A 114047-nucleotide genomic window follows, 5' to 3' on the forward strand; every position below is an offset into this window, starting at 1 on the left:
CCGTTCTTCATGGTGATTTCAAACGCAAACTGCTTGCCGCCTTTCTTCGAAACCTCGCGCACAGACTGCACCTGCTCAAAAACTGTCAGCATTAATAGGCATCTGGGCAGGTCTGAAGAGCAAAGACACAGGCAAAACAACAGCAGGCTGGAGATTGTCATTTTTACACGGCCAATAAAGTTGGTGTGACTCCACGGCCCTTATAAATACTTAAAGATCCAGATCATATCTGAACAAGTCAGCTGAATATACACATTGCAACATTATATATTCCCTTGCTTTAAGAATTTTGAAATACCAATCACAGTAAATATTGTTGAGCATTACTGGCAGAAACCAGGCCCTCAAGGCCATCAAAAAGAGCAGCTCTGCCATACCTTTACCACAAGTGTTTGGTAAAAGCAGGTGATGATATTTCAGCCATCATTAAAAATGATTGAACAGAAGATCAAAACGTTTAAAATAAATTACTCTTCTTTGCTGCTTTGGATTTGAATTGAGAAATCAAAGCATTAGTGAAATGTCGTGAGAAAGTCATGGCAATAATTAAACTGGTCCCTCTAATAGTCTTCTTAATTGATAAATTAAATCTGATACAAATAAGTTTGTGCATTTCACTCACCATGTATATGTAATACTGCCCCCTCAGATGCAACTGCAAAGGTAAAGGTCATGAATTAACTCAATGGGCAGAACACACCTGCACATTCAACTACATGCACATTCAGTTCAACTCAGAGATAAGTGTTGACCCTAGCATGTGCAATAAAGCATTTACACAGAATTCCCTCTTCTGAACGAATGCAAAGTGGTAAACCTTGGAACGTTTGGATGCAGACTACGTTCAGGCAACCATCCTCAATACTCTACTCTCTGACAGCAGTAAGCCTATACTGCAGCATTTCTACCCAAACGGCTTACATCCACATTAAACTCTCTCTCTCTCTCTCTCTCTCTCTCTCTCACACACACACACGCACGCACACACACACACACACACATACACAAACATCTGCTACGCAAAATCCACTTGCTGTTTTCCATCTGTTAAGTTATTATGACACCCAGTACTTACTGCACTTCCATGTTTTTTAGTGTAGAAGAACAGGGTTGTGTTTTGTAGCCTGAACCAATATGTTACCCACTTCAGCTTCTGAAAGAAAAAAACAGATCCATTCTAATTCTTCATTGCTTTTGAAAAACAAGTCAGCTCAAAGCTTTTGGGGGCACACAGGGAGAAGGTTACACAAAGGAGAGAGGGTGCCAGGGCTACGCGCAGCTGCAGAAATGGACAAATTACAAATTCAACACAAGAGGCTCTTGTCTCAGCATGAGAACGGCAATTTCAAGGCTCCGTCCTCCTGCAATATTTCACCAGGAGAACAAGGTGATAATGGAGGAGATGCAATGGCTCTCGACTCAATTACACACCGCGGTGGCTGTTCTTTTCTTAAGTTCAGAGATGTGATTTTCCCACATCACTGAAAAGATGACTTAATGACTGTTAATTAAAAGTTGCACCCACAATCACGTAATTGTACCGGGTTCATTTAAGTACCCAGTAAGTACTGTAAAACCTGAGACCCCCGATTTCTACCCCTGATGTCTTACTGTTGGTGGGTAGAGGAAGAGCATCAAAAAATCGGTTACTTTCAATAAACACCTTACATAGCTTGCCTTTTACTTCAACCTTTGCTATGTTGCAAAAACAAACACCATGGGGTGACCTTTGTACGCAACGCAAATCTTGATCACAGACTACTTTTATACTAAGTTAAAGCTAGTGCAATTAGCATCCTTTAATAAACTGTCGTCAATACAAGATTGTCCCTGACATTTACTGACCCACTGTTAAGACAGTTACCTGCAGTGTATGCCCACAGCTGAATTTATCTAGTCTATTAGTTACTTAGAAGCTCAGGTTGTAATATATGCTGTACAAACTAAAGTGTTCCTGGCCTATTCCATTTTTTTTTTTTTGCATTGACGATCTTCAAACCAAATATTCAGAGTGGTATGAAACCTCACCACTTTATCTTTTCTTTTCTTCAGAAAGCTCTCGAACGTCAGTTCTTGTTGTTCTGTCGACATGGTCAGAGGCTTTTCCTACGGTGGCGGTGAGCATTGCCGTTCCTTCGTGTTCCCATCTCTTCTTCCCCTTTTCAGGGGCAGTGCATGATACCTACCGCTACAGCTCCACAACTCACCTTCTAACTTCTGCATTTCCTGCCACACAGAACTTTGGTCTCTATGTGCAGTCATTACTCAATTGCCTTATAAAAATAAACCGGTGAGCTTATAAGTGGGTTTAGCTTACAGATGCAGAAAAATGACAAAAGGTGGAATCACTCCCAACATCTGCTATTGCTCATCTCGAAAGGGCTTCAGTTCCAGGGCACAATCTTTATTCTACGCAGTAGAATAAAGCACTATATACTGTACTGTACACAAATTTTATAAATGATATCATGACAACAAATATTTAAACTGGCACAGTGTAGTTAGGGCAGGTGTCTGTAAATAATTCTGAGCATAGAGTCTACCAATTTCAGACTACGTAAATAACCACATATTCAGAATACAAGGCTCTGGTGAATATCCTTGGTTAGGATTGTCGGACAACGATAAAACTAAAAGCGGCAATCCTTTAAGAAACACCGGTGCAGTGTCAATGAGAAAACATGTTTTCACTTTTCCCCCCCAGAAAATCAAGAACTTTTCATTCTTCTGTATTAAGTAGCAAGGTGCAATATTGGCATTTAAAAAACACCTCATTCAAAGGATTAACTACTATCAAGTAAGACCCGCAGACATTGTTACAGCACACAGTTATTTATTGAAATTGCTGCAAAACTAAGAGATGGCAAAAATAGTCCAGGTGTCTTGAGCTGGAGTTAAATAAGAGGCCTTTTGTGATATTGAGAGCCATGTTGTTCATGTCAAACATGGTAGTAATAATAATAATAATAATAAATGAATAGGAAAAAAAAAAATCTACCTCTAAAATGTGGGAAAATACATTTAAAAAAAAAAAATACGATGCACTCAGATACAGCCCTATGAATGTAATAACTGTGCGATTTGATGACAGCACACACATAGAGTAGCCTGGCAGCAAGGCTGAGGAGCAAGAAGGGAATTTGGGAGGAGAACAGGTGCTGCTCTTGCCTTTTACTCTGATGTGGCTGGGGGGGGGGTCCCTCAAGGTTGTATTGGTCACAGAGGAAGGCAAAATGAACCATGCCTATGCTGAACAGTGTGCTGCCAGGCTACAGACCACATAAAGCAGTCTTTTTAACTGGTTATTATCAATAATAGAAGTAATAATAGTAATAATAACAGATACAAAACAAAAAAAACCCTTGAGCTGTGTCTGTTTCATGCACTTCTGGGTAACTGAATAATTAAAAAGAAAAAATGGGCAATAAATTAACATACAGTATTTCATACGTGCGCAAACAAGACGAATGTAAAACATGGCTTTTCTGTGTTAATAATACCTTTATACTTTATGTATGACCTGTAATCTTTGTTATAATCTTTTGTTCTCTGCAATGGGCATTTGTAAGTACGCTCCCCATATATACACTATTTACATGGTATCAGTCCCTTTAGTCTTTAAAGCCAGTCAACGTGTGCCTTCTGTCCTTTGCTGCTTTCTATAGCTCTACTCCAACCAGCTAATCCTGAGCTGTAAAAATACGCACAATTTAAAACTAGCTGCAACCCACACAAAATCTGACTTGGAAAAGTACTGGCTGCACCCATCAGTGATGCAAAGGTCTGAGTCCCTTCAGCAGAAGACAGCTGATATATGAGCAGACTGATGCAAGAACCAGGAAAACCACAGCTGCACACTCCGGTTTCATTTTGTTCTGTTTCAGATGTATGATTACATATAAAATCTAATCCATGATTGATTTTTCCTTTTCTTTTTTTTGTTTCCTCCCCAGAGGGAGATTGATGTCCCAATCAGAGTAATAATTTGGGGTTTTTTTTTTTTTTTTTGGAAAGGGGGGGGGGGGGGGGGGGGGTACAGGAGAGGGTCGTGTGGTCCTTCCAGCTGATCATCGCTGTCTGAGGAGGGCCCTGTACATGGCAAACCCCAGCACGGCGAACACAGTGGCCCCAACGCTCGCCCTGAGCCAAAACGTGGAGCTCTTCAGGTCAGCCTGGGTCACATGTCTGTCAGAGAGAGAGAGAGAGAAAGAAAGTACCTGGGTCACAACTAGCAGAGAGACATTCAGATGGAAAAATCTCTAAACTGATCAAACTGACAGTCTTGTTTAATCCTCACCCCCCAGCCACCCACAAAACCAGCATTTTTCTGCAACATAAAATGACGGTCAAAATATAACAAGGCATGAGGCTAATATCCATAATGCTACACCCCCCCCCCCCCCCCCCCCCCCAAAAAAAAAAAACTCTCCCACCTTGCCGCCCCCCACCCCCACCCCCATAAGCTCCCTCACAAAATAACAAACAAATAAAATCCTGACAAAAGAAAACCAAAGGGGGAGGGGTGCCGGGGAGACAGAGCGGCAAGCTTACACTGATGAATCCACACAAAGTACACAGGGTCACGTTCAAGCGGCGCGTGGAATGGAGCGGATCGAAATGGAAAATCCAACGTACAGAATGGAACTGGGGCGTGTTGTGAGAGAAGCCGCTGATCTGAATACAGAGCTGCCTACAAATGAAGCACGAAGCGGTGGCCCACAGACCTGCTCTGCACATTCCCCAGAACAGCAGGTTCAGTCCAGGGCTACCATCATCACCAGGGTGACAGGAATACACAAGACCTGCTACATATATAGATTTACTCTGGATACAGGGAACCGCCCCTGCATGTTAATTTGTGCAAGGTGTACCACAAAGCACCTTTATTCTACTGCCAGCCACCAAAATGCTCCTTCTTCTGCCTACAGGTACTATACCTCTGTGTCAGACCAGGACATTTTAATAGTTGAGAGATGATAAAAAAGTAATCTTCAACTGACAAGTCAAAACCAAGCCCCCGAATCCCTAGCATATACCAGATTCAGACCTGTATAGGTCAAAGGAAGAAACAGGAGAATTTGAATCAATGGAGCACTCACAAACACAAACCAGTCATCTATATAGAGGTGAAATTAAGGAATAACGAAGACAGTTCAGAAATGAAATAGAAGCAATGAACTAAAAAAAACACACAAAGAGATTCTGAGAAAAAAAATGAAGTGAGAAATGATGTGAGAGTTATTTTCACATGTCCCTTCTGTGCCTCGTCCTGTTACAGCCTGCATTTCCCCGCCCTCCCAAACAGTCTGTCTGGTCTTTCCCTGGGTGCATATACAGAAAACTCCACGCAGACTGACTCATCTACATGGCTAGCTGCATGAACCTGGTAGAAGGGGTTAGCTTCCTTGTCAGCCAACAATGAGGAGCCCAACTCATTCAAAATTGGGACTTAACCTTGTACACACAAGCACAGTTCAACAATACTGCAGTCCTGGTTTCAGACACACAACACATATCACTGTCGCTGCACTGCCCCCTGGTGGTGGCTGAGACAACACTCACTGCCTCAGAAAAGGGACTGCAAACCTATGGATTCTCCCCCTTAAGATTGCAAGTCTGTATCAGGCCATTTGTATGCACTTTTTGACAGGTGGATTTCTGCTGGCATCCCCAATGACATAATATAATAATATTAGAAGAGCTGAACCTTACACTTAATGGGTGTTTAGAAAATGATAATGTTAAATCTCCAGGCAGATTCATTTTAATATACAATACCAAACACACAGACTAAAGCTTTCATCTTTTGAGTGTTCACATTTATTTCCTACAAAAGTAAACACTTTGAAGACATCTTTATTTGAGAATGACGACCATTCCTAGGAAAAGCACATACTGATCTTTAAAAACAAACCTGTATTGCAAGACAAACATGGCAGGCTGTCAATCTTGACTCCGGTAATTACACCGGAGAGCACAATCTCAGATCTTCTGGGAAGCAAGGCATGGATTTAGCAGCTCACTGCCAGTCAGTGTGGTGTGTCTGCTGGCCTTGTAACCTTCTCTGTTAGTTTAGGGGCATGCTACCACGATTCTCCTTCTGCAATGTTAAAGGAAGTCAACTACTAGAGTTATAGTGTCAAGCAATATAAACGCTTAACCGGGTTAAAACACGGAATGCCATGCTCCTCGTTCCCCGAGTTCACGGCTCACAGACTCCTACTCTACAGAGCTGTCAGCTTCACTCTGCATCTCAGTCCTAAACACAGCATTGGGCCCTCAGTTCTTTCCCATGAGGCTTAGGGGAGAGCGCGCAGTAACTGCAAACATACCACTCATAAAGCGTGTCACAGGGCTGTTTAGATGATGACAAATGTGGAACATCTTCTGGTCTTGTCACCATAAAAATTCTGAAGAAAATGAAATGTCAAACGAAGTGGATGTCAAACGGACTTCGAAAGTGAAAGGCCTCCCTGAATCCTGAACAGAATGAAAACTACAGGCACGTTTCCAAGAGCTCACTCTTGCCACGGTATTAGTTAGATTAAGCTACCTGTGATATTCTTCCTATTCTCATTTATCAGAGCCACACCACGGTAACCATTATGAAACATGCAGAGAGGGCAGCTGGGGAGTATTGTAATTACCAAGTAGGGCTGCACGATACAGCCATCGCGATATATATCAAATAGCTATTCTATAGCTCGTGCATCAGGTATGACTAAAGGGAAAAAAATACGGCAAGAAACCTAACGCCACATGCTGGGGACAGCTGTTATTGCGCTAAAAATAGCTATTCGATATATCGCGACGGCTATATCATGCACCCTGTGCATTACCTCCCACTGACAATAGGATGGGATCCCCCATTTGTTAGACTCTTTTTAAAGAGATGCTGCACCCAAGGGTAAGTACATAAATCATCCACTTTCCAGGTTCCGTGGACAGTGAGCTGAGGCACACAGTGACACCTGAGTGTCCCCATCTCAGAGCCCGTCAGCGAAGCGTGGCGGCCCGCGGCTACCTGTTCCCGAGGGGAACGGAGACAAGGTCCCCGAACAACACAGAGGCACAGGGTTACTGTCGGAGCGGCAATGCAAACCACACAGATGCAATGTTAGTGAGATGCGTTAGACACTGGCAGCCAGCAGGAGGCAAGCAGATGCAGCATGGGAAAAAAAGCCCCCCCAAACGCATGAAAATCAACATCAAACAGTGACGCTACAAGATATGAATTGTAAAGCAGCTGATTTCATGACATTTCACATTGTGAGATGACCATGTAAAGACACTCCTTCAAAACCTTGTTCAAACCAACAAGGAGACCAGGATTGTACAAATATACCTGTTTGAATTTATAATATAGGAGTTAATCCAAATCAGACATCCTCTATCCAAGTATATAAGGTTTCTCACTTTAAGTACAACATTTGGAGTCAGACAAGGGCTGGCATATAATACGTTCTGCTGATTTAATCATCCATTTCAACTGAGTGACCTTTAAGGCCTTCCCACTCTCTCTCTGTCAGATTTAGCTCCTGTTGTGAGGACATAAAGTTTCTTTCAGAGAACAGGGACGTCTAGAGTTCGTCTCTGATGGGTCTGAACTTATTGTGAGAGTAACACTACAGGCCAACACACAATGTGACTTTGGAAACACCATAGAAACTTCTCATGCATAATTCTGAACTCAAATCAAAGGTTGGTTATTTCTGTTAGAACGATACATGCCTCAATGAGACATCCTTCCCTAGTTGTAGTTACTAACAACACTGCTGGATTGAAGTTTTAAGTTTACCAAACCACTCTTCCCTATGTCTCCAGGGCGCTGTGTCAAATATCAACTTTCCAGCACTTTTCAAGCTGACAACAGTCACCAACAGCTTGAGCTAGAGAGGTTTTCCATGAGGTTTCCAGTGTCCTGAAAACAGCAGGTTCAGAAACGTAACCATCTAGGAGCGATGGGGAAAAGCCACAACACTATGTTTCTCCCACACTGGGCTAGTGGTCTTGCCAGTGCAGATTTCCAAACTGCATATCCACCACTTCTGGGAAAACTGATTCTTTTCAAGGACAAAATATGTATACTTGAAAAAAAAACACTGTGCAGTCTAATGTGGTGGTCACCTGCACCAGGTACGCGCTGTACTGCATGCCTGAGTGTCTACATACAGCTTGAGGCCGTGTTAAATGCAGAACGGATACAGGTTAACCTTCCTGAGCAACAAAAGTGCCGTAGGTTTGACCCAAAGCTGTGTGAGAGCAAGGCTCCTCCAGGCTTTGGGGAGAGCTTAGGAGGAGGGCACTTACAGGTTGAATCACACAAAGGGACCGCAGGCCCTCCCATTCGATCAGTGTTACAGCACAGGCCTCCGCCAGGGCGAGGGCTCTAATCCACCCACTGAGGGAGGATGTGACACTAAGGGATTTCTCAAGATTGCACGATTTCACAATTAACACAGGGAGAGGGGAGGCGGCTGTTCTATGAGCACTGCGCCCCAATCCTGAGTGAAAATCAGTCACAGGAGTAAGTGAAAATCTTGCAAAAACTGTGACTTCGTGAAGTGCTCTGTTCAAAGCAGTATAAGCAGTGATGTACTGTAACATGACAGCTCTTTCAAAGTACCAAGTAAAGAAAATAGACAAGAAACAGCCACTTCAAAGTGTTTAAATTCATTGGTTCTTTTCACCGTTCAGACAGGATTTACGGGGAACAAGTTAAAACTCAAAGAACCCCATTGATTTTTTAAGAAAACAGTTCAGACGAATAGCCATAAATTTGAGACCAAGCCTCAGGGGCAAATCCAATGCAAATCCTGTTTCTTCCTGTTGAAGAGCTAAAACTTAAATTGGGCTTCCAAAAGAATCTGCTCCAGACAAAGCGAGGACTTTGGAATTTCTCCAAAGCTGACAGTGGATATGCAGTGGAAAACTGACCAGTGATATTGCAACCAGCAAACGAAGGCAAAGAATAAGCAGAACTGAAAGAGGTCTAAAAAACACCAAACGTCAAAAATAAAAGCTTTCTGCATGGGGCCCCACGGGGAGCTTAGGTGCGAAAGAGATCGAGGACCTGCTGAGAACGGCAGTGTAGAGTTTGGCCTTTACAGACTGCAGCAACTCTGAGTTGAGGAGGTTCTGACAGATGCAAAAGGTACACCTGTTACAGGTGCACATGCAGCGTAACCGGGCGTGGCTGCGGAGACACACAGAGGAAGAGCAGGTCAGAGCCACACATACAGTACCAGGATGCTTGCAGCACAGCGGCACCCCCTAGAGGCACCTGCCCCCTCATTTCTCAGCACCTGACAAGGGCAGGGGGACTCGGGAGTAGGGGGTGAGGAGGGGATGGGGGGGAGGTGGAAGAAAAGTCAAGCGCTGTTAATGAAAGTACAGTTGCAGGCGATCCCATTTAAATTACCCACAGGGAAGAATGTGGAGAACAAGACCTGTGTTTCTTCATGACTGGACTGTTGAATAAGGGGTGTAGTGAGGGGAACAGCAGTGCTGAGTTACACACCAAACACAGCTCTAGGCAATTCCATTTCTCACACTGTTTCCATTAAAATAATATTGACCAACATAAAGTGAACAAAATGAGACATCCCCTGGGTGAAATCTCTCCACATTTTCACATCACTTCCATAGTGTAGGCTGTAAAGCTGTACTCTGGTAAATACTATATCCAAAAGAGTTTTTCCACCAAAAGTCTCACTTTTCTGTATCAACCTGAATAAATGGTCATAAAATCTACAGTTGGCCATAAGCAACAAAAATGGACATCAGTGTCACTTTTTAGTTCAGGACTGAAAAGGTGGTTTTCAGAAGTCATTTTGGGTTCAAAGCAAAAATTTACCACATCACAACAGTAAATTTACTTTGTGCAAAATTATGTATCTTCCTGGGCAAGGAGTATGACCATTTCCCAGAAAAGGAAGTTAAAGAGACCTCTAATGTATTAGAGGGAACTACATTGGAATGAAGATCTCACACACTGCACCTCTTCCTGTAGCACACTGCAGATACATAGCAGCTAGCCTTTGGAAGGTAGAGGAATTTCTGATTATGATTTCCACATTATCACATTGTAATGTGAGTGCTCTGGCAACCTTGATAAATTGTTGCTCCACCACTGTTTATAATCCTTTTCATAAAAGACTGATGGTAACACAGTCTGTTTGAACTACAAAACAGTGGCTTGTTAGTCCTTGATGTTTTCTATTAACTAGCTAGGTGCCAATGGGAATATTTTGCATCTTCTTCCTCTAGGCCAGTGTAACCATAATATCACATACACATTCTGAAGTGATGTCATGTTTACCTTACATGGACAAAAATACATACATACTTTGAAGTGGCCTGAGATTTCTCTATGTTTTGTTGTTAATATAAGTAGCTGTTTTAATAAATGTTCCTTGTCTCCTATTTGACGTTCAATAAATCATAAAACTTTAAATATGATATACTATGGTATGATATGATATAATAACGGTCTAACAATCATGCTCTTAAAAGACAAGCCCACCTCCACCTCCCCAGTTATACCATACACTACTGTTGCTTGAAACAGTAACAGGAAATTGTCATTAGCTGCCTAGGTCTAATGCCACCTGCTACTATGTGACCATGTGTCTTTGGTAACTGCAGCCAGCTGTCATCCTGGGCAGAACTAACTTTGCATTTGCATTCAAAATGTTTCTTGTCTGTTTCTAGGTGAGCTGAACAGCTTGCAGCACAGAACCTAATATCCATTTAGCTACTGCTTAAATTGCACTATATCCCCCTAACCCCTCCTTCCCCCTTTAATCTCCCGATTACTAAGATGCATGAAGCAGCAAATACACAAATAAATCCCCTTCAGTGCCTTCAGCACTGTAAATGAATGGGACAGGCAGTGCACCAATAAAACCGCCCCTGATGCAAACGACCCCTAAAAAACATCCACCCCTTCTTTTCACCTGCACTGAAGAATCTAGGAGAGGTGAACTGATTTTATGATTTAGAGCATGCAACTTAATTTTCTGCATAGATCGACAACCTCACAGACCTGTTTATAAACTGCCACTTTAAGAAATGGGGACGGATGTGTCTGAAGAAACATGCCATAGCCAGGAGGCTCTCATGTTGGACATGCAAGGCCGCTGCAGAACAGCCCTACTATTTGTGTATTTGTTAAGCAGCAGCGGTGAAGTGTCTTGTAGAAGAGCCGTACAGCAGTGTCTGCAGTTGGAGAATAGGGTCCACAACCATCCAGCTGGGAGCCCAGAGCCTTTAACACTACTCCGCTTGACCACCTTCAGAGCGCCACACTGAGGACTCTAATCCAGATTGGGGTCTCCCACATAAGACTGGGGCAGAAGCAAACTGCAGGCTGAATGCAGGAGAAGCCTTTGCACTTGCATCAAAGTGCGGAAAAAGTGCCACTGATGGTCCAGACAAGAGGAGAGTGTGATAATAAAAAAAGAAAAACCATCCACACATACTGTATGGGACAGACAGGGGATGCTGGACGACCAATAGGAACATGCGGGAGATTCAGGGGTCGTGGGACGGAACTGCCGGTGAGGTTAAAGGTCAAGAACTCTACAGGGCATAGAACTGTACTTACGGGTACATGGCCACGGTGGTCAGTTTGATGTAGATGTCTTTGCTGGGCGCGTCAGCAGTGTTGCAGGTGAAACTCTGCGGCGGGGGAATCTTGTGCTTCTTGCAGAAGTCGACCGGGGACATGCTGTACAGCTGCTTGACCTCTGGCAAGTCGCTCTTGGTGGCGATTATCATACACGGCGTTTTGCTGTCCATGAAGTACTGCTGCAGATGAGACATCGGGTCACCGGTGAGCACCATCACACAGGCATTCTGCCCGGACAGGTCTCTCCCAAGCAAAGGCATCGAGCAAAGCTATATGATGACCTCTCCTGTAAATACGCATTTGTGGCTTTCTCACAAGAATGGTTAGGTATGAACAGTATTGTACTATCATGTTGAAAGCTTATTTTCTGGGCTGCTGGAAATTCACTATTCTCCATTACAGCTGTACATTTGCCGCCCTCTTTGGAAATCACTGATTGCACATTGGCTCCTTTCTGCAACCTGCAGCCGTACAGGAGTGCTGAAGCAACACAAATGCAATCCTCCTATACACTCACATGCAGCCAATGGCTATTTACAGAGGTCTGCTGCATTGGGATCATACCAAATCCAAAATAGGTTTAGTGATTACATTAGTCATTACATGAATGGTTACCTCCAGCAATGACAGCTGGTGTAAATCAATATCATCATACCATGTCTTGGACATTGTTTGAAGCAACACCCACTCCAGCTCCAGACTAGGGGCATTTATTAATACCCCACTTTTCTCATCCAGGCTTTGGAATTGCCAGCATTTGAGCAAGAATACAGCATTAGCATTAACGTCCTGCAGACAGAGCTAAAGCAGGTGCAGGGTGCAGTCCTTCAATTCCTTTGCCCAGAATAAATGGCTATTTTTCCGCACTACAAACCATGACATTGTTATATCCATGACATTTTTCTTACACATCCCACATTTGCCAGTTTCTGAAATGAGAAACACTGAGTAAGAACCGAAAACATGTAATTCCCGCTAAAACTCATTAATTAGCGTTATGAAATGCTCTAATGGCTTGATTGCCTTAGTTAGCGACAAGCGGCCCTGTTCCATCCATCAGGATAGGGGGGAAGCTGAAGAGGTACCTTGAAGATCTTGGCACAGTACTCAAAGGAGCTAGGGTTGCTGCTGTCATAGACCAGGCAGACTACATCGCAGCAGAGGTCAGACTCGGAGAGCAGCTCTGTGTCCGGGAAGACTTCATGAAGCTGAGGGAGACAAAACATTTGTTTGAGCAGCTTGGTGACCACAGCAGTCAGGGGGCAAGCTGTAACACTCTACTGAGGGGGGAAAAAAAAAAAACTACGAAGAATTCTCCAAAAGGAAATAGAACATCCACATTTCCTTAACAGTGAAATCCATTTAATCGTGGTGACGTAAATTCCAGACACAAACTAGAGTCATCTGACACTGTGAAAGAGCCCATTGTTAAATGCATGCAACGAACACTGAACATTCCAGTGACTCACTCCATCTGTGTGTCATCCATTTTAAAGGAATGTGGAAATGCTGCCTCACCAATAAGTACTTCTCCTGTCCATAGACATATGTGGTGCTGATGGCATAATAGGATTTGTGGTCTTCTCTTATAGTCTTCTGTCGCTATAAAGGAAAAAAACACCGTTATTAGAGGTGATTTTTTATTCCCATCTGCCAAATACTAAAAGAGGTTAACACAAAACATATGTATACATGTTTGTAATATATGTATGGCCAATTGTATAAAGAACATCCCTATCATAAAGTCAAGCAGACGTACATAAATATATCTAATCTTTCATCATAAGAAAGCCTACCTAAAAGGATACAGATGGTGATGTGGGTGTACTCACTGTGAGGTTTCGGCCCAGAAAGGCCTGGAGGAAGCTGCTCTTCCCACTGCCCCTGGCGCCAAAGACATTACAACGGAACACGTTGCGCTGTGTCTGTTTCTTCTGCAAGTCGATCTTCTTATCACGTGTCACTATACAAGAAGGGTGGAGAGTTCATTTTTACCAAATGTATCACTGAGACTTCCTGCAGTCAGCCTTGTTCCTGGAGGATTGCTCTATCTCAAGAGCTTTATTCAAGCTGTGAGCATCTGACTCAAACCAACCGCCGTCATATTTCCTCCTATTTCATTGGTTCTCAGAGTGTGGTTCAACTTGAACTTCAGCTTGCCTTCTCAACCCTGGGAACATTATGTGTTTAAAGAAAGCAGGGAGATCCTGCTGAATTGCTTCCTTCCAGAACCAGAGAGGAGCCTTTATCCACACAGTTAATCTGAAAATCTCTACCAGCTTCACACATGTGTCTAATCAAACACACACATAAACCTAGTGAGACAAACTGAGACACACAAAGGAAGAAATAAACAGACAAAGTCAACATCCAGAGATACTTATGAGGACATTATGGCTGGCAGCCACTGCATGACTCCATCTGTCCCTCGCAGTGGCATTGACGCAATAACTGCAGTGTCATCCCACCTGTGATGGCTGCCGCTTGGGACTCTTGCTCACAGATGATGGAGTATCCTAGGTAACCAAGGTACTCCAGGCAGCGCTGTACATCCAGGTACGTTGTTAATCTGAGGGCGGTGAAAGACAACATGCTCAGTCAGCTCATGCACTTAAATAACAATGAGCAGGAACATCCATGCACTGTGTAAGTGTCCTCTCAGAGGAGTCTGCTCTTAGGCAGTGACTGGTTCCCTGTCAGAATGCATAATGTATTCATGAACAAAATTACATTACATTATATCACATCATTGGCATTTAGCAGGCACTCTTACCCAGAGCAACTTACATAGGTTGCCATTTCTTTTTTACATGTTACCCATTTATTAAGCTGGTTATCTACTGAGGGAATTCTGGGTTAAGTACCTTGCCTAAGGGTACAACAGCTGTGCCCCAGTGCAGAATCAAACCGGCAACCTTTTGGTTATGAGTCCTGCTCCTTACCACTATGCTACACTGCTGTCCAAATGATCATTTGAAGGTATTTCCCCCCTAATCTATGGTCTTATAAGGCTGTAGTGAATAGAACCACAGGGGAAGGGATTTAGGTTCTTATGGCATAGCCAGCAGATGTGTCTTCTTGTATAGACAATGTGTACGGTAGGACTTACGTCCATTGTGACAGGTAGCCCTGGTAGGTGATCCAGCCCTGGTCGTTCGTGCACACCGTGTTGTTGACATCAGGACCCCAGGGCATGTAGGGAAAGACTTTGAACAGGTCCTTCAGTTCGTCTGGAGACAGGGCACAGTCCCTGTCCTGAAAGAGCATGGTGACTCTCAGTGACACGCGTACACAATCCGTCACACCGGGGCTGTTTTCACACCAGAGTCACCTAATGAGGGAACTACCACTTTACATCAGAGCTGTGAATTAGATCACATCCAAAAGGGCATGAAAGTCTTACACACCTGGTGAGGTCAGCCTTGGCTGCACGTGAAAAGACATGAAATGTTTCTGTCTTGTATTTTTATGATGTATTCAAACACGCTACCAACACAAGACCTAATGCGTTAACAGGCTAATAATAACAAAAAACCCCTCAACATTCTACCCACTAGCAGGGAACTGCTTAGACCTCTTCTGCAGTTCCCTTCTAAAATCAATTGAAGATTGCTGCTGTACAGCTAATGGAACATTTTACAATATTGACATTCTGTGCTGTGTTGCCTAACACTATGAAACTATGCACCCTTGTTTATACCTCCTGTCATGAGAGCGTGCCTCTTTAGGTCAGGTCACAACACGCTCATCGTCAATCTATTTTCTGCACAGACAAGCTGGAGACCGGTAGTGAAAAGAGGCTGCGTTTACATGCTTACACACAGTACCCTTTATAGATGTATTAATGGGGCTTTAACAGTGATAAGGATACTAAGCAGAGAGTTAAAAGCGGGATTTAAGTGTGCCCCTGGTGGTCATGTTATTGCAATTACCTGTCTGCCCCCTATACTGACAGCAGAAGTTATATCAGTGATGCAGACAAACAGAAACTACAGGCAGGCCAGAAATGCCTAATGAAAGAACAGCCGAATGAATGAAATACATTCTGCTTCGCGACACTGTTAGAGCACTGACAGTCACCTTGTCGTGTTTATCAAAGACACTCTGGAGGAAGAGGTAAGCGTTGTGGTTGAGCTCGGTGGTGCAATCCGAGGGTATTTTTAACCTGGGAGAAGACAAACAGTGGATAAATGGAGAACAGGAAGGATTAAACTGGACTAAAATCACCAGATTAAACAAGTCTTCCTCAAAGGAAGAAAGTGACTGCTGGTGAATGTCACCTCCCATTTCTTAAGTCAGTTTGTTCATGTTACGGCTGCATGTGTTACTGCTTGTTCCTATAAGACACACTCAGGTGAGTGTGTTCCACACGTATACCTGACTCTGGATTCACTCTGGCAGCATCACGGGCGAACTGCCCCTCTCTCCATGCCAACATGTCAGCTGTTCCTACTGTGCTACAGAGCAGCGCTTGCAAATGAGTTTTTTTGTGCTTGGATACTATTTACAGTTGTCCATCTGGAAAATGTCTTAAACTAATGAAAAATGGACACAGGAGGCAGCAAATATCATAAAATAGTCATATCATAAATATAGTCATACAACATACATATAGTCAACTTACATATAGTCAGTAAACAAACATGCATGTACAAATTATTCATTGAAAGAATGTAGAGTTCACAGGACAAACAAAATGGTAACTCTTGTATTTTGATCAGCCTTACATGAAAAAAATGTTGGCATGACTTATGAAAACACTCTCTTTAATTGCAGTCCAGAAACAGCTACATTTATCATTGAGCAATCAAATACATTTCCCCTTTTCAAAGATTAAAAACCCCAGATTAAAAGGTGTGCACTACAGCAGACTGTGTGTGAGGAAGAGCGAGCGTGTGAGACTCACGGGGGGAACAGGTAGTCCTGTGTGAGCTCCAGGTCGTCATCGTAGCCGAACCTCCTCAGCACCGTCCAGGTGGTCTCATGCCTGCCCCTCTGGATGAAGAGTGTGTGCAGGAACAGGAAGCCTGAGGAGGCAGGAGCATCATAGGGGTGTGATGTACACACAGCTAGCAGGAGGGTTTCAGCGGTGTCCGCCATATTGGCTCATCCACACCTAGCCAGCAGCAGGGTTTCAGCGGTGTCAGCCATATTGGCTCAGCCACACCTAGCCAGTAGCAGGGTTTCAGCAGTATCCGCCATATTGGCTCAGCCACACCCAGCCAGCAGGAGGGTTTCAGCGGTGTCAGCCATATTGGCTCAGCCACACCCAGCCAGCAGGAGGGTTTCAGCGGTGTCCGCCATATTGGCTCAGCCATACTGAAACTCTCCCTCCACAGATTGGCCGTGCTAAGCATCACAGGCTTGCGCAGGAAAGAGTGGACAAAAGGACATTTTGCACAGGCTTTGGGAAACTAAAACAGTAAACAGTAATTTGATGAGTAAAAGGATCCAGAGGAGGACAGTCTCTCACCTTTAAGTGTGAGGCCATTGTCACGGACTCCATCGGTCATGTTCTTCCTCACCACGTTCTTGACATCCTCCAAGGCCTGAGGAGCCAGCGGGGTATTGAAACACGTCCTCTGCAAAACACGTGACCTCTGACATCACCGAGCCAGCACGGGACCACGCCCCCTCGCTGAGACGAGGGGGCCACACAACGCTGTTCTCATCCCAGCACAGATCCAACCAAATAACCACGCTGCAGCAGCATCTTGAAATATTCACTGGGCCACACAAAGAATACGTGTCTAGGGTCCAGTACCTGTGCATCAGCAATACAAGTAAGGATTTGTGGCCCATTAGGACTGCTACACATTTAACAGTACAGTCTACCACCTGACCTATCCTTACCACTTAGTGAAACACTACAGGTATGGCAAAGGGACATTTAAAGTGTGTTGAGATGCACCCATAGAAGATGGGCTGTAACACAGGGGATGACACAAGGCAGACTACAGAATAAGGGCTTTGCACTCAGTCCAGTAGTGGTGTGCAGTGAACGTAGGAACAGATTTACTGTTATGATTAACATGGTCCTACCTGGAAGAAGTTGAGCTCATTATCATTGAGGATTCCATCGTTGTCCAAATCCGACACTTTAAAGATGCGGGTTAGGGATTTAATGCAGGGAGGCTTCATCTGTAATTAAATGATACACTCAGGTTTGGGATCCAACAGTCTAATGCACAACTGAAAATTGCAAGTTGCATTTTTTTTTTTTTTTTTTTTTTGCTCAAATGTAACCAAAGCCTGGACATTACTACCAAGCTGTCATCTATGAGGAACACATCCAGCATAACCACTGCAGGTCTGGTACCAGTGACATATCCTCAGCATCTGCTGGGTGGCTGGGGGTTGTGTAGCATAGTGGTTAATGAGCAGGATTGAAATTTTGATGCTTTGATTGCCCAATGGGGCAATGCTGCTGTCCTCTTGGGCAAGGTACTTAACCCACAATTGCCTCAGTAAATATCCAGCTGTATAAAAGGATAACATGTAAAAAACTTTAACCAACGTAAGTTGCTCTGGATAAGAGGATCTGCCAAAGACCAATAATGTAATGTAATGTAATGGCTAATCTTACCTCCTTCTGTTCTGGACAATAGAGAGGCCCTGTGGGGTGCAGAACAGCCTTCTGGGCATAGTAAAACAGCTCGGAGATGTTTTTCAGGTTTTTTGCTGAACACTTAAAGACAAAAGCAGCAGTGAATTAATCAGAAAATGTATAATAATAACATCAGTGATTACTGTACATGAACGTAGCAATACAGCCAGCCTTCAAATACCCAGGGGGGGTAAACAGTTTGTTTTTGGTAAGTGGGGACCACTTACAGTCCCCATTTAGTGAACACAATGATAACATGGGGTAAAGTGCATCAAGTCTGTCTAAAAACATCACTACAGTTTCCTAATGTGATCTGGCTCAAGTCTAAAGTCTGTGTAGAAGGCTTAACAGACAGGATCAGTCTGATGGATTAGACTCAGAAATCTCAAACAGATCTGTCTGCAAGCCCAAGACAGCCAGTCTTCGATGCTGGATATACTGGGACACAAGGTAGAAAGGAATGTAGAGTTCTGGTTTGCAGTTTCACAGTTAGAGTTCAGTCAGAAGACTACGGCTTGCAAAAACCAGCTTGATAAAACAAGGCGATTCAATTTTTGGCAGTGACTCTGAGAAGGATATTAAGGGCCAGTAACAAGACAAGGGTTGCATCAACACTAATTTTAAATTCTCATTACTGAAGGCCAGAGTGCTGATCTGGCTCAACTCAGATGATTGGGACTTGAGCTCCACCTCTATCAAAATAAATAAATAAATAAATAAATAAACAACCCTTATAACAACCCACAAGGACATACCTCTTTTATAAATATGAGATGGCGGTAATCCCTTCATGCAACCTCCACTATAAAAGTCCTGGCATGAAGCATCACTCCTTTTAGACTGAAATGAATACTGCAGATGCTACGGCTGACTGAGCAGATGCATGACACTGATCTCCACCATGACAAGAAGAGGAGACCACCACTGCACGCACGTAGTCAAGTGATGCTGGCAAGAGGCGAGTGGCAGGACAACACCACTCGCAGGCGAAGAGTGAATGGGTACTGCGAAAAACCCTGGAAGCAGTGTTACCGCAGCAACACGTAACCCATGAAGCGTGTGGGTCTCCATCCCTCACCTCCACGCAGGTCTCGATCTCAGTATACTGGTTCATGATGGGCAGGATGGTTTCCATGCTGCTGTGTTCCACCAGGTCTGACTTGTTCCCCACCAGGATCAAGGGTACCCTGTATTGCCAACACAGAGAGGAACTGAGAACACCCCTGACCCCTACGGCGTCTGCCTCATGCCCTGGGCGTCTGCCAGCTGCCTCCCTCACCATCAACTGACTGAAGCCTGGAGATTTTTAAGATGCCTGGGTAAGATTCCAGTCAGGCTCCATGTCACCAAATGCACCGATATTTAAGATTTGTTGACTCTGTGCAAATGAATTATGTAGTTGCATGCTTGCATATGTGACAAGCAGGTAATCCAAATACATTGTCTATTCCAGAAGCACATTCTCAAGCTAAGACAATTAATCACACTGCTCCCCTCTCCTCCACCGTGTGCTGTCACACAGATTTGATTTCCACTTTGAAACTTGGCAAGCTCTTCAGACAGTGAAATAAGAGGTTCAGGAAAAAAGCTCTCCGGTTACATTCATCTTGCTTAAAAGATTCTGCTCCTGCCCAGGTCTCTAGACCACATAAGCCGTTCTCACACCGGGCAACCCATAAATGCTCCATGATTTCAGTCACGTAACTCACAGCTAACCTTCACGCAGACCATCTAGCCTCCTGCAACCCTAACTCCCCCAGACTGCTCATGTTACAGCCCACATATCAAACCATTAGCCGCAGATAGCTGCCCCACACAGGAAACTCACATACGGAACCACTGCACAAAAACAGTTCAACGCACCTGCTATCCTTGTCTGTTCTGTCATTTATAAGTGGAATCCAGTGGCTTGTCACCTGCAATAAAACAATTGTAGTGTGACAAAAGGCTGAAGAGATGAGACTATAAACAGAATATAAACAGCAGACACTATTTTTAACTTCATACACCTGAAGGTCTGCACTGTGGAGAAATAATATCTTGATCTATAGAGAGTTGGATGCAGGGAAGCATTGAACTCACCTTCTCAATGGACTTTTTGTTGTTGACTGAATACACTATACATATAACATTGGCCTGTAAAGAGGAGGAAGAGCTTTTATTATCTCTAGAAAGCTAACCATACCTTATTTCAAATTTGGAAAAAAATGTCACAGTAAAAATATTACTTTTGATATTTCTTGATACAATTGCTCATCTGTCTGCTCTGCCTCTGTGGAAATAAAAAAAACACACAGATGTGATTTACAGTGCTAGTCCATTTAAACTTCAACACTTTGAAAACAGCAGGAGAAACTGTGATGCACTTTGTTACCTGAATAGTCTACTATGTGTGTTGGGACTCTCTCTGGTGTGACATCTGCAGGAATGGTGATCTCCTCGGCACGCAGAGGAACCTGTTCAATACAAAACAAAGCAAGTAAAGGGCCACTGCCAGGACCCACGACAATTACAGATGTGTAACACATGGATTTGTGAGGAGGGGGGCGTCAGACAAACTACTGTTCTACTATGGGTTTGCAATCAATTACAGCCTATGAGGATAAAATAGGAAGGTGCTGAAGGAGTTACATACCTCATCTGGGAATTCTTCGCTGACTAATGACATGATCAAGGACGTCTTCCCCACTTTGGCTGTTAAAAGCAACAACAGCATGGCTCAATCCAACAGCAATATACTTTGCATTAATGACAGTCTAAGGCTGGCAATGGCTGAGGCCCAAGATCACATGAGGGAGGCAGAACTGGCACTGCTCTAAAACATTATACAGATGTATACTCCATTGCCAAGCTATACCAAAGAATTAGAAATGGCGCCTACTGCCTTTCCGCTTACCACTCAGCAAGACAGATTAGGACACAGAACATTTGAAAACGTGCACCACTTACAGGCATCCATCACTTACATCAGGTGCCTCCACATTTACCTGAAGCAGCTATGATTTTAAGGATGAGAATGCTGAGGATGGTTTGAAGATGGTGTTAATGATCATAGTGATGAACTGCATTTATGCAGCAAACTTCAGAGATCTCAAAGCAGTGTCAAGAGCACTTTACAGTGATATAGTCCAATTAATCAGGGGAAGGATTAAACTGCCACACTGAATGGCTCACATGGGGAATGTTTCCGGAATCACTGACTCTTTGTAATAAGCGTCATGGGAGCCTTGACGGCCAGAGAGTCAGCAGATCAGTTCAGAATCTTACACATAGAATGGCATTTCCTACAGCGCCAATATCCCCAAGACTGCACTGGGTCCTTGGTATTCAGATAGGTCCACAGGGAACACTGTGCACTACAAGTCAACCAACACCATTTCCAGAAGCAGCCTAGTTTTCTCTGTTGTTACATCAAGGCCCTAACCAAGGCCAGGCCAATCTGGCTTCAGCTATCAGGCTACAGAAGACCACAATGGTATGATTTAGAGCAGGACCAGGAGTCCAGGGTCCACAACAGTCAGTCCCAAAGCACCACCTCACAAAGACTGCAGGCCAATGACTGTCAGCAGCCAAAGGCCATGCAAAATTTTACACTAATGAGACAGACAAGCCCCCAGGCCCCACAAATTAAAGCTAATCCTGCAGTCTGTAGCTAGAGGTTAAACTGAGGGTAAAGGTGAGTGTGGCATCACAGGTGCTGAGTGACCCTGGATGCCCAGCCAAACTTAAACACGGAGCAGCAGAAACTATCTGGGCCAGTGAGGATTCGCACCACAGCACAAGCAATAAAAATAGCACCTGACTTTTGAAACTAAAATGACAGTTAAGAAAGGAGAGCCAGAGTTCTTTGCATGAATGACACAGAGCCCAGCCTGCCCGTGAAGGTAGCCTACAAAGCAGTTAACATAATACAATGAGGCTTAATCTGAGGGAGAAAAACAGCTACAACCAACAAGCATAATATGAATCGGCTGAAAACCTGGATATTTTAGTTGGATCGCGAACTGAGTTATGGGAGAAACTTCATGCTAACAATTATCTGAGAGCTTATTATCTGTCAGCATCGCAAAACATGGAGGCAGTCACAGAACATGACCGGTTCTGGTAACACTGACAGGGCCACGAGAAACAATTCCAACTCCCCATTGGAAATCACTGTTTCTACTGAAATAACAAATGGTTGCCACCGATACCAGGACTGTAATGTCTTTCATTCAGTGAGTTTGTTCTTGACACTTCAACAATATGTGCGAGTTGTTATACACTATGTTCAGATTTCAGTCCATGCAATCTAGAGTACAGCAACATTCCACAAGGCCCACGCCTCCCTTAACACGGACCTCAGGCCTCATATAATTAATGAAGCAATTGTCTTCAACTCAGGGTCATGTAGCTAAATATGCGTCGAACCCTAGTGCCATTTTAAAACGGGCTTGAGTAATACATTAATAACGTTATAATGCAGCTAATGTTTTACTGGAAGGAACATTCCAGTAGGGTGCTAGCTAGCCTGCTCATCATGCCATCGGAGGCGGCAAGGTAGCTTAGCTAACTAGTCAACTAGCAATCAAGAGCCGGCTAGCCAATTTACCTAACGAGTCATATAAAACGTCAGACACATGCAACTGGCAAGTTAGCTAACTTAGCAAGGAAGCAAGCTGGCAAGATGGAGAACAACAGCTAAATACTAATCACGGTGATAACTGGAAGCAGACTGTTACGTATGATCTGATGTTGCTAACGTGAGCCGGCTAGCTACATTTGACAACCAGTTGTGTTGAAGCCGGTAAAGTAAGATGGAAGGCAATCCTGAAGAGAAAAGGTAACCTGCTTGGTACAGCAGCAAGGAGTGAAATGTCATCTTTCTTGACATCGAATAATTAGAATACGCGCCGTGCCGGACACACTTGAAAACTGACATCATTCATTCATTCAGTCACTGAACTTCAGCCACTTGCTAATTGTACGCAACACTAACGCTGGCTACTTCGTTACTATTACACAACCAACATTGTCTGAAGTACACTGCAGCGACACATGCACAAAAATAAACTTACGTTCTCCCACAAGTAATATCCTTACGTCCTTCCTCATTGTTTCCCACTCTTCTTATTTACAGATTAAAATATATGAATTCCTTAATCGAAAACCATCTAGGCACTCCTGTCGCACAACAGTTTGGCTGGCTAGCTAGCTAGCTAATCCGGCCTTGCGCAGTTCACTTCTATAGCCACTCGAAGTGTCGGCACTGTCTGTAGGACAAACCGGACGGAACGATTCCGATTCTTTGGGTGACCTAGCCTCGTCCGTTCGTTAAGCGTAAACTTAGCAGGGACTTCTGCTACTAAACAGTATCAACGACATTTTCCGTAAGCTCATGTTTTACAACTCCTTCTCCCAATCTTAGCTAGCTGTTATGACATTCTGCAGCAGTCTCATGAATGTTCCGCGCACACGCCTCCTACTGCTCACTTTCAACAGCCCGACGGCGACCGCAAAGGGACACGTGTTCGGGCAGGCACGTTAAAAGAGCGATTTATTTAATAGGAACTTGGTATAGTATTTATAAATCGAAATACTGTCCCATCATTCTGTATTGATATCGTCAACGCTTTACAAAAATGTCACATTGTGCGTTGTTTTCCGAACACTTCCGAAATACCACATAGCTGGCAGGTTGCATGACACCAAGAAAAGAAGCCTTAGCACCACCATCAGCAACGCCACACACAATTTCAAGTTCAAAACACTGAAAAAACACTGCTTTTGGGGGTTTCCAAGCCGGTGTCGTCTTTGCCGTTTGTTGTTGGTTTCCTTTCTTTGTGGGTTGCACACAGACAGTCGTCACTGTTTTTAGCAGAAACATGGTGTAAATATGGGAAAATATGGCCTCAACAATAAGGGCGTTTGAGCTGGCACCCTAAAGCCATTCCTGATATTGATGCCAAGGGATTTGTAGACATGTTCAAACTATTCATGGACCAAAGATTCTCAGCTCCTCAAAGAAAGACACTGTGACAGGAATGGCAACAAGACGATTTTTACACATATCTGCACACTCCATTCTACTTTGTGTCCACTCGTGCACATGGTATATATTAGATAATGCCCTGTTCTGTCAATTGCATAACCTTTGCAAGAGATTTATTAGTTCACATTGTTTTGATGCAGGAATCTGAAATGGCAATTGGCTGGGACACACAAGTCATGATGGCTACACCACATACAGAGATATTTAAGGAAAAGTAGTTTTAAACCAAATTATGTTACTTATGCAACTTCCAAAATTTTCAAAACATCTTCACAATAGGGATTTATTTGAAATGTAAAGTAAGATCCACATTCTCATACAGCCTGGTGGCCATATTAGATGTGGTGAATGTATGCAGACGTGAGTGAAAGCCATTTCTCATAATGTCGGACTGGAATTACCATCAGTTACAAGTTGGTTATCTGTCACTCACATAGTTCAACCACATTAATATCAGAATATCCCCTTTATATGTGAATCAGAACTGGCTCAGTCACATGATGCAGGGGTACACTGTGTACAGAGAACAGACATGTGTTTCAGTGTCAGTTGCATAATCTTCAAATCTTGCAGATAACAGCATAATGTCATACACAAACATCAACTTATGTAAATACAAATACTTCAAAAACACGTCTAGTGTAAATGCCAGCTTGCAAGCCTATAATGGTGTAGGCAAGCTCTAGTTTATTGTATATATATGTATATATATATATATATATATATGTGTGTGTGTGTGTGTGTATATATATATAGATATATATATATACACACATATATATATAAAAACTCCTGTTATATTGAGGTCCACTATCACCACTAATCATTGATGGAATGGAATATAAAACAAACACCATAGAAATGAGTAACTTCAAAATCATGACAGGAATACAGTATGACAAATATAACAAAAGAATAACAAAAAGACTGGATAATATTATTATTATGAATCAAAAATCAATTATATTTTAATATTTAAAAAAACAAATGATATTGTATGAATAATACAAATATTACCATTTTATTACAAAATATATTTATGTGTTTACGTATCATATATGTAATATACACATGCACACAGACAAACACATACACAAGGCCACACATTTTACATGTCTGTGGGAGACTTAGTCCTTTATCACATCTACCTACTGTGACGGAGCGCAGAGAGTCCGTCACTGGGAACGGCGGATTTTCCACCTCCGCATGAACAATGACAGGAATTAAACCGAAAATAATGCTTTACCGTCTGTTTGTATTATGTTAATGTGTAGGATGTCTGGTCAAGCTCTGGGGTTTAGCTAGAATCTGTGATAACACTCAAAAGTTGTAATGTATGTAACGGAATCAATGAATGACGCAAAACACGGTACATTGTAATTTAGAATCGTAATTTATTTAAAGCGGCTGTGTAAGAGTTCTTTAAGTGCGCACATTTAACGTGAGAACACTTGCTAGTTGGCTGTTATTTATGCTGTTTCTAAATGTATGTACCTACTTACTGGTGGTTCCTGTACTCCTGTTGTCTTCTGGGTGTGAGCGAGGAAACTGGGGTGCAGGACGGGGAAGCTTTTTCTGTGCTCTTTTCGCGCTACGATAAGGAAGCGCTCATTGGTGCAGGGGTGCTCCGTGCGATTTTATTTTAATCGTTAAAGAAGTATCTAAGGGCATTGATAAAATAAACATCTGATTGTCTGTAAGGAAGGTGTTTTGCCTAGGTGCTTTGATCAATGAAATATTGCGTGTAGTGGTAAATTGATTTATGTCTGTGCAATGGTTGAGACCGGGGTTTCATATGGTTGCTGTGTAGCTCAGATGGGGAGATGCCTCTGAAGTGAGAGGTCATGCCATTGGACCTTTGTAATAGGGCCTAGTTAGTATATGGGCATTGTCTCAGTGTTCTTTTCCCTTTTTGCCAAAGTGCTTTGTTTGTTTGTGTCTGCATGCTTATAACCTTGCCGGTAGCCTAAAGTAAAATAAAAAGTTTTCGAACTGGAAACTTTTGTCTGCAGTTGTCCCTCATTCAGTCTTGACCACATCTCCGCTCGGACACACTCCTTTACACTACACCTAGGGTACAGTGATAGACAAAGCATTTCCAGACTTCAGCCCAAACAGCCAGAACACTGGTCTTACAGGCGCAGTGAACTGCACCTGTATGCAGTGCAGCAGCGTCGGGTGGTCCGACATGCTGTAAAAGCTCAAGGAGCCCCCGTCCATGTCAAGTAAAACCCTGACCTTACTGGGACAGCCATGTTTAAGGGGCTCGTTCATATTGTTGTGCCAGAAGCACAGCCTCTTGGAGCTCCACTCCAGGCACCAGGAAGACTCAGTGCGACCCAGCAGGTCTCCACGCCCCAGAGTAGAGTAAGCGACTCCGATGGCCCAGCCCACACTAGCGGCTGTGTTCACCTCCCAGTAGTGCACGTCACTGCTGAACTCCTGCTCCGCCATCACTTGGCTCACATCAAAGCGGTCCTGCCGCAATGGAGACGCCCCCCCTGACCTCCGCACTTGCACTTTGCGGTTGTCCGGTGACACAGCCAGGTTCCTGTGCCCCAGCTCACGACTGAAGGAAACATATTCCAAACCTGCAAGAGGGGCGGAAAGGAAGATACATGCTTACTGCACTGGACACTGCATTTACAAGAATGTGCATGTGTGGAGGTTTACTGCAGTGGCACTCAGTGTGAAGTTAGACAAATTATTTAAGACAACTCTGAGAAGCAGATAATCTCTCAGTCACAATACAGAAACACCATTTTGTAGCAGCTGGTGGCAGACACACCACTTAATACAACACATTACACTGTCAAGGTCTGAACACAAAAGTTTTCTGAGGGTAATGTGAAAAGAATCTTTACAATGCCGACATATATGCAATGCGGAGGTGACCTTTACTGTAAATGTGTTGCAGGCAAAAAATCAGGCAGTTGTACACCTAAAGAAATAATGTTATCACACTGAACAGTCTAACAGGTGCATACAGCAAGGAAATTGAGACCTTACATCTTCAGACTGATAATGTGAAACCCAACAGATCATAACAAATTGTTTAACAGTATAGTAGTCTAATACCTATTATACAGCATTATATTGTTCCCTTGTTACTTTTGTCACATTGTAGGCTATGATTATTAGGTTATTCTGGATACAATTTCAAGTAACAGTGTCACACATCAATTATTTGGTATAATTGTCAAAGATGCCTGTCATCTACTAACAGATCATGCATACATTGATCATAATTTACACTGACAAAACTAATGGCGATTTATTTGCCTGATATTTATATATGATATATAGGTAGCAATAACCCAAGTAGCTGTTTTATATTGTCTTGTGTTCTTCACCATGTTCTATATAACATAAGAAATATAAAAATATCCTAAGGTAGAAGAAAAACAGTATTTATTGTCTCTCGCAGAGCTTAGAATATAGTAATTTTCATATCTCTTCCCTCGAATAAACGCCCGTTCTCTTCATCTGGTTGTTACCTCAGAGTTGAGGACATGCTTTTATGAATAGTGACAGAATCAGAAAGCTTCACTGACCCATTAAGTAATAATGACCAGCTAAAATTCTTTTTTGACCATCTGTCAAGAAGACTCTAACACAACAGACCAAATGCAGTCCATTACAGTAAAGGACATGAACAATTGATCAGATGATCAACATTCCTCTGCATGTATGGAGCATTGCTGCTTGCTGTCTTTGTCAACTTACAATGCGGTCCAGCAGATGGCCCCACACCTTCAGCACCATCCACTGGCTCTGCTGCTACACTCTGTGGATAGGACGCTCCCAATGGGACTCCTGTATGTTTATATAACATGTCATTCCTACCACTAATACCAGTGAAACATTCAACCTTAATAATAACATTAACGTTAAGTATTATTATAATAAGAATAATATTTATGATCTTTTGCCAGTTTCTAGTAAATACTCACAGAGATGACCATTTAGGGTGTTGTTGGTTAATGAGACAGTAGAATGGTACATTTCCGGGACGTAATGATTCAATAAACTGATATTGCCCAATCAATTTTATGTATTCACCCTGAGGTTGAGCACACAGTAGAAAATATCTTTCCTAAAGTACAATTTCTCTTGTGTTGAGGCACTAGACTTGCAAAATATAAGACTCACAGAAAAGGAGAAAAGGGATAACATTCAAAACAGAATTTTCCTGTATTTACTCAGCTCAGAAGCTAATAGCAAAAGATACGAATGTTTCGGCCAGTAGGCTTCATCTGCAAATTAAGTGAAATTCGGGGAAGATGAGCAGACACCTGCAGCACATGTTCTTGCCAGTACATGGCAGAAAATTATTAACACAAATCTGAGTGCTTGTTTTTAAGTCAAGTACAAACACCTCCACTGTTGTCTTCAGATTCTTGGTCAACGTCACAGTGTGAATAACCATGTTTGACACAAATGAAAATATGGAGCTTAAACTGATAACAATGTGATTTTCCTGTGTAAATTCAAGTCCTGTACCTTCAGGCTCCACTGAAGCAGTGTCAGTTGGCTCAGATGCATTTTGAGCATCTTGGAGTGGAGGGGCAACAGGGGCTGAATCTGCTGGGAGCTCAGCCTCTAGCCAGAGATCAACCACATTATGCCCCGTGACAGCTTCCTGTGATGGAACATCCACCTTAGTAAGGGACAGACATAATGGATGGTCAGTTGGTGTTTTTAACAATAAGTATCACAAAATGATCCTAACAGCAAACATAAGCAAATAATTATAAAAGTTTTTTTTTTTTTTGTTGTTACATTTCCTTATCCGACCATTCACCAGTATTCCTGGATTTGTGTATCAGGCTTTAAACTGTGTGAGTTTTTTCTTTGGGTTGTGATAAAAGCCCTGCTCACAGCACTAAATAATGCATATCTGGACTCTAAACTTCTCACATGGCTACCTGCACCTATCACAGAAAAGTGAAGATATGGGCAGACTGGGCTCTTTTTAACCAGTGCTAAATGATGATATTGGATAGCAGCATTCAGAGACCCACCTGTTCCAGCTGACTTATGGCACTGCTTAGACAGTCCTGCCCTACCCTGAGGCAGTCTGTGATGTTGACCAGAGCCTGCTGGGATAGTTCATCAATGTCACTCCACACAGCCTCTGGTACACTATTTGACACAGTTGAACTCTCGAAGTCCCCCTGAATTGCAGTGTCCTTTGTTACTGAGGCATGGGCCTGAAACAGAGATTCATGAAACCTTGCGATACCTGTGTTAGATACTGCATTATACGTTATACTATATTTTACTGCCAAACTTAATAAAACACAGGCAACTTACTGGGCTTTGCTGTCTGGTTTTTAACTTTTTTGAAAGGACATCTTCCAAGCTCTTCATTTCTGAAGTTAAGTGGGTTAATTTCCTCTTCAGTCTTTCCTGAATTAGGAAGTGGACGGTGAACAACATTTGTTAGCTACCTACAAAACTACAGAAAATAGTCTGCACATTCTGGGGCGATGATGCAGTCTTGAATGCTTAGCATTTACTAGAGAATTAGTCACACTTTTCTGATCTATATCTACAGCTATATTTATACTCTATACTATAGCACTACTGCTAAAACAAAGATGTATCTACAGAAATGACAATTAGTGTGTATTGCCCTTGTCAAATAAAGACAATGAATAAAATAAATAAATCTCTTTATTGCACCAGTGTCCCGTTAACATACCAGGTATTTCATTAGCTTGCCAGCTAGCTTGGTACTTACCACATTCCGTTCCAGTCTGTCTCCAAATTCTTCCGTCTCGACAGAAAACGGTGTGTGTTTACGATCGATACCTGTCAAAATTTCCTCCCAGGTCGGTCGATTTACTATACCCACAACACTGCAGAGAGCTACGTTTTTCTGTGGTGTGTAGCTCTTTGGAAACTCTTCCCTACAGTCTGGACAGCTTCTCGCTTTTCTACCAAGATGAGGTTTCAAACATTTCATGCAATAGTTGTGTTTACCACAAGACGATGTCACAGGATCTGTAAAAATCTCAAGACAGATCGAACACCTCAGATTAGTAGCTAAAGCTTCAAGGATCTGTTGTAACGCCATAACTGCCACAGTTGTTGTCTGTGTTACTAACCTCAGCTGAGAAATCGAAACTAGCTCATAGCTGTTCGTAACTTTTCAGCTATCTCTGTAGTTGGGTCTCTTGGTATTTCCCAGAGAGCTTTATTTACATATTTGACGTACTCGAGAACTTGTTTGGTCACCTGACGTAACATGAAAATACACAGTATTAGAGATTGCTGAAAAGAAGGAAAATCAACTAACTGTAACGACGAGTAATACCCAGCTGACTCAAACAAATATCGGCGTATTTTCATATACATAATCTACTTCCGTAAGTGGCTAATAAGCGAGGCTAACTGGTTATCTTAGCGAAAGTAACCTGCACACTTTCAAAAGGAAGTCCGATGCAAAAACAGACTGGTTTACAATAAAATGCTCCAGCGAAAACAAGTGCAACTACAGCTCCGTTCCTTTCCCGGAAGTAATGACTTAAGTAATGCAAGACAGTAGTCAATTTATCAAAGCAAGTCAGCTATGTGATTTACTGTTCTCCTTCGGCAGGTCTGCTTCGGATCTACTTCCGTCCTGTCAGAAAAATGATGCCTCTTGGGAAGAAAGGCCTGAATGTTTGTACCTGCACCTCTGTACGGCTCGCGAAAGCATGTTTGTTGGAAGTATATTGAAGCTCAATCGAAATTATTACATACAAAAATGAATACAAAACCTCAAAATGGATACATTTCAAAATGGACCTCCATCTTTGTATTTTGTCAAAAAGCCTCTGAACAAGCAGAACATCACTGTGGAGTGTCCTCATGCCTGGCACGATGAATAACATTGCACTGATCAATAAGGTGTGTTCCTAATCCTTTAATGCCCAATGCCTTTCCAGAACTCAAGAATACTGCATGGAGTTATTTAAAATTAGTAAGTTCAAATAAGTAAGTTTAAAATAAGTAAGTTCACACCCACAAACTTGCAGGCCTGTAAATAATAGTTAACCTGTCCTTGCAGATTTTTAATGATTTTGTTCTGGCAAAAGCAACTACATCAACAAAAAGTCAAGGTTTGGGGCGAGGGGTGGATGTATGACATTTCTCCATAGAAACAAGAAATGACCACCCGATTCAGTTCCAAAGCCGGCATAGCCCTTGTTTAAGGTCAGTAGTTTGCTTGGAGATATCATCATCTCCCAAGACTATCTACAAATCTACAAAGACTACATTCTTGAAGATTGCATACAGTCAATGAATACACATACACAACATTTTTTAAAAATATATGTTTTAGTGTAACATTCTTCATAGTCTGTGCTCCAGTTAATATGCATGCCCCACTGTTAATACTGCATTGGAGAGCTCTTAATGAATTGATAATACTACCTGGTAAGCCAGAAACAGACAAGTGTCTTCAGTTTGAGTACACAAGAGTATCACAATACACCTCATATGCCTGTCTATGGATCAGACCAGGAAGAACAAGAAGGGATAGAAACATATAAATTTAGCATTACTATAACTATACAGTCACACACAAATGTTGAAAATTTTGTTTATAATGTTAAAAATGCCCTGTTACATTTCAGCTTAACTGTGTTTGACATTGGGATAAAAAACAAAACCTCAATAAACAATAAAAAAAAACAAAGTTCAATGCTTCCATTATACATGACAGGTTTATCCATGGTGATCCATAGGTACATTACAGTAAAAGCATAATTTTGACCAAATCAAGCTGAAACAACACAGACAAAAAGGCCAGCAGACGCAGTGCTAGGAATGTTAGCTTGTGTCAGTGAAACTTCGGCTCAGCTCCAGAGACTGGAATGGTCATTTCACCAATTCTGCTAGTTCATAGTGTCTCTTGCTGTATGGTTTTTTCCGAGTCTTGTGTCAGAGAGGAGGGCTGGCTGGAGGTAGAGAGTGATTGAGAAAGGATGTCCAGTGGGTGGGTGGGTCTCTCTCCCTCTCCCCCATCCCTTTCTCTTCTACTTTTTTCATTTGTCTTGTCTTTTACTGCTTCCACCATTATCTTCTCCTCCTCATATTGGCTTCAGCTGCAATAACACACTGAATTATGGTAAAACAAGCAGCCATATCCAAGATATTATCCAAGACAAATTATCCATCCAAGATTATTGTCCCAGACACAGTTTCTATGCCAGTGTGACAGAAGGAATGCTTTTCATGCATTGAAAATAGTTCTGAGCACATCTGTTTGAAAAAACAACTACTGTCCTTCCATGCCTTTTTAAAATAGCACTTCCATTTAAAGCACCACGATTTCCACAATCAAATAAGATCAATAATCTAGAATGCATCACCACACCAGATCACTTTTCCAGGTAGAGGTGCCACCACTAAGAGTCATGTCACAGATTCCTCTTTATCATTGCCACTCTCTGAAGTTATTGCTCAAACAGCAGGACTAAATAGTGTGGGAGAATGTTCGTTTTCAGGAAATTGTACACTTTTTTGTGTTCACGCTGACAAGCTCTTACTGTTATAGTCTTGAGGAACCATGGGCCGGGAAATGACCTCTCTGAAGGCCTCCACCCACTCCTTCTGCTCCCGCTCCTGCTCACACATGAAGACAAACTGCCGATCCGGCGTCTCCACCGTTACGCCACACTTCCACTTGTTCCCCCTCGTCCCTTTCGGCAGGCTTTCTCTCACTGAGTAGCCATGGTTCTCTGTGCCTATGAACACTGCTCCAAGCTCAACTGCATCCTGCAAGCACACACACACACACACGTGCACACATACACATACACATACACACACACACACACACACACACACGTGCACACATACACATACACACACATGCACACACACACACACATACACACACACATACGCACACACAGACAAACACAAACATACAGGGAGAAGAGGAAGTTAAAAAAACAAACTGTATTAACCCAGTGCTGCTCTCTTACTATATTGGAGGGGAAGTATTTTTAAATGTGGGGACGACAGAACATGCATCATAAAACTCAGCTGTAAATTGCCATACCAGCGGGGTTTTGAAGTAGAGTAATTTCCTGTCTCGGGAGTTCAGGACGAACCACCTCTTTTTGAATGGCTCTCTTTGCTGTCCAACAGAGAAGTGGTACAGAATAAAACATACAGATGTGTCAGCAATGGTAAAATGCATTAACAGGATCAAATGACACCATCATGGACTACCCACCATTGGACCTGTTTTCTCCATGTAGCCTTCTTTTAGATAATTTCTGGTTATCCAGGGAATTAGCTAAAATAATAAAAAAGATAGGAAGTAAAGTTTGAGCTACAAACTGTTTCATTCAAATTGACAACGAGTATTGCATGGGAAACCAATTTCCATTTCATGCTAATTACAAGGTATTACATTGTTTTAGCTGGAGATATTTATATAGCAGGAGTAACATTTGACCTAATCCATGCCAAGACAACTCTTGCATTCTTTCCACAAAGATGTAGCCTCCCATACTTATCTATTATGACATACAACTGATTTATTGTACTCATTGCATTACCACAACTTGTCAAACCACAACTTGAGAAGCAGTTTTGAACATATATCAGAGGATATGCTGACTCACCTCACTGTCACTGGCCACGGGGAAGGCAGTCTTCAGATAAGCGTAACGGGTAGCTCGGATTGCGTTGAACCAGAACACAATCTCCTGTGGAGAGATTCTCTGAGAATCATCTGGATTCATGACATCTTGTCCCACACATTTCATCAAGGCTATGATAAAGGGTAACAATAATGTATCATTCCAATTAAAATCATATAGAATGTGAGCTACAAAAACATTGACTGAGGATGTGGCTGTCAATATGGCTGTGGATTATCATGGTGGATTTATGGTAATGAGGAAGGTTCTTGAAAAGCAGGAGAAAGTAACATTAAACAATTTGGAATGTACAAATATGGATAACCTTTCTATAGTTTCCTGTGGATTATAGCCTTGGCATCAACTCCATGGAAAAATAGTAGAATTATAATGTATCCTATGTATGTATGGCTAAAGGTCTATGTCAAAAACCATGGTAACAAAACTGAACAGAATTGTGTATTATGTGCACTGCCATGCTGATATAAAGCCTTATCACAGTTTTGTCATAGCATGTACATAACACATTAATATGTTCTTTAATATGTCCTTAAAACATTCTGTTTGACAAGCCTCTGAATCTTTGCATCACCATCATACATGTCAGCACTAGCAGGAAGTTCAGCTTTCCCGCAGTCTTGCATTCCAACATTCTTTGGTATCTACTTTGTCTGAGGGCTCCAGCTTACCTCTCCACTATCATGGTAAACAAACAGGTTCCTAGTGTGCTCCTCCTGCAGGTAGGTGATCTGCAGCCCATGTTTGTGGCCTATCTTCTCTGGCTGGAAGACTGCGTTCAGATCCTTTATGGCAATGACTGCTTTTGGACCTTTGGATTGCTGGGGGTAGAGGTACAGTATGTTTCATATCATTCTAATATCTTGTCACTTGGGATAGATGTTCTGCTGGGTTTATCGAGGTGAGGGCCTTTGGTGGTCTACTCACATCTTCTCTCGTGAAGTATTTGAGGGTGAAATCCTTTGCTGAGAGGATAAATCTCCTTTTCAAGAACTGTTTGTTGTCCTTTCCTTTCTTCAACAGAATCCCCTCATAGAAACCTAGAAAGAAAGTAAAATGAAGGATTCCTCATCTAAATGGACCTATTTCCTGCAATCTCATACGTGTCGTGTTTGTAAGCACCAAGAAGCTGTCTTTTTGTTGCAAGAGGAAGTGCCTCTGCTTGGAAATGTTTCAGCGGAAATGTTGTTCTGTTAGACAGTGTTTCATGGAAAGACTGATAACTGAGTTTTTTTCTGGTAGGCACATGAAGAAACACTACAGTAGATTGTTAAAAGCATTAACAGTAAAAAACAAAAAAACAAAAAAAAAAACAGTTTCATATGTGCGTAGTTGTGAGGATTTGTCCTATGTTTACCTGAACTGTAGGCATGTTGAAGGTGCATGCTCTCTCCTGTGAATTCTCGCCTCTCGTACTTGGCTCTTATCCACTGATCCCTCAGAACTCTGAAGTGAGTGGAGAGATGAGCTGTCTTAAGTAGAACAGTTACCTGATGTTTGAATGAACTTTAGTGTTGCAGTGTTGTCCCATCTTACCACCATAGCACCCACATTTTCCCCCTTTTTTATACATGTTCTGTAAATGCACAATTCAGCTGCTTTTATAGATGTTTTGCCTTGTAACTGTAAAAAACGGTACTGGTTATACTGCTTGCACACATTTTGCAGAAGAGGCCCTTATATCTTTGATATTTCTATCTGAAATTGCTGCTTACACAGCACATATACATGTAATTACACCAGGGCAAGACCACTAAAACATGTGACTCCCATTTCCCAATGCTCCATATAGATAAGCTGTCTGCTGAAAAAACACTAGTAATTCACAGAAGGAGTTGATGCGAGACTACTATCATGTGACTGTAAAAAAAAAAATGCTATGCAATTTCAAGGTGTGTAAGCATGTCTCACTTATGAAATGTTAGATGTCCAAAGCATGGTGATGACATTATAATTCAACGTGGTGAAGTCGAGGAGGCTCACTTCACTCATTGGATGGTGCTTTACGTAAAACAGGGTATTTTTGGGCTCCACTGACGGTAATCAGACTGACAGACCTCAGTATTTCTCCTTCTTGTTTGTTCAGTTTAGAACAATGCAGTGTTGTTCCCTTCCTTCCTAGAGCTGTGGGAGATGTGCTGTTTTGATTCTTATACTTCCCCAAATACTTCAGCCATTCATACACTGCATTTCCTGCATTAATTTCATTTGTTAATAACATTTACTGTAGACTGTGTCACTTGTCTGTGCTGTTGTAATGAGATTTCAAAATATAAGTGCATGTTGGTGATAAAGGCGAGTACTTGCAGTCTTTAAAATGATCTGTGCCCGTTGCTGTGTTTCTACATTAAATTTCTCATTTCATGTGTTCCTCTATTTTCATTTGTGTAAGTGGGCATGGGTGTATGTGCTGTGTAGGCAGCAATTTAAGCCTCTTTAAGAGGGGACTACAAAATGTATGCAACCAGTACAGCCAGTAGCATAATCCACAGCTACAAGGCAAAACAGAGCTATAAATGCAATTTAATTGTGGGTATGTGCCTCATGAAAGTCTACATTTAAAGCATTATACATTCCATTTGAACTACTGAATACCTAGCAACTCTATTTAAAGTTAATAATCTTTTCATGTTTTAAACAGGAGAATAATTTGCATGTTTTTTTTACATAAAATAGAGGAATCACTTTTCTCCCCTTTTTTAACAAATATCTGACATATTAAAATTACAAAGGATGATTTCTATCAATTAATTTTTAAACTCTATTTAAAATATTCAACTATAACATGCAGCAGTTTAGTACTTTCCTTCAGAGTCAATGACATCACAATAAGAGTCTTCTACGGAGTACTCACACGCAATCCTGCGGTTGTGGTCTGTAGTAGAAGATTGGGACCGTTCTTTCATAAATGGACCTGGCCGCAGCATTGCCATTGGCTCTCATGAACTACATGTATGCCAAAGTCAGACAAACATAAACAACAAACCATTGGGAGTGTAAATGCTTCTATGGGTTTGGTGGGTTTTTACTGTGTTGTCACTTCAGTAACTTCCCCTGCAAACTCTTGCGGTGGAGAGAAAAAGTAATAGTATAAGTGTTGGTTTGATGATTCAGAATGTGTGAGTTGTAGCCTCCAACTGCAGGCCAAACATGTCTTAAAATGATTCCCATTTAAAACTCAACTCATAACCCTCTGTGAAAGGCTATCCAATATGCAGTTGAAAGCCGGTAGTTATTGCAAAGCATTGGGCTGCAGTATGTTTTCTTAAAACCTATCTCTTGTGTGGCGAGAACACAAGCCGAAGTACCTCGACCAGGTCATCGTCCCAGAAGTCCAAGCGTATCGACTTTATGCGGCTAATGGCAGGCAGGTTACGGTGGGTTCCAGAGCAGTTCAGACACACAAAGACACCTAGTTTGTAGGATGCCCAGTCGGGCTCTGGGGAGAATTCAAGAGTCATAATCAGATAATATGGAGAAAACAACTAATTCAAATGGTGACAGTGTTACTTTGTAAAATATGAGCTCTGTTTAAGCCTTGTCCTTACTCTCCACATATCTTCACAAACTAACTACTCCAGAAACAATACTTTACTGAAAGTGCTGGGTAAAAAATTAGAAAGCCTTTAACCTACAGTCAGTTTAGTTCTAGTTTAAGTACAGAATTTCCCAGTCATAGGGGCACCAATGGAGCACCTGCCACCTGTGGCCTCTGACGTTTACTCAGCCCAATCACGTTCATGCTTCTGAGGGCAATGTACCATAGTTTAAATTTCCCAAAGCTGGATTTCATCAGCTTTGGGTTTGTAGTATAAGTCTCTGCTAAAAGTCAACTGCTCTGCATTGCTACAAGAAATGAAAGGACACAAAGTATTTCGCTGCCCATTGCAGCTGCTGAAATGGCACAAGCAAGCAGTTTCAAAGAGTTTCACTTGCGGTTATTAGAGAAATCACATATAAACGTCTCGTTTAATGTAAAAACTATGTTACGTTACAGTACGTTATGGGCATTTAGCAGACGCTCTTATCCAGAGCGACTTACACCAGTTACAGGTTTTTTTTTACAATGGTATCCATTTATACAGCTGGATATTTACTGATATGTTACTTATGTCATAAATTGTATATATTTGTACACATGTATGCCTATATACTTATGGTCTGTATGAATTATTTAGGTAGTCGTAGAAATGTTAAGGCTAGGTGATACATTCTACAGTATAGAGCCACCCTTCCATGCTGGCCGTGATCCTTCTACCCCACCTTATCCACACCCTTCGTACACCTGCTGGTACCCATTCACTCACCTGGGGCTCCGCAGTCAGCGCAGTGGCTGTTGTTAGGATGTTTAACCAAATCCAAAAGGACTTTCTTGTTTCGATCCCGATCAGCCATAGCTATGCGAAAGGCAGTGTCAGTCAGTGTTGAAGAAATTATCAGAGTTGTGTGGGCATTTTGCTAGTAGCTCCATACCGTTATATATGTACAACCAAGAAATTTAAAACTTTACAGTTCATGCTTAGGTAGCCCGTCCGATAGTTCGGCAATCTGCCCTTTTGTCATTTGAGTCTGGAGTAGACCAAAATGAGGAAAAGCATTAATGTTACACGGAATAAATGCAGTAGGCTACTCTTCGGCAGAGGGAAGTGAAATTACTGTTACTAGGTTACACAATAGATTTAACTCAGGACTTTGAAAACGCAATGCCTGTACGCTGTCGTTTACGGTCAACGGGAGTAGGTCCACCACAGTCAGTGGTGGAAAAAGTCACAGAATGTGAAATATGAAGGGTACAGTTGCTGGACAGGAAAATAAAAAAAAATGTGTCATGCATTGACTAACAATATAAGTCTGATCTAGATAAACAGAAATATTGGCAGTGGATTATACTCAATACACAAAAATGTCACCTTAGCAAAAAGTCACTGAGCTCATTTTTGAAAAAGCAAAGTATACCCAATGACAGTTGCATTTGGGTACATTTCATTTGGGTACATACATGGGTGCATACATGACAGTACATTTCTTCACTGCCTGCCCTTGAACACGAACGGCAAAATGGAGCGGAACGAAGATGTTACGGAACCACTGATGTGTCTTCTTTTCTTCCACGCCGTTTAAAAGAGGCGGACAGAGGACAAAGTTACCTATGCGGACGGAGTAATGTGAACTGAGGAAAATGTGGGTTGTCAAGCATCTTGTTGCAGCAGTGGTTCATAATGGTAAATTGTACAGCTCGCAAAAATAATAATTTCAAGCCGGGACAGTTCCGTTTTCTATGCTCCTGATGCCAGTGTTCACTTAATGGCTAGACAAATAAGAATCTATAGCTAGCTTTCATGGTTGTTAATTCAGCTGACTAGCTAGTAAGCTAACTACATACATGACCAGTGAGTAGCTGCAGACGTGTTTCTTAATGTCATTGCTAATACAGAATGTGTCTTATTCCTGTAGGGCGTTACGGGCTCTTCCACCGGTCTTTAGGGTCGCTCCCAGAGCTGGAACACAGATACCTCCACTGCACGTGCTGTTGGAGGAGTCGAATCGCAACAACAGGTTTTGATGTGTTGAATTCCACCTTATCTTCTGAGATATGTGAGGATGAAGGTAAGTCGCTGGACTCACGTTACACGCCAGAACAGCGAGCTGTTATTCTGCAGCTTCTAAACACAGCGACGGAGACAGAGCTGGCTGGTGTCAAGCTGCTGAGAGGGCGAAAATCGGTCAACATAGTGGAGTACAGGATTAGAAACGGGCCATTTAAAGACCTCGAAAGCGTGATTAATGTTCCACTCTTAAAGTACAAGACAGCGGTGGTGGTTTTCAACTCCATCCTCTATCCCTCCGAAAAGAAGCAGAAGCGGAAGACCAAAATTCATCTCGCCAAGTTCATCAAACCTGAGGTAGACCGGAAGCTGCTGGAGGTGAGAGAGAGTAGTGTTACTTAGACAAAACGAGCCTCGTATATTGTCACGCCCATATTTTATACATATTTTTAAATATCTCACAGGAGGCCAACAGCATAGTGTCGATTGTGTGTGGCACCGATAAGATTGCTTGGGCGCATCTGTCTCGTGGGCTTTCCGTTCTGGACTGGCAGCAGGAGAGCTGCCAGAGCTTCATGAAAGGAGGATACCTCGCTTCAGCATACTTGGATGATGTAAGTTGGCTGCAGCATGTATGATATTTTTTTTTATACGGATTGTGTCTTTTGTTTACTGTGTGGTCAGTGGAAGTGGGCATGTGATTGAATGAATGCTGTTGTATCCAGAAGGTAGTTCAGAATTGACCAGGGCTTAAAGTCTTGTCTATTAAGAACCAGATGTAACGAGAAAGTGTTTTCTTCAGTCTTCTTGTTTGTCCTGTCACCAGATTTCCTCAGTGGTGTCGCGCATCCCTGCAGCAGATTTGTTTGTGGTGGAGAAGGCTGGGCTTTCTTTGCAGCACACGTCCCTGTACCCGGTGATGGTGCACCTGCGGACTGTGGAGGCAATGCTGTTCGCGCTGCTGGGACCGCGGCGAGAGCCGGAGGATCCGCCCAAGGTGCTCAACATGATGCGCACGGCGGTGGGTCGACACTTTGGGCTGATGGTGGGCGAGACGCGGACCAGCGGGGTGCAGACGGTGCGGCAGATGATGACGGACTCGGCGACGCAGAAGACCCCCCGCGTCTCCTTTCCCCACAACCTGCTGGTGCGCTACAGGAACGCCTTCCAGCTGGGGGCGCGCAATCGCGGGGAGGAGCTGTGCGACTCGCTGCTGCAGGCGGTCGCCTTCTACGAGCTGCTCAGCGAGTGAGTGAGTGAGTGCGTGAGTGAGTGAGTGAGTGAGTCAGCTGGACTGGTGCCCTTCAGTGCTGCTTCCTTACCAGCCACTGGTGCAGGTGCACTCTGAACTTGTGGGGTCATAAGGCCTGTGAAGCCAACGATCCTTCTGAAGCTGTGTTAGTATGTTGTCTGGAAAACAGGTTTTAAATATACAGATTTACACATTTTCCACCCATTCGGGTGGCAGTGTTGGATGACAATACATCTGCCTTGTTTCCATCAGCTGTGGTAAACTCAGGACTGATAGCCCCAGCAGACACAGATGGCTTAAGAAATAAACCAAAACAAAACTGCATGGAGACTCCCAAGTGGATCAGTTGGCAAGACACTTGTCTTGAGTGAAGGCTGAGCCCTATGGCCCAGGTTCAATCCCAGTCATGTCATTATCTGACAATGACTGCGTGCCCACAGTGGCGTTACACACTTGGTTCACCCTGGCGCTTGTACAAGAGCACTGAAACAGGACTGATTCAATTCCTCAATATACCTTGCATGCAACCATTGGCTATTTTTCATACAAGTCATGTGGTGGAATACAATGGAGTGGACAATCATTGAAAGATAGGCGCTACTCCTCTGACAGGCACCTGGTAATTCACATGGTGATTAAGAGCGGTAAGATGAGGAAATCCTGGGTGACCTACCAATTCCTTTCCCTGGCAGAATGAAGCTACTGTGGGAGCCCTGTCATTGTCAGCAAATGACATGGCCACTTTTGAATCCAGGGATCAGTCTGTGGTCAAAGCAAATGCTGAGCCACCTGGGTCAACCCATTTTCTTTCCCACCTCTCCAGGTAGCTAGCAATCAGTGTAACTGCTAGCTGGCCAACCAGAAAAAACTAGCATCTGGTCATTTGTGCCAGGTTACTTCCTCCTTTGTCAGTTCAGTTAATACCTACATCTGCCAAACAGCGTAACCATACTCCAGCCACAAGTGCTAGGTAATCATCTGTATCCACAGCAACTTGCTTACCTCACCTATTTCTGGCCACAAGTGGAAGTAGCCTTTTTATCATGGCCACTGTCCAGCTGTAGTTGAATGTGGCTGATAGAAACAAATCATTAGAGCCAAGACCACAGCAAGTCAGCGCAGCAGTTTCCCTTTATGGATTCGAGCCCCATTTTCTCTGTCCCTTTTCTTAATGTTCACTCCACACGATGACCCTTGGTTATTTTGACCAGAGAGGAATGGTGTACCAAATACATTCTGTATCCACAACTTCTTTTTTCTGGTTGTTTTCCCTTGTTTGAACACTTCCCACATTTGTCTGTCGGCCTAACTGCCCTCTGTCACCATACAGTTGACTCCATGGCAATGTAGTGAGGGAAATAATTCCCACCCTGATTAACTGATAACCTACACCTAGGACAAAAGTTCATGTACATTTCCACGGAGACAATATTAATATCCTGATGCATATGGAATTTTCTACCAGCTGGAAAGTTTAACACGTAACCGGTTACTGCAGTTGATTTCCTTAACCTCTCTAGGTCGATTGAGATTATGGCTGGTATATGCTTATGTGACTAACCACAGGTGATGTACATCAACATAAAAACAGGAAATACCTCGTTTGTACGCTTCAGGTGCACAATACACTTGTAAAAACTACCCCAACCTTTGCATTTGGCAATGCGATGTCATTTTCTGAGGAAATGTTAGTACTTTATACACATGTAGCAGAAATATAATGCACGTGTAGTTTTTGGGATTTATTTGTTTTAAATGAAAGTTCACATACTGTATGCCTGAACGGATTTAGGGGCCGTTCCTCACCCATCTCTGTTGGCACAATATACAAAGCACAGCAAGTGTTTTTTCAACCACATCAAATTCCTGTTATACAAACATCAGATTTTACACACATTTACAAAAACAAGGTTAATTTTCACCAATTTCACTCAATTTATCATACATAGAAAACACCATGTTTAATAAACAATATGATTGTATTAGAGTTTGCTGTCAAGAGGCAAATTTATTTCTTGATATAAAACATTCAGAATGCTAAGCACAGTATAAAAATACATTACTGGAGATACTTGACTTGTTGCTGCCTGTACAAAGCCACTACAAGAATAAAACATCAAAACAAACATCACCTTGCATATATTGGCATGGGCAAGTAATCACTGTACAAAAGATTACAAACATTTTATTCAGTTCATGATAACAGACCAAATAGAAGGCCAGAACATGTCAAGGAAAGTCAGCTGTCAGGAGTTGGACAGTGTTTTTTGAAAGGCCAAGATGAATGCCATCCAGGTAATGCAAGAACCTAGGAAGTAAAGAGACGATATTAATGAACAGCACCTTAGCCCTTCAGTCCTCGTACATCAAAAAATTTTAAATATTCAGCTGGGTTTACTCTATGTGGGTAACCTGCACCCTTTGAAAGCATTTGTTGTTTAGATGGATGTTGTGTGCTGGCTTTTTGAGGTAGTGAGTAGAAAATCCAGCCACATGTACTTTCACACCCATTCCAAGCCTTTCACACAGAGCACAAAGGGCTAGATTGCCTCATGGTGATGAGGAGCAGAAGTCCAAAAACCACATCCTGAATGCTGCTACACTGAACACTGCCATTTATTAGGCAGCAAGTCACTTCAATCCCTAAATAAAAAAAACCTTACCATAAATACACAAAATGCAGTCTAATGTAAGGAGCTAGGTCTCTTGACTGGAATAGTAAATTGATAGTAATAGTAAATTAATAGTAAAATTCACAGCTGTCTTCAGATTATTAAGATAGCATCAAGGTATGAATTTTTACCTGCAGCATTATAAAACAAACGGAACATATGCAGTTTGACTAGCATGTGATCAGTGTGATGTGTCACACTACTTATTCATCTAATTCAAGAGTGCTGCTGCTGCCAGTTAAAAATGGGGAAGGAGGCAGTTGCAGGCCAGAACGAAGAGTCCAGAATTCAATGTGTAAATCCCCTTTAGGAGGAGGCAAAGTCACTTTCTTACATTTTTTTTTTGTGCCAGAAATCAGCAGAGGTGAACAAATCCTAACGCGCCGCTCAGTGGCTCCTCACCTGCGTTTGAGCTTCCCCTGCTCCTTCAACCTCTCTGATCTGCAGACAGTTCGGAGAAAAGGCAGGTAGTCTGTGGCCGTGACTGACTTGCTGCCCAGTGTCCCGAACGCTCTGCTGGTGAGCACCGTCTTCATGACCTCACACCGTTGCTGCACCACACTGTGAAACGAAAACAATGTGCGGATGCTGAAAAGTGAATTACGGCACCTTCAAACTTGTGTCCACTTATGATCACATGTCAAACTTGAGACAAACACGCTAAGAGAGTGCGAAAGCATGGATGGCTCAGAAATGGCACACTTTTGTGGTAGCATCTAACTGTAAAAAGCACCATATTAAATCTGAGAATGAACATTATAACAGTTCCAAATCTCAAAAAAAAGAAAAGATCTTGGCTGAAAGGAGACCTGAGGAATGCACTCACGTGGGCTCGCAGGGAGTGGTCTGACTGAAACTAAAGCTCCGTCTGTGAGGGGCAACGGGGAGGGTGAGCTCCCTCGTGGTCTGCTCCCCCAGCTCCTGCAGCCGCTGGGCTCCCGCCCACACCTCGGAGACGCTTGCCTGGCACTTCTGGAAGCTCATGCTCTCCACCATGGCCCGGATCTCCGCCGAGTTCTCCCACCTTCCTCTGCCACCATCCTCCACTCTCAACTCGTCCAGCAGCCCGTTCTTAATCTCGGCCCCAGTCCAGCCAAATGACCCTGGCCTGCAGGTGCCCTCTGTCTGCAGGTGGTGGCAGTGCAGGGAAGAGTCCAGGAAGGACATGTGGTCCAAAAACTCGGCCAGGGAGCCCAGGCAGTGGGACACCAGTTCAGTGCCCCTCTGCTCCGCTGGGGACCGGTCCGCCTTCCTTAACCTGACAGGTGCAGATCTCTGTGGTTGCTCCTCTCCTACAGGGCCTAACTGAAGGCCATCAGTGCCAGCAGAGATACTCTCTGCTTTCGAGGTAGGAGCTTTCTTACATTTGGGTAGCGAGAGGAAACCATCATCTGAGTCAGAGTCAGACTGAAACACATCTCTGTCTTTCAAAACCGAGCATTTCTTGTTCTTCATCCTGGAGGACACTTTCAGAGGGCTTGCCTCGTCCGACTGCTCACAGGCCTGCAGCTTGGTGCTCTGGACTTCTGCCTCATTCTGCGGCCTGGGGTTGGGTGCATCCTGCTCCTGGTGGACAGGTTTTGGCAGTTCCCCAACAGGCAGAGGCAGGAGGTCCTCCATGTTGGAGTATATTAAGTCCACTCCTCTCCTCCAGCTCTCTGTTAGCAGCTCCCAACACCTGCCGCTCTCCGGTTCTGTCGAGGACTTGCACTGCGCAAACAAGGCATTTTCACACCAATCAATGATCAGCCAAGAATTGAATGGGATGACAGACTGGGATTCATGTGGGTGCTTACTTGCTGGACACTATAAAATCAGGACAGTGTAAACAATAACCACATTTTATAATTGTCACCACACGATGTGTCAATTTTACAGGGCAGACAGGCCAAAGACAGCTTACCTTGAGCATGTCGTGGACGTCCTTTGTGCTCTCAACGTTTAGGATACCCAGCAGACTCTCAGTGCAGCCAGTGTCACAGGGAGGCACGTTGGCTGGTGGCCCCTGCCTCTCCATCTCTCGCTCTGCATCCACAGCCACTGTAGGCTCCTTTTCCCCTTGAACAAGAGCTGCAATCGACACAGGATACGGGTCAGATAAATGTGACAGTCCGTGTCTATTAGAGTCAGCCTCCATTTGAGAAGCATCCCCAAGGTGTACCCCTGTTAGCACCTGCTGGTTCTGTGTGTACCTGTGGGGTCCATGGGTGGGAGCGGCCGGTGAGACGCATGTCCTCCTCCGCTACGTGTCCAGAACTGCAGGTGCAGCAGGCTCTGCCTGATGTCACACTTGTTCCAGCACAGCATGGAGGTGAGGTCTCGTGCGTCTGTCCTCAAGTTCTCCGTCAGGCACAGGAGCTGCAGGTAGCTCCCAACGTTCACCTGTACACGAACAGTGTTAGTGCCACAAGCACACGTACATACTGGACATCTCTAGGCACTTCTCTAGACTTTCCTTGCTGCGGATGTCCCATCACATTTATCACTCTCTCGATCACCCTTGTGAGTGCATCTCAAATACACTGGCAAGTCAGTCAGTCAACTTACCACTGAGGGCGTTTTAAAATGGATCTCTTCAAAGAAGCCATCAAACATCATACTAAATGTAGGATCTAAAGAAGAGGAGAATGATTAGTTTTAATTTCTCATTGAGCACAATCGTTCACTGAAAGATTGATTTTAAGAGGAGAAAATGCCCCTACCACTAGTGGTCAGGATCACAGGTCTCTTGGTTGTGGTCATAAAGGTTTTGATTGCAGCCAAGAATCCCGCATCATCATCAAATATGACATCAACCTGTAGGAGGGACCCAACAGACTGACTGCATCAGTACAGAGAGGCTGACAAAGTGAAAACGACCTACAAAACTATCAACAGTGAACTAGCTGTGAAAATAAAACCATGATGCCCTACAGCCACAATTTCTAACTCTCTGGGCACAAAGAATGTCTTAAATCTTTTTAGTTTTTGTTTGCCTCAGCCATCTTTACATGAAGACAGAGAAGGAAGCGCTGTGTTAGTTACCTCCTCAAACAGAATGAGCGATGTGGCAGTCTTTTTACTCTGCTCCTCTGTCACAGCCTCTTTCTTGTCCGTTGACTGTTTTCCAGGGGGGTCCTTGCTCTTCGGAACATTCTCTTTTGCTTTTGCAAGGGCCAGCTTCTTTTGAGGGCCAGCTTCTGCGGGAGAAAAAAGGATTACAACAATAACAACTGTTCATCATAACAATGTTGGCAGTTCGCCAGTTGGATCAGTATTTCTGTACCAAGCCGAGCTCTGAGAGTACCGCGTTTCTACTCACCGTTTTGAACCTGCTTGTCCTGACCGTCCGTGTTTTTACCCTTGGGTTTTCCGCTCATCTTGAAGAAGTTGGCCAGTGAAGTGGGGGCTAAAGCACCTCTCTTAAGGGGTGCGCCTCGAGGTGACTGAGGCGGCTTCCTGGGGGAGGACACAACCTTTCTGGGCGAGACCACCTTTCCTGTGAATGTAAAGAAGTGGTGGTTAACACACACCCATCCTTCATGTCCAAAACTAAATAAATGGCTGGAGTCTCTTACTTTATTACAGGCTTCAGTAACGCACTGAAAAGCAGCTGTGACATGCAGGAACAGAGAGCACACTCACGTGGGGAAAAACCAAGTCTGGTGGAGCCCGTGCTGTAGCTGTTGAAGTACGAGGGCTTGTGAGCGTTGACTCCCTGGATGTCCACCTGGTGGGACTGAGTGGCTTCCTTCAGCTGGGCCAGGATCTGGCGCCCGCTGCGCTGAGACGATGCGTTCACCTCGAAGACCTGCAGGCAAAACAGGGTGTAACTGCTTTGTTTGACTGGAGCTCCAAGTCAGCTGCTGATACCAACATTATGGCCAGTCATTAATGGACATGTTCCTGCAGACAAGAACTTAATTTAACTTAAGATTAGTACAGACCTTGAAGCCCAGTTCCTGAGCGCAGGCGTAAACTGCAGCCGTCTTCCCCACTCCAGAGGGGCCCGTGATCAATAGGGTGTTGCACAGTAGCTCCTCCCCCTCCTCTGCCCCCTCCTCCCCCCGGAAATCGCCGCAGTCCCATGAGTCTGAAACACCAACAACAAGGTGTTTCAGTACATTCCCTCTGTCCCACCTGCTTTATGGATTAACAGCTTTGTCACAAGAACACATAGGTTTCAGGAAATTACGATGTTTCAGGAAGACTAGGGCCTAAAAGGACACAGTTCATTCCTAGCCTGAACATTGCACTGGGATGTTAGGAACAGAGGAGAGTAGGATTTTCAGCTTTAATACATCTATATACGACACACTATGTTTGTACGTTTTACCATTACTGTTGTCTTCTTGTTTCTTTTCCTTCTGGTTTCTCCTCTCTTCACGGTCAGCTCTCAGCTTCCACTCCTTCAACCAGCTATTCAGGGAGACATGAGTGACAGCAGTTACCAACAAGCCTACCCACCTTTGTAAGCTCAACAGACATCATTTCAATATCATGTGGAGTGACCTGCTTCCCTGACACCTCCCAGCTTGATTACTTAAGAGACGCAGCCCTTACCTGTGTAGCTTCTTCACTGCGGCTGAGTTCCCAATGACTTGACTGGAGTGCTGTGGCTGGTATTTCTCTGTCCACAACACATCCTCTTTCACACCATCTACACAATCAAAAAAAAACAAAACCCCACAAACTGTCAAATGTGAATAAATGCAAATGTAAGCTGACAATGTGATTCCCTGGATAAGGAAGTCTTCTAGGAAAATGCTATGCAAATAAAACTGATTGAATCAAACTGCAGAACTCCCATCACAGAAGTGTTTTTGACAGTCTTTGTCTTGTACGGTAGCAAACCAGCCACTGCATAGATATCCGTCTGGTCGGTATACCACACCTATATATGTGTGCTTTCAATATGCATGGATCACAAGACAGTAAGGCACTGCATGTGACATCACCTTTCTCAGTGTTCCCAGGTGGTGGAGTATCCTCCAGCAGGACTACGGGGCCGTTTCGGGCTGGCGTTTGCACCCCGGCAGGGTCTTCCATCGCCTGTGGCGGCTGCCTGCTCCTGAGGGTTCGGCCTAGCCTACTGCGGCTCGCCGGTGCCAGGGTGGGAGGGCCAGTAGGTCCTGCGGCGCTTGTGCAGACAGCCGGAGGAGTGTCTATGATCACGATGGGCTCCCCGTCCTCCCCTCGTGCAGACCTCCGTCGCTTGGACAGCTTCCCTACTCCCTCCCCCTCCTGCCTGCGCTTCCGCTTCCCCCCAATCTCAGGCAGTATGGGAGCACTGGAGGCTTTGGGGACTGCGTCAGACTCTATGTACAGAAAAAGGAAGGGGAAATAACTTATGGACTGAAGCTGTGAAACAGACACAGGTCAATACTAACTTAAAACCAAAAAAAAAAAACTGAGCTGACTTTCAATGACTTTACACAGAGCTGAAGGACACCGGTATATTAACCAGCTCAGTTTACTCAAAATTTTCCATAGAAATGCTAAGGCAGTGTTCAACAATTTCAGTTTTTCCATTTGAAAGCTTATGGATGGTGCATACTTGTTAAGGAGCTAAAACTATCCTCTTATCTCTCACTCTTCTGCCCAGCGCTGTGGGGTTTGGGAGGCACAGACTCTAGACTACAGCTTTTTTCTCACAGGCCCCAGACGCGTCAATGGAGCCATAGATCTGTGATCACCATTTCCATCCTACGCAAGTCATCCATTCTTACCGGAAGACGCACACTGCAGATGATGCTCCTCACGCCTCTTCAGGAACCAGGTGAAGAACCTTCTCACTGGGAATGGAGGGTTGGATGACCTGATCTCCTCCAGCAGGCACTTGCGGACATCCTCTGAGAAATCCTCCCTCCAACCTGAGCTCTGCGTCATGGGACCAGGTGTGACACCATGTTATACCCACAACAGCAGCACAAACTGAGGGTTCACAAACTAACATAAGAAGGTGATACCAGGTAAAACTTGTGTGTGAAAAACACAGACCTAGTGAATTATGCAGAAAGTCATAGCACTAGTACTTCGTACAGCTTCATATTTTCCAACACTAGAAACAGCTCTGGTCTGCTTTTAAACATCAGTTTAAACGAGTCAGAACTCACCTTGCTGGTGTGAGATCGCAACGCAGGCTGGGTCTTGATGCAGTCAAGCGGTCCTACAGTTAAAACTGGTTTTGGGGGTTCCAGAAAAGAATCTTTCAGGTGTTTCAGCAATGAAGACGCAGGCCACGGCAGACTCCAAAGGGGGCACTCTAATGATAGGAGTAATTAAAAAAAGTGTGAGAAAACAACTTAATCATCTTCTATTATATGTGAAAACAGTAAGGTTTGGTTATTTTTGGAGCTGCCACTCAAGAGATTTTACCTGCAGGCCTCTGCAGTACATGTACCACAGCCTGGAAGGACGCACAGGCCAGGGAGTAGGCGTCTCGGCTGGCTGCCGTTCTGGCGATTGACTTCTTGAAGGACTCCGGCAGGCCGCTCTTCAGGAATTCCCTCCGGGCTTTGAACTGCTCGTCATCCTGAGAGTTCTCAGACCCCTCACGACTGCAGGTAAGGCGTGGAAAAGCCCCCATTGGTGTCAAAATTCACATATCTACACACATACATCCCAGGTAGCATACACATAGAAAAAATTCCACAAAAGGTGAAATTTTAGCACAACGGTCAACAGCCAGTTACATTAGACACACAAAACTTACATTATGTAAAACATACACAAGGTTTAACCAACAGTTGTGAAGCTAATCTGGGTGTTTCCACAAAAAAAACATAATAAAAAAGAAAATGGGTAGAACCACAATCTTTCAGTAGACAGCTATCTATAATTTGTGCTTTTTTTAATCAGTGGAAAACCAAATGGCACATGTAAGCTTTGGCCTGGGAGACACTTTACCTGCTGTCGTCAAATATGGAGATGACAGCTGCGGGCTTCTGTGCCTTTTTCCCAAGGAACACTGGTGCCACTTTTGAGACTAAAAACAGGGCCATAAAAATTCAGCTGTTATTATCAACTCTTCCATCAGGAAATCAAGAAGCAAACTGTATATGTAAAGTAAAATGCATTAGTCATCCAGTACCTGTAGTGCTTTTGGCAGCCTTTCCCTCAGCTGCACTCTTCCCTAAAACATCATTCAAACTGCGCAGCTGCTTCTGAGCTTTGACATGGTTTTGTGCTGCTGGAGCAGAGTCCTTTTGGTCTTCCAAACACACCACCGAGTCCTGCAGACAAAGGCCACCTTCAGACGCACATCATTCACATCCAGTGACACATTTCTGCAACCCTGTGCCTTCAACAGCAATTTTCACAGCATGTAACAAATACATTGTACATACAAATACATTGTAACAAATACAACAATTTCAAACACATGTATAGAATCTGAGACACCCAGTTCAAAACTAAAAGTAACTGATGTAAAAATTATACCTCCCTAATACAGTTACTGTTGTTATGAAAAACATGCCTTAATGTAATAAGCTTATAATGATAAATAGACCATAAACTTGATCAAATAGTTTAGACATCAACAACCGTATTCTCTGTTTTTCTACCCGATGTAATGAGTGCTACATTACATGGTGGTCATCCCTGGCCCATTACCTCTTCTTCGCAGTAACTCTTGACATCATGATTTCGGGAGGAGCGTCGTAAGGAGCCCTTATCACTAGCAGCTGCCACCTTATTCTGCTGGAGAGCCCGGGCTTTCTGGACCAGCTTTTTGGCCTGCTTCCTGCTCTTGGATACAGCAGACTTCTATAAAAGAAAAAAATGCATGTGATTTCCGTGTCAGGAGCATCATTAAGCCAGTGCAAGAGGAGACACTTTTGCAGCGTGTTAAATTTCAAACAAGGGGGAAAAAAGTTACCTGAGCTGCCAAGGGACTCAGTATTTCAAAATCACTTGTGTCACCAGACTTGAGTTCAGGGTTTGGAAAGACACGTCGAATTCTCATCCTGTTAAGGGAACAAGTCATATATGTTGTGCCAATTGTGGTGCATGACGAAGACCGTGGCAGGGTGAGAGTGGGGACTGTGAATAATTAGAACAGCAAACTGTACAGAACAATTAAATTCTATATTAATTAAATTCGGTAGTCTCACAAAAAAACTGTTGTAAGTTATTCATTGTTAAAGCCCATGGATGTAGGAGAACACCTCACCTGATAGGGCTCTCCTTATCATCGGGGGGCGAGAGCAGCTCAGCCGTATACATGTTGTGTTTGGACCTGTGAGTTTTAGGTGTGGAGACATCTGTGGAGTCACTCGCATCCACTCCCTGATTTTCAGGCCTCTCTTTATTCCTAGTTTTAGGGGAAGGCGTAGCCACATTTGAGACAGGGGTAAGGTTACAGGGACGGGCGCGGGCAGACCTCCTAAGGGGCTCCTTTACAGTTGGGGTGGAGGCTTGAGCATCACTCATAGAGCCCTGCTCATCAGCCTCTTTATCGGTCTCTATCCGTACTGGCTCCTCCACTGCAGCTGGGACAGGGGCTATCGTCTCTCCACCTTTCTTGACCCTCTTCCTGAGCTTGTTGCCTCCACTCTTTCTGACCTTGGCAGGCTTCTCCTGTTCCACCTTGTGTCCCTGCTCCTCCCCTGCAGCCTCTGCATGTGCCTCTGCCTCCACCTCCTCCGCCTGGCCTTTCCCCCCCGTCTCCCCTTGCTTGCCAGGGCCCTTCTTCTGTCTCCCTTTGGCAGCTTCCAGGCCGGGCTGCTTGAAGGCGTTCATGAACTGTTTCCTCTCTTCCTGGCTGCACTTGGCCGTGGAGCTGGACTCAATGATGGCCAGTTCCAGCTCATCCTCCTGCAGGACCACGTTGGATCTCCGAACAGGAGCGACCGGCAGTTCTGGCTTCTCCTGGGGAGGAGAGGAGGCTGTTGGTTTGCCGTCTCCACCATTACCCCCTCGCCTCCTGGTGAAGATCGACGCCAGCTTCTTGTCAGCAGTCCTGGCTAGCTCAGATCGCTGAGAGACGGGGTGCACCTCTGCTTGGACGGTGAGGGTTCGCGGCGACACCTGCTGGGAAGACCTGGGCTCATCTTCAGCAGCAGGGGACCCGCCGGACACCTCAGGATCACTCTGAGGAGTCTCCACACTGGCATCGCCCTCTTCCTGGCTCCGTAAAAAGTCCTCAAAAGAGATGATGACGGTGCTGTCGTTAAGCAGAGGGGCGTCACCTACGTCGGGCCCCGCGCTGGCGTCACACACAGACTGACCGTCCGGCACACACTGCGGCTGCGGATCGGATTTAGCCTTTCTGCCCATCTTAGCTGCGGGCTTGCTCTTCTTCCCGCTGTCTGCTACAGATGCCTGGCATGACAGCTGTGTGCAGGATCCTGTGTCCTCCTCCTTCAACGATTTGGCACTGCCTCTTCTCTTGGGGGTCTCCCCGGGGTACTGCTTGGGAGGTGTGTCTGCCATGACGGAATCCCCCCCACTCGGGGACGGTTCGGTGACGCAGTCATCCTCGCTGATCTGAGCTAAGAGGGCAGCGGTTTCGCTGCCCAGGATCCCCAGATGTCTCCCTGCAGCGACCGCCGACACCGCCCCATCGCTTGAACAGCTCGACTCTGAAATCTCAATCACCTGCGAGGGGGCGTCCGTGTGGCTGTCCTGTGCTGGCACGCTGAGCCTGGCAGGTCTACCTGGCCTCCTACCCCGCTTCAGCCGCTGGGTCCTTTCTGGCTTCACAGGGGTTTCTGCAGTGCTGGGCACCTCCTGGGGCTTGTGCCTGTTCTCCTTGGTTTGCTCTGAGGTGTTGATTTTCTCCCCCGCGGGTGAAGTCTTCTTGAAGTAGTCCATGATGTTGCTGGGCTTAGGGGGCGAGAAAGCCTTCGGCCTGGGCGAGTAGTAGTTGGTGATTGGCTGAACCGAAGGCGCATCCTTTCTTTGTTTCTTGCGAGGCTATCAGAATCGACATAAACAGAGAATGTATTATAGCTGATCTGTATAATGCACTTTTCAAACATTCATTTTCCAGTAATCAGGAATGGAAACTTTTTAATATATGAACAAAAAAGACAAACCAAAGGGCTGTCCGCAACACCCTTAACCATAACGAACATGTTCATGCGCCGAATCATCGTTGTTCTGTCACTGACAAGTACAGTTCGAACATTGTGATAACGTACCTGAGTCTCAAAGTCTTCAATAACAGATGCCATTGCAACAACCCCAGCCATAGCTGTTCCAATCCGCACAGACCTGTGACATACAGAAAAGTCGGTTCAGTTGTAGCCCGCTAACAAATTTATAGGGAAAAAAATTCCAGCTAGTTTTAATTCAATTCCCATACTTAGACTAACGTTAACTAGCTAGGTCCTAGACCAACCTTATATGCATCTTGGTCAAAGCGAACTCTGACAAATGCATAGTTGACGTTAAACTCTCTATCGTTCGGTTTCGCTGGCTAGCGGCATCAACCGCTGCCTAACTAGCCTGCTAGTCACACTACATTAAGTTATCGAAGTAGCTACAAATAAATGGACACAGACAGCAAATCAAGGAAGCGCTACCATTCTGCACTGTGTTTTCTTTAGCATTGGTAGCTATGTTAACTATTTTCTGAATCAACAACGCATCTAACCAGCTGACAAGCAAACAGCCATAACTGGTGAGCTGAATCTAGCTAGCTAAAGTAAACGAAAACCTGCTGGCTCGCTAGCTGCGTTTAAAAAAACTTACCAGCACCTTCTTTAAATTCAGTAGCTATGGTTAGCGCTTTCTTTAGTGAGTTAGGGCGGACATTCCTGGTTCGCTGATTTCCAAGAGCTGCAAACAGTCCTCGCGGGACACTGTTTAGTTAGCCAACTAGCTACAAGCCTTAATAGGTAGCTAGCTAGCTAGTTAGCTCGCTAACCAACATTATGAATCACACGTCGCTTGGTTCAACATAAAACTCGGTTCAACGTAGAAAATGAGTATATCCAATGTTAATGACGTCTCTAACTGCCGTTTTGAATGTGAAACTTATTAATAAGACATACAGATAAACAAGCTAACGTTAGCCGCCGTTTGAAAAGTGCGCCCAACTTCATTATCCTCGGTGTCTGCCGGGACAAATGGCGCCAAATGTCACGAACCTTTCCGCAATAACTTTCACCAATCAGAGGGCCGAAATATTGTGACATCAACAACTGTATGTTATTTTTTTCCTTGCAATAAAGACGCCCTCTTAAAGGAGACGTTCCATACGACCAGACAACTGATGTTCTCAGCTCTGCCTGTGTTCAGCTTTGTTGGGCAAAACCAGAGAGGTGTTTTTGCTCTGTCGAGATTAAGATTCCCTTTGGAATGCAAAGGATATTTTCCCCCGAAATACTCATACTAGAGTCCTGCATATGCATTTGCTAATTTCAGCGTATCAAGAAAAAAACGCAATTTGCAAATTACGCATCACCATACGCAGACTCCCATTCAGATATTTGCTCATAGTGCCGTAACACCTGACACTTCTTTCTTGCCATGTAGCTATGCCTCCACGTCCAACACTTAGTAGACTGGATATCGAAAAACTGAAACACTTGCTGGGCAGCAATATACCTCACCTCCCCACTGTCTTTCGGACTGGTACTTTATTATCTTAAATATATTTTGGATATAGAAATTGCTGCATGATACACACGGGCATGTTTTATCTACTAAGATACATTTATTTTTGTTTTAAAAATTATTTTGCATCACATTTCTTGTAATCATCTCATCCATTGAGAGTGCACTGAACAGGTACATCACTGCAACTGCACTTTCTCACTGAATTCCAAAGTATCCCCACTGCTTTTCTCTTTGAACATGATTATGATTGGATCTAGCATATGCTCCGGGCAGTGACATCAGTCGGAATTGTGTCTCATCCTCTTCACGGTGCTTCCACCGATGTACATGTCCACGACTGTCCTATGCCACCTTTCGGAGAGCATTGGAAATGTGTGGAGTAAAAAAAAAAACATGCCACTGTCCGGATACTGCGTCATCATCATACGGCATATTTTATTGGTTGGAAGCGCTATTACAATAGGACGGCCTCGGGATGCCAGCAGTATTTAGACTTAGCTGTGTCCCTGGAACAGTAAGACGGGGGCCGTGTTTTTGTTCATTAAAAACTTTAAAGCAATTGAAGTGGAGGAACTGCACCATTAACATTACACTACATTATGAACCGGGTCTGAGTTCGAGTCAGGTAATTGCTCTTACATAGTAGCTTAAGTTATTTTACCTTAATTTTGGAAATACTACCAGCAAGATGTGTTTGAATTTGTAAGTGGCACAACATCGCTGGTAATATATCATTAAGAAGTAATACCTGGAAAGTATATCGTTGCTCCTAGCTAACTACTACTTGCCGCTATTTAGTGTAGAATACAGACCTAAAACGGATTAATAGCCACGCGTATATGGATAAAATGTTAATGAGATAATTTTTCATAGTTTTAAAACTGAAATACATGTATAATTGTGAAACGCATTATATTGCTTAGCTAGCGATGATGTGTGTTCACACTGTTCACGCTTTCACTGTTAAACAAGTGGAGGCTTTTTACTGTTGCGTCAACAAGCACCCTGGATCTTTCCAGATCCAGCAATGCATAGTTAACCAGCCAATTGTTGGCGATAGCGAATAGTGCGCTGGCTAACATTCACACCAAGACGAGCCAGCGCACTAGCTACTGAAAAAAAGTTGAAGAAGAAAGCTGAAAAAGTTAGGATTTTGCAAAAAGCATAAATACGTTTATCTGCAATCGAAGTGTTTAACTCGCTGAGCCGTTTCAGTGTACAGTATGCAGTGCAAGGCACTGTATCGGATTATTTTTCTTTCTTAGTGGTCATATCTGGGGAAAAGCCGGGGGGGGGGGGGGGTCTCCGTCCTCATAACCTTTCGGGCATGCAAACATTTAAAACAATGACCTCTTGTTCATTATTGCATTCTTATAATGGATTTGATTTGGTACACAAAATGGCAACAAGCCCTACGATAACACGAAATGTGCAGCTTTCAAATTCTCCTGAACGAGGCGATGCAGCAACATTTAATTTGATGGACACTAAAATTGTGCACAACACACGTCAGACCAGCGTCACTTCAGGGTGTTACTATTCAGGTTCAGTGTTACTTTTCAAAGCGTGTGCCACACCAGCTTGTCGGCAGAACCAGTGGAGAATGAATAAAATGGTAACAGTAGGAGTTGCATTCAGAAGCTCTAAAAATAACAGCACTCATGCTGAATAGTTTTTGGAGGCAAGGACAAGCGTTGCAGTTCTCAGATGAATCAACAGTGCAGTTGGTAGTAGGTAACCGACTGGTAGGCTACAGTGCAGGCTTTAGTATGTTTTCATTAGCTGATATTGCAGTCTCTCAACCTGCTCTGTTGCACTCAAATGAAAAGGGTGTCATCATTTTTCCTGAGGATTTTAGTCTTGTGCTAAGCAGTTGTGTTTTCTTGTGCTCTTTGTGGCTTTAATGGTATTACAGCTTGTAGATTTAGTACCTGTACATGTATAAATTGTGTCGCATTTTTGTACTTTCAACGTAGTCGGCTGTTGTATGCATTAATAAATGGAAGTAAACAAGTTACTCTGTCAGATAAAGATAAAGCAAACACATAAATGAAACTAGATGATGCTGTGAAAATGAAGAGATTAACCTACTTTCAATATTTCCAGGAAGCAAATGTGTACACATAATTTATGTTTAATGCAAATTTTGAATTTAGAATTCATGAGTTCAAATTCAAGTTACAAAATTAAGCATTTTACATCTTACATTGGTTATTTTGTTAGTCCCAAATCATATTTTATATGATCCTTAGTTGACATTTGCTCAGGATTATATGCTGTAATGTATGCAACATAGGATCTTAGAGTTGTTGTCATAGCAAAAAGGTGACCGTCAGATCACCTGAAAATACACCGTTTTTAGATTTAAATCTCCAGAGCGCCTACCAATGGAAAGGGGTTGTGACAATTTTGGCTGAGAGCTAAGGTGTTTTTGTGACAGATGGCATGTCATAAACGGAAATATCCTTATTGGTGCGACAGAGGAGCTGCTACATATGTCAGCATCAAGATAAGTGGCCGCATGTAAGAGAAAATCATTTATGACGCTGTAATCATTGTCACTCTTGTTTTGAACGATACTTTGAGGAAGACTGAAATGCAGAATGGAACTGGGGATATGCTTGTGAAATGGGACACGCATGCCGATCCCAAAGATGAAAGGTTGTTTGAGCTGGTATTCACAACAGTGTGCTCTGGCAGGAAGCCCATTGCCCCTGAATGTAGGTCATCTGTGTCTGTCCCTCATGAAGTAACACTGCAATCTGGTGCTTGTTTATGGGGTTCACTGGTGGGAAAGGGCACAGCAGACAAGATAACACATAATCACACTTCGTAATGCTATTATGCTAGATTTGATGGGGCTTTGCTAAACTCTCCCATCTAGTTATCATCACGATACAAAGGAGACACTGTGCCTAGCAAGGGAAGCAATAGTCACTGAAAAAAAGCATTACTAGGACTTACGTTATATCATATTCTGAATGTGTAATTATGTTTTGGTTCAGAACCAGCTTTTCGAGAAGCAATTTTCACCAAAGCTGATAATGCACTTGCCTCTGGCAACAGTGGGAAAATATTTCGGCATAGATCTCCATGGCATATCACAAAACAGGCAGCTTCTCTGCTGGCCCGCCGGTGTGCATTGTGGAGGTTTCAGTGTTAAGCAGGAAAAAAGAACAAGGTGGTTCTCAAGATTGTTAAGGTATCCAGGGTTGTATGTCCAAATGAACTGCGCACTACAGCTTTTTCCACATAAAAGAGACATTCTGCTCTTCTGTTTTCATGGACTGTGGAGGTAAAGGGGTTTTTTTTGGAATGATTTTCAGATGAACGTATAACCGGGGACAGAGTCTAAACAGGGAGCTGTCAAGCCAGTTTCCAGTTCATGGCTTGCTGGTGCCCTAACAATGTGGAGGTGGTTTCAGTCATAAAATGGTGTCAGTTGCACATGGTTCTCTCTTTAACTTTTCTGAGTGAAGAAGTAGCAGCACTGTAGCATTTCACATGGTGGTTATTCATAACTAAAAAGGTAAGCTGACCTGTTATGTGTTTTCTGTGGATGTTACCTGGACATAATGCAAGCATTTGCTACGCTGAGGTCAGGCTGCTGGGGTGTTTGACTGGCTTGCTTTGCTTTCCTCCATCTCTGTTTGAACAATAACCAATGGCAGTTGTTGTCAGTCAACACGGAAGGTAGGTCAGGTGATTTAAGTGGGGTTACATGTGATTGAGTCACATCAAAGTTATACCTTGGTAAAATTATAGCTCCTGCATAAACAGTAGTCTTGTCTAAAGAAACAGACATGTACACAATGTAAGGCATACCCCTCCACAATCCTTACAATTTATTGTTAAAATCATCAAGAGAGAATCCCTGAACAGAGAGAGAGAACAAAATCATCAAGAGAGAACCCTGACATACAGAATAGCTGAAGGGATTGATTACAAATGTTAGTCATTTAATTGTGCGACAGCACAAAATGGCCATAGCAAATGCATTTAAAACATGCAGAAATAATCCCGTGATTTGGCTGAGGACGGGCCTTGTGAAAATATCACTGTGGACTTTCCCTGTTTTTATGCAGATGTCTGCAGATGCGCAGAGAGATGAGATGTCCTGGTTTCAGATGATCAGGAAGTGATGACTTTGAGTAGTTCTAGTCAAAGCTGTACTGGCTTGAGATATTACACACACAGAACCACAACGTCCCCAGGTTGCGCACTGTGTGGGACTCTGAGTGCATTAATGCTTCTTAACAAGTGAAAAGTAGGAATAGAAAATCTCCAAAAAACATGTTCAACTACTCTGCTACTAGGAGCTGCTCTGTTGTATAGCAGCAAATATCGAGCCCCTCTTTATCAGGTTAATCAGAAGTGCTTCTTTGATTTTCTACACTTAAAGCTATAGTTAATTGTGTGCAGTGTTGAAGCAGGATGTGTGGAGTGGAAAACAGTGAGTGTGTCTGTGTGTGTGTGTATGTGTGCACATGTCTGAGTCAGTTTTTTTGGGTGCGTTTGTGTGAGCGCAGTGTGGACCTGACCTGTATGTGTGTTTGTGATTTGTCCTCAGGGAGATAGAGGATGTCAATCGAGGCAGAAGTGCTGCTGCAGGAGGCCAAAGAGAACATAGAGGCAGCACAGAACTACAGGAGCGAACTTCAACAGCGCCTGCATGGACTCAACCAGGCCCACAACCAGGTACTGCTGGTAAATCATGGTAAATCTTTATCAAATAGCGACAAATAAGAATTTGACACTAAATTTATTATATTCAGAATCAGCAGTAAAGACATACGGTATTCAGTTGTTGAGAAGTTAATGTAGCTGATTGAAGAGATGACCTGTGAAGCTTACTCTGGACTATTGGACTCGCTTGTGAGTTATATGGGACTGAAGGTAGGACAAGCAAAGGGAGAGGAGAAAATTTGGCATTTTGTGGTGTCTTCTCTGCAGGGCGTCTCAGACATCCTCCCAAACTTCCTCCCTCCCCTCCCTACTCGCTCGCTCTTCGTCAACAATGCTGTTATTTCCTGCTCCCAATAAGGGACACCAGATGGAAAAATTGGGGTGTAGCTGTGCTCCCTCTTGACCTGTGTGAGCTATCAACAAGTTCATAGCTTGACTGGAACCTATTTGTCCGTCCCCTGCTACACATCGAAGTAGTGCACTTAATGCTCTTGCGGTGAGGTTATGCGGCTCACTCTAGATCTGCCTGTTAAAGTCTGGATCTCCTCCAGAATGTCCACCCATCAGCCCAGAACTGGGGTCTGTCCTTGGCCAGCTGGATCGTCTCACACCTGCTCTGGATCATTTTTATTTTGCTCTGGATCTTATTACAGATGGCCAGCTTGAATAAAGCCAAATATGCAGTTGGAACAAGAGTTTTCTCTGAAAGTGGAGTGCTTATCAGTACTGACTTAGGTAGGTTGTGTACCGTATTAACGGTTTTAAACAAAAATGTCAATGTTCTCTCCACTGTTTGGGGCTTCCCATGAAGTGACAAGTCCCACACTGCTGTTCCTCCTCCCCGCTGCTCTGCTAACTGAGCTACCACAAGCTGAGTGAGCTCGTTTTCCTAGATCCACATAGTGAGTCATCCGCCCTGTGTAATCTGAGATCAGTCAAAGAGGAAGCTTCACTTGTGGTTCAGTGAGATGCAGCACGTTCCACTGGGAGTCCAGGGTAAACTGAGCCATGACTTCCACGCTCAGCAGAACTCTGAGAGAGGAGGGAGAGAGAGAGAGAGAGAGAAAGAGGGAACGTGGGTGGGTGCTCTGAGGTCAAAACATCCTGCCCAACTGCCCACAGCACATTGTCACACATGAAAATATTTGAAGAAGTGGTTCTTGGTAATCAAATATGTTTTATTGGTCCTCCTCACAACAGGAAAGACTAATGGAAGACACAAGCGGGTCAGAAATGACTTGTATCTAAGAATACCATTTCCTGGAGTTGCTTCATGGAAGCCTGGGGGGGGGGGGGGGGGGGGGGGGGCTTTGCTGAGCCCTGATACAATCTGCGTTGTTTCCTGTTTTTTTTTGTATTTTTCAAATCATCCTCTCCTTCTCAGTTATATGTGCAGCTCAGTGTGTGTGCAGATGTTACTCTCTTTTTTAGATGTACTGTGAAGTCTCTTTCTTGTAAATTGCAATTGCCTTTTTTGATGCTGAAGAGTTGCAGGGGACATTTAATTGGTTGTGTGGCATCTACTCAGCCTGCCTGTTTTAGGCAGGACTTGGGAGATAAGAAACTTCATGATACGACAGACTTTGCCTCCTTCAGAGGATCCGCACAGGTTTTAGCTGAATTAGTTTCCTGTAGTACTGGGATGGTTTTTTTAAAATGTCACATGAAAGAACTGGGGCACACTGGGGCTCTTTCCACCAAGGCCTATCAGAATTTCATATCTTTTGACTCGTATGACACCACAACACCATAAAAGTACAACAGAAAATCTATTCAAGATGAGGTTACCTTGGTCGCCGCTGGTTTTTGTTCTGAGATAAGTGATCTGTGCAGATTGTTCATTTAAATTCAATGGAAATATCAGTCTGAACAAAACAGCCACTGTGCACATCTCTATTTTCATTTTTGTACCAGACAGTATCTTTACTTTTATTCCTACAGCACATTAATTTGTATTTCTGTTTTGTCATTATGTGGTTTAAAAGTACAATTTATAATCTTTTCTTGATGATACTCAACAGTCACGTGTGTGTGTGTCCCTATTTAAGACAGGCTATGCACTCAGTGATGAGGGCCTCATTTTCCCCCAGTAATTTGGTCCAGATGTCCTCTCTAGAATGTTGAGGGTCACTTCATGCAGTTTCCTGCACACATAGGGAGGGGCACCCTCTCCTCATCTTTTATTGGTTCTGTCCTTTCCAGTCGGCTTATACTTGGCCATGTTTCACTTGTCCCCATCCCCTCTATACACAAGTCTCTGTAATAATATCAATGTCACAGCCTCCATTCATCAATATGATGTCTAACACCAGAGATTTTTATGCTACTACAATTCGAAGGTGCTTAAAAGTGTTGTCTGTATTACTATCCATGTTTTTTCACCCCCTCTCCTGCTGTCCGTGGCACCCATCTCTGAACACAGTATAACATTGACACTTTTTTGTCCATAATTGACATCTTCAGCAGTGTTATTCTCTTGTGAAATTGAGATGTCTTTGATTTTAAAGCAACATTATGGATTTCAGACATATATATATATATATATATATATATATATATATATATATATATATATATATATATATATATATATTTATACACTTAACAAAATACAGCGTAGGTACCTTTTTTGAGTATAGCTAGCAAGACCCCATTGGATGAACATAATAAATTTAAAGGAGCAAACAGAAAACAGTTTGATTCTTAGAAAATCCACTCTGGTTTTCCTGGACATAGACCCCAGTGTAGGGAACTAACAATATGACTGAGTTACTGATCTGAGCAGAAATCCCAGTGGACCGCAGGTGGATCAGCCATAAACTAACCTTAACCATGTGCTTGTCGTATCTACACAACCCTGACCAGAAACATCTCCTTTAGGGGGCATCTCTGATGGTTGTGTGTGTGCGTGTGTGTGCGTGTGTGTGTGTGTGTGTGTGTGTGTGTGTGTGTGTGTGTGTGTGTGTGTGTGTGCGCGCGCGCGCGCGCGCGTGCATTTCCCTCAGGTGCGGGGGAGCGCCAGCGAAACGCGGGAGGTCCTGCGGCGTCACTTCGAGGAGCTGCAGGCGCAGGTGATGCAGCTCCTGGGCGATCGGCTGAGTGCCCTGCTGCAGGAGGTGGATGCCGTCGAGCGGGACAGCGTGCGCCCGCTGGACGACTGCCAGATGCTCATCGAGCAGGGGGTCAGCGCCGCCGAGGAGCTGCTGAGCGAGGGTGAGCCGGGTGGGCGGCCGCTTCCATGGAAACAACCCCCCCCCCCCCCAAGACACAGTGCTTTCCAGCTGTCAGTGTCCCTGTCTCTGCAAAGGATCAGCCGTGCTGGGATGTACAGTCATTTAAAAAATAAACCACATACATAATACCACATAGACAAATCAATCCATACAATGGGATTAATACGTGATTATTGGCTGGTATCCTTGATGATGTGACATAGATATGACACAGATGCTGATGTCCCACCTTCGGTTGAGTGACTTCCTTTGATACAAGTTCACGTTATTCGGTAATATTTATGTGCTAGAATGCAAATAATAGTAATCCTTTGCCGGCTTCCTTAACGGTCCTTATGCTTTGTGCTTCTTCCAAATAATGGATCTCATGGATCTCATTTCATGATATTAATACTGTTCCTTTATGGGGGACGGCACTATCAGAGAGTGATATTTCGCTGACATCAAGTACTGAGGTACTGTGGGCTGCTTGTGAAAGGTTTATTGTGTTTGAAAATATGAACTCAAATGAAAGTCTCTGAGCTCACCTAGCATCACAGGCGGTCTCCCCCTGTTCTTTCTCTCCCAACAGTAAGCTTTGGCTTGCATCATTTCATTGCCACCTGTATCAGCAGGGTTGAAGATGTGCAATGTGATGGGTAAAAACTTGCTCACGCACAGACGTTTACCTTCATTAAACACGTCAATCACACGGTGCTCTGTGCCTTTGCAGGCGAGGCTGCGATCCGCTGTAGCATCGGGGAGAAGGACGACAAACTGGGCAGCTTTGCAAAGAAGGCGCTTCAGATTCAGCTGGACAGGTGAGAGACGCTACAAGAGGCAAACAGGCCTGAAATCTACACGCAGCTGGCATGTCGGTTAATACTTGAAGCCTCAGGGCGCTTGAGCTTTATGGAAATAGGTTATCGTTCGGTGATCTCTGTCCTGTCTAAAGGCAGTACAAAGATAACAGATGGGAGCTAGGGCGATCCACCACTATTGCAACAGAGTGGCGCAGTCAGTGCTACTGAATTTAGCTCTGCTCCTTAGAACCAACTGAGTGACAGTGTTAAGTACGTGCGTCTACTGGCACTTCCTGGTAGGGACTGTGGAATCCAGAAAAAAGGGTTTGGAATTTCCTGCCAGAGTGTGTTGACTGTGAGCTGATGGGATGAGGGAATTCTGAGAGCCACACATTCTGAGAGGGAATGTGGCTTGTCCACACAAGCCACTCTGTCGCAGGAGTGTCCTGATGTTTCTGGAGGGATTGTGGTTGTCATCTGTTGAATACCATACTGTGTTGGGCCCCTGCAGGAAAGTGTACTAGTATTCTTACTTACAGACATTTTCTGCTTCTTTGTTTTAGTCAATCAATGATCTGAAATTTCTGGTCAAAAGGAAAGAGCCTTCTGCCTTTGGCTGTCCATTTTGACCAGTGTTTTAGATTTAATTCTTGCCCTGGGGAAATGCTGTGCTCTCTGGAATTGGTTTAAAGTCATTGTTAGTTTCTTTTCTTATGCAGCTGTTTGCATGGAATTACCATGTTGAGTCCTTTCATTAGAAGAAGGTTCTGTGATAGCGCAAAGAGGAATCCCATGTACTCAGTGTATATATGTGTGTGTGTGTGTGTGTGTGTGTGTGTGTGTGTGTGTGTGTGTGTGTGTGTGTGTGTGTGTGTGTGTGTGTGTGTTTGTCTGCTCGCATGCGTCTGTGTGTTTCAGTCTGCCGGAGGTGCCTGCACTGATGGATGTACCCTGCCTGTCAGCCCAGCTGGACGACTCCCTGCTTCCCGCTCTTAGGGAGCGCATCGTTTGTCACGGCAGCGTGGCCTCGCACCCCCCTGTGCAGATCGAGGAGCTCGTGGAGCGGCCGGGGGGTGTGCTGGTACGATGGAGCAAGGTGAGCCCTGCCAGGCACACAGGCCTCCGGACATGCGTCTTCACTGCCACACTGAGCTTGGGCCTGCCAGTGTGTTTGTATGAGCCACCAGTATGTGTCCGACCTATGGACTTGTTTGTATCTGTATGTGTGAGTGTGAGTGAGTGACCAAGCCGTGGACCTTTCTGTGTGAGTGTGTGTGTGAGAGAGAGACAGAGAGAGACAGAGAGAGACAGAGACAGAGAGAGAGAGAACTGGGGACCTGTCTGTACATGACTGAGCTGGGTCTGTGTGGGTCCAGGTGGACGACGACTTCACAGCGCAGGACTACCGACTGCAGTACTGTTGCAGCACTGCCTGCCAGTATGAGGACGCCTACATCGGCAAGGACTCCGAGTTCCTGGTACTGCACCTGGACCCGCACACCGACTACTTGTTCCGTGTCAGTGCCAGGGGAGAGGGCCGCACTGAGTGGAGCCCCTGGAGTGTTCCCCAGATTGGCTACACTGCGTTACCCCCGCATGGTACCTGCCCTTACCCCCACACTAAAGCTATATCAGTTGTGGCTATAACACACTCACTGAAATTAACAAAACAACACAGCAGGAAGTGTTTTTGAGTAGTGTTCAAGAGCATTATACGGTTGTTATATTTCTTACATTGTGCTGAGTATGTGAAAGAGCTTGTAATTTTTCATTCATGTTGTGTTAACCTCTTGATCCTCTGCTCTGTGTGTGTGTATGCATATGTCTGTTTTTGCCTGTGTGGTGTTTGTTTTTGCTGGGGCATTTGTGTGTCATCTGTCTGGGTTTGCATATGTGTTCTGTGTTTCTGCCTATGTCTATGTGTGCTTGCGGTGTTCACCTGTATGTGTGTAAATCGCATCTGTCTGTGCATCCATGCATCCTATCCGTTTGCGCATGCATTTATACTTGCAACACTCTGTTTGTGTGTGTGTGTGTGCAGAGTGGCGCCCGGGCTGCGAGGGCTATATCCTGAGCAGCCGCAGGAACATCGCCCTGCGCAGTGACGCCTCCCTGTCCAACACCGGCGTCCTCTACTCCGGTGCCCCCACCTACTTCTGTGGCCAGACCCTCAGCTTCAAGTGAGTCTGAAACTCCAACTGTCTAAGCACGTAGCGTTGTTCTCATATTTAGTAGCGCAACACAAGGGAATTTTACCTGCCAGTTCACCGCACTTACAGTAACTTGCCACTTTCTGTAACTCCCCTGACACACAGTCACAAACAGTTTTTTATAAACCTACCTGCCTATTTGTTCCCACTTTTAGTGTCACTTTGTAGATTTGTCAGTTTATTCCTGCTGTATGTCATTGACCAAGAGCAGTGCAGTGTTAAGATGATGACTATTTGTCAGTGCCTTGGAGTTATTGGTGTGTTGTATTCAGGATAACGGCTGCCGGCAGGACAGACAAGCGGGACAGCCTGGGAGTGTGTGTGGAGTGTAAGAGTGGTGTGGAGTCCTTGCAGAGAGAAAGGGCCGTCTGCATCTCCACCAAAGGTGAGCAGGCACAGTCTCGAGTCCTCAGAAAGGTTGAGCTTTGATCTCCACAGAGAGGGATAGCCCCTTAAGAGGTGCTCTAGCACTCTAGCGAAAGGGGGACATTGATATGTGTGTTTTAAAAAAGGAAGAAAACAATTAAATGTAAACACAGAGGGGTTTTTTGGTTTGTTTGGGTGGATTCTAACCATAATCTTCCATGTTCATGGCTGCAGGTGCTGTGTTTGTGAATGGGAAAGAGATGACCAACCAACTACCAGCCATCACTGTTGGCTCAACTGTGACCTTTGACATGGAGGTTGTCGGCCTGTTTCCTGTCACCAACAACAACATCAACGACACGGGAAACTTCAAGCTGAGAGTGACAATTGGCTCAGGGAACAGGGAGGTGGTGTTTGATTGGCTTCTGGAGCGGGGCGTGGACTGTCTTTTCTTCGGCTGCTCCTTTGTGCACCCTGGATGGAAGGTTCTGGTGTTCTAGGGCTGGCTCATCACCCTCAGGAGGACCAATAGCAAGAAATTTTGCTGGGCTGCACAGTCTGCCTGCCACTGTACCTGCCATCTTGTCCACTAGTGAGAAGAACGTGTGCTTTACCCTCACCCACACTGGGGCAGAATTGCAGTTGCATTCTCACTGGGGCTGTGGCGGGTTGCAGCTTCTAACTGACCGGACTAAATGTGCGAATAATGCATTCCACATGGGGAAAACCTTGAGTTATTTTCAGTATTTTTGAATGAGTATGACACATACTGATAGATTTTGTTAAGGAAAAACAAAAGGCATTGTCCCTCATGCACTCCCATGGGGGATGTGGGCTCCATCCAACATCTGACTCACCTCTAAGCTGATAGTTAGCAGTCTGAATAAAAAGCTGTCTACATCAGGCATACATGTCCACAGTCCACCCACATACCCCTTGACATCTGCAGATTGCGAAGGACGAGTTCACATGAAACTTACTGTTCATCAGGGCCCTACAGATACATTCCTGTTTCAGCCATTGGGAGCTGAAATGCCAGCTGATGTAAATCAACCCGGATCCATGAAATGCATCTTGCTGCCTTGTTTTAGAAATCTGACTCTGTTACATTAGTCTCTCCAGGTCACAGTGAAGGTATATTATGAATATACTGACAACATCTGCCTTCTCTTTTTTCACTAAAGTATTATTTTCAGAATGTATGTATGTAACTTGTTCACATCAGTTGCTGGACAAAGTGGGGAGGCTAAAAATAGTGCCTTTTAGTACTATCACACAAGCTTGATACTTCCTTTTGAAGATTTTCTAAAATGTGAGTATTTTTGAGGAACTAAATATTTTAGATACATGAACTGTTTTTTAGCGCTAAATGTTTGAGAATGACAAGCATGACACGATGTGTAGCTGGAGGAAAAATATTTTTTTACAACACGTTCACAGGTTATGGCTTTGCCAGTTTGCAGGCAAGAGGTCTATTTTCGAGTGAACTAACGGCTGCTTGCTACTGCAGAACTGGAGCGAAGTGGAGCAGCAGGTTGGGTTCCACAGCAGGTTACTGCTCATGAGCTCACCATGAGCATATGCCTGCCAGCAGCTTCAGTATTCAACTGTAGAGCATGAAGAGCTGTATTGCGTAGACTGGGTGGATGAACAGGGTCTCTTTTTCATATTTGTTTGAGGCCTGTTTGTTAATACATCAAAGCACACGATTTGTCTTACCAGCAGCATCCAGCTCATCCAGCAAAGTAGTATTTGTACTAGTTTAAAAAGAAACAAGTAGTAGAGGGTTGAGGTCTCGTTAATTGTAACAATACTTTTTAATGCATAGTGGGAAAAATTGCAGACTTATAAAGTAGTATTTGGTCCAGCACATTATACTAAGGATGTATAAAACATTTTGTTTCATGAAGGTGTTACACTTTGCAGTTGCTATGAGTTGAGATGAATATGTTTTGGTATTTGAATCACATTTGGTGCCACATTAGTTGGTATTGATTTTAGTGTTTGACTTTGAAATGTCATCCCATGTATACACTCCTTAAAATGTATTACCTTGTTTACCTTTGGGCTCTTAAACTGGTTATGCTGTAATCCTGTCCACCCTGAAACACACGAATTGCTTTGATGCACTGTTCTCTCGAGAATCACGACTGTTGCTTCCTCTCTGTGCTTCTGCTCATGGCTCATTTTCAACAGCTTAAATCACGGGCCCACATCTGACCAATGAGATGATGTGCTAATGTAGTACTCACTCAGAGAACCGTATTGGTCATTGAATCACATCAACACCAAAAACATCCAAGCGATATCCAAACCCCATATTTGTTTTCATGTACATGCATTGCGAGCGTTCCTTCTGATAAGTACATAAGGCCAAGTGTTTCGCGCGAGTTCTTCATCCTTTAGCTAATTTGTGAGTGCTCAAGACTGAAGGGGTTGTAATGTGAGCATATTAAATTGTTTCATAAAACCAAAACTTTTATTATCTTAGAATAACATAATTGCAGGTTTTGACTTCATATGTCTGTACTTCCACGAGTCATTTCAGTGAAAGATTCATTGCACTCCTTCCATACAATTTATAAGGGGAAAAAAAACACACAATTGGTACAAAATATTTTTATTTTAAATAGAAAACAAGATTTCTGTAACTCCTTTATCACAAAATTCACAACTTTAACACGGTGTTTTAACAATGTTGTTTCTTGATCTCTATTATTTTCTGGGCCAGCGACAAAGAGTGTGCAAATAATGCCTTCTGAAGCCGTAAAAGCATAGCTGGGAATTTCCTACGAGCCAGTCTCAGATACCGGTCTTCCCAAAACCACTACTTTTCTACATGTGCGCAGCTTTAGCAAATTAAAGCAACTGTTGAGAAAATAACGAATACAGCATGAAGGATTTCACAGAAAGTAGCACCAAAAACGGAACATAGTACAGGAAAAAAAAAAAAAGACGGTAGACGATCACCCCCTCCCTTTGGCTTGTAAACCCAAACTGAATTCCACCAAGACCCGGCTTGCACAAGTCTCAGCCCGGCAGACAGTTTGCCCTGAAAGGTCTTGCCTATAACAGTCAGTTTTACTCACTGTGAGAGTACAGACGTAGTCATGTTATTACTGCATACACACGCACACATTCTCAGGGAGCTCTAAAAAGGCTTCCAAAAGAGGCTCTTTCCAGCTTTTTAAAGCAAGGAATGAAGAAACGCTGGCACACAGGGAGAGCAGCATTTTTCAACCTTTCTGAACACGAACAACGTGATCAATGAGAGTACAGCAAGTCATGCTGATGGACCTCAGGTCTTGCAGGGCTGTAAAACTGACTGCATCTAGTAAAAAAAAAACAAAATATCTGCATTTCCATGGGAAAAGTCTGTAAACATCTGCATGAGTAATCTACATGTTCACACATGGAGTGGGACGCTGCCAGGCTTGTGTCTTAGGTCAGTTTGCAGTAAATACCCTGTGTCATGGTTGAGGTCCTTGCATACGGAAGGGGAGTGCTGACAGGTCTATGTTGCAGTGCATGGTTCCTCTACAGAGAGCAGCAGCTCCTGGGATCAGAGAGGGCTCAGCTTTAGTGACCCGAAACTATTCACCACCCTAAAACAGACATGCCTTTCAGAGCAAAACAAAAAAAAAGTAAAAGATTACGATAAAAAGGCTTTAAGTCCCGTATTTCACCAGACAACCAACAAATTAAAACATGATTCTATTCAAAGTACATTAAAATCCCCCCCCCCCCCCCCCCCCCCCAAAACAGGTACCTAGAACAAGACAAGTGCTAATACACATTAATATGATCGTATGGCCATCATGGTTAAGATGAGAGGATGGATAACACATACTCATGACTTTTTCATAATGCAGTGATACTTGTATTCTAACGACATGGTTTAGTAGCTACCTGGAAAGCGTACAGGTACTCCAGCTACAACTGTGACAGGTGAGTGTAGTGACACTGAAATGAAGACGCCCACCTTGTGTTTCAGCAGCCCTGTGGCCCCACACTGATATAGTATACTGGAGCATACAGTGCCTGTTTGGAATGCATTTGTCTTGAACAAGTCCTTCACTGCAACCTCCCCCCCCCCCCCCCCCCCCCCATCTCCTGGAACTTCCAATAAGCAAGCGTGACCCTGACAGAGGGGCGGGACTTCAGAGTTTCAGGTGATTGGTGTGTTTTTGAACTCCGGAAGCGTCCTCAGGGGCGGCGGAGGCGCTGTCGTCGGCCACGCAGCTCCCGTTTGCGTGAGGCGTGTCCCCGCCGTCCTGGGGCTCCCCGGTCTGCATCTCCCGCAAGCGCGCCATGGCCTTGTCTATGGTCGCTACGCTGACCAGGTTGAAGTCATGCATGCTGACCAGGTGGAGGAGGAAGTTCCGACACAGGTTCTTCTCCACGATTTGAGGCCCACACCTCTCCACGAACAACATGCAGGCTTGATTCATCTGATTGTCGGCTATGAATCTGGAGAACAAAAGGTTCAGCATTACCCTTACAAGCCAACCTTCTAGTATAGTGTAGGACCCTGCAAATCATGACTGAAATGATGGGACTGAATGGTAGACTGCTCTATACAGCAGTTTTCTTTTTTACTGAAAGCAACGGCACTCATCTATTATGGCTACTCCCATGCTATCCTGTCTGTTGAACTCTTCTAAGACATCAAGATAGGAGTATTAATAGCTGATATATGAGATCCAAACAGTACCCACAGCTTTTCAGTGTTCTACTCTATGCAAAGCTGGGTTAAAATTGGTGTTCCCATTTTAGGGGGTCGCTGCTCTTGTAGATTCAAATGTTGGAAATAAACATTTAAATGCTCATGACACCTACCCGTGCTTCATAACGTGTAGATTCCAGAGCTTCATCACCTCCTTCTCGCCCTCATTAACATCTGTGAACTCTTCTATTTGCTGTAAGGAGAACAATCATGGACGCAAAGGGAAGGGTCAGAGGACGTCATAATCCAGTTGCTAGTGAGATCACGACACTGAAAATCCTGTTTTAACATCGACTGGAAGGACAGCTGACGAACGAAAATGAACAGCACAGCTCACCAGATTAACTACAGGCACAGCTTGAGCCTTACACTCTCCTCAATGGCCATCATGAGCGCAGTACCCAGTGATGAGCTTGGTGCAGAGAGTCAGGCGAGCGGAGCTCCGCGACTCACCGTGATGGTCTTCTCCCTCAGCCACTCGGGGTCCCTCTCGTCCTCGCTGTCCACGTCCATCTCCTGGGGCCGCAGGGGCAGGCAGCTGTCGCTGTGGAAGTAGAGCCGGTTGTGGCCGCTGATGTAGGTTCGCTGCTGCTCCAGCTCCCCGTCCTCCGACTCCAGGAACTCCGACAGGCTGGGCTTAGAGCGCTTGGGCCTGCGGGGCAACACAGGGCACTCACTGGGACATTCTGAGACACACACACCCGCCAGTTCACCCATTCACCATGGAACAGCTGCAAACCAGTTGCACTGAGCGTGCTCCAGAGTGTGAGAGTTGCTCAAATTATTTCCTAGATACACGGTGGTGTTTGTCTGACAAATAATGAAAAAAAGAGACTTTTTAATGACCTCTTCCCCCCCCCCCCCCCCCCCCCCCCCCCAGAGGCTGACTCATAAAAACCATTTCACGTATGATGCATGCTTTTTCCAGGCTGTCATCATCACGTGTCTGCAAAGGGTCAAGGTAAACTTCCTGAAAGGAAGCCAGCGCTGGAGGGCCGGAGCGCTCTCTCACCTGCAGACCAGGACGTGTGTGACAGCAGTCCTCTTTACGGGACCGTTGCGGCTGAAGGCGAAGCCGGGCTGGCTGTGGATGTCCTGAGGGTTCCCCACGTACGAGCCGTCGTAGCACTCGTTGATAGACACATCTATTCTGGCTCCTTTAGGGTGAGGCTGGACACATCAAGGAGCCAATCAGTCTTCAACACACCATTACACCATGAAAAACTTCTCTAGTGATGGAAAAACGAGGATTCGTGAACTCCACCGTGGGGTAATCATGGGCTGTGAAAGACTCGCTGATTTAAACCAGTCATAACATGGAGAGCTGGCCCATTTGATTGGTTCATAGGAGTCGGTGATAGTCGCAGTATAGAGTAGCTCTACCCACAATGAGGTTCATTAAGCCTCACTTTCCCATCACTACGCTTCTCTCTCATGACTTCACGGCCATGCTTTCTATCACTCCCTGGACAGGGTTTGTAACGTTTGCCTGCCAACTGATAACATGCACTCCATAAACAGAAGCATACAGTATGTGCTATGGTAAAGGTCTGCCTAACAACCACAACCTGGCTACAGACATCTATGGTTGATAAAATGATTGTGCAAGTGAAACGGTTACCACTACAGTAGTTCCAGAGCAGAGGCTCTCATTGTGGGAATGACAGAGTGATGGTTCTCATTGTAGGAGTGAGAGAGATAAAAGGACTCTCACCACATAGTTAAAGATGAAGCGGCTGTGGGACAGTTTGAGGTGCTTGAGCAGGCTGTAGAGCTTCCGGCAGTTCAGAGTGCACCACGGGCAGTGCAGGTCATCTCTGGCCTCTGTCTGCTGCCTGGTGTTGTTGTTGTACAGAAACTGGGAATGGACAAATCAAAGCACAATTTAGAGATGTCAAACGTACATTTAAAAATCAGTTACTGGACAGCTCTACAGCACGTGCAGCAGGTGCTGCAATACATAAACACATTTAGAAATATATTCCCCCTCTGATTTGAACTGTGAATAACATCAAACTCTACAGGGATCATCAACCATTTTAAGGTAAGAAATATTTAAATAATAAGTACTGAGAACTACAGTTGATATTAATGTCTAATGAGACCAGAAATGGCACACACGAGACACCGTCTCTCACTCGCAGTTCTCTTGCTCACCTGATAAAATATACGCAGCTTCTGCCGAGGTTCAACGGGGATCTGTTCTTTTCTCGCCTGAATATCTGTGCTAATTGATTCTTTTACTGCTGAAAAGATGAGGATGGGGTGGGGGTGTTAGAACAGCTAATGGTGGAATTTCAAACAGGAATCGCTGAGACGGGAGCTTTTAAGACTCCTTTCTATGAGGAAGGGATAGCAGATCATTGTCTTACCCACTAGAGAAGGCTTGAGAGCACTGGGCCTGCTCTCCACTGTGCTGGTGTCTGAATTGCGTGTGGCCAGGGGTTTGGCCACTGGGGCAGTGGACTTGTCATTGGTGTCACCTGTCCAGCGCAAGGTGAACTGCAGCGTGGGTCCCTGAGAGAAGGTCTCGAATGGAGGCAGCCTCTGTGGAGACCCCCCAAAACCCGTGAACACCACCATCTTTCTTTCCGCACTGAAACCACTCAGGGGAGACCCTTAAAAAGCGGATCAAAGCTACCCACAAGGAAATGCGCAAGTACAAGCTGATCCCAAAATATAAAATTCAGTGAGTAACAGAGAATGTATGACTGACGCACTCCGGTACACACACCTTCCCATCCAGAATGGTTTCCCATGTGGCTCTTTTCTTGCTGACTGGGCACTCCACCATTTCCTGCATAGACACTTCATATTCCCCATCAAGCAGTTGTAAGCGTCTGCAAAAAGCCGGCGGCGTCAGAGTTGAGTAACGGAGCAAGCGAGACAGCTTCTCACACACTTCCATGTGCCCTGTCACTGAGAAACCCTGGATGCACTAAATGGAGTGAATGCGCTCAAAAGCAGACTGAAGAACAGCACTGCAAGTGGACAGCTGCTTTTACTGTGAACCCTGAGGTGCGTATCAATGCTCTGTAATGGAGATTAACGTAATACCAAAGTATTTAATTGCAATGCTGGAAAACCACCATGTCCAACTAATAAGTGGCGATGGACTGATCTGATTTAATTATTAAGCCATCATCCTGCTCCAGCTATTCATTCATGTCTACATCACAGTAAGATGATATTGGTGAATGTCTACCACAGGGACAATGGATGTGTCACTCTAATCCTGTGAATGCCTAAACCCATACAACAGCATATCTCCTGGATATCAGCCATTCTACCGTTTCTTCCAAGCCACAAGGGCATGCCTTTCCACTTATCATGCTTTCATCGTTTGTCATGGCAACCAGGTCTCAGTGCACAGATCAAATTAACACATGTTCTTGCCGCAGCACACCAGCATCTCATCTTCCACTGCTCTATAATATTTGTATTTGCCTGGGTGCTCACATTGTGGTGCCATCACGTGTTTTTCCATGGCATCCTCACTGCTTCTTTGCAGTTGTAGTTCTATACGTAACAACTGAGTTCCAGTAATAATCATAACAGTCATCATTATGGCTAAAGTCATACTGTGTGTTCCAGGCTTTAAAGCAGATTAAAATGAGGGTTCATTTACACCAATACTGGCTGTTTTGGTTGCATTATAATGTCTCCTGACACAGACGCACAGAAACACCCTCTTCACAAACATATTAAACACAGGTGTGACCTAATGTGCTTTTGTGGCAGTTACTTCCTCAGAAGCAGAAGAGAACATGAATGTAAATTACCTGTTCTTGTCAAAGACAGTCATCTGTGCAACAAAGGTGGCTTCTTCATCTTCTCTGTGGGAGGAGTTTCTCTTTTTTCTGCTTGGAAGCTCCTCTGCAATAGATGGAGAAACAAATTACACGATGAAGACAACAGTCAAGGTGAAGGTGCCTATGGAAGCTCCCCGTTGTCAGGATTATTCATATCTCTGACATTTCTGATTCAGCATTTCTGCCCACTGCACTGCATTGTTTGAACCCTGTGTGTGAGAACAGAAACCTATGCAAAAGGAGGAGTCCTAAACGACAACTGTGTAAGAATGCTCAGAGTATGAGAAATACTTACCAATGTTCTCGTTGGTCTCTCCATTTGTAAGCCCATTCAAACTGCTCCTCCCTGGCCGGGACACTCTGAACAGTAAAGAGTAGGACTTGACCATGTGACTGTTGCTGGGCTCGAACTCACTGCTGGGCACAAGCAGGGAGGGGAAGCTGCCGGGCTTGGTTTGGCTGTAGTCAGGATTCAAAGGCACCTGCTTTTTACCTGTAGGCACTTGTTTAACCGGGCAACTTACATCCTGGGGACATAAGAAATTCCCCAAGTTAGCATATGACCCGGTCAACATGTACTTCAAAATTTAATGACAAAACATTAAAGGGATCGCTGACTACTTCTTGGCCTACGGCAACACAAGTACGGTAACCCAAATTAACTTTACAATGTCAGAACATCTATTGCTTGGTAGCAAACACCCTTTCCACAACAATGTACAGATGGCTCAATGTGTCTGGATCCCCACTGACAATCAGTCAACTGCAGTCAACATCAGTCAACTATGGAAAACAGAGTCTGTAACTGCTGAGATGAAACAGTCAACAGTTCAAACTCCCTGGTCTTCCCATTCTACTTCCGCAGCAGGACTATGAATTATACAACATAAGCGTCATAAAAAAACAACAACCAAAAAAAGCCACAACACCAAATGGCATAATAAGTAGGTCATCAACTCAATCTTGTTCCAGCTAAAAAAAAAGAAAGAAAAAGAAAAACGCAGCTGATTCAAGCAGGAAACAGGTCCTGGTCTGGCACCTGTTCAGTATTGCTAATCAACTGTTTCCAGTGAAGATCACATTTTTTAACTGTATATATGCTTTCATGTCCTGATCATCTCTCCAGCTTAGTTTTTGTATTATGATATGATGCATTAATGCATTAATAATTATGGAATTAGATTTACCAATCTGGGAGCTGTCAAAACAACAACCCCTGGAATGTTACTCCATTATAATAAACCACATATGCCACATACAGTTGTTAGCTATATTTGTGGCAAGAAAACATTTAATGAGTTTTGATTTGTTTCAAAGTATTCAAGCAGGCTGTATTTAGTAAGCATTTAGCAGGCTGACGCAGAGAACAGCACCCTACACAGAACTCCTACGACAGGATGACAACAGCGGCCGGGGCTGGTGTATGAGATCACAGCACATGCAGTCCTGACAGACTCCGAACATGACACTGTGGGTGACTCATGAGGGGGAAGAGGATAAGATGGAGTACAGCTAGTACCACAAACACCCACTCACCACCACTGCCTAATTTAACAATGCAGTCACTGTGATCTGTGCGCTGGTGTTATATGCTCTTCATATACTGAAAAAGTCTATATGGGGTGAAACAGCTCAAACTTTTTTAATGATTTTTTTTCAATATTGAAACAAATCAGATATAGATATTTTAAATAACCTTAAATATCCCTCTAAAACCGTTTTTATTCTATAAAGTACCGCAACGCTTAAGTCAATGACTTAAAAGCAGTATCAGACATTGCTCCGATGCTTTCATGGACTCTTACCTTCCGTTTTTTGTGGCAGACTTTGACAAGTAGCACCTCTAATGACACTGAGTTTTGTTCATTCTCTGAGTTTTGTGATGGCTTTTCTGCAAAAACAGGGAAACGCTGGTGTAAAACAGTTGCGCATTTTAGTCATAGTGGGCCATTTGACTTAATATTTCACTGGAAACAACCAAGATGTAGCATGCTAGCATTCAAAAAAATTAAATGAATAACCACCAAAGTCACTCAAGTACAATGTAGAAAAATAGCGGATGGCACGTTGCATAATTATCAATATTCATACATATCTTTACAGCTAATTACTTGGCCACACAGGAACTTCTCTTACCAATCTTATGGAAGAATCCAGTGAAAGTAAGCTGCAGGTGTGACGACAGGCTGCAGAAATAAAGAAGAATACATGAAGCAAATCTGATCTCTGACAAACAGTGATGGTCTTGGTTTTGGCTGTGTGGGCTTCATTACCTGTGCGATTCCTGCTCTCCCTTCATTTTCTCTACTTTCAGCAGCATGTCATCCACTTTAAAAGACTTCCTGAGCGCAAAGAAAAATGGGTTAACAGCAAAGCGGAGATGAAAAAAAAATCATCAAAGAAGCAGAATGACTGACAACTAAGAGAGAAAAACTGAACTACAAAGTCACAGTGGTAAATATGTAGAAGCAAAATATCACGGCATGGGTGTTTCCTTCAGGTTCAGAGCTGGTTCCTCCACTCCTCTCCATTCAAAAATAATTCTGGACTTCTTTCTTTCAGTAGCACACTTGTACTAACACTTGCAGAAAACATTATGCACTAGCCTATATGGTAAAATCAGACAAAATATGAAAATCTAACCGCCACGAAACTTTAGGTATAAGGCCAGTATGGATTATGCAATGCGCTTATCCATACATGGGCTTCTTTGGATGTGCAAATGCTTCTAATATCAACTGAGACACATCACATAGGAAATAACCTACGACTGCTGCATTGATTTTGGATTGATGTCTCATTTGCATATAGGCTGACATGAAAAATTCACACTGTTTATATATATGTGGATTGCTACAGCCTTGACAAATACACCATGGAACACACGTGTGTAAAGGGTAGTTCCAAGATAGATGGAAGCTTCAAAACTCTACATGGATTATCACACTGATGGGAGATTGTTAGTAATACACCCTCCTGCTCTGTACACAGTGCACTCTGATTACAAAGCAAGCTCCAGTTAGCATTTACCACCTGAGGCTCTCCCACATCACACACAATGGCCCTCAGTATTGACTGTGATGAGAAAGAAAACAACCTAGCAACACATACTAGAGTGCATTACATGGTGTGAAGATTTGTTGACACTAGGGCTGTGTATTGACAAGAATGTGGTGATACAATATGTATCATGATATAGCGATTCAATATATTGCGATATATTGCGATAATGTAAGCAAGGATATTGTGATTTTTTAAATCTAATTTTAGGAAAACTGTCATAGTATAAAGAACAATGCTAACATTAGCATTGCACCCTTACGCTACTTCCTGTCTCAGTTTAGGTTGTCACGTTGGAGTGGAAGAGTCAAATGGCTGAAGACAGATTACAACACTGCTATCTAGCGGTCGGGGGTTTAAACACAACACAAAATGAACTACTGTCTGCCACAAATCTTTGCATGTAAACTATTAATTAAAGATTGATAGTGTTTTTGAGAATTGATACAGTATCACCAAACATAATACTGCGATACTCAAGTGTATCAATATTTTCTTACACCCCTAGTTGACATGTATCGCGAAACTTCAAGGTAATCGGTTATAACTTCTGAACAGTGCACTGCCTTCTCCCGAAATCGGTTAAGACATTCACAGTCCAATTTTTTAAAAACCAAATTATATACCTGGAGTTACTGTTGTGGAAACAGTTTCACGTTCTGCCTCCACTTTTAAGTTCCTCAGCATGGACTGATATTATCGCATTTTAAAGTCAAATAGTAGCAAATCCATTTAAGTGTAACTGTCAATACATTTACAAAGATATGTTTTTATGGAGTGGACATTTGGGGGTCAGAACTGCTGCAATACCACCACTGTCTCAGACAAAGTAAGGTCATTTTCCTTTTGGTACTTTTCAGTTGAGCATAAATTTCCCCATGCAAAACAGCAATCATCTCATTTCTCATTTTCATATTCAAATCCACACACGATTACCTCAACAGAAACCAGCACCCTCTCAAATACATGACAGACCACCATCTGAATAATGAAAAGTGTTACCCATTTGCTCCACTACTCAAAACCACAGACCAAAATTAGGCTCAGTGAACAAAACGTACTGGACAGAGGTCAAATCAGTGATCACAACTTCTATGCACAGAAAGTGAGGACAGATCTCACAAACACATTGCTTGTCTTCTCTTCTTGGATCACATTTTAATGCAAAGGGGAGAAATGCTTACCATAATTCATTATTTCACAAATATGACTATATCCAACAACCCCTAGGGATGCCTACCGTTCATTACAGGTCAGAATACAACAAATTTAAGCTCCATTCTTATCAACCTGAAATTATTCAGTGGAGGATGACAAAAGAATCCTCATGCACAAAAACCTTTTTTTCTGAACCCCTGGTAACCAATAAACAGTTACACCTATTCTGTCATTTCCACAGTACAAAAGAGGCAGCGGAGAACAACCAGTTTGCAAGACCAACCCAAGTCATCTACCCAATGTATGGTTACTGCACAGACAAACTGTAACAAAAATCAACAAACCCCCACTACGGGTAGTTTGTAGATGGGCAAGTTCTCCATGGGTCATAGATCATAGGCAAATCATGCTGAACAAAGTTGTTTCACTTATTCCTCTTTCAATAAGAGTTTTGGCAGTATACCAGCTACCGTTACAATAAAATTTCACGAAAATACTTTGATAGTAACACAATTTGCATTCTTAGATTAACAGAAGTTTAGCACGCCTTTGAGAAGATTTGGCAGGTTAAATTTTCTTCTAATATCACAGCTATAATCTGTAATATTTAGCAGCAAACAGCAAGAGAAAAAAAACATACACAGAGTGCTTTAAGCACTACATTTTAAAAACATTGTTCATCTGAGACTTTCGCATTGAAAACATACTGACAGTATTTCTAGACACATAAAATATTACAATCTACAAAGAACTCATACACAATAACTGTCAAACATGATCCCATTAATAACACTTAATATACAATTAACTGTACCTTTTGGCATGTGTTCTGGAGTTTCTGTGAGACATGTACGTGAGGGTTCTGTGCAAAAATATAGGCTGAAAAAAGAGAAACTAACATTAATTCAAAGACAATGGCTTTGAATAACTGAAACCAGTGGACAGCAGTCATTTATTCTGAGTGAATCAATTTCAAACATATCTGAATTACTATATGTAGTCTGCATTATAGAGCATAACATTTTGCCCAGCTTACCGCGATCAGGTTCCTTGTGCGGAGGAATCTGTAGATTTGAGTTGGTTCTGTAACAAAGTTTGAAATATATGACATTCATATTACCAACTTGCAAGCTGCTTGCTTGGGTGGGGTTATTATCTGCCTGCTCTTCTCCTGAAAGTTCAATAACAACCCAGTAGATTTTTTTGCACATGGGTCTGTTATTGTCAATTACGTGAACTATGACTGAATACGTCTTGGAAAATACTCCGCAAAGGAAATGCTGCTTTGTCAGCTTTAACAAAGGAAAATCGTTTACCAACGACAGTTCTCCTAGCTATAAGTGTGCAGTGAATACACCAACTACTTTGCCGCATTTTAGAATGGTAAATACACGGCAGTAAGGTAGCATTTGCCCCTCGGTCCTATGCGTCTCATTTGATGATTCAACCTCTCATCTAATTACAGTCAAAAGTCACATTTCTGTAACGCTCTATTTTGACTTTTTGCAAAAGGGGAAACGTTTCAGACAGACGGATACCAATTAATGTCTTAGAACTACGCCAATTGTATCACTAGAAAAGGCAGTTAACTAGCCAAATTTCGAACACTCTTCATCGGTGAATACAGCTAGAGTGCTTGATAACACTTTGTATCCAATCTGACAACCAAGATAGCGCAAGCTAGTTCCGCCGGTGGAGTAGTAGTATAATTTGTGTACTCCTACGCTGACGGAACTACAGTTAGTTGGCTATCTATGTAACAAATTTACTAGAATTAAGTAACCTTCAGTGATCCTCCAAATTAAGTCCTCATTTCATTTGATTCCCCCATGTATTGTGACATATTCAGAATAACAAACAAACAATCTCAACGTAGTTACCAAGTTTATCAATCATTATCTGGCAGCTACCTAGCTGTCTTACCACGTTGTGGTAACATGAAACTAGAATGGGTACACCTTGAACAAAGCCTGTTATAGAACCAACGTGCATCTAGCTATAATTTCATCATGCGCACACACCTGTACATAACCTACAAGACAGTAAAACAACGGTATCGTGTGTTAGTTAGCCAGCTAGCCAACTATAATGGTCATCCAACATCACACACAAGTGGACTATTTAACTAACTAGCAAGCGTCCCTTTGATAACCAACAAAGTTTAGCAAAGCTAGATAACTTAGCTTACTTTCCCTATCATTTACTATTGTTGGCTAAGTAATGGAAAGGGGTAGTGAGTTAACGATAGCTACTCACTTTCGAAGGCCTGTAAGAACAGCTCATGATCGGCCTGGATCTGCTCCATCTTCGGCTTCTTCACGGAGGCCATCACAACAGCTGAAGACGGGTACACAACGCCGTTGCCTTTATAACCGGTACCACAACCCATAACGGGGCCGGAACCACCAACCCCCGAGCTATGTTTCTGAGGAGCCATCCAACAAACCACGATGGCTTGCAAAATACTATAGAAATAGTCCCTTTTCACAACAAAGGAAACGAAGACCTGGCTAACAAACAGCTATCGATAGTCTACTTTTTAAAACTTGATAGCTATTTGACTCACAACTAAAATGGTGTGATGTTAGTTAGATACCGTCAACGAACTGTCCTGATGATGGTTATACTAACTAGCTAACAACTGAGAGCTATCTAGCTAAAACCCGTATTGTAAAAAACTATGTTAATATATCAGCTAACGTTAGCTAGCTAAACGTGTCTACACAGACGAGGTGCTTAAAATAGCTATCCTGTCTGATTCGCTATTTGACAGAAACATGAAAACAAATCAGCTAGGCACCTAACGTTGTAGTTGCTGGCTAAGTTACGACTTCACCCCTGTCCCAATCAAAACTAGCAAGCTAAGTTAGCTAGCTAACTAACGTTAGTTCACTGTCGGTCATATAACGTTAGCTAGCTATGGCTAGCTAGCTAGATCGTAGTGCGGTTTCGTAGAGAAGCCATGAAGAATTACTGGAGGCAGGTTTAGCTAGCCAAGTTAGCTAAACAGCGAATCAGCTAAATAGCGAAATCTAAAGCGTCATAAAAAATCAGTTCTACTTGTAACTAAAATGAATACCTTTGATTTCATTTTGACCTTCTCATAAATATAATAAAAGGGAAACTGTACAGGATCAAAATTAATAAGAGATTACCCCCACGAACTAACCATATGCATGTTTAACTCTCTCGCGCTAGGGGCAAAACCTGAAATTCTCTGCCCCGACAACCCGCCCCCGTCCCCACGAGAGACTTTGAACTCCGGAGGTTGTGATTGGTCTAAATAAGAGTTCAAGGACTTAAAAGACAAGTTCGGTAGAGAAAACAAATTACCGCTCGCGCTCCACTCCCTTTTGAAACGATTTTGCGGGAAATTGCTGTGCACTCGTGGTGCATCAAGGGAGCTGCAGTCTACTTCTGACGTTACAGTTGATGAAGCGCACCATCTCCGTACACGTTTTTGATTATTCATTATTTGTCCAAAACATGTAAAATAATTACATCACCACTTACAATACGCCATTCACATATTAAATGTTTTTAGTTTGACCAGAGTGTAAAATATTAACATCTTCCAAGACGAGAAAAAAAAGAAAAACAAGAATAGGAATTTAGGAGGGTCAGAGTCCCTTACTGTTTTTAGGTGTTTGCTTATCTTGACATACTGCTGTGAATTCATATGCATTGTAGTTAATACATAGCAACTGGAATTTGCAAAAGCAATGTTCTTATGGGTTGTGACCCTGCCATCTAAATCAGATGGCATGCATTGTTTAAAACGAGAAAGGCTAGGTAAAACTATCTTATAGCCCACAAAGTGCTGAAGAAGTAGGCATTGTGGATTTGATATACATACTAGGCAAAAACAAACACGGAAAGACAATATATAGTCAATACAAATACATTGAAACAATTGTATTTAATGTCAATACTATAAAAGAATTGTATCGATTTCTTCTAATGTTGGAAGTACACGTTTCACGACAAATACAATGTATACGGACATTGGTAGCTTATGTAGTGACAGTAATTTTGTGATAAGTCAGAATACATTTTCATTTTTGTTTCAGGTATATGCTTTAAAACAGAAAAACAGTTACATAGGGCTGCCTAATTTCTAGGTATCATGTTATTCGGCACGTCATACCATCTTTTCAGATTTGTCATCAACATGCACTTAATAAAACTAAATTAGAGGTAAAAATTAACTATTCAACTAATTAATTAGTTGTTAATTAAAGTTAAACTAGTTTTAATTAAAACTAACGAATTGCTTTAAATCGAGTGCTCAAGAAAGACACAGTCATGTACAAAAATTCTTCAACGGATATGTGGAATTAAAGACAGTGTTTCTGAACGGAACCATTAAGCAGCAGAACCGGAAACTAAGTGAATCAACTTCCACACGTGTGTACCATGGAATGTAATATTGCATTTTAGAGAATTTGGCCGGCTAGGTTACTACATTTGTAACTGTCTAACAAATTCAAGGACACAAAATAGCCATAACAGTTTTAATAATAAAATGGCTGAAATAATCCAACAGCGGGTTGAAGACCGAATTCCGGAGTTGGAACAGTTGGAGAGAGTTGGGCTGTTCACCAAAAAAGAAGTCAAGTAAGTGTGCTAGTGTTGCTACCTAGATGATTTTTTTATTGAGCGATGTCAATAAACAGTGATTAAAAACAGATACACAACCAGATATATCATTGCGAAACATTCTTCTTTTTACAAATTAATTGTTAGTTTTGTCACGAGGAACCAGCTAATTACTTGGCAATGTAGTTTTGTACCTAGGTGCTTGCATGGAACGTCTGTACTCTCATCACAGAACGACGTGTTTTCTGTTAGCAGAACGGAAATTTGCTGATAAGTATTGTACTCATACCGTCTGTTGCAGGGCTATGATTAAAAAAGCGACTGCATTGGAATACAAGTTGCACAGGATTACAATAAGCAAAGAAGACTTCATCACTTACATTCAGGTATGTAGATTTCAAGAATTAATAGCAAGTAGAGTGCGTATTAATAGTGATTGCGTGTAACGGCATGACTGGAAATTCTGAATTTCACTTGAATCAATAATTTCATAGAAGTAAATACGACGCGTCTTTTCTCACTCCGTTATGTTAATCAGTTACATCATCAACATCAAATGCTTATCATGCTATTAAAATTTTACGTAAATAAAACATTGCATTTTATCACATGCAGTTTTCACTAATTCCAGTTGTTTTTTCCTCCCAGCATGAGATTAACGTCTTGGAGCTGATAAAGAAGAGAAGATTGGTAAATTTCATTTTCAGTGTCCATTATTGCAGGATGTTATCTAGAGATGGTCTACCATTGGCCGTATCACCACGTGACCTAATTTCCATAGCCAGATAAAATTATATTGTTATTGCATTATTATATTATAATTATTCCATGACTACAACAAACAAAGTGTTTTTTATATTGAATGAAAATCTACCTTGCTGTGTTTGGTTGCATAACTAGCTACGTAAAACCCTTCAGAGCCAAGCATTTCTATAAAAAACTGGATCGCCGTTATCTCCTTTGACTACTAATGCTATGGCTAAGGACCAGACATATGTTACAGTTTTCATTTGTTATCACCTGGAGATGTTTCTTGAAAACTTGAATTAGGGCTTTGATTACTGTCTTACTGTTGTAATGTGTACTTTCAGCGGATTGGCTACACCTTTAAGAGAGAAGAGATTGAGTTCCCTGTCATAAACAGAATACACAACGTTTTCAGACGGGCAACTGCAAAGTGGAAGGTACAAGAGTTATTGAGCCGTGACAGACCTGTGCAATGGATATAAACAGAGAATGTTTGCTGTGTTTAGGATTAATACTATTTGATTTCTCTTGCAGGATGATGTACAGCTGTGGTTATCTCATGTTGCTTTCACTAAGAAGTGGGTAGGTAATATAAACCATGTCCTCAATAACCTTTTTTTATATAATTAAGCAATAGCTGAATTTTGATGTGCTTAAAATGCATTTTTCCCATAAACAGAACACGAAGGCTCAACTCAGTAAAATTTTCTCCTCATTGCTGGCCATCCATTCAGACAAACCAGGTAATTTCACTCGCATCACTGCCCTCTCTTCAATATTTAATGTGTAGTGTATTTTAGTCATCCAAAGCCTCTGAATGTTCACTGGATTGTTTGTTGGTTCAAATACAAGTTATGAAGAACACTACTGAATAATTCTCTTAAGCAGCTGTGAAAAAGACGTGATGTTGCGCTGGTTAATTAAATGTTAATATTCTGTGAGTTTTAAAGATTGTATGTCTTCTTTTGGTATTGTATATAATTTATACAATTTAATGTATAAAATATAACGATGTGCAGAGATGTTTCATAAAATTTGAAATGAAAATCTTAACAAATAATCATCTTCCTGCCTTTTGAAAGATGACTGTAAGCACATTGGTAATGTATTTCAAAATGTCATACCCGAGAATAAAGAAGGAACTGAGTTAAATGAAGGTGTACAAAGGATTGTTTTAGACAGGTGCGGTGATTGACAGACAGAATAACCAGTGTCCCCCTCCTCCCCAGCTCTGTGGATCATGGCTGCCAAATGTGAGATGGAGGATCGGAATTCATCAGAGAGTGCCAGGCACCTCTTCCTGCGTGCTCTGCGCTTTCACCCTGAGAACAAGAAGGTCTACCAGGAGGTGAGGAGTAGGGTGTGCCCCTCTGTGGGGAGAGCTACTGCAGGCCACTGTGCTCAAACTGCTGGAGAACCTGGAAATCCTCACATTTAGATTTGGGTTTCAGGTTCTTCTAAACTTCATGTTCAGAACCATATGTTTAGAACAACCCCGACCCAGCACACAATTGCTGCCCCCCCTCAGAGCTGTGCTTTTTAAATTGTTTCTTGTTGCCGCCTTTACCCTGACACTCATTGTGCCGTTTGAAGTTGTTGAAGTTTGCTGTTTGAAGGTGTTTTGTATTAGTTGCCCAAATTATTGTACTAGTTGTACAAATCTGATCTCATCCGGTGTCCTCAAACAGACCTTGCTCTCAGCTGAGAACTACTGTCTCATTGTGGAACTGTACACATCCTGTCCCCGTACTGTCGCTATACTTACTGTATGCACTTATGTATGTACGTCGCTTTGGATAAAAGCGTCTGCTAAATAAATAAATGTAAATGTAAATGTAAATCACATAAATGCAACCGAAGGAAGCCCTGCATTGTAGTAGCATTCCCCCAAGTTGTCAGACTAGTACTCATTGTCACACTTGGTTTGGAGTGTGCGAGCATTCTGAGATCAGAGGTTTAGAGTAAATGTGTTTGGTCGGAATGATGGTTTATTCTATGGTTTGCCTCAAAGCAGCCTCTTGTGTGGCCATGCCCCGTACTGATCCCACCCTGACTGCATGTCTCCCTCTTCTTTGAGCAGTACTTTCGCATGGAACTGATGCATGCAGAAAAACTTCGGAAGCAACAGAAGGAGTTGGAACAAGCACAGATGGACTTGGTGGGTGCAGGTGTTTTTTGGACAGATTATATCTTTCTGACAGTCTGTAGGCTTTAGGTCTGACAACTGGCTGGGATCCTAATATGGGGCTTGATTCCTCTTTAGGGGGAGTACGAGTTTTCTCCTGAGATCATGAATGGAAAATTGGCTGAAGTTGTATACAAAGATGCAACAGAGAAAATCAAAGGTGCGATTTTTCACATGGACCATACAATTTCCCTGCAACACGTTGAGTGTGATGTTTTGAGCAGTGTAATGCAAATGTGTGTTTTCTGTGTACTGTTGCTTTTTTCAGATGTCGATTTTGTGCTGTCCCTCTTGAAAATTGCGGAGATTTTTGACTTCACAAAGGAACTGAAGGACCTTATCACCCAAGAGTGAGACCAGATTCCCACTTCTTACTCATGAGTAGTTCAGTAGTGTGATTTATTAAATGCAGTAAACCATAGCAACTGGCTTTTTGCTGGTGACCTGTATGCGTGTGGGTGAGAGTGTCTTATGAAGTGTGAGCGTGCTAACTGATCTGTGTTCAGCCTGCAGAGCAGATACGCAGATGACCCCCTCACCTGGGACTACATGGCCAAACGGGAGCTTGAGGCAGGGTTAGGAGCAGGGATGGGGGCAGAGCTGCCAACAGCCAAGGGCAGGGCGACGGACATAGCCAGGAGGGAGGAGCGGTGTTGCCAAGTGTATGAGGAGGGCTTGAAGAGTCTCAACACAGGTACAGGCCAGATTGTCACTCACCTGAATATAGGCATGCATTGTGGACACTGATGTGAATATTGCACACTGACATACAGTGTGTGAATGTATATTGAATGTATTGATGCACCTCTTAACGCCCGACTACATACGCTGATCATCTATCCACTTCAGAAGTGAGCTCCAAACCTGTCAGTGCCACTGATCTTGCCAGTCACATGGAAATGTTCACTGTAAGCTGTTATTCTGCGCGTGCTTCCCATCCTCACGGTTTTCCCCATTCCTACAGAGGCCATGTGGACATGTTATATCACTTTCTGCTTGGACAGATTCAAGAGGAAAACCAATGTGCAGGATCTGAAGGAAAAGGTAACCTTTAGGATGTTTAATCTTGTGCCTCATTAACGCATTGTTTGAAGCTCCAGGAAATCTGACATTGGCCTGTAGCAGTTTGACAGTGAGATCTAAATCCTTTATGGTTACATGAATGAAGTGCACAGTGAATCAGTAAATTGCCTCGGACTGACCTGGATATTACTGTGTCCTTCAGAGGCAGGCCAGGCTTCTGGTAGTGTTTCAGAGAGCCCATGACTCTTCGATGCTTCAGGAGGCTTTATACAGGAAATGGGTAAGACAAAACCGCTGCACAAACCTCTCCTGAGTGAAAGTGTCATTCAGATATCAGCCCTTTGAGATGGCTTGAGCCCGGGTGTCCATTCCAGCCCAGCTTTTGGACTTCTGTAGCTTGACTGGTTCTCCTTGTGATTTCAGATGACGGTCTTCTTCACAACATTCTGTTACACCCAGGTTTGGTGTTGGTCCACTCATTGAAAGAACAGCTTTGCTCTTACAATTAGAGTGGTCTAGCTTCATTTTCACGCCACTTGTTAAACAGTTATCCCATTGCGGCCATCGCAGTCATTCAGCTGCCAGAAATTACGCATATAGGTATGAAGATTATGTGATGTTTATTTCCATTGACAGCATCACATGGAGGGTTCAGTGTTATTTTTTAGCAATGCAGATAGTGCAGCAGTGAATTTAAATGTTCACCAGGAATGTGCATCTTTGCTTGAAGCGATGGTAAAACACTGACAGAAAACAAGTGTCGTAACATTTTAACGTACACTAATATATAAAAAGTGATTAATGAAAAGCAAAAAATAGACGTTAACAGCAGGAGTGTGTGAAACAAACATAAAACGTACATATACAGTTTTTCCACAGACAAACTGACAGTTAGTCACATATACAGTTTAGTAAGTTGAGTGTTCTAAATTTCACAGTTAAATGTAGTGATTGTCAACTGATAAGTATTGGACAAGTATAGACCTATGTGGTAGATTTGGAAATTTTTCATATTCATCTCAGAATTCAGTGCATTCCATTGTAATTTTCTCATGTACACAGTGTATTTAGCCAGCTCAGATTTAGTCCTCATCAAAGTCAGGAATAGAAATCCACCTGGAGGGCTTCCTCATGCAAACTGCAAATTTGTATGTGGTCAAAAACCCTGACAGCCATAAATAATTTATGAGCTGGTTGACTGAAATATGTATTTTTATTCACTCAGTTGAGCTTTCTTTCAACCTTGTCGACTGTCTGACACATTGACGGTTTATTGTTCTGTTTGTCTATTTATCGTAGGTTTCTTAGATTCCGACTGCATGACTCTTGACTCCACTGGATCAAATCAATCAGACTCTTATCTCAAATATCTACAGATCTTGGATAGAAGCTGATGTATTTTGAATGATAGTATTTTGCTGCAAAGGAGGAAAGTAGAAAGTATCCTGTCTTGCCATGTAAACATGGCTTGGGGCACAGTTTTATTGCTAGAGAACAACATCTCTGTACAATTCCATCTCAGATGTTCTGTATGGTGTAATATCTTGCTTGGACAAAATTTAAAAACTTTTTTTTTTCACAGCAGAGAGGTTTTCAGCTTTGGAGAAATTATTTGGCCATGTGTTACTCACAAGTGCCCCTATGTGGTCATTACAAATCAAACACACTAAATTCTTCGTTCTTCTCAAAGCTGGCCATCTTCTCAGACAAATCAGATTATTTTCTGTGCATTTATCATTAAATTAAATAAATAAATATATTTACATTGAATTCTGGACTGTTGTGGGATTGAATCCCAGGTGGAGCATAACTTTTATTCCCTTAATGTAGTTTGCCTCAGTGGAAAGATATAAAACATTATTCATTATGCATTATAAATAAGTAGCATCGCATAATGGCAGATCATAAGGAGATATATTCAGTAATGTGAAAGTGTGAGTGAAGTATGTTATGAACTAGGTTCTGAAAATCCTTTTGAATCCTGAGTGGAACTGGGTCAATAATCATGAGCTGTGGTAGAGGTAAGTGAGACTTATTTTGTCTCTGTCCAGCTGCAGGTCTTGGTTTCAGCAGGGGATGCTGACAGTGCTGCTCAAGTCGCCATAGCAGCCACAGAACGCTTCAGCCAATCAGTGGAGACCTGGAGTTGTAGCCTGCAGATATCGGTGCAGCTGGGGAGCGCCAACGCTGGCAGGCTATTCCAGGAAGCCCTAAAACACGTGAATCCCAAGGTACCATTTGTCAGCAGTGCTGTACAGTATGTGGGGCAGCTCTATGAAATATGAACAGCAGCCGTGCCCTGATTTCAGTTAAATTCTTATAATGAAGAATGTTCCCTTCTAAAATCAGCCTATCTAGACACTGATTTGCCCTACACCATGCAGACTATTTCACTGTGAATTATTGTGTCAAAAAAGCTTTTTTTCATAATCACACATTGCCTTGTAGGGTGTAAGACAATGTAATCCCATGTAGTCATTGTTGTGGTTGGAGCAACCTGCCACGTGAAACGTGTAGCTGTATGTGCAGGATTATTTACTCAGTTATACAACTCCTCACTAATATGAGCTATTTATCCCAGAACACGTGGACTTGCACGCTAATCAGCAGCCTTTCACCGGCCTGTCAGGGAGCCCACACACTCTCATTCCAATACATGTAATGGCAAGGATTACATATGGGGAATATGTGGGATTTTAAAAGATACAGCTACAAAACTTAAATTGTTATAACATCTAGGCCTATATGGATATTTCAAATGTAGGCAGTTCTGGAAAGCCTGTGTTGAGAGCTTGAATGAAAAATGGCAGATGATGTGACCATTTCAGTTTGGTTTTCCCAGGAGAGTCTGCCACTTTGGCTGCTGCAGGTGGAGTGGAGTGCCTCTTCCCAGAATCCAGAGGAGACAGAAAGCCTGTTCCAGGTACTGCTGCCCCACATTTATCTGAATCAATAATGTATCACTGAAAGCCACTCTAATACTTTGCGCTGTTCAATCCATTCATTAGTTGTCGTGCACACCAAGACTATCAGTACCCATCCTTGACTATCCCAAGGACTCTGTCTGTGCTGACTTTTTATGCCCAGTTCAAGATGTTAGCCACTTAGCTACCTGCACACATCAACATCCTAGAGCTTTTTTGTGATTCTAATTTGGAAAGTAATTTATTTCACTCGTTTCTACTTATTTGCCAACTGCCAATATAGGCTCTTAAAGTGCTCAGATAAGGTCACTTTTGCTTGGATGAACCTTTTCCTTTTCATTAGTAAACTAGTAAAATGAAGGCTTGGCTTTCCTGTTTTCACAGAAGGGTATAATATCCCCAGTTCCTTCTGTCTCCACTGAGATGAAGGAGAAATACCTGGACTGGTCTTACAGAACCAGTGGGTACAAGAAGGCCAGAAAGACATTCACAAGGTAAAGGACCAGCGATTACTTCATTTGTTCAAGGCACTCAAAGTAGTGACTGAGAACTATAGCTAAAGACATTGTGTGGTGTGCAATGACCAAAAACTGACTAATCCTCCCTTTGATTTCAGCTTGAATGAGAACCGCCCTTTCTCCAAGGCATTTTTTACCAGAATGATCCAAATAGAGAAGGAACAGGTAAGACTGCATGGGTATGAGCGCAGCCAAAAATCCCATCCAAGTGTATGTTCATCATTGAAATGTTAGTGATGAGATTTGCAAAACTGGCAGCATAAATGTCAGTCCTTTTTCTGCCTGTTGTCATCATAAAAACATTTGGTATGTGAGAATCTGCCTGCAGCGTTGCCTTGTTTGAGATCACTGTATATCACGGCACAGCAATCAAAAGAAAATCATGTTATTGTTTGGATAGTTTGACTGTGTGGAAACTGAGTAGAATTCTGTTTTCAGGATTCCCCAAATATGAACAACCTGAGGGACTACTATGAGCGGGCACTCAGGGAGTTTGGCTCTACAGATGATGGTGAGGATTTCAGTACAGAGACTAGAGATCACAACATAAACTGGAGCAGCAGGACAGGTTTTCAGAGTCTGTCAACGTAACTCATGCATACTGTGGCTTTAAGGAATGGGGTGGGACAGGGCCAACGATCTTCACAGGGCAAACTGACTGCAGCCCAAAAGTCAAACATCCAGAACGTTTGACAGAATAGAAAATGAGCTCAACAGCAACGTGATGTTTGTTGTGGCATTAGTGAAAAATGCCACGTATGAAAATGAATGTGTAATGTTTGCAGACCTGTGGCTGGATTACATCAGGGAAGAGCTGAGCACCCGCGGAAAGGCAGAGAACTGTGGAAGGATCCACTGGAGAGCCATGAAGAGCCTGGAGGGCGAGCACGTGGAGCGCTTCATCGCCAAGTACACACTGCTGCAGACAGGACACATCTAGAGACCATCTCTGCCAATGACCAGGAACTCGCATTCACCACAATCCTCTCCCTTCACTGCTGCTTCTGGGAGATGACCTGAAATTGCAATCATGAACCAGGCTGTTCAGATACTGGCTGTGTGTTCATTTGGAGACCTTTTTGTCCAAGGTCTGCCATTGGTCGTTGTTTTCACATTGGTCGAAAAGTCAGTGTTTTTGGTTGATTTTGGCATAGTTTGGTTCATGGGTCGTTGTGTGTGTTCAGTGACTGCAAATGGATTCCTCATGCTGGAGTCTTGCAATAAAATGACATTTTAGGAACTTGTTTTTAAAAAAATCCAGTGGCCTGTTCTCAGAAGAAACTGTTAGACTGAAACATTTATTAGGAATTAATAACATGGTTACAATATTTAACATCAAATTAAAATCCTACCTACAAAATACATTTTCATTTTGTTGTTTTTTATTTCCAGTCCCTCTTGCCATAAACTGTACATACTAGTGAGACCTGGGAACAGAAAGCAGGGCTGTTCCGGTTTGGCTACATATGTAGTAACACCATTAAGCTTGTTTTGACACTTCACCTCAAGTGTTACTCACAGACACTCGCACGCCATTTCAAACTGAGGTAAATCCTGATACCTTATTTTAGCTTCTGTATCCCTGGATACTGGCATCATGCCTCTATTGTAAGTTTTAAATCTTCCAGTGTAAACATGAAAAGCTACCATGTAAACTAGACAAAAACTAGTCAAGCATTCACAATTCGGTCACATAACTCATGGCTGCAGCCACACATTCTGCTTACTCGTGGGCATCAGTTAAGGAATTCTATGAACTTTGTGAGTGGACACGCTTAGAGTTGTATATGTATACTGTACATATACTGTATACTAATGTATACAGTAAAAACAAACTGATATGTGCAGCACTTGCTTTACATTACATTACACCTGCTAAACCACTCACAAACTTTAAACTAGTGCGTGTGAGCAGGGGAATGTTGGTTGGCCAAGCAGTTTGATGGAACTGTTGAAATTCTCAGAAAGCTCAGTTCCCCCCCACGGGCTCTGTTCCTTTTGTAGATTCTGTTCTCTGTACACCGTTACTAGCACAGTTCCCCTTTGCAGTCCGTTGGATAATCCTGAACAAACTGACAACAAATATAGTTCCTTTTCAGCTGGTGGTGTGCAGAGTGATTTCAACCACCCTCTGCTTGAATCCATCAGTCAATGCTGATGTGAAAGATGCCTCTGGAGATACAAGGGCTTGTGTGTACATGTCCACTAGACGTGACTGAAATTAAGTTAAGACCCTCCATCTGGGCCAGGTCCTATGTATATCCCCATAACGACTAACCATATTTACTATATCCTTATAGTTCCTAAGATACAGGGTACTTAATATGGCTCTGAAGTGCTCTAGATTGATTTACTGATAGATATGTTCTGATTTTACAATAACCAGTGGATTTATACACTATACTCAAAATATGTTATGCCTTACTGCATTTTCAGCCCTTCTTTGACACCCCAAACATTTGTTAAAGTATGGCGAGATCAACCCTTAGGAAAATTACAAAATGTTTCATTATCACGGAATATAAAAAGTAATGACATGTATATATTATTACAGTTGAATGAGTTCAGGTAATACCAATGCCCCCATTGTTACAGATCTACAAATTATAAACGCAGCATTATTGTAAATGGTACCAAACAGATGATGTACACAGAGGAAATAATACAACATTCAGTTGTCATCTAGAATTAAATAAACAAAGTGCCAAATATTTACAGTGATTAAGGTCACTTATATTTTCACTTTGCACTAATATTTTCCAGTTACCAATAGTGTTAAAAACATCCCAAACCTCTTCTCTGTATGAGCACTGCTAAGCATCACAAAAACATGATTAACAGAAACCCCTTAACAAGGACCTAAACAAACGCATAGCCAATCACACATTGCACATTTTAACAAACAAGGCTACAGATTCTTTGGAAAGTGTGCCAATTTCCCTGGGATTTGGGATATTTTAAATTCCTAATGTGTTGGTGTGGCTCTACATTTCAGGATGAGTGCCTGGTATTAGATACACCCAAATCCCTCCAATGAAAACCCAGTGATTCCTGAGCTGCTCCAGTACAACTGACCTGCGAGACTGTCTGTGGCATAGGAAAACAAGATTAATGTGGGAAGGTGGAAGGCTCAGGAGATTTCAATCGGTCCAGCCACTTTGTAACAGACGTGGGACCACTCTTCAGCTTCCTTCCCACAATGCCACTGGTCCAGATCCTCTCTGGGCCCTGAGGAACCTCTCTCTCCAATGGCCAGTCACTGGGGTTTGCATCCAGATCAACACAGTCTGTGGCCCCCCTCTGTTGCACCGTGGTGGGACTACCAATGACCCCTAAGGGCACCATTCTGGCTCTGCAGACCAAGACTGTTGGACTTCCACAGAGATGATTAAATATGCATTTGGGTTTTTCTTAATGGAAACCTACTACACAGAAAGCAGGAACTAAAGTATGGCTGTCACTGATGAGCAAATAGTGCAAACATGAAAACCTCATCACTTGCGCAAACCTAAATGTACGAACGTACTCAGATCCACCTCAAAAGTTAGTCGACATGAAGCAGCATAAGGCAGCGACAGGAGTAAAGGTAGGGAAAGCTGGCGGTAGTTTGGATCCCTTTTGTGTGAGTAATACAAAAATACAAAGCTAGATCCCCATGTCAGCGGGTGGCACTCCTAACTCCCCTCGGACCTGGGTGCTCGCCTGCCGCCATCACTCACACATTCAGTGCTTCCTCAGCAGGATGTAGGTGATGAGCATGACCAGGCCTGCCGACAGCACCCCGATGACACACTGGTGGATGGTGATGACATTCTCCAGCGCGTGGATGCGCTCCTCCATGGCACTGGTGTTCAGGTAGTCGTAGATTGATGCGCCGATGCTCCACACCGCCCAAACAGCATCAACCACAGCCTTCATGGTGGGAGAGACCATTTAGTGGGCTGCCCCGCCCCGGCAAACTGCCGCATCAGACACCCAGAGGCCCGCTGGCACTGCTCCCCCTACAGGGGAAAACATGCACAGGGCACAGGGCTAGGGTACCTGTAGCCCTCCTTCACACACTGGTGGGCCACTTCCCTGATGAAGGGGGCTTCGATGAGTCCTGCATTTAAAAAAGGTTAGTAAAAAATAGAGCAGTAAAACTACAGCACTTGTCTTCAGTGTGAGGGGATAAGATAAGACAAGGGTATTACATTTACATGTTTTAGTGTTGGCGTATTGTATGTAGCTTCTATTCAGACAGGGAAGCACAGGTAAGAAAATGGGTCATCACTGTGAAGATCAGATGATACTCTGAGATTAAACGCTGGGGTCTTGAGAGGACCCAAGACACCATGTTAGTGATGATACTGTGCAGAAGTATTACGCTCTGGCCCACTTCACTGAGCACTCTGAAAGGCACTGGTAATACACTGGTATGTCGAATGTGATTTTGTTAAAGTTCGCACTCGGTTACATTGTATTATTACTATGGGCGCCCCAGGCGCCCTATCGCTGTGGAACCATGGAACTTCATTGTATAACATGCTCACGGTGGGTGCAACTGTAATAAAGAAGCTTTTCTGTTACTTATCAATGATGGCGACATTCACCTCGCAGAGGAACACAAGCACGACCACGGAAAGAACACAGCTGGCTAGATTCAGAATGTATAGCTGTTCCACCAACCAGCTGACTGGGTTGGCTCAGAACGTGTATTTCGCGATTTCACTAATGCTAAAAGTATTAGACACCATTAAAATATTTATAAGAAACGTCAGCCCCATTTTGAAAGAATACTTTAGTCCTTTTTTTGGCCTTTTAACTAAATCGTTGTAGGCAATGAGTTGCGTAACTAGCCAGCTAGCCTATCTAGTTAATGTTAGCTATTATCAAGGAGAACAGATGTTCCTGAAAAAAATCTTTAAGAAGCACATATGATTGTTATAACTAGCTAGCTACCTGCTCCTCTATAATGTTCTTGGAAATTAATTTACGACAAACAAATTTTTGATAGCTGACATTCATATCGGCGAATACATTTTTTAAGATTCAGGGATCTAACTAATTAGCTAGACTAGTTACCAACTCTGATCATCTGAATTAAATCTACAGCTATCAAGCTACAAAAGTAATCGCGTAGTCGCGTAGGTCCTGACTGGCAAAGTTATTGTAGGCTATTTTTTTTTTTAAAAAAAGGTCGGCTGTAGACTCACCGACGAAGTGCTACCACTGCACGACAATTCCCTGGCAGATTGTGAATGCACATCCGTATCGTCCTGGATAGCTAGCGAGCATAACAAGCCAGATCAATAAAATATTACTCGCTAGCTAGCTCATGCTAGCTACCGATGTTCACCGGCCATGTCATTGCCAAGGCGGCTTAGGTTGTTACGGCAGTATGGGAAGCTACGCTACGACGCACAGATAAAGGGGTGTGTCTTACATCTGAATGTAAGAATGACGTAACTCAAAGCATTGTTAGGCTAGCCAGCTAGCGTTACCAGTAACAATATGTTGTAGGCTACATCGTGTAGGCCTACAGCTGGGTTGCGACAGCATCACCTGAACATTGTTGGTATTCTGTTTTTGTGCGTTTACACTAACTAGCTAGCTACTACAACGTTGCAAAGATCACTTGATGGTAGGCAGACACAGCTACCATTAAGATACCCAGGTAGATAAATGGCTGTGAACTGAATCTGGTCACACAGAATCTTTCATTTTAGGTACTTATTGATTATTCTTATCTATTATACTCATATTGATTATTCAAGGTAAAACTGAGTGTAACTAAAACCATATTTTCACACCCCAAGACATCGCCGCAATGGCTCGTCCTAGGATAGTTGGATTTGCCCGATTATCAGCAAAAATCCGTTAGGCGCGGTGGCCAAGTGGTAAGGCGTCGGTCTCGTAAACCGAAGATCGCGGGTTCGAACCCCGTCCGTGCCTCACAGGTTAAGATACTTACCAACATTTTAAATGTCAGTAATAGTACTCAAATTCCTGTGGATTAAAAATGCATGCGGTCAGCGTAGCTGACTATGCATCACTGAAGTGTATACTGCTATATCTCAACAGTTAAAACAGTAAATGTGAAAAGTAAAATGCATGCTTCGAACTGTACTTGACACAAAGGAATAACTTCTTCTGAGTGCTCATTTATGGAACTGCTTTGAACTGTTTGGGAGTTTCAAACTGGGTTATTCACAGCATTTTTCTCATTCCTACAAAGCTGATTTTATCAAGTTAGCAATTTCTTCAACAGTCATTTTGATGAAAAAAAAAAAATGTAATAGCAATTACAATATCGATTTAGCAATTTATAAATTGCTAAAACTATAGAACGAAACGGTTCACGAGCTCTGCCAGAGTACTTCCGTCATTTATTTCACAAGTGTTTCGTATTTACCACAAGGAGCCGCTCCACAACAAGAAATTTATCGTCAACACCGGCATAGTAGCAATGGCAGAAACGGAAAAACATCTTTATTTGGAAGAACTTATAACAAAACAAATATATATTTAAAACAGAAGAACAGCATTGAGTAACGTGAAATAATATTTGCTTGAAACTGTGTCCAGTGTAAAGACAAAAAAAAAAAAAAAAAAAAAAACGTGCAAAAAAGACATCCCCAAGTGACACATTTCCAACAGGTTAACACTCGCACACTAGTGTTGTTAGGCTGTCTTGGAGATGCTTCCTTTAATAGTCCTTTTGTTAAAAAGGTGGAAATATGAATGTGCATAAATTATTTTAAAACACCCTAGTTAACCACATGTAATAACGTCATGTTCACATTTGCTCATGGTGTAGCTACAGCAAGCTAAAGTAGCCTATCCTCTGAACGGCTCAGAGTTTTTTTTTTCTGGGGCGTTTTCATAAACAGAAATATATGCACATTTGGTGCATGCTCACTCATATCAATGGTGCTATTAGGAGCTAACAACTTGCTAGCTTGTCCGTCGTTTCTGATATATCAGTGTCACAGATGTCACTGTTATCAATGAAAATGAACAAATTATCGCAGCTCTTTAGTTTTCCGTTTGGTGGCAATAGACATCTAATAATAACTTGGAGACAGAGCGGCCTTCCAGTGGCGCTTGAGTAGTGAGCTCACCGCCTCGTAGAATTGCATTTTAGGGAGGTCCCGGGATTTATTTATTTATTGAGCGTCCTCAAACGAGAGAACGAGGACTCTTACCTACTGTCTGGCTGTAAGCTGCGGCAGCCAGTCATGACAAGCACATTTGTGCAACCCAGGTGGATCTTTCAGGACCCGTCATTAACACATGGGGTCGCTCTACCAAAAAGAAAAGAAAAGAAAAAGAAACAAGAAAATCAGGATTTTCTGAAAGATTTGGGAATGCCATAATATTTGTGGTATACTGTTGCAATGGACTCTTTTGCTGTCTTTGGTGGGCAAGCATATCCAATTTCTGTTCCAAAGAAACTGTTGCAATTTGTCCCTAAGGATCATCTTACCAAACTTGGGGTCCGTACACGATTATGACTGATCAAAAAGAGAGGATTGGTTGAGATGGGAAAACGAACTTCGCTCTCCACGGCTATCATTTCTGTTCTACCCATTCAAGTGAGCGTAGCCTATCCTGCGATTATCTACGTGCTGGGGAGGACGCAAACCATTAAACGAGGACAGCCGCTTTTATGAAGAACTGGGCGCCTGGGGAAGGTAAAAGCCACGGTCAGCTGATTTCGGCTTTACACTTTTGCAGTCGGTATATGGAATACTGACTTTATAACAGCATGTGTGATACACGTTGCATTGCACGAAGGCTCATCTGTGAAATATAATCTGTGCCCGATCTTGGTTTTCTACCAGTGGTATGCTACTATGTCCCATTTTCTGAACATTATCGCAACATTATTGTCATAAGAGCTTAGAACGGCATCATTGCAGACCGGGGCCAATACGTTTGGTCAGTGCTTACCTCTGAATCTCACCTGCAACATTTCATGTACGGTATTACCAGCAAGGTAGCCGAAATCACCAAAAATGTGTTGACTCTTCTTTGGAATGTGTCAGAGGCTGGGTCTTTGCGGGCAAGGTGAGTTGTCTTGATGTTTTTCAACTGGCCTACAAAGTCCCAGTTTTTGGCTCATGTAACCATCAGATGCTAACCTTATACTTATTTTAGTTCAATTTGCAGCGCGACTTAACTCCTATAAACTGTTCATGTGGATGACATATTTATTAAAGACAACGCGTTCTTGTGCGAAGCTGCAAAAGAAATATTTAAACGTCCAGATGCCAGCATTCTTACAAGGTACATACGAAAGTTGAAGTCCAAGACATTTTACCTGTACAGTCGTTACACAGTCATTAGCCTTTGGTACAATAGGCGGCGTGCTGCTAATATTTGTAAGGCCTATTTCTAGTAGCTCATACAATACAAATGATGAAATGACGAATTCAGACACGGTATGCCCAAGAGTTGTAATGTTAGGTAATAAAACATTTCTTCCCTATGTAACTAATTTTAAATTCGAGATTCAGCATCCACTGAATTGGAAATTCTGTTCCTGGAAAATTGTTCAATGTGGTTGCCAGATTTTTCCATACTGATCGCTCATGCTCCAGCGCTTAACCTGATCGTAAATAAGTATATGGCAGTTTGTTTTCAAGGAGTGTTTTATTTGCTTGACAAAGGGATACTTTGTATATACCTTTTATTAGTGATATTTGAAGTTCCTTGACCGCAATACTCCAGAACGCATTTGACTTAGTTTAGGTAATGGAATTGCACTTAAACATTTTAGGGGTCATACGAAATCCTGGGGCGACCCCTGCACTGGGAAGAGTGCAGGATTTGAGCTGCACAGAGACATAAACCTTAAAGTACTTCATTTAATACACCGTATGAGAGAGGAGAGAGAGACAGAGAGAGAGAGAGAGGGATGTGTACGCGACAGTGCTAAAACCAGAGGAGTGTTCAAAGCCAAAAATGCTCCCCTGAAGTCAGTAATTAAATCTGTCTCAGCATTTTAAACTGGCCAAATATGTAATATCTAGTTGTATTTGCAGCTTGCTACTAAATGTTTGGTTTAATTGAAAATTGCAACATATGCATGCTGAAATTTGTGCAGATGTAAAACTTTTGATGCATCTTCAAAGTTAGTTTAGGTTTATTCAAATCTAAAAATACGACAGTAAATCTTTCTGTCTCTCTTTCCCGGTCACATTACAATTCTAGATGTTTACTATTAGCTCTGTTTACTATAATTTACATGTGGTTTATTAACATATCCTAATTTGTAAAAATAAGCCCCAATATCTGTATTATTGGGATGACTGGGATCCTAATAGCAAAAATTGTGTTTGGCAATTTAATGTCCAATAACCAAGCAATCTTTCTGCTGTTTGCTTTAATTTCATCCAGTTTATTTAATTCTCTGTCACAATTCATCATAATATTTATGAAGACTGTAGTGCTTGCACTTGTGTGTGTTTTTAGAGTTGTGTAAAGTGATGATTTGTGATTACGCTGTGGCTGGGTTTATGATTAATATTATTAATCAGAAATGAGGCTATGTAGGTAGTAATCTGCAACAGTATCGAGTACAATGTCTGTAACATTCACTGCATAAGTCATTATCTGTTATTACAATTAACTTAACAATAATTTTTTAGTACGTTTTAGTCACCTCAGGAAACACAATGTTGAGTATTTAGTGTACAAACAGGCACAACCAGCTAGATAGGTGTTAGTCCAAAAAATGTATAAAGTTTCAAATGTATATCCTAATTCTTGGAAAATATTGCCATTTTTTCATAGTGCACAAGGTAAAAAGATTTGCAGAACTTCTGCACTGTATAACTGGGCGCTCAGTAGTAGTGAATCCTTCCCTCATCTGAAACTTACATTGGAGCGCACTTCCCATTACTTTCACAGAACGTGGTTGATGGATCCCCATGAAATTTCACTTGTGAAATTTCTAAATCTAGAACCATATCCTGTTCAATGCAATCTTCTGTGGGAGATCTCCATAATATCTGGCAGTCCTGGTAGTTGCTTATTGAGACTGTAATGTAGGGAATTGTTTCCCAGTCGTGAGCCTAGGAACCCTCTACACATACTGTTTTTTATTCACCGCCTCTAATGCAACTTATTTGATCAGGCTATTCATTGAATTCTGATTGTTTATACATCTAATGACAGTTATATACTGTAAAGATATTCTTAATAAATTAATTTATAGATCCTTTTATACCAGCTGCATCTTTTAAATCTATAAATTCCAGATGCTAGCTAGAGTATGTCATATCTCATGTCTCTTTGCGTACGTACATTAAAAGGCAAAGGGAATTATTTTTTCAAAGGAGTAATTAAATTGTGGTGTACTGTATGTGTGGTTTGAGGTGCTTAATTTAAGAAAGCATTGGGAAGACAGAGATTAGTATTTTTATTAATATCATTCCTTTTAACAAAACTGGAGCCTCCCTAAATTCATTGCATTTGATTGTTTCAGGCCTGATACCAAGTCCAGAAAAACAAACTAATCTTAATAAGTTTACATACTAATGTGTTCACAGTTTGCTGAAGAGGCACAAATTAAAATAATTTGAAGAAATACCTGTGGTTATCTTTTTGTTCATGTCTAACATTTCCGTTAAACCTAATTACTTCAGTTGTGAACTTGGATGGTATGAAAACATGCATATATGGTGGGTCCCTGGGACCAGCAGGAGGAACATACAGTGAAACCAGTGAAACTTTACTTTTGCAGATGTAAAATAAAGGTGTTTAGAGTCAGTATGGAACAGATATACATAGCAAAATAGAAACATAGAATTCTAGTGATATTTCTACAAAGAAGCACAAACTAAAAGTTTTCATACAGCTTTGATCATTGTTTAACCTTTAGCAATCAGCTGTGTTACGGGTTTTATTTTATATGCTAAAATAATTTACCAATCATGAAATAAATAATTTAACACCTCAGATTAATTTCTTATTGGTACAATACCATGACCATAAAGCTTATTGCCTGAAATCTTTTTGTCTTATTCGAACTGTGCTAGGAAGTTCATACTGTCTAATTATAAATAGGACAGATGAAAGATGATCTTTTAATGGCTGTTTTATCATATGGATAAAACACTGGACGACTGTTACTTTTAACTGCAAGTTAAGAATTAAGCTTCCCCCATGTGCACGTTTTTTTTTTATAAAAGTGAGTAATGCCCAAGGAAACAAAATCACAAGAAATGCATATTTGAATCGTTTAAACGTGGATTAAACAAAACAACACATTCACGGCAAAAGAAAGAAGGAAGAAGAGAAGGAAAAAAGGTATGTTTGAACAGTGAGCCCCTTACTGAGGAGGCTGGGCTGTTAAAAGTAGCACAGCTTGTATAAGCACAGTGGATGTGAGAATTCTGGGATACACACCAAGTGAGCTGATTACATTTGTGATATTTAACAGCACATAGTACAAGCGCTGCCTGCCAAGATTTTCTCAATGGAATTGTACAATGTTGCAGGTCCTCTCCGACTCATCCCATTAACAGCGGTGCTCTTGAAATCTCCTTAACAGAGCAGTTCCAGTTCTCTCCCAGGTTTCAAATGAACATAAATGCGATGGTCCACCAAGGATTTCTGTGTCAAAGTATGGCAGATCGGTATGTTCGAATTACAAACCAAGAGAACACGAGAGTTTGAGTGGCACAACTGGGGTAATCTTGCTTCAGAACCAATTATCATTATATGACTCATCATATTGCAATTATTTGTGCGCTAAACATTAGTAATTAAATGGCCTTTCCGCATGTCTAAATATACTGTGAATGCTCAAACACTAATGAAGTAGAAAGACTCCTTCTCCAAGAATGTGAGTCGAACTCATTCACCCCTTTTAAAATGTCTGTGCAAATCCTAGTAAAAACCCTCATAAATTGCACGCTGAAAAATAAAACCTGGCATCTACTCTTGATGTGAGTGAATCCTCCCTGGGTCCTCCCCTCTCCCCGATTCCTTAATTTAATCTTTTCATTGTTGGAAAGCAGACAGCTCGGTCTGGTAACTTCCAGCTGCCAGGAGCTGGGATCTGATTCTGAAGTCCTGGTCCTGCTCTCTGCTTTCTGGGTTTGTAGGTCCCAGGAACACCCAGCAGAGTAAGATCCGGTGCCTGAGCACCCCAAATGCAGGATGCTTCTTTAAGACCGTGGAACAAGACAGAGAAAGGAAGCAAGATAAGTGAGGGACTTTTAGGGGCAGCTGTGTTTCATTAACCCAGTCATAATGCCCCTAAAAATCCTTACTGCTCTTGCAATGGTCAGCAGATTTCCACGAGTAGCCCACTTCCGTTCTCACATGTTTGCCCCACTGCAATCAGGGGTCATGTATTTCTATGCAGTCATTCCATATTCCCAGTCTTTCTTATGGTGACCAATAGCGCTGTAAATATTTGAAGTTATATGATAATGTGTGAATTCTGACAAAATAAGACTTAATGCCATTGTCCTGGCTGGCAGAAAACTCAAATGTAAAATATGTTGAAATATATTTTATTGCATTTTTTTCCTGTGTGTTTTAAGAGACATGAAATGTGTTGTTTTGGCACTGCAATAAATGAAATAACGTGATGGCAATCTGAGTTCTACAGATTTCTTATTCTGCCACTTACAGAAATCATTGAGGTTAAAATAGTACGGCTGATCTTTGAGCATCTTTGAGCAAGTTCTGCATTTCATAAATCCCTCGAAACAAAGTGACACCTGGCTACGTGAATCTTTTCGTGCAGAAGAATGCACACCTGATGAGGATAAACACTGCTTGGGTTGTTTGCAGTTTCTACAGCGCCGGCCAGATTTTACTATCATCCTTTCTGTTTGTTCTGGCTTTTTTCTTTTGATGAATGTGTAGCCTTGACAACTCGGCTGCTTTTATGTTTTCTGTTCATGGCGAGGTTTGGTGGGTCTGGGCGCTGGCAGGCACAACGCCCCAGCTTAGGGGGTGGGGGGTGGGGGGGAAATGCCATTAGAATAACTCTCTACAAACTTAATTCCCTGGGTGACTCATTCGAGGCTATTCTCTTGAGTTTCCTCTGGGACTGGAAGTAACCATCCCACAGGCTGGGAAAGTATTGGGGCTGATGAGTCAGACCCATGCCCTGCATCAGGAGGATGTAGGAATTACTCATCACAACATGTGGAATCTCATACCGCTATTCCAGGACGCGGGCGCATCCCTGCTCCCCTCATTAGCACTCCCTGTGCATCGGGCCCTACTCTTGGGGAAGCTTCGCATTTCCCAGGCATGAGCGCACTGGGCTGTTAGGGCCTGGTGTTCCAGCGCAGAGAAACCACCATGGTTTTGGACAGAGGTGGTGCAGCATTAAAGTAAATAGTGGATCTCTAACGTAAATCATCACCAAGCTGAAGTTGCCCCTTTTATGGAGGGGTGGGGGTGGGGGTGGGGGGGGATTACAGCTGGAGCAGTTGCTACAGGAGAGTGTAGGAGAGGGGAGTCTAGGGGGTCAGGAGCTTCAGTCTTCCACTGGAGAGTAGTATTGCCAAACAAAAGACACAGCAAATCACAAGGCAAGGCAAGTCACAGAAAATAAACGTTTGTATAAAACACGTACAATCTCATTACTCTGTTTTTAAGTGTGAAAGGATGTTGATGGATTGGGAGAGGGTGATGGTTTACACTGAACAAATTAAAAAAAAAAAAAGCAGCCTCAGCATTTCATGTGCTGTGTGATTTTTGTCTCTAGTCTCATCTGCCAGTGTCTTTGTGCATAGTATGATTTGGAGTGGTGACAAAAAATTAAAAAACCCATGAGTAAAACCTGTTGCTTGGTGCGCCGATCTTCCCCGTGGGCTCCGTTATGCCCTGGGCTTTCTGTGTGGAGTTCACAAGCCCAGTGACTATGCAACTTTGGGAGTGATTTACGTGTGAACAGGTGGTGATGTATCAAAGCAGGGCAGGCAGCCAGGGCTTGGGGGATGGGGTGGATGGGAGGGTGATTCATTGGGGTGTTGGACACACCTAGTGGGCGAGCCCGGGCTCCCCTTCTGGCTGTGCGGAGACCTGCATGTTGACTGTGGGTGTCATGGGTGTGTGGGTGTCTCAAGGGCGTAGGCCACAAAAGCCAGACTTTACCTGGCACTCACACTGTTCAAAACTTGTATAGAGAAAAAAACAGTGATGAAAAGTGTGGTGGTCATGCTTTCTGCACTCCTCCACTGAGCCACGTTATAGACCTGACACCCAAAGCATTAACAGTAGGTCAACAGAAGCTCTTATACAGAGTGACTTAAATATCTTAAAATTCTTATGTGATAACCATTTATACAGCTAGATACTTACTTGGGCAGTTCAGGCTAAGTACCTTGCCCAGTGGTGCAACAGAAGTTCCCCACAGGGAAATTGAACCAGCAATCCTTGGGTTATAACCTCTATTCGTTCTTACTCTACCACACTGAAGCCAAACCAGACATTGCATTTTATTTTACATTAAATTATTCTAGCCTATAAGCTTCTGATGGGTCACATAGGTATGAAATAAGGTGTGAAAAATTAGGTGTGGAAAATTAATTATCACACTGGATAAATTATATCAGTCTACTGCCCTATGGAGATGTGACAATGTGTTGAACCAAGGTTCCCAGCTTGCGTATATGTGGTTTAGACTAGTGTCCTATGAATAAGGAACTCACTGAAGGCAATTTGCCTGTTTTGTTGAAAATGGGACTGCCAAAATCCCCAAATAACAGGAACTGCAGCCATGTTTCTGGGCCAGTCCAATACTGCTAGGTCACATTACAACCCCACACAGTTAGTACATGTGGGAAACTGAAGGGAGGTTCAACAGTGTACAATTACAGATTTTTTTATTTTTAATTGATTTTAATTCTTGTTAATACACTTCAATCAATTATTTTAATTAGACAAAAACTTTGTAACTTAATTTACTGACACATTGGTACAGGAGAAATGAATGGAGAAAGTCCTGCCAGAATCTGTTTCTAAATCCACCTCCTCAAGAGAGAACTTGAAATGGAATGCCTCCAATTTTACATCAGTTCCAGAATCAACAGAATCTGAGTATTAACAGATAAGTATTTGAATGTTGTGGCCCGAGAGAGACACACACACACACACACACACACACACACAAACCATATGATCATGCTGTATCATTTGAGCATATGTGACACTTTTCTATCATGACGTTTTCCATGCGTGGCATCTCCAAAGTTTTGCTTGAAGAATATTAAGCTACCAATACTGTAGTTACCGGTACCGTACAATTCCCTGCCAAAATTGTTTTCACACACAGAGCTAATTTTCCCGGCTGCCCCAGGATATTTCACTTTACACCTTATCATGCATAACTTCCCACCTTGATTGACATATTTCCCTTATGGGTGTGCTATGTTACACACTCGGATCCAAAAGTGGTGACAGATCCTTCTATCCATCCATGCTTATTTCAGTTTTTGCTCATGATTAGATTAGCTGTGCCCATACTGAAATTTGTATTTGTTACAGATATGGGGTGATAAAGGCATAACAGAATGCAGTGGATGACCTCGTAATGAAAAATGACAGGAATCTCTGCACAAGAGATACTACTGCTCATTTCTGATGGACAGTCAGAAGATGTCAATGACAGAGGTTACAGTTTGAGGACCTTGCTGTTATAGCTGCTGTCAGCATGCTCACAGTTCAAAGAAGGTTACAGACATGAAAGGACACAGAGTTGGTGGGGGCCTGTTGCTTATCTTTTTTAGTCATTCAGAACACACTGTTGCCAGTGCTTTCCTTGATGACATCAGAATGTGTCGTATATGACAATAAAATCAGCTTCAGCAAGTTGAGGCATCCAGACTCAAGTTGCATAATGATGCAGATCTCCCTTTTAAGGAAGTGAGTAATCTGATTAATCTGATTAAAAATTTTGTGTTCACATTAATTAAATAATATGCAGTCACTGAGCACTTTATTAGGAACACTGTACTAATAGTGGGTAGGGCCTCCCTTTGCTCTCAAAACAGCCTCAATTCTTCTCGGCATGGATTCCACAAGATGTTGGAAACATTCCATTGAGATTCTGGTTCATGTTGACATGATTGCATCACGTAATTTCTGCAGATTTGTCAGATGCACATTCATGCTGCGAACCTCCTGTTTGACCACATCCCAAAGGTATTCTATTGGATTCAGATCCGGTGACGGGGAAGGCCACTGGAGAACTTTGAACTCATTGTCATGTCCATGAAACCAGTTTGAGACGACTTTTGCTTTGTGACATGGTGCATTATCATGCTGGAAGTAGCCATTGGAAGATGGGTAAATTGTAGCCATGAAGGGATGCACATGGTCAGCAACAATACTCAAATAGGCTGTGGCATTCAAGCGACGATTTATTGGTATTAACGGGTCCAAAGTGTGCCAAGAAAACATTCCCCACACCATTACACCACTGCCACCAGCCTGGACTCTTGACACAAGGCAGGTTGGGTCCATGGATTCATGTTGCTGGCGCCAAATTCTGACCCTACCATCTGTGGCTCAGTAGAAATCGAGATTCATCAGATCAGGTTACGTTTTTCCAGTCTTCAAATGTCCAGTTTTGGTGAGCCTGTGCCCACTGTAGCCTCAGCTTTCTGTTATTGGCTGACAGAAGTGGAACCCGATGTGGTCTTCTGCTGTTGTAGCCCATCTGCCTCAAGGTTTGACGTGTTGTACATTCTGAGATGTGTTTCTGCTCACCACAATCGTTCAGAGTGGTTATCTGAGTTACTGTAGCCTTTCTGTCAGCTCGAATCAGTCTGGCCATTCTCCGTTGACCTCTCTCATCGACAAGGCGTTTCCATCCGCAGAACTGCCACTCACTGGATGTTTTTTGTTTTTAGCACCATTCTGAGTAAACTCTAAAGACTGTTGTGTGTGAAAATCCCAGGAGATCAGAAGTTACAGAAATACTCAAACCAGCCAGTCTGGCACCAACAGTCATGCCACAGTCGAAATTACTGAGATCACATTTTTCGCCATTCTGATGGTTGATGTGAACATTAACTGAAGCTCCCATATCTGCATGATTTTATGCATTGCACTGTTCCCACATGATTGGCTGATTAGATAATTGCATGAATATGTAGGTGTACAGGTATTCCTAATAAAGTGCTCAGTGAGTGTATAACAATAGTCCAACCAATCTGTAAAATGCTTCTGGCTTGCACTACTTCTAGGTGTGCATATTTTGAGTATCAGGGTTCCTGTTCATTCATGCAAGTACACTTTGATAGCCATGAGTAAACTAATAATAGCTACTAAGAATACAGTGTGTACTATTTAATCTCAGATGTACTGTACCATTCATTTTAAGAAATGATTTTATTTGTATTAATTTGTTACTTTGATTATCTTAATAAGTACAATATTTACTTTTTCTATGTGCAATTTTGAAACTGATGAGTAAACAGTTTCAAAGTTAGGCAGCAAGATGTCACAAATGGGAGGAAGCTTAACAGATACCAAGGTGTTTTACTTAGTTGTGGTGAAAAACAGCCCTTAAAATGGCCAGTGAAATTGTTAGGGGTTAAGTCAGGAAACTTTCAAGACTGGCAAATCCACTTGCAACTTCATGTACCTGTGAGTAAAAAGTCAATAAATACCCTGGGGACAAAAAAGGCAACCCCATATACACAGTGTCCCATCCTGCAGATATGCTTTCTTGCTTCATGGCTTTTTTATTCTTCTATCCTGTGATACCCTGTGAATTGTTTAATCAGAGAGCAGAACAGAGCCTCATCAACACAATGGCAGCTGCTCCCTTTGCCAGCCACCATTCCTTTTAACAGCAGGCAACAATTTGTTCTTCTTCCTGTGCACTGACAATCTGAACTGTATCAACACAGGCGGAGTGTCAGCTCATTACCACTGTAAAAAATGCCAACACACACTGTTGGCACACTCTGGGGGGGGGGAGGTTAGGTAAACAGCTCAGCCAATGTACAGGCTCTGCCTGCTCTCTATTGGATGGAGGGCCCAGGAGAAGACTGAGCGTCATCCTGAATTTACGCAGAGTCTATGCGTCTGACTGGAAATCACTGGCTGGCTTGTTCTCATGTACTTTCCAGCTCATCTGCTTTTGCAAATTCGAAATAAATGTCAGGTTTCTTGATTAGATTCTTTTATGAAAAAAAAACTGTGTAATCCACCATTTCCTGAATTTCAAAGCAGTGATGTGCTTCTATACCATATTCTCAAGGAGCTGTGTCGCGATGAGGGATGGATACTGTTGGCATAACTGAAAGCTCTGAGCTGCTAGTTGTCAGACCACCTCTTCTTGGGTGACTGTCTTTGTTCCAATATGAGTGTTAATGCTACTTTCTTCTTTTCCATACTTAACTTCCCCCACCTTTGATTCAAAGTCATGCAAAGTAAATGACAGCATCTACTTTGCATATAACAAATGCTTGTTATAACTGTACTCCCCCATGGGAACAGTGAATGAGTGTTTGTGTGTGTGTGTGTGTGTGTGTGTGTGTTTAATGTGATGTTCTCATTTTTCAGGTTTACCTTCCTCATTGTAGGTATGGACCAAATATACTGATGATTTAATAGTGAAGATTTATTTTAGGTCTAGCAGTATCCCTTGAGTGGAGTGGGCAGGGGGTCCAGAACTGATACTTGCTATATCAAATATCAAACAACTTTTAACTCACACATGTAATCCAGAATTCACCCTTGCAGTAAACTCCCTGTTCACGTGTCTATGTTAATTGAAAATACTTCTTTGTGCAGCACGGTAATGGCAGTCTGTGAGAAACAGCAATCTGTCACACCCAAGACGATACACCAAGCTCAGTGAAAGGCCACCACATTCGTCTCGCTGTGTTCACACTAAGCTCTACCCCCTCGCTGCAGGAGCTTGTGCTCCAGAGGTGGTGACATGGCCACAGTTCTCAGTCCATGTTCTCAATCTCTGCCTTTGTCAAATATTTATTTCCTTAGGTGCAAAGATAAAAAAAAAAAAACTTTGGCTCTTTCTCCTTTATGACGCATACACGTAGGTGTATGTTAAATAATAATAAAAAAACTTTGATATGCTTGGCAGACACAGAAATCCAGAGTGACTTACGCAGCTTATTTTTAAACAAATGATCCATTTATATAGCTGGCTGTTTACTGAAGCAATTTAAGTGCCTTTTATGGGATTACAAGCCCAGTTTCCTGACCAGTATTTCCCAAATACAGGTACCAGGATGTGCATGACATACCTACGTTAGTATATTCATCAGGTGGCTTCTCCATTGCAGGTTTTGTACAACTAGAAGTGTGAAATTGTGGTGTAAGTAGTGGCTGTGTATTAATGTGCTCCATTTGCAACAAACTATTACAATACTCTTCTCAGACAACTGTGGAATCGGTTTGGTACTGTAGGAGGTCCAGGATTACAGTATGCTATGAAGTTTAGTTTTAATTTGTGCTCAAAATGCTACATTGTCAATTGGTTGTAAAATAATCTTGCTTGCTTTGCAGAACAATGCATTCTGAATTAAGAAAATGGTGTCTTGTGTATGAAACAGTCCAATCGAGTGCAAATGATTATCCAAATGGAGTGCTGTGAAGACCCTCCACGGGATGTGTACTTTTCTGGCATTTTGAGCTTTGTTCATACATCAGGAAACCATGCTGCTCAAACTGCTTTGTAAAACAAATCCCTGCATTAACTGTACAGTGAACCATATGTGAGAGTATGTATCTGCCTTATAGTATGTTCTCATTCACACAGGGTTTTACATAAGGACTCAGTTATGTCTGTTGTTGGCAGGCAATCATGTCATGGCATTTTCAAGTACCCTGGTACTAATGAAATCCCTCCCTGACCACCTGATTGGTTAGTGCGTTTCTCAGCTAAGGTCGGATTTTTCACAATGCAAGCTTCTGTTTCGAAGACGGCAGACTGTTTGCTCCAGGTTCCGGGGGTATCAATGAAAATGCTGACCTCCAGCTCAGCTCAACACATCAATGCCTGTAATGTAAAAGTATGTGCCATTTCCAGAAAGCCAACTAATGCTACACCAGCTAACCAGATAATCAGTCAGTCAGGGATCGCTGGTCAAAAAATACTTTGAAGTGTTGACGACATGAAGTTGAGCTGAAATTCACCCAAGTACTGGAAACCCTTCGCATTGCCCCATTCTTTGCTCAAAATGAAAAGAACGGTTACAGTTCTCAAACATCTGGTCTTGCTGTGGGACTGAGATGGGGTGCTCCCTGAAAGCTTCAGAGTTTGTAAGTAATTATGTCAGGGTTCCTGTCACCTCACCCTAAAAGACAGGAGAGGTTCTGGCCCCCCACTAACATCAAGCCACATCTGCTACGCACAAGCTCAGCGGCATGCGCTTTGCCATCCTGCCAGCCGCAACATGATGGACACAAAAGGCTGTCTGTACCAAACTGCGGTCATGAGAGATGCCCCAAGTTCTTTCATTTTGACTGAAATGTTTTGTGTATGTTCCTGTTTACATAATGCGAAATATGTATACCATGTTTACAGAATGTTGCCTTGTTCTCAGGATCGTCTACCCAGGACCAGAATTAATTACTGTAAGTAATGTAGAAAAAGATCAATTGAAGATATCATTTTATCAAATTTATCTAATAAAATTCAAACGGCAGTGGACCCCAGCAGGTGAAGGAATGGAAACCAGGAGATGCCCAGGCCATTCTAACAATTCTACCATGAGCTCTTCGGCGTGGGCACCTCCCTATCCTTCATTTTGTGGATTAATGCTGCAATGGTGCTGTTATCATGCAAGTTATCGTGTAAGGTTTGCTGCAATATGGCTGTGTATTGGGTCTGGGAGTGTACTTCAATAGAAAACATGAAAGGTTGGCCTTGACTTGAGGTACCTCATCTGCTGTATGACTGAGTTCAGTTGTTACTACTGTTACCGTTTCCTTGTTCAAGGACAGGGACATTACATTATTATTTTCATTTAGCAGACGCTAACAAACATTACCACCAGTGATATCGGAATATATTAGGCCTTACAGTGATTGCCATACATATATTTCTTTTGGAGCCTTGTGATGCACCCTCAGAAAGCTGAATTGAATGTCAAAGCCCCACATCCACAGGTACCCTAAAGGTGTCATAAGGCTTTCTCATAGTGGTTCAGTATTGCCCATTTATGAACAGAATCCTCTCTAGACTGCCCCAGTGGAGCAAGGTCATCACCACCGACACGTTCAGTCTGTTTTTGGGAGTGGTACTGAATGGCAATGGTGTGATAGGGATGTGGAGGAACCCCTGAATCCATGCACAGATGAACCACCCTGAAGCTACGGGCTGTTCTTTTGGCACTGACACTTTATCATTTAGCCAGGTTCTACAAGAAGGAGGTTTTAGCCGGCACAGACAATCTGATGGAGGTGACACACATAAATTTGCAGAGCGGAGGGTTTGGCTGAGGTCCGCACAGCTCGTCAAGGGAAAACGCCCAAACTTGAGCTGTGGGCATGAGACTCCATTCAGGCAGATCATTACCCTATAACTTCAGTCTAGCTGGTGCTCTGCTTTCAGGAGGGATGGTGTCAAAGGGGCCTCTTCAGGTAGCCCAACAGATCTGATACTTAGAATAGGGAGCTGCATACAGACCATTTTGCGTCTCAGGAAAGGGCACCATGTCACCTGTGATAACCCCAGCACAGAGGAACCTCACTGTGTTTGATGGAGTGGGAACAAACTACATGTACTGGGCCAAGTAAAGCGTCTTAGGAGGAGAGGGGCAATCTTTGGAGGATATTTGAGGAGCTGTTTGTCTTCTATGCTTACAGTACCAAGGAACTAGGAATAAGGCCTTTTATTGTTGTTGAAATTTGATTTTCTTTCTTTGGTATTTGACTGTAAACACCAGATTGAGGTTTTCAACAATAAATTTAGGTAAACGCTGATACATTTGAACAGACTACTTAAAATTGCCACAGTAAAGTGAAACATAGAGGATATATACTTCGACCAGTGTGAACACACACTGTACCATTGAGGTTTGTGTTGAAATTTGGTAAAACAACAGGTCGAAAATTCTGTACAGGCATGTTGCTGACTCAAAGGGCAGTCCCTACAGGGGCCCTGAGGAATACCAGACACGACAGCAGCAACAGGATGAACTCTTAAACAAACTATAAATTAATTCTTCACAGACAGAAATAATACAGGAGGAAAATTAATTGAGCAATGTATTTAACATATGGGAATCTACTCTTAACGAAAGTGCATATGTGGAAAACAACTGTCAAAGAAAAAGTGAAGGAGACATGCAATTTAAAGATGATATAAGCATTGATTTGGTTGCTTGTTACATAAATTCTGAATAGCAATGAAAGGTATGTGGGCTGAAATGTAATGTGAGTTTGTGACTATCATCTATGGCTTGTCTAAGTTAACTTTGCTGTCTGCATAAGTTGTGTGGAGGACAAGCTTTATCTTGTGACAAAAGCCTTTATAGTCTTTATTGCTTGTTTAACAAAAGTAAATGATTGGTGTACTGTAAAATTACAATCTTTGAACTTCTCGGTGAAGAGAGGTCATGAATGCTAGTATAATTTTGCAGATTTATTAGTGATGATTGATCGCGCTCACATGATGCAAATGGGGACGCTGAGGCTTCTTTCTTTTTGCACAAAGTGAACATTTTTTTTCCATTTCCCCCCTTTAAAGTGCAACTCTGCTTAATGCAAGAAAGTAATAAAAGAGTAAGAAAAACTGACACAGTTCGTACCAGGGCTACACAATTCATGAAATTGCCTGGCTCTTAATAAACACATAAATTCAGAGTTTGAGCTCTTCTTGTACTGCCTGGCAGTATCTGGAGAAGCGCATGTCTGGGTTGTCACAGGCTGAAGTGTATCCCTTTAAATCTCAAAAGTGAGAAAATTATCACACTTTTATTTTTCTTTGTCTGTGTAAAAATGGCAATGGAATGTATTTGAGAAGCTAAAAAAATATTAGCAGAGCTTTAAATATTGGAAAAACATTTTGTCTTACATACTTAAACCCTTATGCTCAGAGAAGTCTAGGAAATGAAGTC

The 114047-nt window shown here is 42.8% G+C and overlaps 8 protein-coding genes, 1 long non-coding RNA gene and 1 other non-coding gene across 16 annotated transcripts; 4 read left to right on the forward strand and 6 right to left on the reverse strand.

Annotated features, from left to right (window-relative positions):
- Positions 1-611: 611 nt before the first annotated feature.
- On the reverse strand, positions 612-2107 carry LOC118774381. Its single transcript, XR_005004822.1, has 3 exons — positions 2029-2107; positions 1076-1153; positions 612-655 (listed from the first exon to the last, which is right to left on the reverse strand). It is a non-coding gene; the product is annotated as an uncharacterized LOC118774381 (long non-coding RNA).
- A 1921-nt stretch (positions 2108-4028) lies between these two features.
- Positions 4029-23692, reverse strand: rhot1b (ras homolog family member T1). Of its 3 annotated transcripts, XM_036532446.1 has the most exons (22): positions 23297-23692; positions 20875-20933; positions 20614-20695; positions 20468-20511; positions 20322-20375; positions 20103-20155; positions 19318-19426; positions 18219-18320; positions 17675-17773; positions 17106-17214; positions 16539-16659; positions 15713-15797; positions 14742-14887; positions 14101-14201; positions 13465-13595; positions 13151-13234; positions 12718-12840; positions 11609-11811; positions 9074-9196; positions 8787-8791; positions 5336-5448; positions 4029-4217 (listed from the first exon to the last, which is right to left on the reverse strand). In XM_036532446.1, the coding sequence occupies exons 1-22, from the start codon at positions 23331-23333 to the stop codon at positions 4068-4070; spliced, it is 2133 nt and encodes a 710-aa protein (XP_036388339.1). In that variant the 5' UTR covers positions 23334-23692; the 3' UTR covers positions 4029-4067. The 3 variants fall into 3 exon arrangements, with proteins under 3 accessions (XP_036388339.1, XP_036388321.1, XP_036388329.1); XM_036532428.1 differs by lacking the exons at positions 5336-5448; positions 8787-8791 and having other exon boundaries at positions 4029-4185; XM_036532436.1 differs by lacking the exons at positions 5336-5448; positions 8787-8791; positions 9074-9196 and having other exon boundaries at positions 4029-4185.
- Positions 23693-26147: 2455 nt separating this feature from the next.
- On the reverse strand, positions 26148-30824 carry LOC118790581 (E3 ubiquitin/ISG15 ligase TRIM25). The gene is made up of 6 exons (XM_036547531.1): positions 30017-30824; positions 29587-29682; positions 29295-29483; positions 28774-28930; positions 27997-28086; positions 26148-26861 (listed from the first exon to the last, which is right to left on the reverse strand). Exons 1-6 carry the CDS (start codon positions 30350-30352, stop codon positions 26341-26343), a joined length of 1389 nt encoding a protein of 462 aa, XP_036403424.1. The 5' UTR covers positions 30353-30824; the 3' UTR covers positions 26148-26340.
- A 1064-nt stretch (positions 30825-31888) lies between these two features.
- LOC118783269 (arf-GAP with dual PH domain-containing protein 2-like) lies at positions 31889-38435 on the reverse strand. The gene is made up of 11 exons (XM_036537044.1): positions 38246-38435; positions 37247-37377; positions 36793-36884; positions 35296-35384; positions 34866-34978; positions 34610-34759; positions 33903-33986; positions 33509-33571; positions 33332-33409; positions 32814-33042; positions 31889-32369 (listed from the first exon to the last, which is right to left on the reverse strand). Exons 1-11 carry the CDS (start codon positions 38331-38333, stop codon positions 32341-32343), a joined length of 1146 nt encoding a protein of 381 aa, XP_036392937.1. The 5' UTR covers positions 38334-38435; the 3' UTR covers positions 31889-32340.
- Positions 38436-39510: 1075 nt separating this feature from the next.
- Positions 39511-42098, forward strand: tefm (transcription elongation factor, mitochondrial). The gene is made up of 4 exons (XM_036541487.1): positions 39511-39545; positions 39740-39862; positions 39949-40098; positions 40311-42098. The coding sequence occupies exons 1-4, from the start codon at positions 39540-39542 to the stop codon at positions 40734-40736; spliced, it is 705 nt and encodes a 234-aa protein (XP_036397380.1). The 5' UTR covers positions 39511-39539; the 3' UTR covers positions 40737-42098.
- A 383-nt stretch (positions 42099-42481) lies between these two features.
- Positions 42482-54132, reverse strand: atad5b (ATPase family AAA domain containing 5b). Its single transcript, XM_036526726.1, has 24 exons — positions 54089-54132; positions 53536-53608; positions 51564-53308; positions 51270-51357; positions 51005-51157; positions 50481-50622; positions 50297-50375; positions 49766-49947; positions 49504-49652; positions 49117-49267; positions 48346-48705; positions 47951-48047; positions 47724-47806; positions 47335-47480; positions 47033-47198; positions 46710-46886; positions 46433-46587; positions 46111-46204; positions 45956-46020; positions 45601-45790; positions 45312-45466; positions 44235-45118; positions 43811-43969; positions 42482-43044 (listed from the first exon to the last, which is right to left on the reverse strand). The coding sequence occupies exons 2-24, from the start codon at positions 53584-53586 to the stop codon at positions 42966-42968; spliced, it is 5550 nt and encodes a 1849-aa protein (XP_036382619.1). The 5' UTR covers positions 53587-53608; positions 54089-54132; the 3' UTR covers positions 42482-42965.
- A 1329-nt stretch (positions 54133-55461) lies between these two features.
- LOC118784864 (cytokine receptor-like factor 3) lies at positions 55462-68603 on the forward strand. The gene is made up of 9 exons (XM_036539706.1): positions 55462-55583; positions 59529-59656; positions 62650-62857; positions 63590-63677; positions 64578-64755; positions 65036-65258; positions 65701-65839; positions 66142-66254; positions 66470-68603. Exons 2-9 carry the CDS (start codon positions 59540-59542, stop codon positions 66733-66735), a joined length of 1332 nt encoding a protein of 443 aa, XP_036395599.1. The 5' UTR covers positions 55462-55583; positions 59529-59539; the 3' UTR covers positions 66736-68603.
- A 1777-nt stretch (positions 68604-70380) lies between these two features.
- Positions 70381-82222, reverse strand: suz12b (SUZ12 polycomb repressive complex 2 subunit b). Of its 4 annotated transcripts, none has more exons than XM_036548590.1 (17): positions 82071-82222; positions 81248-81328; positions 80028-80074; positions 79806-79870; positions 77047-77115; positions 76910-76959; positions 76579-76664; positions 75069-75300; positions 74744-74837; positions 73696-73801; positions 73334-73508; positions 73119-73207; positions 72676-72819; positions 71974-72131; positions 71415-71613; positions 71075-71154; positions 70381-70705 (listed from the first exon to the last, which is right to left on the reverse strand). In XM_036548590.1, the coding sequence occupies exons 2-17, from the start codon at positions 81318-81320 to the stop codon at positions 70396-70398; spliced, it is 1977 nt and encodes a 658-aa protein (XP_036404483.1). In that variant the 5' UTR covers positions 81321-81328; positions 82071-82222; the 3' UTR covers positions 70381-70395. The 4 variants fall into 4 exon arrangements, with proteins under 4 accessions (XP_036404483.1, XP_036404491.1, XP_036404475.1 ...); XM_036548598.1 differs by having other exon boundaries at positions 82161-82183; XM_036548582.1 differs by having other exon boundaries at positions 73119-73204; positions 81248-82222.
- A 1168-nt stretch (positions 82223-83390) lies between these two features.
- Positions 83391-92247, forward strand: utp6 (UTP6 small subunit processome component). 2 transcript variants are annotated; one of them, XM_036540320.1, is made up of 19 exons: positions 83391-83608; positions 83892-83976; positions 84239-84280; positions 84682-84774; positions 84872-84919; positions 85017-85080; positions 85567-85685; positions 86418-86495; positions 86601-86682; positions 86791-86872; positions 87029-87216; positions 87487-87566; positions 87748-87825; positions 89597-89776; positions 90388-90468; positions 90854-90963; positions 91086-91152; positions 91426-91498; positions 91773-92247. In XM_036540320.1, the coding sequence occupies exons 1-19, from the start codon at positions 83517-83519 to the stop codon at positions 91925-91927; spliced, it is 1797 nt and encodes a 598-aa protein (XP_036396213.1). In that variant the 5' UTR covers positions 83391-83516; the 3' UTR covers positions 91928-92247. The 2 variants fall into 2 exon arrangements, with proteins under 2 accessions (XP_036396213.1, XP_036396223.1); XM_036540330.1 differs by having other exon boundaries at positions 89603-89776.
- Positions 92248-96849: 4602 nt separating this feature from the next.
- On the forward strand, positions 96850-96921 carry trnat-cgu. Its single transcript has one exon. It is a non-coding gene; the product is annotated as a tRNA-Thr (tRNA).
- The last annotated feature ends 17126 nt before the right edge of the window (positions 96922-114047 follow it).

This window comes from Megalops cyprinoides, chromosome 1 (assembly GCF_013368585.1).
Source record: "Megalops cyprinoides isolate fMegCyp1 chromosome 1, fMegCyp1.pri, whole genome shotgun sequence".
Lineage (NCBI taxonomy): Eukaryota > Metazoa > Chordata > Actinopteri > Elopiformes > Megalopidae > Megalops > Megalops cyprinoides.

What these genes read in the sequence shown, in the direction of transcription:
- rhot1b (XM_036532446.1), bottom strand. Translation starts at nt 23,333, where the DNA reads ATGAGGAAGGACGTAAGGATATTACTTGTGGGAGAAC. An exon ending in GACAGGAGAAGTACTTATTG is followed by an intron (nt 12,841 to 13,150) that starts GTGAGGCAGCAT and finishes TGTCTCCCTCAG; the next exon opens with CTTCATGAAGTCTTCCCGGA. An exon ending in ACTGTGCCAAGATCTTCAAG is followed by an intron (nt 11,812 to 12,717) that starts GTACCTCTTCAG and finishes TCTCATCTGCAG; the next exon opens with CAGTACTTCATGGACAGCAA.
- LOC118790581 (XM_036547531.1), bottom strand. Translation starts at nt 30,352, where the DNA reads ATGGCGTTACAACAGATCCTTGAAGCTTTAGCTACTAATCTGAGGTGT. An exon ending in TGCTTCAGTGGAGCCTGAAG is followed by an intron (nt 28,087 to 28,773) that starts GTACAGGACTTG and finishes ATAAACATACAG; the next exon opens with GAGTCCCATTGGGAGCGTCC. An exon ending in GCCATCTGCTGGACCGCATT is followed by an intron (nt 26,862 to 27,996) that starts GTAAGTTGACAA and finishes CCCCTCTTGCAG; the next exon opens with GTTTGGAATATGTTTCCTTC.
- LOC118783269 (XM_036537044.1), bottom strand. Translation starts at nt 38,333, where the DNA reads ATGGCTGATCGGGATCGAAACAAGAAAGTCCTTTTGGATTTGGTTAAA. An exon ending in AATACTTCACGAGAGAAGAT is followed by an intron (nt 34,760 to 34,865) that starts GTGAGTAGACCA and finishes CTCTACCCCCAG; the next exon opens with CAATCCAAAGGTCCAAAAGC. An exon ending in CCGTGGCCAGTGACAGTGAG is followed by an intron (nt 33,572 to 33,902) that starts GTGAGTCAGCAT and finishes TTATTATTTTAG; the next exon opens with CTAATTCCCTGGATAACCAG.
- tefm (XM_036541487.1), top strand. An exon ending in TAGACCGGAAGCTGCTGGAG is followed by an intron (nt 39,863 to 39,948) that starts GTGAGAGAGAGT and finishes AATATCTCACAG; the next exon opens with GAGGCCAACAGCATAGTGTC. An exon ending in CTTCAGCATACTTGGATGAT is followed by an intron (nt 40,099 to 40,310) that starts GTAAGTTGGCTG and finishes TCCTGTCACCAG; the next exon opens with ATTTCCTCAGTGGTGTCGCG.
- atad5b (XM_036526726.1), bottom strand. Translation starts at nt 53,586, where the DNA reads ATGGCTGGGGTTGTTGCAATGGCATCTGTTATTGAAGACTTTGAGACT. An exon ending in TTGAAGACTTTGAGACTCAG is followed by an intron (nt 53,309 to 53,535) that starts GTACGTTATCAC and finishes CGATTCTGATAG; the next exon opens with CCTCGCAAGAAACAAAGAAA. An exon ending in TGCGATCTCACACCAGCAAG is followed by an intron (nt 49,268 to 49,503) that starts GTGAGTTCTGAC and finishes CCCATGACGCAG; the next exon opens with AGCTCAGGTTGGAGGGAGGA.
- LOC118784864 (XM_036539706.1), top strand. Translation starts at nt 59,540, where the DNA reads ATGTCAATCGAGGCAGAAGTGCTGCTGCAGGAGGCCAAAGAGAACATA. An exon ending in TCAACCAGGCCCACAACCAG is followed by an intron (nt 59,657 to 62,649) that starts GTACTGCTGGTA and finishes CATTTCCCTCAG; the next exon opens with GTGCGGGGGAGCGCCAGCGA. An exon ending in CGTCTGCATCTCCACCAAAG is followed by an intron (nt 66,255 to 66,469) that starts GTGAGCAGGCAC and finishes TCATGGCTGCAG; the next exon opens with GTGCTGTGTTTGTGAATGGG.
- suz12b (XM_036548575.1), bottom strand. Translation starts at nt 81,428, where the DNA reads ATGGCTCCTCAGAAACATAGCTCGGGGGTTGGTGGTTCCGGCCCCGTT. An exon ending in GCACAAGGAACCTGATCGCG is followed by an intron (nt 79,871 to 80,027) that starts GTAAGCTGGGCA and finishes CTCTTTTTTCAG; the next exon opens with CCTATATTTTTGCACAGAAC. An exon ending in GCTTCATCTTTAACTATGTG is followed by an intron (nt 72,132 to 72,675) that starts GTGAGAGTCCTT and finishes TGATGTGTCCAG; the next exon opens with CCTCACCCTAAAGGAGCCAG.
- utp6 (XM_036540320.1), top strand. Translation starts at nt 83,517, where the DNA reads ATGGCTGAAATAATCCAACAGCGGGTTGAAGACCGAATTCCGGAGTTG. An exon ending in TGATAAAGAAGAGAAGATTG is followed by an intron (nt 84,281 to 84,681) that starts GTAAATTTCATT and finishes GTGTACTTTCAG; the next exon opens with CGGATTGGCTACACCTTTAA. An exon ending in TGCAGGATCTGAAGGAAAAG is followed by an intron (nt 87,567 to 87,747) that starts GTAACCTTTAGG and finishes TGTGTCCTTCAG; the next exon opens with AGGCAGGCCAGGCTTCTGGT.